Genomic DNA, 141,613 nt, shown 5'->3' with positions numbered 1-141,613 from the left:
GCTACAAAGGGAAGTGTGAGCTGATGGGTGAAGAGGGGAGGCGCCTGACTCCAGGATTTAAAGCTCAGCTCTTTCATCCTCTTTGATAAGAGAACAGAATGTAAGAAGCAAATTCGTTGCACCCAGAAAACTGGGTTAGGCCCTTGGACAAATGAAAGCCTGTACTCAATGACATTCTCTTGAGATCTTAGTAGAGTGTCAGTGGTGATAATAACCCTTACTCACTCTCTCTAGCTGAGTCACAGTTAACCACATGTAAGACAAGTGTTCTTAATTTTTTGTGCCATGGACTTTTTTGACACTGTGGTGAAGACCACAGATCCCTACTCATGATGAAAACTTTTGATGGAATAAAGGTTTTTAAAAAACATGGAATGATAAAGAAAAACAATTATTAAAATATAACTATGTAAATATCTTAGAAATAGTCAAATTTGTAATATGATCATATGTGTGTTTCTTTTTGAAAGCATGAAATAAGATCTGATGGCAGATGCAATAAAACTACTATAATTTCAAAGTAGTAATAAGCATAAATGAAATTTTATAATATCTGCAACAACCATTTTGAGATATGAAACAATTTCTATTGGTGACAAACAGCAGAGATAGCACTAATAGCACTGTGGTTTTGCCTATATTTAAAATGGAAGGAAGTGATAAAATTTCACATAGAGGTTAGTAAATATAAAGATAGAATTGTTTCCTGTATAAGTTGAGGGACCTCCTGATTTCAGAATCTCCTTTAAATGTGAACATTGGGGCATTCTTCGGTGCATGAAAACTTTGTGATCAGATGTGAACAGAAGGCAGTGACAGTCACACTTCACCACTAACTGCTGAAAGTCTGACGCCTAATAAAAACTCATGTTTATCAAAAGAATCCCACTGGAAGATTGCTTGAAAAGCAAAATCATTTCTTGGTGCTTTTATGCTTGCTTAGAATTTTTTTGGTATTTTTAAAAATTTCCTGCTTCATTAAATGTATCAGTATGGTTTTACATTTCATGATACATCTTTCTTGTTTTATATAAACCTGACCATTATATTTTTCTACAAAGACCTCTCAACTTAATTATATTGTTTTCTTACAACTTAGTCAAACCACATTATAACTCATCTCAGTTGGCAGCATGTGTAAGTATGTAATACACTTGAGTGTATGTGTGTATGAGTAGAAACAGCTGTGTATGTGTATGAGTATATGTTGTGTGTATGAGTAGAACTGTATGACCTATATGCCATATTGATGGACAAAAGTTCTGAGGAAGGCAATTTCCCTAACAAGGACCCTTCTGTATTGCTTCTGATTCATGCTGCTTCAAAAAGTTAGTTCTGTAGAGAGCACCGAAAATCAAGAGGTCACACTAACAGCAGCCCACAAAATGAGAGACGGAATGAGGCCCATTCTCCTATACAGAGGTTTACAGGCTGCATACCTTGTCTCTGGAACTCTGATGGCTACAACGTTGGAAATGTAGAGGAAACCTCTGACTACCAAAGAGAACTGATTCACTGTCCTGAGAGCTGGCCCTGGGCACCTATCATACGTTGCCACTAAGAGGTATGTTTTCTACACTTTGCACCTTTTTTATGCTCTTTTCCCACTGTAGTTTCCTTCACTCTCTACTTTCTTAGAAGGAGCCAATGTCTCAGACCCACTGATGTGAGGCTTGGTTATGTGACTTGCCTCGATCAATTAACACAGACTGATGTGGCACATGCTGTGTTCAAACAGAAGCTTTAAATGTAATTGCATGGTTCAGTCCAGCTTTTGCACTTTGTCCACCGCTGAGAACAGATTGTCTCGATCAGAGCTGCTCCTTTAGCCTGGTTCCCACAGCAAGCAGACTAGTAGAGCAGACCCACAATTAACTCACAGCTGGAGCAGAGCTGCAGTCACCCTGCAGCCCTCATGGAATGTGAGCAAAAATAAATGTTCATAGTCATAAACCACTGAAAGTCTGTTGTTGTGCTGGAAAGTCGAGTGATAGAGGCAAAATCCCTGTGTCTGTCCCATGCCTTCTGCCTATTCTGTTTCTGTCCTCCTAACATTGAAAGTACCTGTCAGCATTAAGAGTGACCATTCTCAATTTCCACACCTTGACCTCACCTAAGTGTATTGTGAGGGGCAACACCAGTGATCCTGGAATAGTTTGAAATCACAGGGCACGCTTTCTTAAGGACAAATATTTTCCTGCATGCTTATTCAATTATTTCCTCTTAGGGAGGGCTTGGACATCCACTGTGGACCTGGGTTCTGAACAGCAGGCCCAGGCACTCTGAAAGCCTTGCATATGTGGCTGAAGGCCCAGCGTTCATGGCCCTAAATTACTTTTCCCAGGCTTTAGGTTCAAAGAAGTGAAATATTACTTCAAATACTTCAGATGTGATTTTCGTCAGCCTCTCTATGTTTACTGAGAACATGCTATGTGCAGAGTGTGATGCTAAAATCTGTTGAATCCATAATTCCAGAAATGTTAACACTGCACCCAAAAAGCTTTCAGTCCCATGGAATAGAAATAACTATAAGTAAGAACAAACAAAGCAGTATAAAATCAGTTCTCAACAGAGGTAGAACAAAGAGCTATAATGATCATAGGAGGAAGTTTTGGCTTATTTGTAGGGGCCAGTATTCAAAAGCAAGGGCTAAGGAGCCAGACAGGCTTGGCCAGTTGCAGATTTGACCCTTTCCATCTCCCATGTTTTGGGGGAGTTACGTACCTCTCCTTAGCCTCAGTTTTCTCATCTGCAAAATAAGAAAATAGCACCTACCTCATTGTGCTGTGAAAACGAAGTGAGATGATCATGTGAATAAGCCAGTTGTCATAGTACTTGGCACACAGTAAGTGCTCCATAAATTGTCAAAATCACAAAGACTTCATTTAAAAAGAAGTGGAATTTGAACTGGGTTTTAGATCACTTCCCAATGGGTATAAAAGGTAGAAAAATATACTTTGGAGTTAAACTAAAAGAGCAGTACACAAACTAATAGCTACTTTAAAAAACCTCCTTTATTAAACTTGAATGCTTATTCAAAAAAATCTCTGCAAAGGGTAAGGTTCAGATAGGTTAGTAATGTTCTAAATTCATACTGTCAGCAAATAAAAGAGCTGAGACTTAAACCATCTGTGCTCTCTTAAAGTGTCTATGTGATTTCTAGAACACCACTCTCCCTCTTTTCCAGGAGCAAAATCTAAAGGACTCAGCTGGGTTGAGTCTTGATGGACATGGTTAGAATTACAGAGTTGAATAATTTAATATATTTGGGACAGTACAGATGATGTATTTTTGCTGGTTTACTTTCTTTTTAAAATAAGTTCTTCATTTTATAAACATTATAACTCATTGCATATGTATGTCATTTGGAAAACGGCCAAAAGCACAGACAAGAAAAGAGTTTTTTCCTAACTCCCACTTTCTAGAGAAAACTGCTGTCAACATTTTATATATTCTAGTCCTTCTACTCAAAGCATGCTTTTTGGAAATACAGTACTTTGAGTGTATTTGCCCATATTTATTTTTCTTTGGGTTTGTGATAATTTGTGAAGTTGATACTCATTTTCTGATTTCCAGGAGAGGGTCACTGTGATAGACCAAATTAAGGATTCCAGATATGTCAGCATGGCAGGGATAGAAATGAGACAGATTGGAACACCATCCTCACTAAAAGATGGATGGTAGCAAAGGCGCTGTGCTAGTTTCCTACTGCTGCAGTAACAAATTACTAAAAACATAGTGGTTTAAAACAAAAAATATATATTATTATATAGTTCTGGAGGCCAGAAGCCTGAATTGGCTTTTATACGGCTAAAATCAAGATGTCAGCAGGGCTGTGTGCCTTCTAGAGGCTCTAGAGGGGCTCTGTTCCACATCTTTTCCAGATTCTAGAGGCTGCCTGCGTTGCTTGGCTTGTGGCTGCATCACTCTGACCTCTGTTTCCATTGTTACGTCTCATCTGACCTTGGCCCTCTTGCCTCTCTCTCTGATAAGAGCTCTTGTTATTACACTGATCCATATTGACAATCCAGATTAGTCTTCGCATGTCAAGATCTTCAATTAAATTACACCAGCAAAGGTCATTTGGTCAAGCAAAAAAACATATTAACAGGTTCCAGGGATTAGGATATAGGCATGTTTGGGGGAGGGAAAATGGTGCTGCCTACCACAGACCCTTAGGATGTTATTCCCTTCTATTTAATCCAAGATCTTATGTCTTCACTATCAATTACTTTGAATGCTGTACTATCAAAGCCACATGCTCCTGACTTCAAAATGAATTCGTCTTCCAGTTACAGATCCTAGTTCAATTCTAACTTGAAAAAAAAAACTGGCTTTAGGCTGAAAGCACAGCACAGCCACCAAATGACACCAAAGAAAGCAGAACTTCAAACAAGGAGACATTTCAGTGGTTGGGTGTGTTAAGGGCAGCTTTCTAGATAGCACCAACCATCCTGAGGAACAATCAGCAGCTTAGAGGGGTTCAACTCAAGTCCCCATGTAGTTAAGTGATGGGAAAGGAGAATTTATTTCATTGACCTGTTGTTCCCCCAACTCAATCCAAGTACTATTTCTATGTGTTCCTTCATTTCAGGAAAAAGGCGTTAGGATAGAAAAACAAACACTCTAGGTCTCAGCATTACTCTTTTATGTGAGTCCCAAGTAGTTCATGTTCTGTTGCTACCGTGGCACTGCTTACTCTGGCCACTGACACTGAGTTCCACCACAGTCCTCACTACTCTCCTTCTCTCCCCGGGTTTTCAAACTGCTTCACTTTGTACTGCAGGAGACTCTCCTACAATATGTGGCAGCCCAGTCAGGCAAACTTAGATCATTGGCTTCTTAACTGATTGTCTTTTGATGGTAAATGTAGCATGTTATTTAAAAGTTTGTGTATTAAAATCTCAGAGTAGAACTCTGTACAATGCCCCTCTCTGTTACATTCAGACACAGACATCAGAGGGGTTTGACTCAAGTCCCCATGTAGTTAAGTGATGGGAAAGGAGAATTTATTTCATTGACCTGTTGTTCCCCCAACTCAATCCAAGTACTATTCTGTGTGTTCCTTTATTTCAGGAAAAAGGTATTAGGAGGGGAAAACAAACATTCTCCTGAGCCTAATCATTTGGTGCATTCCAGACCTGTCCGTCATCCATGATTCCAGGTGAGTTCCTTGCCTGCTTAGAGCTCATTTTCCATTACTGCTTTCCCGACAGTGCTTGGGGTAATCTTTTCTTTTTTTGTTCTCAGTGGTTTCCATCTAATCCCGCGATCAAATCTGTGAATTCCGGTCCCAGTGCTGGCTTGACCATCTTTCAAGTAACTTGGGCTTTCATTAAAATTGACTTCTGAGAGCTAGCCTTGGCACATCAAACTCCACTGCAGGTACACAGAGAAAGCCCTGCTAAGTTACTCACATGTGCTTTGTCTTAGAGTTTCTAGGACTGGGAAGGAACTTTAGTGGCCATTGATTGGAGTTACATTATTTCACGTCAGGATCCAATAAGATGATCTGACCTGTCTAAAGTTCCACGGACTATGATTAGCAGAGATGGGGCCTAGAACCCAGAAACCTAATATGAACTAGTACATTTTCCATCACCTCGATCTTGCTTTGAAGGAGGATTACACCGTAGGTGAAAGTAGGACCTTTCTAGTTAACAGAGCTGGCACCAAATCCCAAGCTGCCTCTTACCGACACTGTGGTTTGGGCCATGCTGCTTGAACTGTAGGCATCAGGAAGAGTGCAAACTGGAAAACAGCTTAGAAGTTTCTCTGAAAATGATTAGCCACCAAAGATATGTGTAATAGTAACAAGAAACGCAAGAAACTCATGAATGGTTCAGGCCTCAAGTCTCAAATATTTTCCTGTAAACTTGTTTTTTGTTGAGACAGTCTTGCTTTGTTGCCCAGACTGGAGTGCAGTGGTGTGATCTCAGCTCACTGCAACCTCAGCCTCCAGGGTTCAAATGACTCTTGTGCCTCAGCCTCCTGAGGAGCTGGGATTACAGGTGTGTACCACCATGCCAGGCTAATTTTTAAAAATATTTTTAGTAGAGATGGAGTTTAGCCATTATTGGCTAGGCTAGTCTCAAACTCCTGGCCTCCAATGATCCACCTGCTTTGGCCTCCCAAAGTGCTGGGATTATAGGTGTGAGCCACCATGCCCAGACCCCATAAACTCTTTAGAAAGTTTTTTTTTAATTTTAGAGAGTGAGTCTTTTGAAATAGTTTTCTATGGTTGAGTTTTATTGATTGGGTTCTGAGAATGAAAGGGCTTGTTGAACATTAGATGTTAAGAAATTTAGTGACACATTCAGCAAGTCTTCAGATAAGGCCAACTTATCTATTTTATTCTTTTAAAAATGCACTAAGGCTGGGGACAGTGGTTCATTTCTGTAATCTCAGCACTCCAGGAGTCCAAAATGGGAGCATTGCTCAAAGTCAGGTGTTTGAGACTAACCTGGGCAACAAAGTGAGATCCCTTTTCTCCAAAAATAATTTAAAAAAAAACATTAGCCAGGCATGGTGGCACATGCCTATAGCCCCAGCCACACAGAAGTATACTTGAGCCCAGGAGTCTGAGACTGAAATGAGCTATGATCATGCCACTGTACCCCAGCATGGGTGACAGAGCAAGACCCTGCCCCACCAAAAAAAAAAAAAAAAAAAAAAAACTTAGAAAAAGGATGCATTTTGCCAGGCTTAATACCTAGATGCCGAGTTGGTAGGTGCAACAAACCACCATGGTACACATTTACCTATGTAAGAAACCTGCACATCCTGCACATGTACCCAGGAACTTAAAAAAAAAGAAGAAGACTACATTTAACGTATCGTCCCAATTCTGGGGCATTGATTTCTATTTTATTTATTCACTCACTTATGTACTCAACTGACCAAAGTAAAATAATACCAAAGGAACAAAGAAAAAACAACACCAGTACAAGCTACCTAATTTACTCATAGTGATACTTCAGGAAGTACCTGACCTCCTAGAGCTTACATGTTATTAGGAGACAGACAGCTAAAACACAAGAAAATTAGCAGATGAATAAGATTGTAATGCATTCTGTTACGTACAATGAAGGAAATGATAGAAAAGCAAGGTAAATAAAAGAATAAAAAAGAGATACCAAGATTAGCTGAGATCGTGATTTTTCTGAGGGAGTGATATTAAAGCTGAGACCTGCATAAGGAACCAGCTCTGGTGAAGATCTGAGGACTGAGTGATCCAGCAGATGAAATGGCCTGTGCAAATATCCTGAGTACCTAACACAATAGATGTGATAGTCTGTGCACAGCTCCTGAGGCATCCTGCGGGGGTAGCCAAGGGGCTGGGATTGGACAAATACATCTGGAGCATGACAAGGAAGGGGAGAACAAAATAGGTAGTGGGTAGAGAGTTATGCAGGGGTAAGACTATGCAAAGCCTTATAGATTATAATCAGAGTTAGAATCTGATTCTAAACACAATAGAAATTAGGCTTTGGGCTTTGAATTATGAACTCTTCACAGCCCACAGAGACCAAGCTCTGATACTGGGGATAGCCAAGAGTCTATAGGACCTGGTGGGTTTTTCTTGTTTACTGTGGTGGTTAATATTAACTACAGCATCCTCTGCCCTCCGTCTCCTACCCCTGCATTGTGACTCCATGAGCCATCTGATAAAGGGCAGCTCTACTAGTGAAATTTTAATTGTTCTTACGTTAAAGTCTTTAATCCATCTTTAGTTAATTCTTGTATAAGGTGTAAGGAAGAGGTCCAGTTTCAATTTTCTGCATATGGCTAGCCAGTTCTTGCAGCACCATTTATTAAATGGGGAATCCTTTCCGCATTGCTTGTTTTTTGTCAGTTTTATTGAAGATCAGATGGTTGTAGATGTGTGGTGTTACTTCTGAGTTCTCTGTTCTGTCCCATTGGGCTATGTGCCTGTTTTCATACCAGTACCATGCTGTTTTGGTTCCTGTAGCCTTGTAGTACAGTTTGAAGTCAGATAGCATGACACTCCAGCTTTGTTCTTTTGGCTTAGGATTTCCCTGGCTATACGAGCTCTTTTTTAGTTCCATATAAAATTTTAAAATAGTTTTTTTTTTCTAATTCTGTGAAGAATGTCAATGGTAATTTAATGGGAATAGCATTGAATCTGTAAATTGCTTTGAGCAGTATGGCCATTTTCATGATATTGATTCTTCAATGGGAGATGAACAATGAGAAAACATGGACACAGGGAGGGGAACATCACACATTGGGGCCTGTTGGGAGAGGGTGTGGTGGGGGCAGAGAGCATTAAGGAAAATAGCTAATGCATGCCATGCTTAATACTTAGGTGATGGGTTGATAGGTACAGCATACCACCATGGTACACGTTTACCTATGTAACAGACATGCAAATCCTACACATGTACCCTGAAATGTAAAATAAAAAATATGCTTTTACATGTTTCTACTGATTGCTCCAAGACTGTAACAACCAGGCTATCGCAAATTCTGGGGACTCTGTCCCTGGTGCTGACCCGCCGTGTGATCTCCAGCAAGATGTCTTTGTCCCAAAATAGGACTGACTGTCTATTTTTGGCTTGTAACCACAACCTTTTGGGGAATATTGAAAACTCTACTAAAGTGACTAAGACTTGTTCATTCTCATGACTTCTGCATCATCAACAGGGCATTTACTATGTAACACATATCTAGTACATGTTCATTGGCTGAAAAAATAATACTAAATAATACCAAAGGAGAAGTTTAAGAAAAAGATGGCATATAAGTCTTTGAGAAAACCTGTTATTTTTATCCACTCTCTTTTTCTCAGTTAACTTTCTTGTGGATTTCTACAGCAAACACCTGTGGGAACATTTGGTAAGTAGTTTCATGGTCACTTGTTAGATTTCATTTTCCAGATTACTTCATGTGGTAGAAATACTTACTTCTCACCTAATAACAACTGGGTTCATTTCCTCCATAGCATCATAGAATCTTCTCTCCTTTGAAGAAGCTGAAGTTGTCAAGTAGGGTTCCAGAGAGCCCCCTTTTCTGGGATCTTCCTCCTCTCTATTTCCAGGAATGTGTGTGATTTGTTTAGAATTCCTGTAGTCACTTTGGAACCATTAGACAAACATCAGGAAAATCTGTACAGCATCATTGACTGTAACATACTTGAGTCACCCAGCCAAAGCCAGCAACTATCTTACTTAGACTTAATATTAATTAAAATAAACCATAATGTGTTTAAAACATTTTCTGCCAAATTCAAACCCTGAGAGATACATCATTCACACAATGTGATGTACCATTCAGTAAAGCAGCGTTTCAAAGAGGCCGTGGTGTACATCAAACATTCTCCTTATTGTCCTGAAGTTTTCAAGCCATTAGATGGACTGTCTGCTTGGTTCTGATGAATAGGTTAAAGTGTTCATGTGTTCTTTCAGGCTGAGGTATAGAAGAAGTCTCTTGTTGAAAATATGGAGCCATGAAATCAAAGCAGCCTGCAGTATGTTGAGGACAACTGCCCTTGAAAACTCCTCAGACTCACAGTGGACTTCACATGAGCAAGAAATAAACTTTTGTTGTGTTAAGCCAGAGTGAGTTGATGCCATTTTCACTTCAGTCATGTCTAGTCTATGCCCAACTTGGGAGCAGTACATGATGACGTATAATTAATTGGCCCCGAAGGTTATGGAACCCCCAGAATAGTACACTAAATATTGTGTATATGTGATTGTGTACATTTTTCTAGAGAGAGAATACAGAGATTTCACTGTTTCTTTCTTTTTCTTATTTATTTATTATTTATTTATTTATTTTTGAGATGGAGTCTTGCACTGTCTCCTGGGCTGGAGTGCAATGGCATGATCTTGGTTCACTGCAACCTCTGCCTCCCAGGTTCAAGCAATTCACCTGCCTCAGCTTCCCAAGTAGTTGAATTACAGATGCCTGTCACCATGCCCAGCTAATTTTTGTATTTTTAGTAGAGACTGGGTTTCGCTATGTTGGCCAGGCTGGTCTCGAACTCCTGACCTTGTGATCCGCCACCCTCAGCCTTCCAAAGTGCTGGGATTACAGGAGTGAGCCACTGCACCTGGCCAATTTCAGCATATTTCAATGTGACTATGTTCTAAAAATTATCAAGGACCACTGACTTATGAGCTAAACTCTAAGTGCTAAATATCTCCTTGCGGATAGCATTTATTTAGCTGGACTTCTTTGTAGTATCCCTTCTTGTTTGTCCTAAACTCTCATTTCCATGTCGAGGAAAAAAATTGAGTTTGAATTCAAATAATTTGGGTCAAAGTATGGCAAAGATTTTTTTCTAGCTGTATAACTTCTTTTTTTCTTTTTGAGACAGAATCTCATTTTGTTTCTAGATGTGATCACTGTTCACTGCAGCCTCTGAGTCCTGGGTTCAAGTGATCCTCCCTCCTGAACCTCCTTAGTAGCTAGAACTACAGGCATTCACCACCACACCTGGCAAACTTTCTTATTTTTAGTATAGACAAGATCTCACTATGTTGCCCAGGCTGGTATGAAACTCCTGAACACAAGTGAGCCTCCCACCTCAGCTTCCCAAAGTGCTGGGATTACAGGCATGAACAACCACACCTGGCCTGCTAGCTGTATAATTTCATGCAAGTTAATTTGTTTCTCGCTAAGTCCCAATTTACTCATTTATAAGAAGGACAGGATATAGGATTACTATGAGTTTTGTACCTCTGTTTTTAAACATCAATTGCTAAATAAATATTTAACTTTTACCATAGTTCATACGTATTTACTTAATAATGTTTATGCATTGTCTCCCTATCCTGATTTTTAAGTCCTGAAGGGCTAGAATTGTCTTATGTCTCATTTTTATTTTCTCTAGAGTAGCACTGTTCAGTAGGAATATAATTTAAGTTACATATATAATTTAAAATGTTTCTAGTAGTCACATTTTAAAAAGTAAAAGAGAAAAGATAAATTAATCTAAATTATATATTTTATTTAACCTAATACATCCCAAAATTGATAATTCCAACATGTAATCAATATTTTAAAAAGAGACATCGTGCATGATTTTGTCTTTTAAATCTGATGTGTAAATTCTACTTAAAGTATATATCATTTCAGACTAGCCACATTTCAAGTCCTCAGTAATTACGTATTGCTCATGGCTATCATATTGGACAGTGCAGATACAGGGATTAAAATAGCATCTTGATTGATGGATTGATTGTGACTCTCCTACTCAAATGGTGTGCTTTAGGCAGACTGATGTTATTGGCTCTCCTTTTTTTGTATGCTTAATTGTGTTTGATGTGCCACTACATTTTTACCTTTCATGAAATTTTTATTCTGCCTAGAAATTCCTTTTCTACTTTTTTTTTTCTATTTAAACTGATCTTCAACTGCTTAGCTAGTATTCTGAGTTCTCCATGGAACTTTCTGAGATTTCTCAGCCCACAGCATCCTGTTCCTCCTTCAAAGTCACATCATTTATCCCATTTTACATACTGTATAATTTATCTTATATGTCATAATTGACAAAAAAAACATGTTATGAGTGCTTACTCATTATTATACCATGGGTTGGAAAACCACCTCTACCTTTTAGAAGTATAAATTGAATAAAGTATATTGTATGTAAAAGTCCAAAACACCAATACAAAATTAAGAATATATTTTGTAAGAACCAAATCAATGACAGAGATGGTGTTCCTTATATGTCTTCCTTGGGCAATAGCTATTATTCAGCTCCTCACACAAATGTATTAAACCACTCCCCATGGTTTAATACATTTTTAGAATGTATATTTTAACAAAATTAGACAGGTTTTGCTAAAACAGGACTTCTCAGAGTCTTCAATACGCCAATATATATGCAGCAGTTCCAAAGCATTGTTGAATCAGAAGATTTTTTTCCTTAGAGCATTTTATGTGATGACTGTTTTATAAAATCTCATTTGAGAAATGTTTCCTAGAAAACAATGAAAATTATGGTAGTCAAAACTTGAGCAGAGAGATGAGTATGTCTCCAAACCACAATGGAGGATGCCCAGGAGAGGTAGAGGTACAGAGTGTGGAGGCCAACCTTGGGAGGGTTTAAAAGTGTGACTGCTTCTTGGTGGTTATTTAGTTGTTTTCTTTTCATATTCCCTGAACACTCTGCACCTTCTCAGTTTCCTTGCTCATGCCTGAAAATCCCATCCCATCCTTTCCCTCCTATAAAACTTTAGGCCCTACTTAAATGCCACTTCTTTAATACATCTAACTCCTTCATTTTCCTACCAGGTCTGAATTCTCCTTGCTCCCGTGTTCCTGAAACACATCCTCTTATAGCTTAAACTCCCATTCCGAGTCGTAATTACTGCTATTTGGGGTTTTGCCACAACACATTCTAAGTTCCCGGTTCTCTATTCCCGATCACACCAAACCAAGAATCTAGTACACACTGAGTCTGCAAGGATATTTTTAGAATGACTAAATGAATGACTGTAAGGATAAGTGCATTGCTGTTTTCACACAGACAGGCTAGAAACTTTATCAAGCAGGAATTCTATACTCTATATTTTTTAAATAAACTTTTAATTTTAGAATAGTTGTAGACTTACAGAAAAATTGCAAAGAGAGTGCAGAGAATTCCTGTATACCCTCTAAGTAATTTCTCCCATTATCAACATCTTAAATTATTATGGTCCATTTGTGATAATTAATAATCCAATATTGTTATCAATATAGCAAGAACATTTCCATTCATTGTTTGGATTTCCTCATTTTTCCTGTCATTTTTCTTTCTAGCTTTCCATTTAGGATGCCATACTACATGTGGTTTCCATTTAGGAAATCACACTACTTGGTTGTCACGTCTTCTTATTTTCCTCTCAATCATGACAGCTTCTTGTACTTAATTTTTGATGACTTCAACAGTTTTGAGGAATACTGGTCAAACATTATATAGACTATTCCTCAATAAAGTTTTGTCTGATGTTTTTCTCATACTTATATGGGGGTTATGGATTTGGGGAAGAAATGTTATAGAGATAAAAGCCATTCTCATTACATAATGTCAAGAACACACAATTGCCACTTGACTTACTGCTACTGATATTGAACCATAATTACCTGGTTGAGCTAGTATTTGCCCTTGTAAAAATTTTCAGAGACTAACATTGCTTTTTGCCAGAATCACAGCTTTTAAAGACAAAAATGGGATGTTATGTCTGTGTCTATGGCATCTAGCACTGATTTTAATACAACATAGGTATAGGTCTCGTGTTTGGTAAATGGGAAAAACATGGATAAATCCCTGAATGCTCCTTGTTGATGTGTATTCCACATTGCTTCTAAAAATTGCAAATTCCTTGCTGTAAAAAATTCCTTGCTGTAATTAAGTTTCACTATTAAAAAAAGAAAACTAGAGACTGCACTAGAAAGATATTCTCCCTAAAGGAGCAAGTAGTATTCAATGTGTATGAACTGAATACCATAATACAGGGTTCTATTCATACCAACTCTTTACACAGTTTTGTGCAATAGCAAGAACAGCAGGCAAATAATCATCCTAACGTTATTCTGGGAAGTGCAGTGGCTTCTGCTTCCTACTTTGGGGGAGGAAATAATTACAAGAATGACAATAAGTTGCTTGACAATTACAACAGCCTGGTCAAGATGAGTCTACATTTGCAAATTGCCCCATACACCCTGAGATCTCTCCCAAGATTGAATAGATTAAGCTGATACCTTAAAGGGCTCCTTTGGTAAACCAACCAAAGCAAAAGAAAGCAAGAACTCGATAAAGGCTATTCACAAATGAAATTTTTGGCTGGCTGGGAAAGAGTAGAACACTTTGTAAAGAAAAGAGAAAAGGGATTCAGAAAAGAAACAGAAATATTTTTAGGAAACAGACCAGAGCAGAGGGAAGAGTCAATGGATTAGAAGACGAAGTGAGGAAAGAGAGTGTCTGCCGGGAGTGAGATATGCTGAGCTCTAAAGCAGTTAACAAATAGAAAATTAACATTTATCAGTCAAGTAAATATCTTTGGATAAGAGACAGGAAAGTGCACATCTTGACAAGACTGAAAAACACTGATTTATCTTGCTTCGTTTGAAGAGCAGTTTATTTGCTATTCATTAATAGTCTTACTGATTTTTTTAAAACTCATTTCCCTTGGAAATCTTAAAGGTATCTTGAATTTCTTCAATTCAACTGCTTATATGTGTTCAGAGAACAAATTCATGGTTGCTGAACTGTTCTTTAAAACCTGACCATCAGGCCGGTCGTGGTGGCTCAAGCCTGTAATCCCCACACTTTGGGAGGCTGAGGCGGGTAGATCAGGAGGTCAAGAGATAGAGACCATCCTGGTCAACATGATGAAACCCTGTCTCTACTAAAAATACAAAAAATTAGCTGGGCATGGTGGCACGTGCCTGTAATCCCAGCTACTCAGGAGGCTGAGGCAGGAGAATTGCCTGAACCCAGGAGGCGGAGGTTGTGGTGAGCCAAGATTGCGCCATTGCACTCCAGCCTGGGTAAAAAGAGCGAAACTCTGTCTCAAAAAAAAAAAAAAAAAAAAAAAACCTGACCTGTCACAATAACTTTTATTGCTTTTCTAAACCATGGGTAAAATACAGCATAAATCAAAGGATTTATGGCTGAGTTATAATAAGCACACCAACAGCAAATCTCATAAATAGAGGCAGGGGTTATAAAGCCCGTAAAGGCATCAATTAATAAATCAATGCTATATGGTAACCATGAAATCATAAATGCTACCACTATGACCCCCCAGGGTTTTAGCTGCTTTTCTCTCTCTTCTGGACACTCTGACTTTGTAACTCTCTGAGGATGATTCTGTCTTGCTACCAGTATTTTCTAACTTTTTAGCCTGTCATCTCACCACAAGAAACATGTTACCATACAGAATTATCATAACAAGGGTAGGTAGAAAGAAGGATAGAAAATCTATCAACACCCAGTTTTGATTTACAACAGTCTGACAACCTCCTATATAGGAGGTTGAGGGCACTAGATAATTTCTCCCGCCCATCGTCATAGACACCTGTGTAGAAAACAGCACTGCTGTACATGAGAGGCAGAATCTAGGACATGCAAATTCCCTACACAGACACGGTGAACTTGGTAGGATAGACCAGGGGGTCAGTAACCGCAATGTACCTGTCGATGGAGATGAAGCACAAGAGGAAGAGAGAAGAGTAACAAAATGCCACATCACAGCAGGTGTGGAAAGTACAAAAACTTTTCCCAAAATACCTGCAGCTCTCCACGGACCTGACCATGCTGAAGGGCATCACAGTCACACCCACCAAGAAGTCAGCACAAGCCAGAGAGGCGATGAGGAAATTGAGGGGAGAGTGCAGCTGCTTGAAATGGAGGATTGAAATCATCACCAGGAAGTTTCCAAACACAGCCAGCACAGCCCCAAAGCCAAACACTATGTACAGAATCACCTGGGATCCAGGCAAGTAGGGGGTTTTCACACAGGATCTGTTCACTTTCGCATAGCACAGCTGCACGGCTGCCAGCAGGGATGAGTTGCTGCTCATAACGCTGTTATTTACAAGTGGAGAAGGGTTGTCCTTGTTGTTTATCACAAAAAAATACAGGATTCTTTCTGATTTTCAGTGCTCCTGGGGGAAAACACACATATTTACCAGGATGCCAGAGGAAATTATCAGACATTATCTCTAATATAATTCTTCAAGTTTCCATTTTTATTATAAATCCCAAATGTTTTTATGGCAATAAAAAATTTAACAAAAATTATATTGCACCGGATTACTGGCAATTGTTTCAACTGACAAAGTCTCATGCTCTTAATTTGATAAAATTCCCTTATTTTATTTTTACCTCTCGAGTTTCTCTATGCAACAGTCACTGATATGGGATGTAATTATGAAGGTGAAAGATCACCTCCTGTTAGCTTTTTCTCTATATTATATGTCCTGCATTACTGCCTCAAAGATGAAGTCCTTTTAGCTAAATGAATTCCTTCAGTGGGAAAATCCCGTGATGGAATCCCTATAGTGCAAGGGGTGAACTAGTAGGATTATTTCCAACAATGATTACTAGGAAAGTGATTCTACAAAGCAGGTCTCTGCTCTACATTAAATTCTATTATCATTATGTATTTTGGGCCAAAGATTGATTTTTCCTTAGTGCATATACTTGAACCATTCCCTTGTTCCCAATTATAACTTAGCCACCTGGGTTTTTGTTACAAAGATACAACAGGGTGTAAACAGTAAGCATCAATACTTGGCCCTTTTTCTTCTGTTAAGAATCATTTTTCCATCTGCATTGGCTACCAACAAGCAGAAATTATTATGTATAGTGAGGGGAGCTTGAGATTGATGAGATACATTGCATGAAAGCATTAAAATACTATGTGGTGTTTAGACACACCAGTATTTCTGAGATGCTGATGGAAAAACCAGTCCTCCCCTCAAGACGTTGTTACTGAGAACACATCTGCAACGTGTCTGTATCCACATGTCAAATGGGCAGTGAGCCCTCTCTCTGAATACACATTTGTTTGCAATTCCTGGTGGTTGGCCTTTGTGCTCCCAATGCTAAAAGTAGTCAAAAAATAAGAATAATGCGCAGGAAACTGAAAAATGGGAACGGAATCCTCAGTAACATTCCCAGCCCTGGAATACACTGCCAAGTGAAGAAAAGTATTATTATCTTCCTGAAGAAAGGTTCAACTCTCTTTCCAGTACAGGGCTGTGACTTTAGAGACATTTGTGAACTTGGTTTTCAAGTTATAAAGAGTGATAAGTATTAATAATCCACCTTGCTATCTGATTCCTAGTCAATAAAATTAACACTGTTTACCAAATAATTTTCAGATTCTTCTTAATATTTTCTGAGTGTCTGATTTTGTGAAATGATGTCAATTGCTTAAATAGACAAAACCCTGTGCGGGGCTTTCTCAACTTGAGCACAATGGACGTTTCAATTCAGGTAACTCTTTGATATGAGAAGCTATCCTGTGCATCACATGGCTTTTCGCAGCATTCCTGCTACTAGATGCCAGTAAAATACTTCAAGTTGTGATACCAAAAATGTCTCCAGACATTGCCAAATTCCTCAAGGTACAAAATCAACCCTCTACCTCCTAAGACCATTGTTTTAGGCAGTAAAAAAATATTGAGTGATGCCTGCCGTTTCAAATAAAGAAATAATTTTATGCCCCCTTCATCATTCTGAGATTTATTTATTAATTCATCTATTCAACACATATTTATTGAAGGCCAGTAGCTGTGTATTAAACTAATGAACAAAACTGTTATGACCACGATACTCAGGAAGCTTGTAATCTTGGGAGGGAAACAAAACTTAAGGAAATAGAAAGATAGATTTGTGATTTCAAATAGTGATAAGCACTATGGAGGGGAAAGACAATAGCGTCGACAGTAAGCACAATGACAGGCGATGAGACACAGGGGTTCCTAAAAACATGAGAGAACAAAAATCCTTCAATATTTGTAGGACTTTAGATATTCTATTTTTTATTGTATCATCTAAACTTACTAAAGGATTCTGTTTTAATTTATACGGTTATGTTCAGGATTAATCAATAAAGGGCACCTCATCCAGTGCTGAGATGGGATGTCCATTGGAGGGTGTTTTCAAGGCCTCTAAAATTATTGCACGTATAAAATTCTTTCAGTCTTGCTTATAAGACCATCATCATAAATGGATTTGGATCAGATAGGATCAAGAGTAAGCAAAAGTCCTCTTTCCCAGGGTTTTGTGATGCTAACACCCAGAGCAGAATTTGGAGGCAAACTTTTGAGTGTCTTGCATCAGCTAAAGTTTTCAGTCTCACTTCTACACCTGATCTTTATTTTGTAGGTTGTGAACTCCTTAAAGACATTTCTAAAATGAAAGTCCACTAAGTAAACCATCTCCCCAGTGACCCAGAGTGTGAAACTTCTTCTCCAAGGTGAAAGAAAGATGTGATAATGAGCCCTGTGGTTGCGGTTACCAAACTCAGAAGTTTGTTAATAAGAGGAAGGGGAGATACATGTTTTGTATTCTTGTCTCTTTGGATTAGAGGCTCAAAGCAACCAAACACAAAGCAGGTCAAAGTGTTCAACTGCAAATAAAGAGCAGTCGGCAGTGATCACATGCAATCAATGTATCCAAGTTATGGTCTAAGCAATTCTTCAAGTTAGTGCATAGCTGAGTCTGTGCTCAACTTGACTTATTCCATAATCCATTTGTGTTTGACAAGTATTTCTTAGAAATATAGACTAACAGCTTGTGGAACACATTGAGTAGGATGAGAAACAGTATGAAAGTACTTTTTCTTCAATCACAGCCTCCAAATGACCTCTAGCAAATCTCCCTTTTTTATCCCTTAGTTTTATATCTCAGGCAGAACTCACACTTGCTCAGTCATTTTTCTTCATTTATTTGCTGTATCAATTTTCTTTTGTGAGACAGTCTTGCTCTGTCTTGCTGGAGGGCAATGGCTCAATCTTAGCGCACTACAACCTCTGCCTCCCAGGTTCAAGCAATTTTCCTGCCTCAGCCTCCCAAGTAGTGCTATATTAATTAATACAAGTTTAATTAAAGTAGACAATTCTAGACAAGTGTTTTGTCAAAACAAATTTGTAAAACACACTGACACTTAGATCCACTGAAAAGTAAATCACACAATGGAATTCCTGATTCCAAAGATTCTATTGTTTTGGGTTTTGAATTAATTAATTTATTTTCAAAACCCAGTTTATTATGATACATAGATGTACTATTATACAAAAACAATCATAAATCTTTAGGACATTTTAACTATGTAATTAAATTTGTGAATGTCTTATCCATTATAATTCTAACAAAACTTATCTTTCTTATGAACATGAATTATCACTAACTACAATCCTAAAAACTATATTACTTCATATTTTTATAATATTAAAAGAAATTTTATGCATGTTTGTTTAGTTAAATATTTCCTGGTTTACAAATTATAGATACAGTCTCTGAAACTTAGTATACAAAAGTATGTGTTGACTGCTGTGGACCAAAGTGTAAGAATCAGTTTTATTCATTTATCAAACTCAAATTGATCAATTATAACATGTCAATTATGTTATAATTATGGCAAGCAGACTAATTAGGGTTTTGTAGAAATCACAAGTCAAATTGTATCTGTGTAAGATGATGCGATTAGACACATTAATTGCTCTTTGCAGCAAATCTCACCCCCACTTCCTTTCTCCTACCATGAGCAACCACTGATCTCCTTTCTATCGCTATAGATTATTTTTGCCTGTTCTAAAAATTACATGTAAAGCAAACCACACAGCCACACCTGATTTATCAATATATCCTGTTCATAGGCATTTGGACAGTGTTCATGCTGGGGCTGTTATTAATAGTATTATTGTGAATATTCATATACAATCATTTGCATAAACACATGCTTTTATATTTTGTGGTAAATATCTAGATGAAAAATTGGTGGATTTTATGGGAAACTTACGTTTGACTGTGTAAGAAGCTAAAAACTGTCTTCTAAAATAAAATCAGTTTTATTCATTTATCAAACTCAAATTGATCAATTATAACATGTCAATTATATTATAATTGCACCATATTATAGTGCCACCAGCAATCTGAATGTTCCAGTTGCTCCAAGTCCTCTTCAACACTTGATATTGCCATTTCCTTGTATTTTATCTATTCTATGAAGTGTGTGGCAATATCTCACATTTTTTAGTTGGTGAATAATGATATTGAGCATCTTTTCATATTATTATTAGCTGCTAATGTATTCATTTTAGTGAACTACCTGTAAAAATGTTCATTTTTCATTGAATTTAATTTTTTATTATTGAGTTGACTAGATATATCTTATTTCCAAATATATGCTGTAAATATCTACTTTTTATTCTCTACATAGTGTTTTCAAAAAGTAGAAGGTTTTAATTTCCGTAAAATTCAACTATTTTGTATGGTAATTGCCTTTGTTTTTTTTCTCAGAAATCTTTGCCTAACCTGATTATCACAACCTTTTTCTTCTATGCTACCTCTAGAGCTTTAATAATTTTAATTCTTATATTTCAGTTTAATTTTATATTAATTTTGAATATGTTGTGAGGAAGGGTTTGGGGTTTAGTAGTAGCTGTAGTAGTAGTATATGGATATTCAGCAATTCCAGCAACATTTCTTAAAAAGACTATTCTTTCCAGGGTGAATGGTATTTATCAAAAATCAATCATTCATGAATGGGTCTATTTCTGGACTTTCTATATTATTACATTATTTATCATGCATATATTTAGGCCAGTATCTTACCGTCTTGACTGAAACTTTCTAGTAAGTTTTCATTTTGTTTTGTTTTGTTTCATTTCATTTTTAGATGGAGTTTTGCTCTATCGCCAGGCTAGAGTGCAGTGGCACAATTTCAGTTCACTGCAACCTCCACCTCCCTGGTCAAGCAATTCTCTTGCCTCAGCCTTCTGAGTAACTGGGAATACAGGCACACGTCACCATGCTCAGCTAACTCAGCTAATTTTTGTAGTTTTACTAGAGATGGGGTTTCACCATGTTGGCCAGGATGGTCTCAATCTCCTGACCTCATGATCCACCTGCCTCGGCCTCCCACAGTGCTGGGATTACAGGCATGAGCCACCTCGCCTGCCTCTAGTAAGTCTTAAAGTCAGGTTGTACTAATATAAGCCTTCCACTTTGTTATCCTTTGTCAAAATTGGTTAGTCCAGTCCATGTCTTTTGATGTTTCATATAAATTTTAGAATCACCATGCCAATTTCTGCCCAAAAAAACCTGTGGAATTTTTATTGGCATAAAATTGAGTCTATAAATAAATTAGGGAGCGAGAGATGCTAAAATATCTGACCAGGGTAAATTTATTCATTTATCCTTTTAGTTCTGGTCATTTATGGTTTATAAAGTTAGATGCTCTGCAATTAGGTACATGCATATTCAGGATTGCTCTATTTTCCTGATAACATTGAAGAATTGGACATCTTAAGTGTTGAGTCTACTAATATATGACCATGTTGTATCTCTCCATAGTTAAGGAGCCAATAGAAGGAAAGCAATGGAAACTAATAGTGTTTAGCCCAAATTAGGCAAGAAAGGAGAAACAGAGAATTAAAATACAAAAGGAAAAAATGAAATATAAATAGCAAGAAAACAGAATAAGCCCAAACATATGAGATTACTTACATGAGATGTAGATATATATATATATATCTTCAATTTCTCTCTCTATATATACATATGTATAGCACTGCAATTAATAAGCTGAGATTGTCAGACTGCATTAAAAAAGCAATACCTAACTATATACTGCCTACAAGAGATACCTTTTAAATATAGACAGATAGTTTGAATAAAAAAAGAATTGAGAGGGATATACTATAATAATAAGTATTAAATAAGCAGGCATGGTTATATAAACAGCAGACAATGTAAAATTTACACAAATAGTACTTTAAGAAATAAAGAGAAACATTATACAATGAAAAAAAAAAGAACAATGCTCCACAGGAACTGAATATTAAGAAGAAGTCTCTGAATAAATCTGGTTTCCTGGAATTGATTATCTGATATAATCATATTTAAAGGCACTACTGACTCCATTTCCAGTGATAGCTAGGGAACTGGTATTCTGTGGCATACAGTGGCAAAACATTTACTCAAATTATTGTCTGTAGACACTTATAGTCAAATGTTTACAGAAAACAAGGCTCTGGGTGACCATGTGTTTGCTGCCATACCACATTTTAATAAAAATGAGGAGTATAATGGATTGGCTAGCTACTTTCAACTGCTATGGAGACCTTGGGGAAAGAAAGGGACAAGTTTTATAAGCTAAAGAACATGAAAGCTTCTATGAACGCACTGAAAGACTCTCTTATCTCTTATAACCACAGGGATATGTTTCTGAGTATCAAACCCAAAGTAAAAGTCTGTAGGTGGTTGAATTATAAAGCAAACTCAACTTCCAAATTCCCAGGGTCTCTTTCATTAAAATCCTGGAACTGATTTAGAAGGAAAAGGATTTTGAAAGTTAGAATGGTGACATGTAGACAGATCTTTATAAAACTGGGTACCTCAAACTCCTAAATTGGGTCAAGCCTTTTCTGCCAATGGAGGCAGCCTTTTCAGCCCTGCCTGAGAAGGCCAGTCTCCTTTCAAGTAAAGAATGTATAATGTCCTCTTCTGAGGTAGTTGCCTTACAATGTCCTGCTGATCTTCCTCACGACCTACTCTTAACACCTTTCCTTGTTTTTAGACTGACTTACAATCGGACTCAGGCCCCAGATAGAAGAGGTACATAGTGTGACCCATGAGGAAGGACACACAAACCAAAAAACTTGGATGATTTTGACAATATATACTAGTAGAAACCTGAAAATTATCTATGGGACTGAATCCAAATCATAGAATACCAATAAGGGAAGAATGCAAAGTTGGATTAAGTTGAATGTATTGATATCGGCCCATTAAGCAGGTAGTCTATATTAAATATTTTAGTTCAAGGAGCTAGGAAGAGCGCCCACGGATTGCTTGATCAGATGATTGAAATATGGATCCAAATGCAATACCAAGTGAAGACAAAGGTCAGAACTTCCTTTCTTTGCTGTCAAGAAAGGCATCCAGATACTTAGGGAAACTTGAATGCTTGAGTGAATTTATCATATAAGATATGCTCACCCAATGCAGGAGGAACCAGAAAATATGACCTTCACCATAGCTGTATGAAATAAATGTATGAGAGAAAGCCAGTGCCCTAGAAGAGCTCTGCAGTGTAAGATCAACATAATGGAGAAATACAAACTTTCTCCAAGAGTGTGTGGAAAAAATATACCAATGAGGTGAACTTGAAGTTTGGTCTCGTAGGTTGAGGAGGGAAATTAAAGGAAAAAAACGCAGAAAACATAACCAAGAAAGAGAGAACAGTGTATGTACCAAGGCTTGGAGAAGAGGAGGTGTTATGTATCATCAGGATTGACAAGGAGGTTTTGTTATAGTAACACAGTCATAGTTTAGGTAGCAGCATGGGATAAAGGAGAAATGTACACAGGATTAAGACTGATCACACCCGCATTCATTTTCCAAGCAGTTTGGATTTATGCAAAGGTCAGTGTGTGGGAGGAGAGAGGACAAAAATATACTAGATGATAGGTACAAATCTTTGGCATTACACACTCAGGTATGCTATGAATGTAATGTATTTTTCTGCAATTCACTTTAATTTGCTTATATGCTTGTCTTCCTTTGGGTACAATAAATAAATCTCAGTACAATTAGGGTTTACTCCTTTTCCCAGGGTGGCATCCAGGTTCCAGTGGACTTGACCTTCACACTATAATAGTGGGTACTCTCTGTACTCTGTCTTGAGGAATGCATTTCCCTAACTTTAAACAGCACACTTAGCAGCATGCTGCATCTGCAAAGGCAAGTTTTCCTTCCAGCCTTGTTGTGAAGTCTTCCTCTTCCAATGCCAATGTCCCAGCCACAGGTCTCTGTATCCCATGGCTAGTGCTGATGGGCTGGCTTAGCCTTCTTTCTTTTGCTAGGAAGTCATGAAGGTTCTAAAGAAATGTCAAGTCTAAGATAGACACGGGCCGTTAAAAATATTGCCTTCATGCTCTGGCTATAAGTCCTTTTCTGACGGACAGTGATTTGAAAAGCCCAACTTTGCTTTTGTTTGTTTGGTTTTCATTTTCTATGCTAATCACCCTATGTCTATCCATGTAATTAAAAACCTTGTGTAAAACTCTTCCAAACACACTCTTTCAGAGTCTTCTGAGATTGCTGAAATCAGCTATGATGTCTGAGATGCCATTTTAAAACTTCAACCAGTATTGTTACAGGGTCACAGTCCTAACTCTATGTCCAGGGTTTTCAGTCAGACATTCATAGTATGAGACATCTGAGAAAACTCCAAATAGGATCCCACATCTCTTCAGGGTGCCTCTCAGGATAGAACTCAAGATGCTGTGCTAATGGGAATCGGGACACGCTAAGACATTCTACCTTCTGCAGAAAACCTTCCTATTCACTAACCTCACTGAGGGTTGTGTTCTTACGTCTATTTTACCACGTAAACAAAATCTTGAATTAATTCTTACTTTGTAACTAGCCACATGTTCCTGGAGGAAATGGATTTGAGAATGACTCTTGGTAGCTTCTATAACTCCTGAATACAGCACATAATTAACTTTCAGAAGAAAGAGTTGGAAGATCTGATAGACCTGCTGCAAAATAACACTTATAATACATTAATACAACAAGACATAATTCCTAAGATAGTTTAATGCCTTTAAGATGTCGTTTCTGAAATATACCAACCCAGCTATCATTTTCTTTCATACGTTAAAAAGCAATATGCCGCAGATACATACTCAAAAGACATTCTCCTTGAATGAAAACAAGCGAACATACAATCCTAATATCAGCACTCTGATCAGAACTGAGATATGTGAAATGGCTCTATCAATTTTAACATATTATTTCATCACAAACATGTACATGATAGAGATAATTTACAAAGAAATTATTACCTCCTCCACCTACATACAACTGTCTGTCATATGTAAGATGAGACTTTCTAAGAAGTTATATAAGAATATACATATATAGGGGCTACATTGTATATACTGTTTTGTAAGCTATATTAAAAGTTGTTGTATTGTCTTCAGCAAAAAAAATATATATATATTGTAATTGCCTTCAGTCGTAAGTCTGTACAAGAAATCTGAGCAGTTTTTAAGGACTTCTTAACATTCCATTACATAGGTAGAGTACAATGTATTTAACTTATTCCATGTTGATGTAAGTTTTTTCTAATTAACAGTTGAGAGTTATGAAACAAATATGCTTGTAATGTGTGCTTACTTGCAGGGCTCTTAGGATTGTTAGAAATGGAACTGCAGAATCAAGTAAAATGTATATTTCAAGTTCTGTTTTTTGTTTTGTTTTGTTTTGTTTTGTTTTGTTTTGTTTTGTTTTGAGACAGTCTCACTCTGTTGCCCAAGCTCGAGTGCAGTGGCATGGTCTCACCTCACTGCAACCTCTGCCTCCCGGGTTCAAGCGATTTTCCTGTCTCAGCCTCCCAAGAAGCTGGGATTATAGGTGCCACCATCATGCCTGGTTAATTTTTGTTTTTTAGTAGAAATGGGATTTCACTATGCTGGTCAGGCGGGTCTTGAACTCCTGACCTCTTTAACCTGCTGCCTTGGCATGTTTCAAGTTTTATACAATTTTTTGATTCCCTTCAAAAAAAGGATACTAAATTATATTCTCCTGAGATGAATATGAGTGTAGCCAACTCTTATGAAAGTGCTCAGCTCCCAGCACTGTGATCACCATAGTGTGTTATTGATCCTTCTAACATTTGCCACCTTGATATATGAAACTGTCATGTTGTTATTAGCCTTTGAAGATTAGTAGTAAATTTGGAATTTTAATATACTTATTTGCCCTTTGCATTTTTTAATTGCCTATTTATTTGTGTAGTGGGGTGGCAATCTCTGTTTCTGTTTTATAAAGCTTTTAATTTTTAAACCTTTTTTTTTTGGAAACAGGGTCTTGCTCTATCACCTAGGCTGGAGTGCAGTGGTGAGATCTCAGCTCACTGAAAAATCTGTCTCTTCAGCTCAAGGGATCCTCCTACCACAGCCTCCAAAGTGACAGGGACCACAGGTGTACACCACCATGCACAGCTAATTTTTTATGTTTTTTATAGAGACAGAGTTCCACTACTTTGCCCAGGCTGGTCTCGAACTCCTGGGCTCAAGTGGTTCGTTGGCCTCGGACTCCCAGAGAGCTGCGATTATAGGGGTCAGTCATCACACCCAGCCCTTCCTTCCTTCCTTCCTTCCTTCCTTCCTTCCTTCCTCCCTCCCTCCCTCCCTCCCTCCCTCCCTCCTTCCTTCCTTCCTTCCTTCCTTCCTTCCTTCCTTCCTTCCTTCCTTCCTTCCTTTCCTTCCTTCCTTTCCTTCCTTCCTTCTCTCTTTCTTCTTTCTCTCTTTCTTTCTTTCTTTCTTTCTTTCTTTCTTTCTTTCTTCTTTCTTTCTCTCTCTCTTTTTTAACTTTTATTTTAAGTTCAGGGGCACATATGCAGGTTTGTGATACAGATAAACTTGTATCGTGGGGATTTAATATGCAGACCATTTTATCATCCAGGTACTAAGCATAGTACAGGATAAATATTTTTCAGGATCCTCTCCCTCCTTCCACCCTCCTCCCTCGAATAGACCCCAGTGTGTGTTGTTCACCTCTTTGTGTCCTTGTGTTCTCACCATTTAACTACCATATAAGTGAAAACATGCTGTATTTGGTTTTCTAAGCCTGCATTAGTTCGCTAAGGATAATGGCTTCCAGCTCTATCCATGTTCCTGCAGAGAACATAATCTTGTTCTTTTTTTATGTCTGCATAGTATTCTGTGGTGTATTCTTGTTCCATTAAGTATGCTACCCATAGCTTTTCAAAAGTTTTTATTTTTTCCCTAACTTGCCTGTTTTTTATTGAAGTTTAAAATATTTAAATTGAGTTCATGATGATTTGAGTTTTCTGTTATGATTCTGACAAAAGAAAATTATGAAAGCAATATTTTCTTCTAATTTTATAACCTCTGTAGGAAATCAGCTTTGATTTTGTAAATGGTATGAGGCAAGATGCTTAGCAATATTTTTCCAAAAAACCATATGTCCCATCATCATTTTTTGAATAATCTATTCTTTTCCTATAATTTAAAATACACTATTATTTTCATCATTGGCAATGTGCAAACTTTGGATAGTGTTTATTTAAAAAAAGACAGCAAAGTGCATTATAATATGACTGAAACAGAAAATGACAAACCTTATGGGTTGAGAAAAATAATCCCATAAAAATCACTACCACAGAAATTGAACTAAGGTTATTTCCCCATTTGTGAAGTATCTCCAAAATATAAATATGAGCTCTGTTCTGGGCCCATAATGGCTGATGTGTAAAGCTCAGAGACCTGTTAGGAGCTGCAGAAAAACCGGACCCCAAGAAATAAGCTTCTGAAAATGAAAGCAAAGCAAATCTAATCTAGAGAAAGACATAGAGTGCAAGACCTACGCAGGGACTAGGGAACCAGAAAACCTTTGAATGTGGCAGAAGTTAATATGAAAGGAAGGTCTGGAGGAGGAAAATACAGCTGACAAAGTAGGGAAGTGGCAGATTTGCAGAAACTGGAAATATGAACTTTGTATCAATCATCATTTAGTAAATATGTTTCTATCAAATGCTTAAAGATGTTCACTTAACAAAACAATAAAAGTATAGAGGTTATACAATTAAAATTGAAGTACCATTCCTCTTTCCAAATTTAATGTATTATATTCGTGCACTGTTTTTCATATCCTCATTACTAGAAAATTCTCATTCTATCACAAATTCCTTAGTTTCAAATTTAGACTGATTTAGAGAACAAATTTATAGTTGATAAACTGTGTTTTAATATTGTCCAGTTATAGTAAGTTTTATTGTACCCCTAAACTAACGGTAAAATAACACATAAATCAAAGCACTTGGAACACAGTTAAAGTAACCAAACTAGCAAAATATCATATAAACATAGGGAGATGTTATAAAACCCAAAAGACAATGAATGAATGAATCATATATAGTAATCATGAGGTTTAAAATGCTACCACTGTAGACCAGGCACGGTGGCTCACATCTGTAATCCCAGCACTTTGGGAGGCCTGGAGTGGGGCGCAGATCACGAAGTCAGGAGTTCGAGACCAGCCTGACCAACATGGTGAAACTCCTTGTCTACTAAAAATACAAAAATTAGTCAAGCATAGTTGAGCATACCTGCAATCCCATCTACTTAGGAGGCTAAAGAGAGAGAATTGCTTGAAACCAGGAGGTAAAGTTTTCAGTGAGCCAAGATCATGCCACTGAACTCCAACCTGGGTGACAGAACGAGACTCCGTCTCAAAAAAAAAAAAAATTGCTACCACTTTGATACCTTCCTCCAAGAGCTCTCAGTTGAATTCCTGGGTTGTTTACTTTGGTCTTTTCTCTGAAGCAGCCCCTGAACTCCAATTTTTGCCTCTCCAGCTGCAAGAGACTGCCAAAGTCCTGCTTACCTTCTTAACAATTACATTTTCCTTTGTTTCTCGGGTTCCAGCCACAGAGAAATTCAGAAAAATTCCGAGGGCAAAAGCAACACAGTAGGTTGTCCTCACTTCTCTGCTATTCTCCCTTCTCCTGAGTGTTGGTCTCTCGAACGCTGGCCTCTTTTGTCCCTAAACTACAATTTAATTCCAGACAGCAATTTGAGTCTGTTGACTGGTTTTGGACACCATTTTCTGCTGAGCCTGTTTGTGTCACAGCGAGAATAGATGCTCTTGTGAATATAAACATTTTTGCAGAAGACCCAGCTCACTTCAATGTGCTTCCTTTCTCTCTACAATTTTGTCCAACACTTCTAGGCTGTCATAGTTGCTCTTCAACATTTTAAACAGTTGTTTATGTGTTCAGTTGAGCTTTTATAATTGTACTAAGTGGGGGAGATGGTTTGACCGAGCTATGTCATCATAGCCTGAATCAGATATTTCTCCCCTGCATTCTACAAATTTTTTATTTTGCTTATTTTTATTTGTTATATTTTATCATTCGATTAATAGTAGTTTCTAATTTTCGGTTTGATTTCTTCTTTGTCCCATGGCATTTGTATCAAAGCATCATTTATGCATTTTCATATTCTCTGCCTAACACTTGACTGCTTACTCTGACTAAGGCACCCTAAGGACACCAAACCCTTTAGCACCATGAGGTTCCATGGTTTGTGGCCAATGCGCAGAAACTAGTTTCTCCCACCACTTCCAGACTCAAGTGGTGTGGGAATTCACTTTTGCAAAGATTGTTGAAGTGGCCAAATGAAGACACCCTACTGTTTCAGGGGACAATCTTTCTGTGGCGTGAAATCAGACCTGTGCAAGATAGGAGGCAGGATACAGACAGCACATAGATACTATAATCTATTTGTAGACCTCTATATAACCAATGTCTGAATTCTTTGTGGCTTGAGAAGGAGAGAGCAATAATTTTCAAATCTGGACCTTGGATTTTTTTTAAAACAATTTAGACTTTCCAAACATGATAATTTCCTTGAATGTGGTCAGCTTTGGCATAGTAAAAACTGTTAAAGGTAATCAAGTTAGTTACTTTAAAGCATAATATAAATTTCCCAATGGCTTTAAGTGTCTTCCATCATTTCTGTTGATTTCAAGAATATGACCTTTTTTCCTTTTTTTTTTTAAATTGAGTTGAGGCACTCTATATGAAAAGTTGATGTAATAACTTAAGAACTGAGATATTAAGTTTCTCCAGAGAAAATTTGCCTTTACTCGTGGCATGTTGCTAGAACTAGCAATCTGGGATAATCCTTTTCTCCATTGTAGATGTTGAGAGTATTTGAAGTAAATGTTTACCCTGATATGTAGAGAATAATAGTCTTCCAGATTGTAACAAAAACCATTAGTGGTCAGTGTTGCCTGGGCTTGTTTTTCTTGTTAGACTCTAAAATCTAATCATTTTCCACTAAACCTTGTTGTCAAAAGCTCTGCTTGAAGGGCATGAATAGACATTTATCAAAAGAAGATGTACAAACAGCCAACAAATATGAAAAAATGCTCAACATCGCTAATCATCAAGGAAATTAAAACCGCAATGAGATACAACCTTACTCCTTCAAGAAGAGCCACAGTTAGAAAGTCAACAACGACATGGATGTAGTGAAAAGGGAACACTTTTACACTGCTGGTGGGAATGTCATTTAGTATAATCACTATGAAAAACAGTATGAAGATTTCTTACAGAAATATACATAGAACCATCATTCCATCCAGCAATCCCACTACTGGGTATCTACCCAAAGGAAAACAAGTCATTTTATGAAAAAAACACACGCACACTCATGTTTACAGCAGCACAATTTGCAACTGCAAAGATATGGAACCAATCTAAGTGCCCATTGACTAACAAGTGGTTAAAGAAAATGTGGTACATATACACCATGGAATACTACTCAGCCACAAAAAGGAACAAAATAATGTCTTTTGCAGCAACTTGGATGGAGCTGGAGGTCATTATTCTAATTGAAGTAACTCAGGAATGGAACACTAAATATTGTATGTTCTCACTTAAATGGGAACTAAGCTATGAAAATGCAAAGCCTTAAGAGTGACATAATGGACTTTGGGGACTCAGGGGAGAAGTTTGGGGGGTGACTACATACTGGGTACAGAGTACACTGCTCAGGTGACAAGTGCATTAAACTCTCAGAACTCACCGCTAAAGAGCTTATCCACATAACCAAAAACCACCTGTACTCACAAAACTATTGAAATAATAATAATTTTTAAAAGCTCTGCTTCACTCTTCATCTTCTCAGACGCCTTTTTGGTATTGGCCCTAAAGTTGAGATTTGCCTCTCTGAATAGCCTTTTCCCTGGATCTTAAATAATTATTGAATTCCTTTATATCTTTCTGATATTTTAAAGATTTTTGAAATACAATTTCCAGATTTCCTAGATCTTCTCAGTAGGGGAATGGAATAAATAACCTATTCTACCGTTACTGGAATAAGATGTCACACATAGAATTTTTTTAAATAAATGTAATAAGAAAATTTTATTTTCTTATACATGTATATATAATAACTCAAGATCACTGAGTACACTTGCATCTTAAGTATGCTAAATAATAATTATGGAAAATGTATGTCTTGTCATCTATTTCTACATCAGGGAAAGAGTTCTTGATGTCTGGGACTAGTTCTCAATGGTAATAAGGTGGAGTTAGACAAATTTATTTTCAGTCATATTATCTGCAAATAATAGTTTAACTTCCTATTTTTGAATTTTATATTGATTTTTCTCTCATCTAGGTGTGGTAACTAGCAATGTGGAAAGATTGGACCATCCTGTCTTTAGCGGTAGCCTAAAGGAAATGCATCAAATGTTTTACTTCTAAGTATGTGCTGATATGTTTTGGTGATAAATATGTATTTATCATAGTAATTAAAACTCAGAGAAATAAAACTTAGGCAACATACAGCAACCTTCATTCTAAAGCTCAATATTAACAGATTTGGTATTTTGGTTTTTCTTTCTCTTGAGTGATGATATGATGGACTTAACCAAGCCTATAGAAGAGTTTTCCGAAAATCACCTATCAAACTCTAATTCAGCCATCTCTGGCCGAAGAGGTTATCACTTGGTGCCAACAAAAGCATTATACCAAATACTCTAGATATTCATATCAAAATGACTTCTATTGAATCAAGTCTAAACTTTTCCAGAGAGTGAACTATAAAGTTATAACACACATTGTTTATACTCTTTTAAATACACTTTTAAAAAACTGTATTAGCATAGGATTTTGACTGCAACATTCTGAGTAGTGAAATGCACATTATTTTTAGTGTGATAAAAACTATTGAGAAAAGTTGTGGAAGCAAGTTATATATTATTTTCAGGAGATAAAAAGTTGCATAGAAATGACAACTACTAGAGATCGTTGATAATTCTTGCACAGGTCCCAATTGCTAATAATCTTTGTGCCAGCCTTTTGTGGTATATTGTTTACCATGCAACATTTCTGGGCAATGTCTATAGCTACTTCCTGATCCCAAGGCTGAATTACTGGTTCCACCGTATTACAGGTGAGCATGCTAAGATTCTGCCCAGCCATTAAGCAGGAGAGTCTTATCTGCTGCCTCCCAAATCCTGGAAGGCACAATCATTAAAGAAACACAGAGGAATAGTCACAGAAGAGCAGCAAATAAACAGAACCTTTGATAGTATCATCCCACATGGGCTGTGTCTGTTCTGGGCTGAATTGTCACCCCAAATGGATATGTTGAAGCTCTAACCCCTAGTACTCACGTCTAGATGATTAGATTAAAATGAAGTGATTAGGGTGGGCCCTAATCCAATATGACTGCTTATCTTTGTGAGGAGTTGAGGACACACACACATAGAGAAAGACCAGGTGAGACACTAAAAGAAGACAGTCATCTGCAAGTCAAGGAGAGAGGCCCTCAAAAGAAATCCACCCTACTGACACCTAGACTTGTAATTCTGGGCAGTAGAATCACAGGAAAGTACACTTTTGTTATTTAAGACATCCAGTCTGTGGTACTTTCTTATTGCAGGCCTAGCCAAATAAAGTGTGGCAAAAATACACTTAAAGAATGCAGCCCTCACTAACTAATATAGTGGTGCAAATGACACTTAAAGAATGGCCACATGTAACCCCAGCACTTTGGGAGGCCCAGGTGGGCAGATCACCTGAGGTCATGCATTTGAGACCAGCCTGGCAAACATGGATAAAAAATGTTTATTTTTTTATAAATAAGCATCTCTACTAAAAAACAAAAAAATTAGCCAGGCGTGGTGGCAAGCACCTGTAATACCAGCTACTCGGGAGGCTGAAAAAGGAGAATCACTTGAGTCTGGGAGGTGGAGGTGGCAGTGAGCAGAGGACCCATGATTGCACTCCAGCCTGGGCAACAAGAAAAATCTCCATTTCAAAAAAAAAAAAAGAATGGGCCACTTGAAAATAAATGAGAGTTGAGCATAAAAAAAAGAATGATTCAAAATTTCACATCCAAAAATGTGATTCAGAATTTAGTAAATGGAAAAAACAAATGCATGTGGCAAAGAGGTGTGCAAAATATACACAGGTGACATGTGAACCACTTTATCATTTATTATTTAATGCAGTAAATATTTTTTTGCATTTTATTTATTTATTTATTTTCCTTTTCTTTTTTATTTTTTTTATTGCATTTTAGGTTTTGGGGTACATGTGCAGAACATGCAAGATAGTTGCATAGGTACACACATGGCAGTGTGTTTTGCTGCCTTCCTCCCCTTCACCCACATTTGGCATTTCTCCCCAGGCTATCCCTCCCCAGCTCCCCACCCCCTGCTGTCCCTCCCCTATTCTCCCCAATAGACCCCAGTATGTACTACCCCCTTCCCTGTGTCCATGTGTTCTCATTTTTCCTCACCCACCTATGAGTGAGAATATGCGGTATTTCATTTTCTGTTCTTGTGTCAGTTTGCTGAGAATAATGTTCTCCAGATTCATCCACATCCCTACAAAGGACACAAATTCATCATTTTTGATTGCTGCATAATATTCCATGGTGTATATGTGCCACATTTTCCCAGTCCAGTCTATCATCGATGGGCATTTGGGTTGGTTCCAGGTCTTTGCTATTGTAAACAGTGCTGCAATGAACATTCGTGTCTATGTGTCCTTATAGTGGAATGATTTATAGTCCTTTGGATATATACCCAGAAATGGGATTGCTGGGTCAAATAGAATTTCTATTTCTAAGGCCTTAAGGAATTGCCACACTGTCTTCCACAATGGTTGAACTAATTTACACTCCCACCAACAGTGTAAAAGTGCTCCTATTTCTCCGCATCCTCTCCAGCAGCATCTGTTGTCTCCAGATTTTTTAATGATCGCCATTCTAACTGGCATGAGATGGTATCTCAATGTGGTTTTGATTTGCATCTCTCTAATGACCAGTGATGATGAGCATTTTTTCATATGTTTGTTGGCCTCATGTATGTCTTCTTTTGTAAAGTGTCTGTTCATATCCATTGCCCATTTTTGAATGGGCTTGTTTGTTTTCTTCTTGTAAATCTGTTTGAGTTCTTTGCAAATTCTGGATATCAGCCCTTTGTCAGATGGGTAAACTGCAAAAATTTTTTCCCATTATGTTGGTTGCCAATTCACTCTAGTGACTGTTTCTTTTGCTGTGCAGAAGCTGTGGAGTTTGATTAGGTCCCATTTGTCTATTTTGGCTTTTGTTGCCAATGCTTTTGGTGTTTTGTTCATGAAGTCCTTGCCTACTCCTATGTCCTGGATGGATTTTCTTCTAGGGTTTTTATGGTGCAGTAAATATTTTTACAATGGTTTAATAGTTTAATCTTCTGTGACCTTTCTCCTGGTTAATTTCAAAAATGATGTATTTTTTCAATTGTGAAAAGTTATATTTATTTCTTATATTTAATTTCATTCAAAATTCATAGTTTTGAAAATATTCTTCATTTTCTCAACTTAGTGCTTAAACTTATTCTGAAAATCAAGTAATCGTTGATGAACTATCCTTTAAAACATCCCCACTTAAAATCAGTTTTACAGATTTCTTAAACCAAGGATAAAATAAAGCATAAATCAAATGATTCATGGCTGAGTTATAATAAGCACCCCAACAGCAAATCTCATAGATATAGGCAGGGGTTGAGAAGCCCATGAAGGCATCAATTAATGTATCCATTGTACACGGTAACCATGAAATAATAAATGCTATTACCATGACCCCAGGATTCTAGCTGCTTTCCTCTCTCTCGGCCACTCAGATTTTGTAACTCTCTGAAGATGATTTTACTTTGCTACTAGAAGTTTCTATTTTTGTAGCTTGTTGTTTAGCTATCAGAAAAATCTTACTGTAAAGAATGATCATAACAAGGGTAGGAATGAAAAATAACAGAAAATGTATCAACACCCAGCCTTGATTGACAACAATTTGACAGCCACCTACACAATTGAGAGCACTTACTAATTCCTCCTGCCTATCATGATTGGCACCTGTATAGAACACAGCACCACTGTACGTGAGAGGCAGAATCCAGGACACGCTGATGCAAATTCCCGACACAGACACGGCGAACTCGATAGGATAGACCAAAGGGTCAGTAACCGCAATATACCTGTCGATGCAGATGAAGCACAAGTGGAGGACAGAAGAGTAACAAAATCCCACATCACAGCAACTATGAAAGGTACAAAATTTGGCTCCAAAATACCAGCAGCTCTCCACAGACCTGACCATACTGAAGGGCATCACAGTCACACCCACCAAGAAGTCAGCACAGGCCAGAGAGGTGATGAGGAAATTGGTCGGAGAGTGCAGCTGCTTAAAATGAAGAACAGAAGTCAGTACTAAGAGATTTCCAAATACAACCAGCAAAGACCCAAAGCTAAATGCTGTGTACAGAATCACCCAGGACCCAGGAGAATAGGGAGTTTTAATATAAGATCCATTCACATCCTCATAGCAAAGCTGCACAACGGGTTGGGAAAAATTGCTGGTCATGGTTCTGCTGTTTGCTATTTCCTTCCTTCCTTGTGATAGGGAATTATAATCTTGAATTCTGAAAATTAAAAAACAACAAACTGCACATGTGAGTAACTGCTTACAAATATTTTTCCACATTGTATTCTTTTTCAGTTTTAATCTAAAGGGAAATTAAAGGAATTCAAAAACTTAAAACATAATTCTGTCTTTAATCTCATAATTATTTCTGTAACTATGTCTAAACCTCTTAGTTAACCCCAAGTAAATCTACTAGGAATTTTCATCAGCCCAGCAATCACATTAACTGAGTAATTGAAGAAATCTAATTTAAATACCTGTTTTCTTTTTACACATCTGAATCTCTTCTTTGCAAAGGATGATCATGTATAATATAATTACATATTTGAGAAGTCACCTTTTAAAAAGCTTTCATCTCCTAGGATGTTTTAGGAAGCCCGCCAATCCATCTTACCCATTATAAATTCTTCACTTGGAATCCCCACAGTGTAAGGTGTGAATCATGAAATGAATCCCACTTTTGATAATTATAATTAATAAGTTTTTCTATGATAGGAGAACTGTTTCCCTGCTCTGCTACTCAGTAGAAACACTTAGGATTTTTATAACCATGAGATTTCTTTAAGTTCAATTGTCCTGAAAAAGCCTAACCTAGTATTTGACAATATTATCTATTCCTTATTTACAAGACTGTCTATATGATTTGTAGCATTCAGCACAAAATGAAATGCAGAGACCCTTGTTCAAAACTACAGAGAAAAAATGTCATTAAAGGCACCAAAATAGAAAGCTTTTACCCTTCTTTTATGGACTTTCTTGGCCTGTCGTAGTGTTTGATATTTGCTATGTAATGTCCCATCTCCTTGGATAAAGAGTATTTTGCAGGGCAAGTGAAGACTCTCACAGGTGTCTGCATGTCTTGCCTTGCAGCTCAGCTTGCACATGGCCCACCCTCCTACCAGCTGGTGAATCAACACGCCGTAGTCAGGATGGGGGCAAGAAGCCAAGCCAGGCATCTACCCTTCTCATAGGTCTGCTACCTCAACCAAAGGCAGACAGATGACCCCCAAAAGATGGCAACCTGCACACCGGAAAACACTTGATACCTGGATTGGTGATGATGAGAGGCTTGCACCTTCTGAGGAGCTCATTAAATGTGCTGTGACCCTGCCAGCCAGAGATGGGGACAATAGTCTATGCCTGGCACTGAGATAGTGGGGGATGTGCCTGGCTGCAACTCTCCCTGTGATGCATCCAGTCTTCTGCAGGGGTGAAAAGAGGATGACAGTGGTCACTGGTCTGAGCAGGTAGGAGGAGACTAGATGGAGCCCAAGATGCCAGAGGGCAGGGGAGCAGGAGGCTAAATCCCTTCCCAGGGAGGAAGAAGGTACAAGGTGTAATGAAAGGCTACTAGTGGTCTGAGGTTCCAAGCACCCAGCACATGCTCCACTGTTCCTTCACTTAAAAAGACAGAAATTCAAGACAAGAACTATGGGCATGAAACCCTAATAGTATGTCTCTGTGCTGCTGTCCCAGTCTTACGTCCATGGGATAACTCTTCCTACTTCATTTCAGATATTAAATTATCTCTTTGTAATAGCAGCTCAGTGATGAAGCAAAGAATACCCTATGTGGAGGTAACTGAAATTTTCAGACAGGATGTAGAAGCTGAGGTCCAGCCAGTTCTGATAATAACAGCCTTTCCCGACATACAGCTCTGTCCTCATAATACTAACAGTAATGAGGAAGGGAGATTAATGAATGAAGCTCCATAAAAAGGATTTCAGGCCTGGGGAAAAAATAGCTAATTTTGATTCTCTACAGCATGTATTAAGTAAGATAAAGAGCTTTTTCCTTCACAACAGCATATATAGAATTGAAAATAAAAATATGATATGCCAGTTAAGATAAAGGTACTAAAAATATATAGGAATAAATTAATACACATACCAAAAGTGTGACATAAAAATCATTCAGTTGATCATCTATGAAATTATTTTTATCAATGCTATTTTACCTTCCCTTTAATTCTCAAACCTAACTTGATCTCACCCAACTCTCACTCAGTAACCTTGTTTCTCTATTTTCTGAAATGTGACACATGCAATTTAAAGACAAAAGAATGCAGGGTTCAAAGCCGCAGGATGCAGATAAGTAAGAGTCAAGGATGATTCCCAGGTTTTCGACTTGCCAACTTGCCAGTCGGCAGGATCTAGTAAGCAGGAGAAAGAGTAAGTCTAGAAGAGAAAGATTATGGGTTAGGTTTGGACTGGTCAGAGGAACATAAAACTGAAGTTCTTCAGGAGGGAGTTTGGCCTGTGAGTTTTCAGCTCAGGAAAGAAACTGTGCCAGAAACAGCCATTTAAGATTTCTCACATTCTGATGTTTCGAAACCATAGAAAGAAATGTGATTGTCTGGTGCACATAGCCAAGAGTGTCCAAAGCCATAGATGTGTTAAGTTAAATGAAAAAAAAGAAAAAAAAGAAAGGAAAAAGCTCACGTGTGTAATCCCAGCACTTTGGGGGTCCAAGGTGGGCAGATCACAAGGTCAAGAGATCAAGACTAACCTGGCCAACATGGTGAAATCCCGTCTCTACTAGAAATAAAATTAATTAGCTAGGTATGGTGGTGAGTGCCCGCAGTTCCAGCTACTCAGGAGGCTGAAGCAGGAGGATAGCTCGAAACTGGGAGACAGAGGTTGTGCCACTGCTCTCCAGCCTGGAGACAGTGAGACTTCGTCTCAAGAAAGAAGGAAGGAAGGAAGGAAAAGAAAATAAAGAATAAACAAAAAAAACCTATCAGGCACTAAATGTGTGCTTTGGGAGAGGGGAGAACAGAAGAAAAATAAAAACTGAAACTAAATAAACCCACTCATTTGAACAAAATTAAGAAAGAAATAAAATGAACAACCAAAACATGAAACATTCCAAAAGAAATGCATTTTATAGAGTCATAGGATGCGTCAGTGCATCAGATACTCAGCATTCATTGACAGATTACAGTGTGCACAGTGAGAATAGGAGCAGAGGAGCACCAAGTTCAAAGTTACGCCTGCTGAAGAAAAAGTAGGCAGAAATACAGATAGAAAAACAGGAAAAAGTGGTCCCATAGACACCATGAAATGAAAAAGTTCAGGTAAGGAAGGCATAGCCAGGAGTGTCCAGTGCTGTAGATGTGTCAACGTAAATGAAGACAGAGAACTGTTTTCTGTCATTAACAACCAGATTAGCGATAGCATGATTGGACTTCTTCTGGTGGAATATTGGAGACAGAATCTAGATTGCAGTGGCTTGAGAATGAATGGGAATGGAGAGGGAAGGCAAGTGAGATAATGAACAATGACTAATACTGCTCAGCTGTACAAAGGAAGAGTGGTACATAGCAAGAGACATGAGTTCAGAGAACATCCGTGTGGTTACTTATGTTTCAGTTTGGTTTTAGTATTTGTTATTTTATTCTGGGGTGTTATAAAAAAAACGAGGGGAAAATATGAGACCAGAGCTTGAGCTCCAGCTAGAAAAGTTTTACTGCCAAGTGGGGAACCAAGCACAGATCTAGGCCCTGGGAGATTGGGTTCAGGGGAGTAGAATAGGGCAGTTTCTTAAAGCCAGAGGGCCATAAACTTACTGATTGGCTGGTGATACCTGGGCTCATTGGTTAGGTAAGCACCAGAACCGCTGGAGGTGTCTGCAGCCATACATGGGGCACCTGCCATGGCATTATGGCATTGTACTCCTTTTCTATTGCTGCTATAATAAATTCACCCAAATGTAGTGATTAATCACAGCACACATTTTTTATCACATGGTCTTACATGACTGGAGTTCTGGAGTTTAGAAATTTGAAATGGGTCTCACTGAACTAAAACCAAGTTGCCAGCAGTGCTGCGTTCTTTTAAGAGACGTCGGAGAGAATCTCTTTCCTGCCTTTTTAAGCTTCTTAGTATTCCTTAGATTTTGTCCCTTCCTCCATTCGTTAAACCAGCAGTATGGCATCTTGAAGTCTTTCTCTGACCTTGACACTGACTCTCCTCCCTCCCTGTTACATTTGTAATGACTTGCGATTACATTGGGCTTATCTGGCTAATCCTGAATAATATCCTCATCTCAATACCCTTAATTTAATCACATCTTCAAAGTCCCCTTTGCCATGTAAGGAAACACATTTACAGCTTCTAGGGATTTAGAATATGAACATCATGGTGGGGACAGGACGGGGTTTGCATTTTTCTGTCTACCACAGGCATCCACCTGCTTCTGCTGCTAGCAAGAAGTGTGATCCATGGATGACAGTGTGCTGCTGCTCCTGTCACCTCTGTGAGATGCCTGTCACCAGGTTTTTTTTCATCCCATCAGACATAGAAGCCAGAAGTAAGACAAGTTAGAAGGACGAGCATTCTTTTTCAGGAGAGAAGCTGGAGAACAAAACTCTCAAGTTCTTATCTTCTGAGACCAAAGAGTTAGTTGAAGTAAAAAAGTTAAGATTAGAAAATATACACACTCAGGTAAAACAGGTTTTTCCTTTTCCACATTTACTTCCCAGACAAGACAAAGATTTCATTAGGACTTTCAGTCAAGGTGGTTCAGTTAGTTTATTTATCAACTCCTGTGCTCCAAATGAAAATATGGAAAAGGCAGGCATATAAAAAGGAAGAAAGGTACAGCAAAGTTCATACATAAGATCATCTTCTCAGTGTGCACGAAAAGATACAAACACAACATGTGAGCAGAGCTGAAAATGAGGACCTATGAGTTTTGCAGTTTCAGAAGCAGCAAGGGAACCCAGGATCCAGGCACCTTTAAAGAGGTCTAAAAGTGCTCTGTGCAGACAGGAAATAGTACATGCTCATTGCTTAAAGTCAGGGGCTGGAGTGAGGCTTGTGACCTGGCAGCACATGTGAAAGGATGCTGAAGCCACGTGACTTTGTCCCAATTCCACCCAGGACTTTGGCTTTTAGAAAGATCTTAGTCTAGGGAGATATAAGGACACAGACACAGATTCACAACCAGGATCTTGCCTTAGCTACCCACTGGCTGATTCCCTGGATCAGGGACTTACCCTGTATGATAGCAGAACAGGAACTCAAAGTGCCACTGTAGAGAAGGGTTGTGTTTTGGGGAACTTCAGGGTTAGATTGAGACAACTTCAAAACTACAAGGTACCAGGCACAGTGGCTCATGCCTGTAATCCCAGCACTTTGGGAGGCTGAGGCGGGTGGATCATCTTAGGTCAGGAGTCATCCCATCTCTGCTAAAAAAAATAGCCAGGCGTGGTGGCAGGTGCCTGTAATCCCAGATACTCTGGAGGCTGAGGCAGGAGAATTGTTTGAACCCAGGAGGCAGAGGTTGCAGTGAGCCAAGAATGCACCACTGCACTCCAACCTGGGTGACAGAGCAACGCTCTGTCTCAAACAAAACAAAACAACCAGGCACTAAATGTGTGCTTTGGGTCGGGGAGAATAGAACAAAAATAAAAACTAAAACTAAACAAACCCGCCCATTTGGATGAAAATACGAAAGAAAATTAACAACCAAAACCTGAAGCATTCTGGAAGAAATGTATTTTATAGAGTAGTTTGAGAAAGCCAAGTACAACTTATTTGGTGGTATTTCTATTCAAACGTCGATTCCCCGGTAGATACCGATTAGGAGGTCTTGGATGGAAGCCTGAGAGCTATGTTTGTAAGAAGCACCTGCAGGTGATTCACCAACCGCAGATGAGATCATGGAAAGTACTATTTTATTTCTTTTGTATTTACTATTAGAATATTCAACTCAATGCAAAATGCATAGTAGGCCATAAATAAACATTTATTGAGTGAGAATCTAGTGCACTTTGCCTTTTCGATATGGTATACTGTCTTCCTTCCATGGAAGTATACCTTCTAGTACTTCTTCTCATATTTTCCTCTATTTCCGGATATAAATGATGGTCAGAAAAGAGTCAATACATAAAGGGAGAAGAGGTTTGCTCTAATGGAAGGCTCTGTGAAAAAATGACAGCTGTTAATTAGGGGAGCCACATAAACTCTATTCCCGGCCTTGCCAATAAGGCATAGACAGGGTAAGCCTTCAAGTCACCATGGAATGTGTGGATGTCTCCACACCCAGAGCCTGCCTCCTTCTGGAAAATAATTTATTCACACCTAGGTTTGAGTCTATGCTCCCCAATCTTTTTCACTTTATTATTTGTACCTTGCAATAGGGTAAACCAGAGGGATTTTGGAGTGTCAACATAAGTCATCTTATGAAAGTGATATATTTGCTTTATATAATATAAATATTGTAATTGATTAAGACAGTCAATCTTAATGTTCCCTTCAGCTTGACCACACTTAAGACAGGCTTCTTCCTGACTTGAGGCCCTGACCTCCCTTTGCTTAGAGCATTTACTTAAGTAAATTTGTATTTATGAATTCTTTCTCTGGGCCTTTGAGAGGTAAGTCTTTTTAAAAGGTTTTTGCTAGTTTTATAACCCAGGAATGTCTCTCCCAAGAACCTGGGAGGCATCCCTTTGAAATGTAATTATCAAGAAAGGTGATAACCAATTCCCGTAGGGAGGTAGCAGTCTTAACTTCAAAGGATGCCTTGCTCCAAGTTGGAAAACGACCTCCTGTCATAAAGATAGAAGAAAGTTCACTTTCCCTTTTAGTAAGGCCCGTTAGCAAACACAGGTGGCCTATGAGCTCCTCTTCTTTAACTGTAAGGAACTCTCAGCCCTATGTTTTAGTGAAGTTGAGCTCAGATGGGTTGAGTTCTGGCCTCTCTCCCCTGTTGTCATTGTCTTCAGTAAAGTCTTCCTTGTCCTTAACATTGTCTGGTGCAATTTTTCCCTTTGACATAATAAAAATATAGTATAGTGTTTATCAGTTGACTACTGCATGTAACAAACAACCACAAATTCTCACTCATATGAGGCATTAAGCATTTATTTCTCACAGATCTGAGGTTGAGCTGAGTTGACTCTACTTCAGGCTTATGGCAAGTGGGGACAGAGAGGACGTGGCTCTGGTTAACACGGTAGCAAGGCTTCATGTGTCTCTCAGCCTCCTGGATCTGCCGGCTACCTGAGCACATTCTCATGGCCATGGCAGAGGTCCACGAGAGCAAACAGAAGCAAGATCTCCTAAGGCCTAGCCTCAGAATTTGCACACTGCCACTTCTGCTCTCGCTCTGCCTCACCTGAGCAGAACTGCAAGATTACATAACAAAGGGTGTGATTACAGGGAGAAGTGAATAATTCAAAAATTAAATCAACTACACAAAGTGTTAAGAAATATGCCTTTCTGGGCATGTTGTGGAAAAACAGTAAGTGATGGAGGTTGCTCACTCCACCTGGCACCTACGGAAAAGGCATTGCACTGTCAGCCCTTTTTCAGCGTGGGCAACCATCAGAAGCGACTCTGTGGCCAGAGTTTACTAGCCCAAGAGCACTGACCATCCCAGGCCCAGTCTGATTGTCCTGAGTAGTGAGTAGATTAATATTTCTAGGCCTTCATTTATCCATTTGCAACAAGTTATCATGGCACTGGTTGGGAAACTCTGATTTAGATAATAGCCTCATGTCCCTCAGATTTGGACCAACATTTCAGTAAGTTTTGTGTGTTATCAGCCAAAACCTGTATGACTACCCTCAAACTGATGCTCCCATTACTTACTGTGTCTTTATGGTAGACCCAGAGAGGTACTGTTAAGATCCTTCTTTAAGAGAGGAGCCTGGACCACTTGGGCATCCTATTTCAGATCACATTGATTTATTACATTGATGCCATTATGCTGATCATGCAGGATAAGCAATTTGCACATTGCACACTAGAGGCCTTGGAAAGATACATACTTCTAGAAGTTCAGAGATAGAGCCTTGGAAAGATACATGCTTCTTAGAAGATTACAGATAGCCTCTATGAAAACGGAGGGGCTCTCTACTTCATTAAAGTGGCCAGAGATGTCCCGTCCAAAATGAAAGACAAATGATTACATCTGGCACTCTCTACAGCAGAAAAGGGAGCAAAATGCTTGGTATGCCTCTTTAGGAACCTGAGAAAATATATTCCATGCTTAGGAATAGCACTCTGGTGCATACACTGGATAATACAAAATTCTTCCAGCTCTGGATGAGACCTGGAGCAGAAGATCGCTCTGCAGTGGGTCTAAGCTATAGAATAATTGTTACAATCTGATGACCTTGCAGTGTTGAAGGTATTAGTAGTGAAAAAGGATGCAGTGTTTTTTTTTAAGGGAGGCTCCACTGAGAGAACCACAGTGTCCTCTGGGGTTCTAAAGTAAGGAAGATAAACACCTTTTGAAAGATAGCTCTTGGTGAGCTACTGAGCCCAGGAAGTGATGGAATGCTTGACCATGTGACATCAAGCGATCATGTGTCTGTAACTACCCATTATCAGTTAGGTCCTGTTGGATCCTCCAGTGGAAATGGTACATTTGAGACCAAACACAAGCAAGGCCAGAGGGAACGTTGAGCAATATGAGCCCAGAGCCCATAACCTACCACCTTTGCAGCAGTACCCCTTCCATTTCACACTTCAGGAAATGAAAGAGGAGAAAAACCTAAGCTTGGTTTACAGATGGGCTGTCTCAGTAAGTGAGTGCAAGCCAAAAAAGGACAACAGTTGGGTTATAAACTCCCTTAGCCTTGGCCTTAGATGAGAGAAGAAAAGGAAAAAAAAAATCTTCATAATAGATGAAATTTTAGTTTTGCCTAATTGGTCTTGATTGAGCAACACCAGGAAGTTGTCCCATTTAAACAACTCCACCCTTCCTAAAACTTCGTTCTTGTTACTTTCTTTTTTTCTTTTTCCAAACTATTACTCTTTGAAGATCTCTTAAAATATCTCTTGTACCTTTATTCACTACCAACTCAAAAGGGAACCCCTCTGAGAATGGTATGTTTTATTACTAATGCTCCCATATGAAGAATTCAATTCATTTGGCAAGTATTGTTTCACAGCTCATATTACTGGTAAGGAAGGACACAGCACAAACAGGTTGAACACGGCCTGAAATGTCAGGGTGTTCCTAGGTGAGGGGAGAAAGCAGAGACAGGGCAGATGAGGGACTCCTCAGGGAAATTTGCCTGGTTTATAAATTTAACCAGAATGAATTATGACAGGGACCTTACATAATATTATCTTTGAAGTGATCTATGATGCTTAGCTTAGTATTGCCCTTGGGAAACAATGAAACTTGCCCTTTGGCATTAGACATACGTGTGTGTGTGTGTGTGTGTGTGTGTGTGTATACAGAATAAAATCAGAATAAAATATAAATGTCAGTTCTTATGTTACACCCAGAAAAATAGTCTATAATTTTTCATTTCCAAGAAATGTTGCTTTTTCCCACTGATTCACAATGATAGTATTTGCAAACTATTGTCTTTGATGACAGACATGGACCATGGATCTAACTACCACAGTTCCAGCATTTACAGCATACGATCATACAACCTCTCTGGAGCTTTTTTCTTCATTAGTAATTCCTATAATTAATATTAACAATAAGAAAATAAAAGTGCCAGTTCTGAAAACTCACAAAATAGAAAGGCAAGGCAAGCTGCTTATGAAATACCCTTTTATTTGTGTAGGTGTACGTAATCTTTAAACCGTTTATTTGGATTTTTTCTAGTTCTAACTCTTAGGAAACTTAGAGTAATTTCTTCTCTACGAAAAATTTAATTTTGAGTGTCTGTCATGTCAGATCGGTTAAGTGACTCTTTCAACAGAACTCTGAAACTCTTCATAAGCTCTAATTTCTTTTCTTTTCTTTTCTTTTCTTTTCTTTTCTTTTCTTTTCTTTTCTTTTCTGAGACGGAGTTTTGCTCTTGTTACCCAGGGTGGAGTGCAATGGCGCGATCTCGGCTCACCACAACCTCCGCCTCCTGGGTTCAGGCAATTCTCCTGCCTCGGCCTCCTGAGTAGCTGGAATTACAGGCACGCGCCACCGTGCCCAGCTAATTTTTTGTATTTTTAGTAGAGATGGCGTTTCACCATGTTGACCAGGATGGTCTCAACCTCTTGACCTCGTGATCCACCCGCCTCGGCCTCCCAAAGCGCTGGGATTACAGGCTTGAGCCACCGCGCCCGGCCTATAGGCTCTAATTTCTAATTAAAAAAAATACTTTTCCAACATGTTCTTTTGGTTAACAGTCTTGATTATGTTATTTCAGGAAATCAGTCTTAAGAAGATACGTTTTGAAACTATTTCAAAAAATTCTTATAATTTTCTTTCTACTGAAAACATTTATAAAACATGAAACAATTTTTATGTGATAGTGGTTTCCCTTTTGGCTCTTTGGTCTCTAAAATCTACAGATTTGTTTTACATAATGGTCATTAACACATAAAACCTCAATAAGAAAGTTCCATAATCATCTCCACTTTATAGGTGAACAACCAAGGGTAAGTGACTTATCCAAGTCTGCAGATGGTGGAGATGAGATTCAAACCCAAGCAACGCGGCTTTAGAACCTCACTCTGAGCCTTTACGCTGTGTTGTATTGAGTCTTTTCAGGAAAAAGAAGGTGAATGCTTTCAAAAAACTTAAAATTTACAATCCTCACAGTAAATCTCAGATGTCATATGCTTTATGAATCTCCACTTCAGGTAGGGTAAGGAAACTCAATGTTGCAAGTTTATGTGTTTTAGCACTTTTTCTTATTAAATAAAAAAATTATCTTTAGTAATTGGGGTAGACAAAGGCTATCAATAGACTAAAGTTGGACTTTTCCCAAACATTGATTATTAAGCATTTTCTATTTTAGCAAACCAGAAAAAGGAGAGAGTGGCCAATTTTTTTTAACGTATAAAAGACTAATAGATCATTATTTGATGGATGGAAATAAAAAACAATTGATTGCTCATTTGTTTAAAAATATCTTCAGGACCTTAATAAGTGCAAGGCACTGTTCTGGGTATTGAAATAATATGGGCAAAGACTTATTAGCAATTAAAAAGTACATAGCAAATTAATACAGTCAGGAAACGTCAAATTACTTGATTTGTAAAGTATAGGAATATATCTGTCTAAAGGCAAAAAGAAATCTAAAAATTATTGCTGATGTACTGTAATAGACTTAGTAGATAAGTATAGTCAAGAGAATACGTTTTGTGTGTCAAAGGGCATATCTTTTGCTTTTAATGCTCACTTCAAAATAATTTGATTTTAAAAATAATATCACTAGTGTCTTTCTGCTTTTTTTCAAATGCAATTCTAAATTGTTATTCTTTAAGACTGACCTTTAAATAGGTTGCAAGCTATTAAAAAATGAATAGTAAAAACTTAAATCAAGGGCATCATAGCTGAAGAAAAATAAATATAACATCTTCAAAGGTTGCAGACACATGAGGAGTCAGAAAATCCAGTTAAGCATCAATTATATCAGTAATAAATGAAGAAACTCTGTTGCAGTAATACTCAGTTCTACTGGTAGCTCTCTGAGAAGAGCTAGGTATTCGTGATGGTCTATTATAATGAATTATTAATGGACTATTCACAGCCCTGCCACTAAATAATTGATAAAGTTGCTCTAAAAGGGCAAACTACAGCAATTACTCTATAAATGTCTATGTCTGAACTCTCTATTTTAATATTTTTAAAAATACAAAAAGCTTCACATAGTGTAATAGTTGTCCTTTTAGTATCAGATAATTGAGAAAAATATCTCAATGTGGATAAAAGTTACTATGAATTCAGCAATACAGTTAAATAAGTATGTATTTTATTAATAAAAATAAGCATGCATTATTTATAATAGTACATATATAAAAGAGACATAGTATTTACATAGCTACCACTTGGGGCAGTAGTGGGTTAATTACTTCTTTGCAATAGTTATACAACACCCCCATTGGCTGAAGCAAATAATTTGGAACCATAGCTCTCCAGGATTGAGACCAAGCTCAGCAGCTTGTTCCAAAGTCAGATTTTACTTGCAGACAGTCTTGCCGAGTGAAGGCTCCTTCCATCTTCAGTGTGTCTTGTTCCAAATATATCCATGGCCCTGCAGCAACTTGATATACAGTTGGTAAAGAAGTTTGTAGCTTATTTGTATAAATAAATGATGTGTAGAAGAGAGAAGTGGTGTTGCATTAACAGTCTAGTTTGTTTTGGGGAAAAGAAATTTTTGATCAAAAGACTTCCATTTTAAGTGTTACAAGAAGAGGAAAAGAAAATAAACAAGAAAGAGTAGATTGGAAGCGTATTCTCCACCTTGATGTGGATGAGATCTTGGAAATACTACCATACAATATTTATTTCTGTAATCAGTTCATCTAAAGATTACACGCTACATGGGACAAGTAAATGGAATAGTATCTATTTTGAAAGTCCCCCAAAATTGTTTTGCTTATTTTTTATTTGTCAATGTAAGTTTTAAGGGAAGGAATACACATTTCTATCAAGACGTTACCTGATTCCCAGGTTTTGAGCTTCTTTTTAAAGAAGTAGAATAGGGGGCTTTAAATGTGAGTATCTGAATTGTGGTCAATAAAGCTGTTCCTTGACATTATTATCTGAACCACAAATAGGTATCCTGCTATGAAGATTCTCATTTTCCTTTTGCCCTCTCTTACCTTTAATTTTTTCCTCCTAAATACGGTAGGATCTTTTGGAAAAGTATTAATGCACAAATATGAAACAGCTTAATCTTGTGGAAAGAATTTCCAAACTGGCTCATCTATTAAATGTATGACATGTAACGTTTAGGTAACTCCATTTACTCAGTTACTTTTTCTATTTTATAAAACAAACCTATTACAGAATTGTCTGTGAAAATCAGCTACCTAAACAAAGATTTCAGGCAGTGATTCGGGAATTGGAGAACACAAACCATCTTATTATTTGTTTTTCAAATTTTGACTGTATCTAAAAACACTCAAAGTATACTTTCAATTTAAAAGAATTAAAATTTATATTGATTGAGAAGTGTATAATCAGATGGGAAAACTAAAACTGTTCCTAGAGTGTATAATAACAATTTGGATATTTGTCATTTTGAAACAATCCTTGGTTCTATTTGGATTACTCCGCTTTATACCGTTTCAATGCCAAATACAATATCTGGTACAAAGTAAGAACTCAAAAGTAAAGAACTGTTCATTTTAATTGGCTTTTTAAATTATTATTTTATTTAATATTACTTAAAAAAAAGAACTACAGAAACCATCTTTTTGTTCACATGCTTATTTTACAATAATAAATTATATTCTCCAAAAGAAGATGTCGTCTGTATTCACATAATTGGTAAACACTTTCTTTGCTAACACAGTCTTTGTAAAATGAACAGGAAGAACTGCCAGGGTTCAGAAAATATAAGCGCTCAGGCCGGGCGCAGTGGCTCACGCCTGTAATCCCAGCACTTTGGGAGGCCGAGGCGGGTGGATCACGAGGTCAAGAGATCGAGACCATCCTGGTCAACATGATGAAACCCCGTCTCTACTAAAAATACAAAAAATTAGCTGGGCACGGTGGCATGTGCCTGTAATCCCAGCTACTCAGGAGGCTGAGGCAGGAGAATTGCCTGAACCCAGGAGGCGGAGGTTGCGGTGAGCCGAGATCGCACCATTGCACTCCAGCCTGGTAACAAGAGTGAAACTCCGTCTCAAACAAAAAAAAAAAAAAAGAAGGAAAATATAAGTGCTCAAGAGTTTTTCAGATGATCTCCGATCAGTAGAAAGTTCTACATTCCAGCTTTCTGTAAAGTCTTTTTACTAAAGAGTTTATAATCGTGCGTCTACTTCTTAAGAAAAATATACTTACTTCAAGGAAGATTTTTGTCCTCAGAAAACCTAACTTACAAGTACAGCAGGAGCTTTATTTTCCCATTTGTGTATTTTGGACAGCTGAACACTGATCATGAATGAGTATGGGAGAAACTACAAAACTTCAAAATATTTGAAGAAACAAATAGGAATCTCAGAGAGGAAAGTAAGGAACCAGAAAACCATGAAAGAACACTAAATGGAAAAGAATGAGCAAATCTTATTCACCTATCGCTAAATCTAAAAAAACGTCAAAATACATGAAGACAGCAAATGCTTTAGAACAACTGTTGAATGGATTGTCCTCCTTACTTGGCAAATAATCATGCTTGCCTCTCTCTATCCAAGTGTTTGTTTTTGTACTTGACCTTAATTTCAAGTTAGTTTTGAAGTCTCTACAGTAATCTTCTTAATCTGTCTCTACTTCTTCAGAAAATAAATTAGTTGTTGATGAATCACTCCTTAAGACCTTGCCACTTATGATAAGTTTTATTGCCTTCCGAAACCAGGGGTAAAAGAAAGCATATATCAAAGGATTCATAGCTGAATTATAATACACACACCACGCTAAAATCTCATAAACATAAGGAGGAGTTACAAAATTCATATAAGCATCAATCACTGCATCAATGATGTCTGGTAGCCAAGAGATGAGAAATGCTGCCATAGCAATACCCAAGGTTTCGGCAGCCTTTCTCTCTCTTTTTGCTACTCTTTCCTTGTAACTCTCTGAGGAGGACTGAGCTTGGCTGGCTGTACTTTCTATCTTCCTAGCCTGATGCTTATAATATCTTACTGCATATAAACACCATAGCGACAGTGAGGATAAAGAATAGAAGAAAACAATGTAGGACCCAGTTTTGATTCAGTGGAGCCTGACAGCCTCCTACACAGGTGAGAGCAACTACTAATTCCTCAATCCCTTCTTCGTTGGCCTCGTGTAAAAGATCCAAAAGCTGTATGTGACAGAAAAGAACCAGGAAAGAATAATGCATATTCCTGAAACTGACACAGTAAACTTGGTTGGGTAGGTCAGAGGATCAGTAACAGCAATGTATCTATCCACAGAGATGCAGCATAAATGAAATAAAGAAGCAAAACAGAAGGATGTATCAAAACATGTGTGGAATTTACTGTAACTCTCCCCAAAGTACCAACAGCTACTCCACAGATCTCACTGTGCTGAAAGGCATTACTGTGACTCCCACCAAGAAATCAGCATAGGCCAGCGATGCGATCAGAAAGTTGGTAGGTGTGTGCAGTTGTCTGAAGTGAAGGATAGCAATCATGACCAGCAAGTTTCCAAACACTGCCAGCACAGCCCCAAAACCAAGCACAGCGTAGAGGATAGCTCGAGGACCAGGCGAATAAGGAGTTTTAATGCAGGATCCATCTACATTCTCGTAACACAGTTCCACAGCCTCAGCTTGGGAGAAATTGGTCACCATTGCTTTCTTGCTTGAACTATTTTAAAGTTCTCAAATTCCTGCCTTCGAAATATTTTTAAAAAGGAGGCAATTTCAAAGTCTTCTAGAAGGGGAAAAAAATATCCAGTTAATACAATAAAAGTTTGTGATTCTTCTACCATGGTATTTCCATATTAACTATAACCTCTTGATCTTTCCAAAAAGTGTTTCCACTTTCACATTTTAATATAGAGTGGAAATGTGTTGCAGAAAGCCACATATATTAAAAATATAGTCAAATATATTCCGAAATAAGTGGCTGGCAGTACACTTAGTCCAATGAGATATATAGATATAATTTGCTAATCATTAAAAAAATCCTTTTTGGCTGGGCGCGGTGGCTCACGCCTGTAATCCCAGCACTTTGGGAGGCCGAGGCGGGTGAATCACGAGGTCAAGAGATCGAGACCATCGTGGTCAACATGGTGAGACCATCCTGGTCAACATGGTGAAACCCCGTCTCTACTAAAAATACAAAAAATTAGCTGGGCATGGTGGCGCACTCCTGTAATCCCAGCTACTCAGGAGGCTGCAGCAGGAGAATTGCCTGAACCCAGGAGGTGGAGGTTGCAGTGAGCCGAGATCGCGCCATTGCACTCCGGCCTGGGTAACAAGAGCGAAAGTCCGTCTCAAAAAAAAAAAAAAATCCTTTTTTTTGTGTTACTTTACCTTCTTAAAACCTCATCTGTAACCACACAGTGGAGAAGTAATTAGACTATCAAAGGCTGAGCTTTATTTATCACATCATCTCCCCTGAGCAGCACTTTAGCAGTAATGACAAACTATGCTTCATTTCTTCATGACGGAAGAGGTGAATTACATCTCCTTCAAGCTGTGCCCTCAAAATCCCTGTGGTATAGACTGTGAAAACTGAGGGAAAGCTTCCTCATAATAACTTTAAACTTATTTTAGGAATACATTTCTTCTACTAGTTATGTTTTCCGAATTTGTGAGTTTTTTCCTTTTTATATTCTTTCATGATTCAGACAGCTTGAGGTGATTTAGAGAACAAATCTTATTGAATTGATATTGTCAGTGTGAAAGTATTTTCCAGGCTAATAGGCAGTGTTTGGTGTTTAAATTATTAAGAATTTATCGAAATAAACAATAACTCCCCTAACATCTCACCTTCCCATCCTTAGAAAAACAGTGTAGTTTTAAACCTATCGCAGAAGAATAGACAAAAACTGGGGTGGAGAGGAGGGCTGTTTTTAGATAGGCCATATCCTTGAAGGATAGATTCATGCTAAGTCATCCAAGGTGCAAAAAGAGACCAAGTTGGCTTCTCTAGGTGTATGAGTTTGTTCTTATACTAGGTACATGGTCTTAAGAAAGTTTAGAGTTCACCTAACAACAGTGAATAGTTTTACTTCATTTAACCATGTATATAAACACCATGATTAGCTTTGGGTCTAGTAAGTGCAACCTTGCATCTGAATCTTAATCTATGGGGTAGCTGGGATTACTATCATGGTACCCACACAACTTTGCTTCTAATCAAGAGAAGCCCTTTATGTTGAAAAAATGGACAAGTAGGACGATGCTTTGGGATTTGTACTCATATGCTCAAAAGCCCAGAAGCAGCTCACCTTATAAAATGGTGGAATGGTCTACTGAAGATTTCAATATAGCGTTGGTTGAAAACACCACTTTGGAGGGTAAGGTGTCATCCTAGGGAAGTGGTCTATGCTCTTAACCAGCTGGCAACCCACAATGCTTCATAATCCATTGTCACATCACAAGTCTTAGAGTCAAGGATAGAAATGTAGTTGGTATTTCCAAAGTACCCACTTGAAAAAATTTTCTTCCTGTTATAATAACTGTGATTTCTGCTGGTTTAGAGAGTTATCAACCAATGAAGAAATGCTTCCACAATAATATCAATGGATTTGTGCAATAATTCCATTGAATTGAAAGCTGAGATGCCATGTATTTATTTGAACACTTAATGTTGTGCAAATTAGCACAAAAGTGTATTCGATTATTTGTGTTAGAACATTTGTTGCTGTTGCAATAATCCTGGGTTGCTGCTGTGCAGTGAATACAAAAAGCTATATAACTGGAACTCATGATGTTAAAGGAATTATGTAATAGTGCAATAAAGGTGGGATTTCTAACGGCTCAGTTTTCTTAGAAATAAAGCACTCCCACTGAATAGAGAAACCTGAGGTACCAGCTGCAGGAAGATGGCCTAGGTAGTGAGAAGGAAAAGACAAATTCTAAGCCCATTACCAATCATAGAAAAGGGGTTTATTTAACATAATTTTTAAATGTTCCTAATTTTTGAATTTGTATAGGATAATTACTTTAATAACTTTATCATTTTTAAAATCTCCCTTTATTTCACTACTTTCTATAGAGTGTATTACAGGTTGACTATACCTTATTTGAAATTCCTGGGTCAGAAGTGTTTCAGATTTTGGGTTTGTTTGTTTGTTTATTTGTTGGATTTTGGAGTATTTACATTGTACTTACGTATTAAGCATCCCAAATCCGAAAATCCAAAATCTCAAATACTCCAATGAGCATTTCCTTGAAGTGTCATGGTAATGCTGAAAAAGTTTCAGATTTGAAATTCTGTGTTTCAAATTTTCAGATTTCAGATGCTCAACCTGTAGTGGTATGTAACAGTATAATTTAGTCTATTAGTTATTGATTATTGAGAGAGGATTTTAAAGAACTAGGGTAGGAACATACAGCAACCAGAAGTCATGAACTTGAAGCTGAAGCAATAACTGGAAGGACTGAGTTGCCACTTGGGTAAGAGATGAGTGTGTTTGGGGTTATATATGAAATTATTTCATAAAGAGAAAAAGAAGAACGTTTAGATGTGAGTAGAGGAAGGTAAAGTATGTGGATTGTAGGGGACATGTATTAATTTGATTGCCCAATATTCAAATATTCTTCCTATTGATAAGGAATATCAAGAGAGGGGAAATCAGAGCCCAGGGTATGCTGTTGGCCCTCTCCATGCACCATGCCTCTCCAGTGTCTACGAAATGCATGCATGTACATGGGTCCATGAAAATGCCATATATGCAAAGCAATACCCAGATGCCAAAGGAGCAAAGAAATCAGAGAAATTCAGTTTGTCAATAACGGATATTTTTTGGGGGGAATTTATAGACAGAAGCATTGTCTTGGGCAGTTGCAAGACAGATAGATTTCCACACTGCAACCCCCCTAGATCCAGTGCATCTTTCTTGGGGAAAAAGTATATGTGGTCTGGAAGGAATGTTCAAGTGGCTGTGAGCATCACCTCTATGATTTCTGAAGTAGCACTGCGGATTTCTTTAGAGGAAATTTAACAACGAACAGGCATTTCTAGACATCAACAAGATATTTTGGTGGTATTCCCAGACTTGGGTTTAGTCAGCAGATTAGCATTTAAAGTAGAGTCATTCTTGTCTCCACAGCCACTCGGAAACTGAAGATCTGACACAAGCAGAGTGGGAGTAGGAGATCCTTCCCAGCATCTGCAGTGATGCTGTTCCATGGGGATGAGGACAGGATTCTGCTAAGATTGCAAATTCCTATGGTGGCTTTCTGAGTAGACCATTCAGTGGTGGAATTTTCACCTGATCCCTCTCTGAGCTTGGTTCTTATGTCTTCCTATAAATTATGGGATCTTCCTGAAACCTATATAATAAATTAATTTTCCACCTAAAATAGTCTGAAAATGGATTTGATGTTTTGGACAAGAAAGAATAAAAATTCCAGGATGATTTCTTACATTCTGGAGTACATAAGCTGGTGGAGGAAAAAGCTTGGGTAGAGGGTTGAAGGGGAGATTTCCAGTCAGGATGTCTTGATATTGAGATGCTTTTGAACAATCAGATTGGGAATAGTTTAACAAACAAATGGATAGATCTCTGTAGAGCTGAAAAAACTAGAGAGATTTATTTGGGGACCATCATCCTATATGTCACAATTAATCACCCAGGGAACTAAGAGTTAAGGGAATGGTTGTTCACTATAAATCTACTATGTGTCAGTTATCTACCAAATATTATTGTAAAGTAATGAAATTGCTTTTCTCATGTCACATGGAAGTCAAATAATTACAATCCTGCATTATGGCCTGAACAAAATTGTTTAAAATGCTGGATTTTATTTTATGACTCATGGAACAAGTTAGATACAATGCATTAGTCTATTCTCATGCTGCTAAAAAGACATACCTAAGACTGGTTAATTTATAAAGGAAAGGAGTTTAATGGACTCACACTTCCACATAGCGGGGGAGACCTCACAATCATGGTGGAAGATGAAGGAAAAGCAAAAGCATGTCTTACATGGCAGCAGGCAAGAGAGAGTGTGTGCAGAGGAACTTCTCTTTATAAAACCCAAACTGTCAAGAGAACAGCACAGGAAATCCCACCCTCCAGGATTCAATTAACTCCCACTACGTCCCTCCCATGACACATGGGAATTATGGGAGCTACAATTCAAGATAAGATTTGGGTGGGAACACAACCAAACCGTATCACATAGTAATGGTTCTGAAATTTCTATTACTAGATTATTTCTTGACCAAAATCTAATTAATATTGTTAATCACAGAGTTTAAATGATATAATAGTTTTTTCAACAGTTTAAGCAAATTTCCACTTCTTAATCAGTATCAGAAGAAATCTTTAGTCATGATAGTTTTCTTAACTTTTTTAAAACAATATTTTCAAATACTATTTTTGAGGAAAGTTTATTCATAATTTACTTAACAATATTACAAATTATAATGATTGAAAATAAGATTTTTAAAGTAGCAGGTATAAAAATATAAAGGGGGGAGTGATATATTACTCATTATTTCTTGGCATTTCTTTATTGCCAAACTATTTTTTTCTTTATATATATATATATATATATATATATACATATTATTGCACTTTAGGTTCTGGGGTACATGTGCAGAACATGCAGGATTGTTATATAGGTATATACATGGTAATGTGATTTGCTGCCTCCATCCCCCCGTTACCTATATATGGCATTTCTCCCCATGATATCCCTCCCCAACTCCCTACCCCACACTGTCCCTCCCTTAATCCCCCCCAACAGAACCCAGTGTGTGATGCTCCCCTCCCTGTGTTCATGTGCTCTCATTGTTCAACACCCACCTATGAGTGAGAATATGCGGTGTTTGATTTTCTGTTCTGTGTCAGTTTGCTGAGAATGATGTTTTCCAGATTCACCCATGTCCCTACAAAGGACACAAACTCATCGACTTTTATAGCTGCATAGTATTCCGTGGTGTATATGTGCCACATTTTCCTTGTCCAGTCCATCATTGATGGGCATTTGGGTTGGTTCCAGGTCTTTCCTATTGTAAACAGTGCTGCAATGAACATACGAGTGCATGTGTCTTTATAATCCTTTGGATATATACCTAGTAATGGGATTGCTGAGTCAAATGGAATTTCTATTTCTAGGTCCTTAAGGAATCGCCACACTGTCTTCCACAATGGTTGAACTAATTTACACTCCCACCAACAGTGTAAAAGTGTTCCCATTTCTCCACATCCTCTCCAGCATCTGTTGTCTCCAGATTTTTTAATGATTGCCATTCTAACTGGTGTGAGACGGTATCTCGAGGTAGTTTTGATTTGCATCTCTCTAATTACCAGTGATGATGAGCATTTTTTCATATGTTTGTTGGTCTCATATATGTCTTTTTTTGAAAAGTGTCTGTTCATGTCCTTTGCCCACTTTTGAATGGGTTTGTTTTTTTCTTGTAAATCTGTTTTATTTCTTTGTAGATTCTGGGTATCAGCCCTTTGTCAGATGGGTAGAATGCAAAAATTTTTTCCCATTCTGTTGGTTGCCGGTTCACTCTAATGACTGTTTCTTTTGCTGTGCAGAAGCTCTGGAGTTTAATTAGATCTATTTGTCTATTTTGGCTTCTGTTGCCAATGCTTTTGGTGTTTTAGTCATGAAGTACTTGCCTATGCCTATGTCCTGAATGGTTTTGCCCAGGTTTTCTTCTCAGGGTTTATGGTGTTAGGTCTTATGTTTAAGCCTTTAATCCATCTGGAGTTAATTTTAGTGTAAGGGGTCAGGAAGGGGTCCAGTTTCTGCTTTGTGCACATGGCTAGCCAGTTTTCCCAACACCATTTATTAAACAGGGAATCCTTACCCCATTGCTTGTTTTTCTCAGGTTTGTCAAAGATCAGATGGTTGTAGATGTTTGGCATTGCCTCGGAGGCCTGTGTTCTGGCTGAACTATTTTTAAGATAACAGCTTCATTCTAGTTTATGGCCCTCTTATTTTCCCATACTCTGCTGCCCCTTAGTGGTCAATCTGAACAATACTGGTTTGATCAAAGGAGGGGACACCAAAGTTAAAACAAGTAAATGCCCAAAAGGGAAATGTCTGTTTTAAAATGATCCCCACACTAAATACTTTAACGTGTGGCTACTCTGTACGCTCTCTCCCTTCCCTGCCACCTTTTTGAACTGTTGTCTTCGTTAGAGTCACACAAAGTGCTTGTTTAACATTTCCAGTTCCTACATTCAGAAGTTCTAATCTTTAGGTCTAAAGTGAAATGTAAAATTTACTGTTTAAATCAAACATCACACATTATTCTAGCATCCCCGTTGTTTGAGAAATGCTCCAGGAGCACTGTTAGAAATTCTAGAAAAGAGCTCTAAACTCAGAGTTAGAAAAATCAGGTGCTTTCTTTCCATTTGCACTTGCTAGTTGCCTTCTAATGTCAGGCATCTCTCACCAGGTGCTAAGAGATAGAAAGCCAATGTGGGTGAAGGGCAGGAAGGCAGCGAAACACACTGCCATGTGTGTACCTATGCAACTATTTTGCACGTTCTGCACATGTACCCCAAAACCTAACATGCAATAAAAAAGAAAAAAAAAAAAGCCACAGTCTCTGGCCTGAATAAATCATAGTCTAGTTTGGCAAAGGCCAAAGAAACAATTACAATGCCTTGAAATAAGTACTCTGGAGAGAGGAGAACTCCTAGGAGGCAGAGAGGAGGGGTATGGGGAGAGCCACAACGGTCTCCAGTCAAAGGGACTCTGAATCAAGTTGTTCAAGGATAAGTGGCATTTAAGTTTCTAATTTATGTGACCCTGCACACATCCTCAAACTCTCTGAGCTTCGATTTATCATTTGTATAAGAAAAGAGCAAGTTACATGCATGCGGATTTATAATTGTTCGGCTGTTTCTGGTCCTTTTCACTTTTACTTGGCAGTGTTCTTACAGTTTCTCATTATAACAGTGTCTTTGTAACAGGTAAAAATAACTGATTCTGTAGGCCTTTATGTACCCATAGATTAGGTCCCACTTAGAAATGAGAGCATATGGTATTTGATTAGTATAAGTTACTTCACTTATACTAATACTGAGTTACTTCACTTATACTAATACAGAGTGGTATAATGGACTGTGGAAGCAAAAGATAATAATAATAATAACTGATTCAAGATGCCATTCACTGACTCCAAATAGTGCCAATTCAATGTTCCATGGTCTTATGATCCACATGTGTTGTGAAGAGCAGTTTGCCATTCTTCCAAATGAAACAGCTAAGATCCTAACTACTCATCAGATTTCATTGTTCATGTCACAATCAACTATCAACCTGAAATCGGCAGTACACTTTTGTTTAGTCTTGACATTGATCATGGAATTTCTCTTAAAGCTAAGTAAAGTCCAATAGAAAGCAAGATGAAATAACATGAGGAGAGGGGAGATGGGATCCACAGAGAGAGATAAGGTGGAAAGAAAAGGACAGAGAGACAAAGCAAAGAACAGAGGCAACTGGAGAGAGAAAAGTGATTCCTCACCACACCCACCTCCCCATGACAGGAATTCTTCCTTCTGCAGAGTCTAGCAACATAAATGCCTCCTTCTTCCTGCAGTCATGCCTGAAGTCCTTCCTGAAGCAGTGTCACCATCCATGCATCATAGTATTTCTATCTTGCCCATGACTCTTGTAATACTGAGAGCTAGGGCAGGGCATGGTGGCTCAAGCCTGTAATTCCAGCACTTTGGGAGGCCGAGGTGGGTGGATCACGAAGTCAAGAGATCAAGACCATCCTGGTCAACATGGTGAAACCCCGTCTCTACTAAAAATACAAAAAATTAGCTGGGCATGGTGGCACGTGCCTGTAATCCCAGACTCAGGAGGCTGAGGCAGGAGAATTGCCTGAACCCAGGAGGCGGAGGTTGCAGTGAGCCAAGATCGCGCCATTGCACTCCAGCCTGGGTAACAAGAGCGAAACTCCGTCTCAAAAAATAAAAATAAAAATAAATAATGAGAGCTAACACTTGTTAAGCACTTAACCCAGTGCTAGGTACTCTTCCAAATATTTACATTGTTAACTCATTGAATTGTCACAACTGTGTAAGGTAGCATTATATTATCTACTTGACTGTGAAAACCAAGGTACACAGGCTTAAGGTAATTTACCCAAATTCAGAGAATCAGTGGCAGAATTAGGATTTGAACCTGGTTGCTTGTGTCTTCTGCCCTTACTGCAAAAGCTATTTGAAGGCAAAGACCTCTTTTTTTAATCCTTCTCAATTCCGTGGCTTGTGACAAGTGAAACACCAAAAATAGATTCATGATTTAAAGTAAGGGAAAAGCCAGGCACGGTGGCTCATGCCTGTAATCCTAGCACTTTGGGAGGCCGAGGTGGGTGGACCACCTGACGTCAGGAGCTCAAGACTAGCCTGGCCATCATGGTGAAACCCCAACTTTAAAAAACAAACAAATAAATAAATAATAAAATAAAGTAAAAGAAAAAAGGAGTTGGAGGATGGGACGGTTAATACTGAGTATAAACTTGATTGGATTGAAGGCTACAAAGTACTGATCCTGGGTGTGTCTGTGAGGGTGTTGCCAAAGCAGATTAACATTTGAGTCAGTGGGTGGAGGAAGGCAGACTCATTCTTAACCTGGTCAGTCTAATCAGCTGCCGTGAATATAAAGCAGGCAGATAAACGTGAAAAGGTGAGACTGGCCTAGGCTCCCTGCCTACATCTTTCTCCTGTGCTGGATGGATTCTTCCTGCCCTTGAACATCAGATTCCAAGTTCTTCAACTTTGAGACTCGGACTGACTCTCCTTGCTCCTCAAACTTGCAGAAAGCCTATTGTGGGACCTTGTTATCGTATAAGTTAATACTTAATAAACTCCCGTGTGTGTGTGTGTGTGTGTGTGTGTGTGTGTGTGTGTGTGTGTGTCCTATTAGTTGTGTTCCTTTAGAGAACCCTGACTAATGCAGAAGGCAAGTGGCTTAGCAAGTTTTGAGGAGAATATTAATCGGAGGTCATTGAATAGCTAGAAATAGTCAAGGCCAAATCGCCCCTGGTTATTTCAGACCTTTACATTGAGGATTAGCTGATTAGCTCTTATAGGAAGCACTCTGATAACTTTAAATTTGTGCTGTTGAAGGCTGCTCTCTAGAATAATCTTGCCACACTCTGTGACTATCAACATTTCTTTTACTTATTTTCAAATAAGAGATAATTTTATTTCTCCTATTTTGTTAAAAGAAAAAATTGGTCTGTTCAGTAGTATACAGCGTAAAAATTCACGAAGTTAAATTGTGCAGGTATATTCTCCCAGATAGTGTTTTTTTCAGAAATGCTATCATAATACATATTTCATTTTGTAACTGAATTTTTATATTTAAGTGTACGGTAGATGCTTTGAATGTAAATAACATAAAGCTAACAATACCAGCTATGCCACTATATTTATATTACAATATGTGAGGTGCTATATGTATTTAACTCATTCAATCCTTCCATCAAGGCTATGAGGTATATACATTTCTATTTCCCAAAAGAGAAAACTAAGGCCCAAAGAGGTTAAGTGAATGGCTCATCTGTAAGAACTAGAGCTGGGATTTGAACCCAGGCAGTCTGACTCCAGAAAGCACACTCTTAGTCACCATGTTTGTTCTGTTATCTCTGTTCATGGCCGCGTTGTTTTTTGTGTGCAAATGTCTTTAATGAATTTCGTGGGCATATATTTATGGTGTTCTTGAATACTTAGTATTAAAAATGATACTGTGGTATGTCATTTCAGCATACTTGTCCAAGCATTTCCTTAGTATACATTTCTAAAGGTGAGGTGAGGTCAATGGGCTTGGAGAGTTAGTCCATCACATTTACAGGTTTACTGAAAGCCTATACCAATTTACAGGGCTGCCACACTGTAAGAGGGTCCATTCCCCCACATACCTATCCCTTGTCCACACTGGGTATGGCCATCCTTTCTCGTATTGCCACTCTCTTAGGTCTGACAATGCTGAACTTCACCTGAGCCCCGTGATCCTGGAAAACAAAGACGGTTAAGGAAATCCCTCCATGTTTTGTGTCCTGAGAAATGACAATAGCAAAGAACCCCCTTTGCCTCATGTGACTTAAATAAGATTGATGGATGCCTTCCTTGTTTTCCTATGACAAGGCCAGACGCAACCTTCAAATTCCCATTCTTTGCCTCATAAATGATTAGCTGACTTCTGTTCTCCACTGATACATAAGAACAAAATGCTTGTTAAAGAAACTTCAGTTAGGACTCTCTCCCTCCCCCATCCCTGACCTTTGGTCCTCGCGCACCCTGAGCCAGCAAACAGCTGGCTCCTCCTGAGAATAGGCAGGATTCAGGTAAAACGTTCTGGGATCTATTGTCTGTCGCTCTCTTTCATCTCACTTCCCCTCGTCCGGTTCTTTTTAGCCTTGTTCACTCTCACAGGAGAAAAATCCTAACACACGGACACAGGGAAGGGAGTACTACACACTGGGGTCTATTGGGGGGAATAGGGGAGGGACAGCGGGGAAGGAGGAGCTGGGGAGGGATAGCCTGGGGAGAAATGCCAAATGTGGGTGAAGGGGAGGAAGGCAGCAAAACACACTGCCATGTGTGTACGTATGCAACTATCTTGCACATTCTGCACATGTACCCCAAAACCTAAAATGCACTTAAAAAAAAATCCTTTCACCTAACCCATGAGACACTTGCAGATCTTATGGTCAAAGGGGTCTCCCTATTGTAGTAGCCCCTCCCCCATTGCAGTTAAGACTCTCCTCACCCCATCCAGGTTTGGTTTTTATTTAACAAGTCAAAGTAACAAAACAGCTTATTTTATTTTTATGTGTGCACTTTTGTATGCTCTTCACATGTGACTGTTTGCTACTTTGGTTCCTTCCCATACACTTTATAGATCTCCCCAGATATACTCAGCCCCAGTGCTCCCAGGACTTCAGCCATTGGTTCCAGGAGATTCCTGTCACCAGAGACATTGCCTTTGTCAACCTAAGAAGAAACTAAAAGGAAGATCTAAAAGGAAGAAGGCAAAATTAATGTAGAGAGTTATTTGAGACGGCTGAGGGTTGCAGCCCAGGATACACTTGCAAGTTGCCTTGGGGAGTGGTGCTCTGGAGAAAAAAAGAGAGAAGTTTAAGTTTTAGAGAAAAAAGGACATATCAGGAGAGGGGATGATTACAAAAGTTGTTCATCAGGAATTCCCATTGGTTTGAAGAAATAGCACTGGTTAGTGATTGGTTCTACATTGTTTAACTGTAGGGTATGAATTATGGTGTCCAATGTATGGTATGTTATGGCCACAAAGCAAGTGGCTTCAAGAGGTCATTTGTTAGCTTAAGAGGGAGTGAGATGTGACTACTATTACATTTTAAATGCCTCTCTGGGCCTGATAAAGAGGCTTGCATTCCTCAGATTAAAGGTTTTGTTTTACATGCCTTGTTAACACCGTTGGATCTCTGCCTCCACTGCATTGAGGCCGGGTATCTGCAAAGCCGCCATCATGTGCTTTCAATGCGACCCACAGCAGCACCAGCACACAGTTCCAAACCAATCCCATCCCCGGAGGCTGTGGCTTTGTTACAAGAAAGGGGTTCCAATCCACACCTCAAGAGAGGATTCTTAGATCTCACATCAGAAAGAATTCAGGGCAAGTCTGCAGTACAAAGTAAAAGCAAGTTTATCAAGACGGTAAAGAAGCGAAAGAACGGCTACTCCATAGACAGAGTAGGATGTTCCTGAAAGTAAGAGGAGAAACGCATCCACCCTAGATATAATGCTTGTATATATGTATATATACAGGATAAAAGTATATATATATATATAATGGAGAGACGTGCTGTGCTACAAGGGCTTGTGATAAAGGATTACTTTTCTTAGTTCCTATATTTTGCAATAATCGATACTATTATCTTTAAAGCAAAATAAGGAATGTCTTTGTTCTCCAGATAATAGGATATATGGACACTGCCAAGTTTGGGTCTGTTTAGTAAGCATTAATTTGTTCCCTTAACCGTAAACATCTAGAAGCTAGGAATAGCTTTTTTTCTGGGAATGGAGCTCAGCAAATCTCAGCCTTATTTTCCTAGCCCTCACTCAAGATGGAGATGCTCTGGTTCGAATGCTTCTGACAGCTTCTCCCCTACTTTCCACCTCAAACAATGCACAGTTCTTTGTTTTGGCTCTGACTTTCCAAAAAGCCTGGGTGACAAACCTGGAAGTGGAAGGAACTTAATTCCCCCCAACTACCCCATCTTCCCATCTGCCCCATGAAATTTGATTCATGAAAATAAAGAGAGGAAAAGGAAACAAGAGTAAAACCTCTCTTTTCTCCCCTTTCCCTCATACCCCTCCAAATTTTGTTTCAAGTTTCCAAATGGTTATATAAGGCTTGTTTGTTAGATGTTCCAAGTCACTGGTCCTAAGCCACTAAGCCGTGTTTTCTTACAGATATGCCACTGTGTATTTGCTCTCCCTCCTCAGCCTCATTTTCTTTTTTTTTTTTTTTTGAGATGGAGTTTTGCTATTGTTACCCAGGCTGGAGTGCAATGGCACCATCTCGGTTCACCGCAACCTCCACCTCCTGGGTTCAGGCAATTCTTCTGCCTCAGCCTCCTGAGTAGCTGGGATTACAGGCACGCGCCACCATGCCCAGCTAATTTTTTGTATTTTTAGTAGAGACGGGGTTTCACCATGTTGACCAGGATGGTCTTGATCCCTTGACTTTGTGATCCACCCGCCTCGGCCTCCCAAAGTGCTGGGATTACAGGCTTGAGCCACCGCGCCCTGCTCCTGGCCTCATTTTCTTTTCACCTTTGATAAAAGAAAAACCTCAACTGAATTTAATTTAAAGGAATTGAATTGCTCGATGAATGATTCACAAATTGGGGAGCTTCCTGGATCAAAGTAGGCGCTGAGACTCCAGCACAGCCATGTGGTAGAAGAAGATTTATAGACAGAAAAAGGAAAGTGACATACAGAAAATGCGAATAAGGACAGAAACAGCCAGATTGGTTACAGCTCAGCATTTGCCTTAATTGACCACAGTTCGAACAGTTGGCCACATTTGATTGGTCTAAACTCAGTACAAACGTAGCCTACAATCTGTTTACACCTCCACTTGTTACGGTTCATAATGTACAAAGAAATCTTTACTTCAAATACATAAGGAGGCAGCTTCAGGCCAACTTGATGTAACAATTTCCTCCTTTCAGTCATCTTCTCAATTTTGAGAGATTGACCAAAGCTTTAGTCAATGATGTCATTATCACTATTGTAAATCTACTTATTTGGTCTTGAAACCCACTGGAAACAGTAGAATAGTGGGTTTTGCAAGGTAGGAACAAGGACTTTAGGTTTTTCTTTTTAAGGGTTAAAGTTAAGAGTACCTTCTTATACTGGAAAGTTCTATTTAGAAGAGAAAAAACAAAACCAGGTCGGTTCTAGAATCTATTTGTTTCCTTTAAGTCTTAGTTTGATTACATCACATTTAGCACAAGTGACTCCATTTTGGTTTAGTGTGGGCTGTTGGGGCCTAGTACTTGAGCTCAGTCCAAAAATAATAGCCTCATATAATTTTGTCTAAAAACTCCCCGTTTTTGGTCAGGTTCTCACTTAAGTGAGAGTGTGACCAAAACTTAAGACCTTAGCATGACTCTCAGTCATTTCAGCGTGGGTGACAGAGCAAGACTCCATCTCAAAAAAAAAAAAGAAAAAAGAAAAGAAAAAGACAAAGAAAAAACTTGTATTCAAAAGTGATTTTGAGGTTCCTTTCTATCATTTGGAAAAACTTAGAAGTTTTCCAAGTTTGTGAAGTTTTTAGAAGCTGCATCAGCATTAAGCAATTAACTGTGGAAATGACTTTAAAAAGTCATAGTTAAAGACCCAATTTACAAAGAAATTTGGTTATTTCTGTGGTCTGCAATAACTTAACCATAATTATAATTGATAGCCTATGCTTGGACATATTAGAATTTTAAATAATCCATTCAACTTGGAACATATATTAATAACATTCACTAAAATATAACCTAAGCGGGCTAAAGATTATTTTTGACTTTGACAATGCTTCCCGTGTAATTTTGCATGTCATATAACCCTGTTTACCACTCTTCTGGGATGCTTTAGGTGCCCTCTGTTGCACCCCAAAGTTAGAAATCAGAAAAGACCACTTTGAAGTTGAAGTTTGATTTTGGGAAGCCTGTCGAATATGTTAAAAGTTTAAAACTCGTTATTATAAAATGGAGTTCGGTCACCGTAAGTCATTCATTTAGCCAAAATGACTACCCAAATTTTTTAAAAAGGCGTATACCTTTACTCATTGATTGAGGGAAGATTTAACTTTCTAAACAATCTCTTTTCTTTCCCTTCTTTTTCCTGTAGTTTATTCAGGAGGCAAACCAAAATATTTTATTATTCTTTAATATTATGTGAAAATCTCATTCAAGAGAGAAAACCAAATTTCACCCTTGCATTAGTGTACTGTTAATGTCAACCCCAATTTTTAATAACACTTTATAGACAAATCTATCCAATTTTAATTAGTTTGACCATAAGGTGAGAGTTTCATAAACCTTTTATAACCCTTTACAAATTTTTTGTTAATGAAATCAGTGCTCTAAGAGAACCCTGTCGGGCTTTTATTCCAACATTCAATTTACAGAAAAACTGAATAATACCCCTTTAAGTTTAGCCAATATGTTCACACACAGAATTTCATTTCCAAGATTAATTTTTCTCAAACCTTCCACAACTTGCTCAAATCTTCACCTTTATCCTTTCTAACTTAAAGCAACTCATTAGCCCTTTACTCTAGGCAAGCAAAAAACAAACAGACAAAACCACATTCCCATGCCTTCTTATAATCTTTTACCAAAAGCACATTTCACCTTCCTCACACAGCTTGTATGTAAAACTGTTTTTTCAGTAGTCTTAATTACATGTTACAATGTTAACTCCTAGCAATTTTTGTTTTTGGTGAAAAACCTGGCAAGTAAGTGATTTTAATTATGTACTACATGTGAAGCCGGACCACAGATAGATAAAGTCTGACTTTTTCTAGCATAGCCAGGGGTTTGGCTAACTCCACACACATCTCCAGACCTTACCTAGAATCTAATGGCTCCAAAGCAGGTAAGTTGAAAAATTCTTTAAAGTTAAAGAAGCAGTTTATTACCTTCAAGCATTTAGCAAAACTAATATCTGACCCGCTTAATTTAGACCAACTATCTCTATTTTACCAATAGTCTTCAAAACTCTTTATTTCCCAAAGTTTACTACAGTCACATAAAGTAAATGGCATTAGTTTTCATTTTTCTGAAAAAATATTTAAGTGATTATTATTGTTAAGCCAATTAATCAAAGCTATTTTATTTATAAATGTCACCCACACAACACATATAAATACACGGAAAAACAGCAGAAGATCAGTTGCCAGTTTTCAAGTTTTTTAATTCGATTACTGGCTTCAGAGCGGGGTCCTTGGAGAAACAGGTCTAGGAAGACATCAGTCTCTAGGGCCTAATAAGCAGGCACAGCTTGAAGGCAAAAGAGATCCTCCAAAATTAAAGTTCTTATTTTTATGCCAGATCCTGGATTCTTTTCCCCACCCAAAATAGAGGGAATCAACTCATCTCCCATGGTGAAGTGGGAACATTTCCATACCTTCTAGGTGGCCAAGAGCATGCTTCTCTGATCCAAACATGCAAAGAGCCACGTATTTCCCTGTAACTGCCATTAGCTATCTCCAAAACTATATTTAGCCTTAATTCCTGGCATTTCATGAGGAAAACAGAGGTTTTTCCCAAAACAGGGTCTGGGGCAACTCCTCTATTTTTCCCAGGAAGTCCCAGGCTTTCAGAAGTTAATCTTAGGTTCTCTCATGTGAGCAGCAAGAGAGGCAAGAAGACAAATGGAGAAAATCAATTCAGTTGACTGAATTTAAAAAACAAAAACAAAACAACAACAAAAAAACAAGATCCAAGAATAGAAAAAAAAAACATAAAGGCCTTTAAAATATACCTATAGTTTGAATATCTCTGTTTTTAATTAAGCTGACTTTTAATCAAATATCTTATTGCCAGACTCCAGGCAGAACAAACAGAAAATATTTCTGGCTTTTGAACTTACCAAAGGTAACCTCCCAGGTGCTCAGAGAAAGGAAAACTCAATATAGGAAATCAGAAGTTGTTCATGGAGGGCAAAAGTATCAACAAATGGCAAAAGTCACAGAGATAACAAACTAGAAAGGACTCGTTCCCTAAGCCAGGAATTGAACTCTGGCCACCACTGTGAAGAGACCAAGCTTTCAGCCACTAAATTACAGCATTGGGAAGTTTCCATTGTTTTTTTCAGAAGGAGCTTAAAACTTGTAATGGCTTTAACTGATTAAGATAATTTTAGAGCTAACTATGATATGAACCTCAAAATTCCTGTTTCCTGGAAGGCAGATACCAAGAGGAAATACCACCGTGTGGTTATAGGGTCAAGCTCCTAAGGACATAAAACAAGATGAGAGGGAAATTTCAACTAGTTTTTTTGTTTCAGGGACCTGCAGCAAAGTTTGTACCTGAACAGTTTGCCAGGCTGGCTTGAACAGTGAGCTTATGGGGGTCTTAGGCCCACATTCTATCCTAAGTTACCTTTTTTTTTTTGAGATGGCATCTCACTCTGTTGCCAGGCTGGAGTGCAGTGACATGATCTCAGCTCACTGCAACCTCTGCCTCCCAGGTTCAACTGATTCCCTTGTCTCAGCCTCCTGAGTAGCTGGGACGACAGGCACATGCCACCACACCTGGCTAAGTTTTCTAGTGTGATGCCTAGGTTTGGTTTCTCCAGAAGCAGAGTCTGAAACTCAGAAGGGGAGAATTTGGAAGGAATGCTCACAGGAGAAGGGCAGTAACAAAAGTTGATTGCTCAGCATGTGCTGAGCAAGACTCTGGTCTTGGCTGGAGACTTCTGGTTGCATCCCACAGGAAAGCTCTGGAGCACAAGTTGCACCACAGAATTCCAACATAAGTCCACGGACAGATGTCCATTTGTTATTGGTTGAGGTTGGGGGAAGTAAGTGGATATTGACTCTGGGTAGGGCAGCTCTCCTTGGGCCAAGGGCAATATTCTAGAGAAGAAGGTAACTGTGATTGGTTCTCAGCTGATTACTCACAGCAACTGTGGACTGGTTACTGAGGTAGTCAAAGGGAACCTGGCTGAGATGTCAATAACATCTACTACAAGAGATGTTATTGTCTGTCTCATACTTTAAAACAGGATGTAAAACATTTGTATTAGAACTTGAAAGCATTTTGTCTTCATTTGTCATTCTCTTTCACTTTGTTTATGATTTTAATAAGACATTGTAAATGTTTGTGTCATAAATACAAATCATATTCTTTAAAGTTTCTGCTTCTCTTGCCCTTTCACTCAAAATAGAAAAGCAATTATTTGGATAGAAGGAATATGATATAGGTCATAGACCTGGGTCTGCACAAAGAACTAAAGAGATTTAGAAATGGAATATATAAAGGTAAAATAAATTTTTTTCTCTTAAGTTACTCTAAAAGATGAATGACTATAACACATTTTTTAAAATATTGTGTTATATGTAAAAGTGATATATATGTATAATAATAGCAGAAGGAATGAGAAGAAGGATTTGGGAATATACTATTATAATGTCCTTACAAATATCTCATTTGAAAGTAGATATAGGTTAATTTTTAAAAGAGGTAAAAATAATTTTTAGGAAGAATACACATAATAAGTCAATAGAGGAGATAAAATAGAATCATTTAAAAATTCTTAATTAAACCCAGGAAGGCAAGGAAAAGAGGAAAAACAAAGAAAAAAATGGAACAAACAGACAACAGCTAGAAAATGGTAGATTTTAATTTAAATTGTCAATAACTTTAAACATAAATGGTCTATACATACTAGTTGAAAGAGAGAATTTAGAACAGAAAAAAAGCAAGACACAACTCTGTGCTGTCTACAAAATACTCACTTTGAATGTAAAGGCATGGGTAGGACAAACAGAAAAAGATAGAGAAAGATATATCTTATAAATTTTAATCAAATGCAATCTTAAGTAGCTACAATAACTTCAAACAAAATAGATGTCAAGACAAGGATTATTATTAGAGATAAAGAGGGGTACTATATAATAATAAAGAAAGTCAATTCATCAGGAAGATATAACAATCCTAAACATGTATACAGATAACAACAGAACTTCAAAACACATAAGGAAAATTCTGAAAGATATAAAAAAGAAAAAGTAGACAAATTTATAGTTATAGTTGGAGACTTTAATATTCCCCTCTTAGTAATTGATGAAATAAGTAGGGAGAATATTAGCAAAATCCCCCAAACACTACCAATTCACTTGAACTAATTGACACTTACAAAATATTCCACCCAACAGTAATATTCCTTTCTTTTGTAGTGTACATGAAATATTCATTGATCGTATTCTGGGCCATCAAACAAAACTTAACAAATTTAAAAGAATAGAAATCATACAAAGTATGTTTTCTGACCATGAAAAATACACCAAATATTAATAAAACGAAAATACCTTAAACACCTCAAATATTTGGAGATTAAATAATACATTTCTAAAAATCACCATGAGTCAAAGAGGGTGTCTCAAGTGTTATTTAAAAAATATTTTGAACTAAATGAAAGTAGAAAATACAACAAATCAAAATGTGTACTTAAATGAAAATATATAGCAGTAAATGCTTATATAAGAAAAAAGAAAGATCTCAAGCCAGTAATGTAAGCTTCCAGCTTAAGAAACAAGAGAAAAAAGGAGCAAATTAAATTTAAAGCGAGTAGAAGGAAGGAAATAAATATTAGGACAAAAATAAATAAAATTGAAAACTAAAATACAGTAGAAAAAAATTGATGGAATCAAAAAAAAAAAAAAAAGAAAAAAATTGATGGAATCAAAAGCTTAATAAAATAAATAGTATTACTAAATCTGTTTCCAGGCTAAGCAATAAAAAAGAGAAGAAGATACAAATTACACTATCAGAAATAGAAGAAGGAACATTACTTCTGACCCTGAGACATCAAAGAGAGAATAAGGAATACTACAAACAACCCTATGCATATAAATTCAACAACTTAGATGAAATGGGCAAACTCCTTAAAAGAAACACACAACCAAAGCTCACTCAAGAAGAAATAGATCAACTATGAATAGTCCTACATCTAATAAATGTACAGTTTTAGTTAAAAGTTTTTAAAAACATACAAAGTAAAACTCTAGGCCCATATGGCTTCATTGGTGAATCCTACTGATATTTAAGGACAGAATAATAGCAATCCTACAACATCATTTTCAGAAAACAGAAAAGGAGGGGACACATTCTACTTACATGAGATCAGCATTGTCATGATGCTGAAACAGGCAAAAACATTATAAGAAAAAACAAGCAAAAACTCCAGACAATAGCCCTCAAAAATACAAATACAAGCATTTTCGACAACATATTAGCAAATCAAATCCAGCAACATATAATAAGAATAATATATCACTACCAAGTGAGATTAATCCTAAGAATGCAAGGCTGGCTCAATATTTGAAAATCGATTACTATTATTCACCATATTAACAGACTAAAAAGTATGTCGTCAATAGGTGGAGAAAAAGCATTTGACAAAGCTTAGCATTAATTAAAGATTACAATTCTCAGCAAACTAGAAGTAGGAGAAAACATCCTCAATCTAGGAAAGAAAATCTTTAAAAACCTACAGTAAACATTGTGCTATTCATCCTGCTTAGTGGTGAGAAACTGAATGCTTTCCTTCTAAGATCAGAAACTCAGCACTGATGTCCTTTCTAATTAGTACTATTTAGTGTCATAATGGAAGTTCTGATTAGTTTGACAGAGCAAGGAAAAGAAATAAAATGCATACAGAATTAAGAAAAAGAAAAAACTATATTCACCGATTATATTTTTGTTGTGGGGAGCTAATCTGCCATGTGACTTCTGACTAACCCCAAGCCCAGGTATGTCACCAAAATGTTTGTTGATGTATTAGGTTTTTTTTTTTTTTTTGAGATGTAGAAATGCCTATTTATTGTAAGTTTCCTCCAAAACCTCCCTTGATGCTGCTACAGAAATCTCAGGCCCTGATGCTCATAGCCACCTACACACTCCTTCCAAAGCACATATACTTTTCCCTTAAGATATATGCCCTGGGTCTGGGGGATTGCAGTACAGAGATTTACTTGTTTGTGGCCACCCAAGACCATGTTGCTGTCAGTAAGTTCCCTCTAATAAATCACCCAATACCAATGAAATAGATTCTTTGGCATTTGGGGGTCACTTTGTATATATACCTTTCACGGAACAATTATCTATGTAGAAAATTCCAAAAAAATACACAAAAAGCTCATAAAACTAATACATTAGTTTAGTAAGGTCACAGAATACAAAGACAATATACAAAAGCCAATCATATTCCCGTATTTCAGCAATGAACAAGTAGAAATTAATATTTAATTTTCTACTGTAAATTACAAAACACAGATGAAAAACAATATAAGAAAATCTAAATAGATGTGGAACTATACTGTGATCGTAAATTGAAAATCTCAATATTAAGATGTCAATTCTTCCCAATCTATTCTGAAGAGTCAAAACAATCCCAATCAAATTCCAGCATGATTTTGTAAATATTGACTAGCTGCATCTTAAATCTCTATAGAAAAGCTAAAAAACTGAAATAAACTTTACCAAAAAAGAAAAAAAAAAAAAAAGAATGTGGCATTTCCCAAACTTTTTAGTTAATGAATAATTTAACCAATAAATTTAAGATCTACTTCCCCCTCCCACCATGGCAACAAGAATAACAACCTCCCAGAGCAATGTTCTGTAGAACGCATTCTGGGAAATTTTGCTAAAAAAAAAAAAAAAAAAAAACAAGACTCGCACCCACAAGGGCTGGGGTGTCTATTCACCAGCTCCCATCTGTCCCATTGGTTGAAGGCTGCTCCTAGGGTGTATTAATACCCTGGCACTTCTGCCCTGCCCTGCCCTGCAGGCAGGCATAGCAGCCCCCCACAATTCTAGGGGGAATCCTCGGGCTCAGAGATACAGACATGGCATGAGCCGGTTCCTGGCATTTGGGAGTTTTCAAAAAAAAAAAAAAAAAAAAGAGAGAGAGAAAAAAAACTGAAATATTCAAACAATTCTGGAAAACAAAAACATCAGAGGACTCATACTATCAAATTTCAAAACTTACTCTAGAGCTTCAGTAATCAAGACAGCATGATGTTGGAGAAAATATATATATAGATTAATAGAACAGAATATAAAAAATAGAGAGAGGTTCACAGAAATGTAGTCAACTGATTTTTGACAAAATGCAAAGGCAATTCAATGGTAAAAGGATAGACTTTTCAACAAAGGTACCAAAATAATTGGACATTCATATGCAAAAAACAATCAAAGAAAATGAACCTCGACAGATACCTGATACATTCTACAAAAATTAACTCAAAGTGAGTTAATTGTAAGCCTATATGTAAAATATAAAACCTTAAAACTTTGAAAATAAAATATAGGAAAAATCTGTATAAATTTGGGTTTGGTGATGACTTTTTATATTCATCACTAAAAGCATGATTTATACAAGAAAAATTTGGCAAACTGAAATTTCTCAAAGTTAAAGCTGTTTTTCTCTATGAAAGTCATTGTTAAGAGAATGAGCTGGATGTGTGGTGGCATGTGCCTACAGTCCTAGCTATTTGGGAAGCTGAGAAGAAAGGATTGCTTGAACCCAGAAGTTCAAAAATTTTATGTCCAATGATCATGCCTATGTACAGCCACTGCATTCTAGCCTGGGCAACATAGTCAGATCCCATCTCTAAAAGAAAATTCAAAAATTTCAAAAAGAAGATAATGAAAAGATAAGCTACAGAGCTACAGACTAGGAGAAGATACATGTAAATGATATATTTGATAAAGTACCAGAACACAAAAAAAATTTTTAAAACTCCACAGTGGAAAGACAACCCAATAATAAATAGGCAAAAGATCTGAATTAACACTTCACTAAAAAGATGTATGGATTTCAAATAAGCATATATAAAATCACAATGAGATGCCACTACCCATCCCTGAGAATTAAAAAAAATTTTTTTTTAATTCAACAATATCAAAAGCGGACAAAGAAGTAGAGTAAGAGAGATCCTCTATCATTGCTGATGGGAATGCAAAATGATACAGCCACCTTGCAAAACAATTTGACAGTATTTTGTAAAATTAAATGTAGAGCCTTTGACCCAGAATTGCCATCTCCCAGTAATTTGCCAAAATGATGAACACAAAGGAAAGAGGAGAGACACTCAATACATGGTCTCTAGGCCTTTCAGAAAACCTGGAGTTTTTCCTTTGGCCACGTATATGCAAATCTACAAGAAAGGTGATATTGTAGACATCAAGAGGTTGGGTGCTGTTCAAAAACGAATGCCCCACACTTGTTACCATGGCAAAACTGGAAGAGTCTACAATGTGACCCAGAATGCTATTGGCATTGCTGTAAACAAACAAGTTAAGGGCATGATTCTTGTCAAGGTAATTAATGTGCATATTGAGCATATTAAGTACTCTAAGTGCTGAGACAGCTTCCTGAAACATGTGAAAGAAAATGATCAGAAAAAGAAGGATGTCAAGGAGAAGATACCTGAGTTCAATTAACCAGCAGTCTACTCCCTTCTCACAAGCACACTTTGTGAGAACCAATAGAAAGGAGCCTGCTGGAACTTATTTCTTATGAATTCATGCCATAATAAGTGTAAAAAAAAATACCTCTAGACTGCAAAAACAAAAACATTTTTCTTCATTGAGTAGAAGTGCAGTGGTCCCTCCCACAGAGCAATATTTAAAGCAAAAATAAATAAATGTACACTTATACAGCCCAACAAACCTACTTCTAGATTCACTCAACTGATTGAAAGCTTCTATTTTACCAAAATCTATAGGTAAGTATTTATAGAAGTTTTATTCATAATTGCCAAAAATTGGAAACAACATACAGGTGAACGGATAAATAAGCTGTGTTATATCCAAACAATGAAATATCATTCAACCATTAAAAAGAACAAACTATAGATTAACACGACAATGTAGATGTATCATAAATGCATTCTTTTAAGTGTAAGAAATCAGACCCAAAGGGTTATACATTGCATGATTGAATTTATAAGCCATTCTGGAAAAGGCAAAACTCTGGAGATAGAAAACATCAGTGGTTGCCAACGGTGGGAGGAGGGGGATGGGTTGAATGAAGGTTGTTGCAAAAGATGCAACTGCTGACAGAACTGTTCTCTGTGGTATTGAAGTTATGGATACATTTCTCTATGCATCTGTCAAAAATCCACCGAACAATGTACCACAAACAATGAGCTTCATACACATTTTAAAAAAGTCAATCAATATATTTGTGGATCACAGGATACAATGCAGACCCATGACAGATGAATTTAACTGCAAAGCAAACATAACCTAATTTCACTGAAGGGGATGGGGAGAGAGCTGACCTTGGTGATTTTAAGGAAACATTGTTTTGACTCAGTATTGCAAGGCTAAAGACAAAAAGAATTGTCTATTAACACTGCACTAAAGATGTTTTTGTCACACAGAGTAGGAGTTAGCAATTTTGAAACTATTAGGCAGGTGCAAAGGTAATTGCGGTTTTTGCCATTAAACTGCACTTACCTTTGCACCAACCTAATTTTTTACATTATACAAATAAGAACAGAAAGTGTAGATAATGGGAGCTAGGTTTCTCACTTCTAGAGAAAGAAGTTACAAATTAGGATGAGAGAAGGCTAGAATGACCCCTACAATGTTGGATTAGAGATGGGAATACTTAGGTGAACTGTATATATATAGAGAGATAAAATCCAATATAGTTATAAATATGTAAAACAAATGGGAAACAATTTGGCAGTTTCTTGTAAAATTAAATATATGGACATATTTTATATGAGGCTTATACTGCATATAATATATATTATATACGTTTCTCTTTGGACCAATTCCCTGATTCCTTATCCCAATTCACACAACCTCACCTTAGCCCAGTCCAAGCACTTTTATTTTTACCACATATGTTTTGGGGCATGCAACAAACATGGGGATGGCATGAAGCCTGGAGTAAATATTCTACATACACAAATTAGTATATATACTTTTATTTCCTAGCTCTCTCCATTGAGAGAACATAGAATCATTGACATCCCAGTAACAATCAGAAGGCTAGTGCCTTGATCTTGATTTCTTTTCTTTCCTTTTTTTGGTAGGGTGGGGGACAGGGTCTCACTCTGTCGCCCAGGTTGCAGTGCAGTGGCACAATCTTGGCTCATTGCAGCCTTGACCTCTTGGGCTCAGGCAATCTTCCTACCTAGGCTCCTGAGTAGCTGGTACTACAGGTGCACATCACCACACCTAGCTAATTTTTGTACAGATGGGTGTATTAGCCAAAGATGTCTAGAGGAAAAGAACTAATGGAACATATATATATGGATTAATGGAATATATATATGTTAATGGAACATGTAATTAATGGAACACATATATATACATTATATATATAACATATATAGAGAACATATATATGAGTTAATACTTAATAAACTCCCATATATATTATATATATATACTTTATAAGTATTAACTTACATGATCACAAAGTTATGTGATCATAATTAATGGAACATATAATTAATTACATTATCATAATGGAACATATAATTAATTGTATGATCATAATTAATTACATGATCATAATAAATATATGATCATAATTAGTTACATGATCATAATTAATGGAACATATACATTATATATTATATATTAATTACATGATCTTAATTAATGGAATATATATGTACATTATATATATAAAACATATATAGAGAACATATATGAGTTAATACTTAAACTCCCATATATATATATAAAATATTAACTTACATGATCACAAAGTCCCACAATAGGCTGTCTGCAGGCTAAGGAGCAAGGAGAGCCAGTCCAAGTTCTAAAACTGAAGGAGTCCAAAGTTTAGGGGCAGGAAGCATTCAGCATGGGAAAAAGATGCAGGCTAGGAGGCTATGCCAGTCTCCTCTTTTCATGTTTTTCTGCCTGCTTTATATTTGCTGGCAGCTGATTAGATGGTGCCCACCAGATTAAGGGTAGATCTGTCTTCTCCATTCCACTAACTTGAGTGTTAATATCCTTTGGCGACAACCTCACAGAAACACCCAAGATTAGTAATTTGCAACCTTCAGTCCAATCAAGTTGACACTCAGTATTAACCATCACAACAGGGTTTCACCCTGTTGCCGAGGCTGGTCTCGAACTCCTGGGCTCAAGTGATCTTCCTGTCTTCACCTCCCAAAGTGCTGGGTTTGTAAGTGTGAGCCATGCTACTGTGCCTGGTGGCCCTGGCCATTGATTTCTAAATAACATTTTTCAGTAAAAGGAAGACGGGTTCAGTAGTAAAATGACTGATTCTAGAGCTAGAGCAGAAAAAATACAAGCTAGTTTAGTTGACACTACCATGCCAATGCTAATTTCTTAGTTTTGACAAATGGACCATGGTTATATAAGATGTTAATACTAGGGGATCATTAAGGGAACCTGGGTGAGGTGTATATAGGAATGTTGTGCTATTTTTGCAGCTCTTCTGTAAATCTAAAGTTATTTCAACATAAAGAATGTATGTAAAACATGGGGGAAAAGGAAAATGTATTCTAGTTAATGGGAATTACATGTGTGAAGCACAGAAATAAGAAAATCCCTAGATTATGGTTGGGGAGCTAACTGCTGAAAAGGAGGGGAAAGCAGATAGAGTTAGAGAAGTTGTTTAAGCCCACATATTCCAAGCATAAATTTTGATGCTTGGAAAGGCAGGATTCAGACCATGTGGTCCTCATATATATAGGGACCATATGATGCATCACATCATCTGAACTGAAGCACTTTTGAGAATGAAAGGGCATGCTCAGAAGACAGGCAGCCAGGACAAGCATAAACTAGGACTGTCCTAGCAAACTAAATGTATGGTCACCCTGCTTATATGCAGGGGGCTTGGACTTGATTTTGAGAGCAGTGTTTTCCATAATGCATGTTTACAGACAAGTTCCACTCATAAAATACTGGGTAAAATAAATGTATACTTATTTCTTTTCTGAACCACTTCTCAGCCTTTAATTTACAAATGTGCTCTATGAATCTTCAAGAATGTAATATGTTTCCTGAACATTTCTTTGTAGACCAATTCCCTGATTCCTTACCTCAACCCACTCAATTCCCCACCTCTGCCCAATCTAAATTATTATTATCATTTTTAAGAAATACAGTTCAGGGAATGCTACAATCATAGGAATGACATGAAGCCTAGACCCAAGTTCTAGTTTGGAGCTTCAAATATTCAGTGGTGGCTTTGAAGATAACAAAGCTGAGTAGACCTGGAGATGGAAGATCCAACAAGAAGGCTGTTGCAGTGGATCAGGATGTCAACCTTGAGGGACAGAGAGAAGAGGGCACATATGAACAACACTTAGGAGGTAAAATTAGAAACAAATATACCAGTCTTCATGCTATTATGGTCCATGTAAGATTTCCATGGGAGACCTCTTTATTACTTCTATGTTTAAGAGCTACAACAAAATCAATCCTGTGCTTAGCATATGACTAGGCACTTGTGTGATCTTAAACAGAAAACAAGTAGACTGTAGAGAGACATGGAAGATGCTTAAAAATAAGGCACAACTGAACTAACTTGTATTTATTAAGTATTAATTTAAGTTTCCTTTTAATCTACCACAGATTTATTAAACCAGTGGTGGTTTTCCCATTGCACTATAAACAAAAAAACTTTCATAAATCAACTTGTACTCTAATTTACCAATAAGTTCCTGTCTTTTACCTTTTTGTTGCTCTGTTTACCTTTTTGTGTCTTTTAATGCTTTCCCAGAAGATCATATAGTAGTCATGTGAAAAATATTTTTAGTTCAGTAACTATTAAATGAACTAGCAATTATCTCCTTTTATTCCCTGGAATTGCTATCCCAGACACTGGAGATACAGCAGCAGACAGTTCTTCATCCTACATAAGAGACATTACATAGGAGGTTTTTATATTAATAAGGACACAACAAGTGTGCAGATAACATTTTCCACTCACGAACTTCCGGTTTCTTTCAAAATCTCTTCGAGAAGACCCAAATCTCCCAAATTACTATTTCTGAAAATCTAAATTACAAGCCTTCAGTCATAGGTAACTTCTGCACATGGAAAGGATTTATTTTGGGAGATGTGACATTATCACATCAAATTGGGAGACTTTTTAAGCCCTATGGATTCAAGGCACCTGGCTGAATTTAACTTGGCAGCAGCCAGATTAGATAAAATACTGTATGTCAGGAATCCTTTGTAATTCATTTATCTTAATACTTCTAAATATTGCAAGGTTGTCTAGACTGTAATTCTTTATTTATTTATTTGAATACCAAGAGATGAAATCTTACTCTTAAGTTTTCAAAAGACCTGAATGGAATTCACTCATAGCATATTTTAAAACAAGAAATTGGAATGAGCCCAGGACGAGGGCTCAGACAGCTAAGTTTTGGTACCAGCAGAGTCAGTAACTATCAGGGCAACTTGAAGAGGCCACTTAACCTCAGGTTCTTCTTTAGCGTATTGTCCCTTCCCCTCCCCGAGCCCAGAGTTCTATTAAAGGTAATATGAACGGATATTTGGAAAGTGCACTAAATCTCACACGGATGTAGGATCCTTTCATGAGTTCCTTCAATGATTGAAATGTCTCTTCCTAATTTCACCAGCCACTTCCTAATTCTCAAAAACTGCACCACTTTCAGTTCTTTATTTCTTGAACTTTCTGTGACAGGTGACAATCATAGACCATGCCTTCTTTTCTTCCTTCATTCTCTATTTCCTGGTTTATTTCCTGTCTTGCGGATTACTCCCTTTCTGGTTTATTTCCTGTCTTGTGGATTACTCCCTTTCACGGTTATTCTTTCTCTGTCAATCTCTCTTAAATAGATAACATTACACAATTAGTGTGGTGAGTTTCAGCAAGAATTTTATCCTGGGTTTTGCTTTTTTTCCCACCTAAGTGCATCTGGACTTTTGATGTCACGTATCCTGGTGATTCTTTTAGAAAATAGGCAAAGGTTAAGCCAATCTATCTTCTAATTAATTTGGTGAGGGCTTTCTTTCACTTGTAGCAATTGATGCTTTTCATCTAATAATTACAATATATTTGGATATTTATCACTGGAACCATCTCTGCTTGTTTTAAACCCTGTGAAAACTACGCCCTGCTTTTCAGGAATGCTTAGAATGACTTGTATGTGCTAGGAAAACTTGTTTACTAAATGAGCACCCAGAGAAGACTCTTCACTTATTCCTTCATTGTTCCTGCTAAGACTGTGTATTCGCTTTTGCATTTCTCGATGGAGTTGTGAACGCGATCTACTGCAGAGTTAAAGGTCAGCTAACAAGATAGGCAAGAGCTAATGGGGCGGGGTGAAGACCCGCGTGCCGGGAGGCTATCTTCACCAGATAAAGAAGACAACTATACTCCATTCCGTCCTCTGCTTTTTTGCACGCAAGCTAAGAGGCGTTCACCATTTCTACGTCAGACTTCGTAGGACAGCTCCCCTGCAATTTTGCTGATACCCCCATTCCTTAGCTTGAAACTGGAGGGGGCGGTGAGGGCTGCTGTCACTCAGCCCCCTGGGCCAATAGGAAAGGGATGAGCCCCGCCTTCTTCCTGGTGCTGTGCTGTGAGCATGCGCATTGGGCGTCCCCACGCCACCGCCCATCAGCTGATAATTGCTACTGAAGTCTCCGGGGTAGGTGGGTGACGGTGGCTAGTGGTGTAGGAGGGAGCTGCTGAGTTCCAGGTAAGAGGACCCTGGGGAGGGGAGCTCCCTGGCCAGGCGACAGGGAGGCGCGGTGCGCCTGCGGTTCCTGCGCCTCCTTGTTTGTGCGTGTGGTCTGGTGGCCGCCGCCCTGCGCTCTGCAGCTGGCACTCGGGAGGCGAGAAAGGGCCGGGCTGCCCGGGCTCCCCGAGCGCCCGCGGCTCCACACGCCCCCCGGCCGGGTGCAGGGACGCGGCGAGTTCCGCATTCCTGGCGCCCGCGGCTGTGGTCAGGTGGGCCCGGCCAGCCCGGCACCAGCCGCGATCCTTGGGCAGCACTCCCGAGGCGTCCGGCGACTGAGCTCACCCCGGGGCGGGCGCCAGGGCCGGCTGGGGCCCAGCTCAGGAATCCAGACACGACCAAGTGACCTCTTCCTCTTTTCAGCTCACGGATTGAAAAACACGCTTTAAATTTCCCGAATATAGAGGAACCGAAAAATGTATGGCTGTAGCAAACAAACAGTGTATGTTTATTGAGTGGCTCATGGTATGTGGTGTTTTATTTGGCTTGATGACTTTAACATACTTCCTTTGACATTGTTAGCATACACCTTTAATTAATTTACATATAAACCTTTAAACATACATAAAATGTTTCAAATATTTCTTCCACCTTGTTTTCTAGGTTCCTTTCTTTAAATTGAGACAAAGAAAAAAAGTTGCATTTCTGATCAAATGCTGTGCGTTTTTTCCCCACAAATTTCTTACATTTCCTTGGCTCTTATCTATATCTAGGTTAATTTTTGTTTACATCAGATCATTGTATTCTGACTATAATTATATATAAAACTTGCTCAGAATCTGGAAAGAAAAGGAAGTAATTATGAAATGCTGTGCTTTTAATAATGTTGGAGGTGGACATTTCTTCTGCAGGTGCACACCTGCACACCTGGGCAGAAGCTGATAACGGTGTTAAATTGTGTCTTGTGATGTGGACAGACCTTGTAGGCCACTTGGAGAAGTTGGCCTCAGACCTGTGACTAGTTAAGAATTATGCTCTTAACTTCACAGTTTCTGCAGAGGTTAATATGATACCATATTAACTCATTAACATCATCATTTTTCCTCAGCTGTGTTACTTATGTTGCTCTTTTTTTTTTTTTTTTTTGAGACAGAGTCTCTCTCAGTCACCAGGTGCCGGGCTGGAGTGCAGTGGCAGGATCTCGGCTCACTGCAACCTCTGCCTCCCGGGTTCAAGCAATTCTCCTGCCTCAGCCTCCCGAGTAGCTGGGACTACAGGCGAGTGCCACCATGCCGGGCTAATTTTTGTATTTTTAGTAGAGACGGGGTTGCCCCGTGTTGGCCAGGATGGTCTCAATCTCTTGACTTCATGATCTGCCGGCCTCTACCTCCCAAAGTACTGTGATTACAGATGTGAGCCACCGTGCCCCACCCTTATATTGCTCTTGATAACAAAGTCATCCCCATTTTGATTTTGACCCCAAACTTTTAAGTGCTGATGGTTGAAAAGTAAGTTATAAAGTCTGGGCTCAGCGGCTCATGCCTGTAATCCCAGCACTTTGGGAGGCTGAGGAGGGCAGATCACTAGGTCAGGACTTCGAAGCCAACATGGTGAAACCCCGTCTCTACTAAATTTACAAAAATTAGCCAGACATGGTGGCCCGCTCCTGTAATTTCTGTTACTTGGGAGGCTGAGGCAGGCAGGAGAATTGCTTTAAGCTGGGAGGCAGAGGTTTCAGTGAGCCAAGATCACACCATTGTACTCCAGCCTGGGCCACGAGTAAGACTCTGTCTCAAAAAAAAAAAAAAAAAAAAAAAGGAAAAAAGAAAAGTAAATTATAGAAAATATCCACAGTAAGTCTGAGTTATGTTTCATGTAATTACATTTAATTTGCAAGCTTCATGTGTGAAAGTGTGAACAAAAAAAATCCTTAGGATTCTGAACTAAAACCAAGTAGTGCAAAAGTTCAGTGGATGGAAGAGCTAAGGCCAAAGAATGCAGTTAATGTAGTTTGTGCAGAGAATACTTATATAGACAGAGCACCCTCACATTGCTTGCGCATTTACTATGCACCAAGCACTGTAGATTACACAGGGTAACAAGGTCATCTCTCTCCTGTTTATATACTAGAAGTAGCTCCTATTTGTATTCCAGAGGTGTAGGGATCAATAATAAACAGTCTACTAATTAGGCTATTGAGTATTGTGAAGCAATAAGTTAAATTGACAAAGAGTGGACAGTGGTGAGTTCTCACTTCAGATCAGAGTGGCCGCAAAGGTTTCTCTAGCATGTGATGAGGCCTTGCTGGGGAGAAGGAGCCAGTCACATGGAGATCATGAGAATAGCTTTCTAGAAATAGGAAATGGTACCCCACAAAGGCCCAAGGCAGCAAGAAGCCTGGGACCTTCAGGATCTGAAAGAAGGCACTGGAATTTTATGTTTTAGAAATGGTAACATTTACCCTCAGGCTGGTGTGTTTTCTTAGGAAGTGGGTACATTCATTCATTCTACAAATATTTACTAAGCACTTATGATGTAGCCAGACATTGAGAATAGTACAGTCTACAAAACAGACAAAACAATGCCTACCTCCCCACCCCTCAAAATTTATTTGGTGTAGAGGATACAGAGAGGTCCAGTTGTTTATGCTGATGCTAATGATTAAGAAAGTGAAATTGACCATTTCTTTTCCCAGGTTCGATTTATAGAGCATGAGATATGTGCAAAATGGAAATCTTAAGGATTCTACAGTATATCTGATTTTAACTGGGAGTAGTGTCTGACACTTTAAGATGAAATTTTAACACTCCTTTGTTCATTCTTTTGTGTTCTTTAGAAGCAGTCTTGAGAAGACTCTCATCTGAATGTTGCACTTTGATTCTCCCTTCCTGTTTTTATAGTGTTTGTATATCTTCATAGAAAGATGATTATTGAGATGTGATTAGCACTGTGCAATAGATCTTTCTGTGATAATGGAAGTGGTCTATGAAAGAGCTGTCCAAGCTGCTGGCCACTAACCACACAGAATTTTTGAACATTTGAAAGGTGTCAGGTATGACTGAAGAACTGGATTTTTCATTTAACATAATTTTAATTCTCTAAAAATGAGAGCTACAATGTGATACACAATATAAAAAGGTGTGAATTGTCACATCAAAAAATGAAATGTAGAGTAAAAGTATAGTTTCTTAATGCAATCAGTTACATTGTTAGCAACTTAAAATAACTTGTGATAATTTTTTTGCTTTTATTATTATTTTAATTGACAGATAATGATTATATATATTTGTATGGTACATGTGATTCTTCATAGATGTATACAATGCATAATGATCAAATTAGGGTAATTAGCATATCCATTACCCCAAACATTTAACATTTCTTTGTGTTAAGAGCATTCAAAATTCATTCTTCTAGCTATTAGAAAATATGCAATAAATTGTAATTAATTATAGTCACCTTTTAGGGGTATAGAACACTAGACTTCACTCCTCCTGCCTAGCTGTGTTTTGGTATTAGTTTACCAACCTCTGGCTATCCCCTCCCTATCCTTCTATCCCTCCCTGCTTCTAGTAACCACTGTAATTTTAATTTTAACAGCCCATTTAGTTAGTGGCTACACTATTAGACTGCCTACACTATTAGACAGTGCAGGTCTAGATAATGAATTATATAATTATTATTCTAAGCAATGAAATGGGAATTCTGAACGGGCTTTCAAAAATCTTCAGCAAGAGTACTTTACTGCATAGCAGCTCTGGGCTAGGTAATGGAGACTGATGCGGAAAGCAGACATCTGAGTAACTCAGCATCCATTTAGCCTATATGCAGAGATCATAAGCTTTTAATCAATTTATAGTTACCTATATGTCTATGCGTGTACTTCTGTACATATTTTTTAAAGACAGCCATTTGGTTCCTTTACTTTCGGTATCTAATTATCAAAAGAGCCGACTGTTGTTGCCTTTTAGAAACCACTTATTAGCAGAATAAGAGAGAAAAGAAATGAGCTATTCCTCTGTGTTACCTTGATCAACTCATGTAGTTATCCCAAACATGTTCCTTCATCCTGGGAGCGGGAATAGCAAAACCTCAATAGGGGCTTGCAGAAAAGTGGTAAATTTGGTTTTTCTAATTAAATGGGTTCACCTGCCCTCAATTTGGTTGTACAAGGAAACAGTATGGCTTAGTGTTTAAAAAATGTGGGCTCTGTGATATTTTCAAATTTTAGCTCCTTTGCTTAAGCACATTATTTATTCTCATTATGCCTCAGTTTCTTCATGTAAAAAATATGACATTAGTAATTATACCTACATCATAGGCTTTTAAGTGTTAACTGAGAAAATAAATTTAAAAGTTTTAAGCACATGCTTAGGAAATATAAGTTCTGGATGAATATTGGCCATTGTTAACCTTGTTTTATTTTACGTATCTTTCTTCTCTGTCTTTTGCAAATTGCTTTTCATTCTTCACTTATGATTCCTGGCTAGGTACAATGGCTCAAACCTGTAATCCCAGCACTTTGGGAGACTGAGATGAGAGGATCGTATGAGCCCAGGAGTTCAAGCCAGGAGGCAGAGGTTGCAGTGAGCTAAGATTGCGTCACTGAACTGCAGCCTGGGTGACAGAGGGAGACTCTGTCTTAAAAAAAAAAAAATCAAAAAATTTGTGAGATGTGGTGGCAGGCACCTGTAGTCCCAGCTACTTGGGATACTGAGGTGGGAGGATTGCTTAAGCCCAGAAGTCAGGGCTGCAGTGAGTCGTGATCACACCACAAACAACAACAGTAACGCCAAAGAAAAACTAAAACAAAACTCTTGATTCCAGTCAATCTAAGTCGCAGCTCTTTGGGAAAATGAAGCCAGTTGCCAATTGTCTCCCCAGGAGGAACTTTCTCACATTTAGTAGCTTGGGAGAGGGATGAAGAAAATTGATTGTGTTTGTGACTGAGTGGTTGATTTTCTAGAGAGGAAAAGAAAGGTGGCCTTGAAAGAAAACAGTGAGAAGACTGGGCTACACTGGTTTGAGGGTAAGGAAGATGCTATAGAATACTGTGTTTGACTTGATAGAACTCTTCATGGGAGAGAGATTAGGCCTCAGGTGTGGTTGTGTGGTTTTGAGACAGGTGAGTTTGTCATGGTCTTGTGCTAATGTTGGTCTTGTAGCTGCAAGAACAGATCATAACTTTCCTCTGTGGAGGGTAGAAAAGCATCTGGTATCTGAATGTGCACTGCCTCATTTTGATCCTAGCAGTAGGCCCAAATCCTAAATGTCTTGCCCAAAGTAGAAATTTCCAGTTGCTAGGTCCACTGTGTGCTGCACAGGCAGTGGCTGAATTCTTGTGGCTTTCACAGACATGTAGACACTAGAGAGAGCCAAGGGTATGAGCTGGAGACATGGATGTGAGACTCATTCAGGTATAGGCTAAAATGGAACCATGTGTATGGAAGAGCATCCCTGGAGAGTACATGAATGACAAACTGAACATTTTTCCATTCAATGTGTTTGTTTTGGCTGTAAGCCAGTTTTTCCAGAGATCTACTTGATAGAGGGAAAGGAGAAAGGAAGATATCATTGAACCAAGAGAAAATTGTCTTTATCCATATCTTGGAATATTATTTGGCAATAAGGAATGAAGTACTGATATATGATACAACACAAATGGACCTTGGAAACATACTGAGACGAAGAAGCTAGTCTTGAAGAACACGTTGTATGATTCCATTCCTGTGAAATGTCCTGAATAGGCAAACCTATAAAGATATAAGGTAGATTAGTAGTTGTCTTTGGTCAGTGAGGTTGGGAGAAATGGAGAATGATTGCTAATGATTACAAACTTTCCTTTTAGAGTAATGGAAATGTTCTAAAAGTGATGATTGTACAGTGTTGTGAATATATTCAAAACTGTTAGATTGTGTACTTCAAGTAGGTGTATTGTGTGGCATACAAATTGTATCTCAATAAGGCCATTTTATTTATATAAATTTAAGGGGTGCAAATGCAGTATTGTTACGTGGATATATTGCATAGTTGTGAAGCCTGGGCTTTTAGTGTAACCATCACCTGAATAATGTACATTGTACCCATTAAGTAATTTCGCATCCCTCAGCCTCCTATATCCTTTTGAGTCTCCAGTGTCTTATTATTCCACACTTTGTCATGTTTACACGTTGTAGCTTCCACTTACAAGTGAGAACTTGCAGCATTTGACTTTGTTTCTGAGTCATTTCACTTAAGATAATGGCCTCCAGTTCCAACTGTGTTGCTGCAAAAGACATGACTTCAGTCTTTTTAAAGGCTGAATAGTATTCCATTGCATTTATATACACTACATTTTCTTTATCCATTCAGGAATGTTAATAGACACTTGATGGGCACTTAGGTTGACCCAAATCTTTGCTATTGTGAATAGTGCTACAATAGACATGCGATGGCAGGTATCCTTTTGGTATAATGGTTTCTTTTCTTTTGGGTAGGTACCCAGTAGTGAGGTTACTGGATCAAATATTAGTTCTATTTTTAGTGCTTTGATGGCTTGCCGTACTGTTTTCTATAGAGGTTGTACTACTTTACACTCTCAACAACAGTGTGTGTGTGTTCCTTTTTCTCTGCATCCTTGCCAACATCTGTACTTGTTTGACTTTTTTTTTTCTTTCCTTCTCAAAATCTGTTTCTGGATGACTGTTTAACAGCCATTCTGACTGTTATGAGATATCTCATTGTGGTTTTAATTTGCATTTTTCTGATGCTTATTGATGTTAAGCATTTTTTCATATGCTTCTTGGCCATTTGTATGTCTTCTTTTGAAACATGTCTATTCGTATGCTTTGCCCACTATTTAATGGGGTTATTTGTGAGGTTTTTTGTTGTTGTTGAGTTGTTTGAGTTTCTTGTAAATTCTGGATATTAGTCTTGTTGGATGTATGGTTTGCAGATATTTTTCTCCCATTCTACAGGTTGTCTGTTCATTCTGTTTATTATTTCTTTCGCTGTGTGGAAGCTTTTAGTTTAATTAAGTCTATTTTTGTCTATTTTTTGGTGGTGTTGCTTGTGCTTTTGAAGTCTTAGTCATAAATTCTTTGCCTAGACCAATGTCCAGAAGAGCTTTCCCTAGATTTTCTTTTAGTATTTTAATCCTTTCAGGTATTATGTTTAAGTCTTTAATCCATCGGGATTAATTTTTTTTAAGGGTGAGAAATAAGTGTCCAGGTTTACTCTTCCACCTGTGGCAATCCAATTTTCTCAGCACCATGTATTGAAAAGTGTGTCCTTTCCTCAGTGTATGTTTTTGTCAACTTTGTCAAAAAGATCAATTGGCTGTATATGCGACTTTATTTCTGAGTTCTCTATTCTGTTCCATTGTTGTGTGTGTCTGTTTTTATATGAATATCTTGCTGTTTTAGTTACCATATCCTTGTAGTATAATTTGAGGTCAGGTAATGTGATGCCTCCAGCTTTGTTCTTTTTGCTTAAAATTGCTTTGGCTATTTGAAAACCTGTATTTTTTTTTTAAGCGACTTGGAGATGCATTTAAAATTGCATGGTTTCAAGGACGTTCTGGATGGTGGTGTCATTGAATCCTGAGGTCTGCTCTTGTTGTGTCTGGGCCCAAGTCCAAGGCTACCTGGAAGGAAGGTTAATCCTGTCTCCCCACTGTAGTGGTCCAGCTGACTGACTTTAGGTTTGAATTTACCCTTTTATGCAATTGGTTTTGAATCTGTCTCTAGGATTTGGTGAGACTCAAAGAGCCCAGAATAGATCAACTGTACCTGAGAAGGAAATTGGAGAATATCTAAAAGCAGCCAGGACTTTCAGGGTGGCCAGGCACATTCAAAATGCACCAGAGTTCCAGGCATGGAACCAGTTCAGCTGTTGTACTTCCTGCCAACACTGTCCCTTAGAGCAAAGACACATATTTCACTGTGACTTCTTCTCCTCTACCAGAAATCATCTGTGGCATTAGCTCTATGTGGTAGTAAAGCAAGGATAGCCTTGACATCAGAACCCTGGGACTGAATCCCACCTCCACCTGTGGTGGGTTGTGTTACCATTACTTAATCATAATAAGCCCACTGTTTGCTCATCATTAAAACAAGAATTATGCCACTTCCTTTAAGTAGGAGGTTGTGAAAATTAAATTAGTGTGTGTGAAATACTTTCCATGTCACAGATGTGCGAGAAATGTTAGGCTGTTCTTCTCTTTTCCCTTCTGTGTTGTTTTCCCCTTGTCCCAGCTGTGAATCATCTGATCCAGGGTTGGCCAGGAACCTTCCCTTCCTTTAGTAAATATCATACTGCCTGTGCCCTTTCCACATGCTCTGGGTCTCTCCCCCCAACCTTCATGTCCTTGCCTTTGTGGTTCTGCATACTGGTCACAACCAGGTATCCAGATTTATGTTTCTGTTCCATAAATTCTTTCTCTATAAGGGCGATGGTCATTTTTTCTTTTTGTAGCTCTTCTCGTTTTAGACTAGCACGTGATCTTTTATGGATTTGTAGGGGATTTTTGTTGGTTTGCATTATTAGCTTCATCCTCTCTCCTAAATGACAAACTTGATTTGAGCAGATACTGTGTCAGTGTGTTTCGTTTGTTTTGTTTGCATTGCCCAGGTGCTTAGTTTAATGCTGGGCATGTAGCAGGCTCTTAGTAGAGAGTTTTTAACAAATTGACCACCAACGACTTTGCGGTATTCCAGTGCATAGTCATGGAAAAGATGGGGCGGTAGTAGTTGAAATTCTTCGCTGTGCATAGTCCTGTACTCAGGGACATTCCTTTTCAACTTTCTTTCCAAACCCTGATTGGAGTGGTGGTGTGGATTGAAGAGGTAGACAATGTCATCTGACCTTCCTCCTGTAGCAGTATCTCAGTGTCTCTTGTATTCTGAAATGCTGGAAGGGGAGAGTCTCAGTGTCTCTCGTATTCTGAAATGCTGGAAGGGGAGAGTCATTCATTCTACTTCCTCTGCCAGGAAGGTTTGATTAACATTTGCTTGTCAGTGGTTGGCTCCACTATTTCAGATTTAACCTTTTCCATTAAAATTAGAGCCCTATCAATCACACATTACTGAGCAGGTCCTGTGTGTGTATTAAATTAGATACCAAGGTTGGTGCAAAAGTAATCGCAGTTTTTACAATTATTGGTAATGGCAAAAACTGCCATTACTTTTGCACCAACCTAATATAATGAAATTTCTGGGGATAGCCTGAAAAGTCTGTGCTCCATTTAATAAATATTTAAATGCCTCTTTGTGCTAAGTTGTTTTAAATGTTGGGGAAAGATAAATAGCTTGTGGGCTCTGCCTTATAATTGTTTGCAGTTTAATTAAGGAAAAATATGTAAACTAAAATTATATACAGGAAAGGGATTTAATAATTTTTCTTTAAGAGATCAAAGAAGTTTTCAAAGGGAATATGCAATTTTAATTGTTTGACGTGTTATTATTTAGGTGTCTGCTTTGAAAACTGCACAGCCTAGCAACATCTGATGAAATTAGCGAATAAGCACCTCAGCCATGTCTTACACTCCAGGAGTTGGTGGTGACCCCGCCCAGCTGGCCCAGAGGATCTCTTCCAACATTCAGAAGATCACACAATGTTGTGAGTTAAGGTTTTAAATGGACTTCCCTGTTTGTTTCCACTCTTAACTGAACTTGGGGGAGGTTCATAAAAGGACAACTCTGCTGATCCAGTGAGGGAGGAGCATTCCTCTAACAACAAGTTTTAAAGGACTCCAACTCTTTAGAATGAATGCAAGAGAATTATATTTGAGATAACATTTACTGCATTTTTCTAGAGGAATTCAGGGCCAGGCACATAATACATTATTTCATTAAATACAAAAAAGGTTTAAAAGGATAATGGATTCTTATATTTGCTTTAAAGCTCCCTGGTTCTAGATGAGATGATACCTGTTGACTCAGTCTCATAGGTTTGGAACCAGGTAGCACTACCAAGGGCTGACGGGACATAAAATTTATTAAAAATAAAATCTGACTGGATATGGGTTAGGTTTATCTTGTGAAGGGCAAGTATGTGGTACCTTATTAAGGAGCAAGAGGAACTAAGAAGGGGACGTTTTAATCTATTGAGGAAGATAGCACAGACAGTCAGACATGCATTCCCCACAAATTGTTGTTTGTTACACTTGTCAAAGATAGAATACCAGTAGACTGATGCAGTGTGACATTTCATTCAGAACTATTCCTCGTCAGGATAGGTATGAAGTAAATCATTCCAGCAGATTTGAGCCTATAAGTTTTTTTTCTTTGTTTCTAAATTATAGCTAATCACATATGTTGGGTGATTCTAGTCATTTGCTCTTAGTACTTGAACTTTTTCTTCTTTCAGAGTATGTTAATACAGGTTTATTCTTCAGCCTACTTCCTTACAAGGATATTCTTTTGAACTGCGAAAGTAGTGTTTTCAAATGATCTTACTGTGTTTCTTTATCTAATCATTAACTCCCTTACAGCTGTTACTCTATCTGAGCGATTTAAATGAGATGCTAGTATGTTTTAGGAGCAAAGAGAGTAAAACTAGGTTACAAGTGGCTCTAAAAAGGCGCTGCTGTGAACAGTGGTATAAAATAATGCTTATTCTGATTTGGGGTGATTTCTGGAACTTGCCTGTTCCTAGAAGAACAAGGAAGTGCACAGTGTCAGGCACCATGTTGTCCACAACAGGGAACCTAGGAATGGTACATTGAGAGCTGCTGCAGTTTGTTGCAGGGCAGTAGCATTGGCTCTGCTTTGCTCCTCTGGCTTCACATCTGTTCTGATGGTGGCCACAGAAGAGCCTCTGCTTTTTTTAATGGCTCCCTTGCTGCTGGTTAGAAATAGTAGTACTGGTCTGCCCCAGGTATATCTGGCTACCTGTGCAGAAATTAGGGTGCTTGTAATTCTAATTACAGGTATGGAAAATTAGGACCTTTATACAAGAAAGGAGGTCAAGAGGCCTTCCTCCAAAGAAGAGAATAAATAAGCATCCCGTGTTGGGAAAGCTAAACAGTGTCAGGAATTGAGGATGAGGAATGACTGTCCTATACCGAGATTGTGGAAGTAGCAAACAGTAGGTAGCATGAAAGATACGTGGATTGAAGATTGTGTGTGAGCGTGAACTGGAAGGAGAAAAGGGTTGACTTAAATCAGGCCATGTTCCCTAAGAAAGAGATCAGGTAACAATGGATGAAAAGTGACAAATTGAGCCAGAGTTGAATATTTATGGCATGGTTGGTAGCTAAGTGTGAATACATGCAGGGCAGTCTTGGAGTGTGAAGGGATGGCGATGATACTCCACGCTCCATGTGAAGAGCTGTTGAGAAGACTGGGACTGTTCATGCAGGCGAAGATACAGTCACCATCTCCAAATATTTGAATCACTGTCATGTGTGAAGCAGAAGCCCTATGTTCGGCCTGAACATAGGGGCCTCCACAAATGTACAGACGTTACAGATAGTCAGATTTCAACTTGTGAAGGAGGAAGAGCTTCTGAATAATTCAAGTTGTTAAGGGAGAATCGCCTCCCTTAGGAGGAATGAGATTGCTTATCAGTGACAAGAAAAAGATGGTCAGATATTTCTCAGATTTATTAATAAGAATTTTAAACATAGGAATCATAGCTCAGACTAAGCAGGTTTTAATTTTGATATTCTATTGTGATTCATTCAACAAATAATTGTTGAGGCACATACTGCTTGCTAGATACTGTTCCAAACTGTAGGAATGTAGCAGTAAACAATCTATGAGGTCCTGCTCTCATAGTAGTTTACAATGTAGTAAGGAGAAATAATGAGTAACTTAATTTTCTTTAAAGAAAATACAGTGAAAGTGAGGTGAGAGCTAGTGACTAGGGAAGCTGCCTTTGCTTTCGATGGTCTGAATAAGGACAAGGAGGGATTGGTAGTGAGAAGATTTAGAGAAAGGGCATTTCAGACAGAAGGAATAACTAGTATTAAAAATTCGAAAGCAGCCCTAGGCTTGAAAATATTCAGAAAATAGGGAAAAGGGAAAAAGCCAGCATGGCTGAGGCACAACAGCTGGGGCAAGAGTGCCAGAAGATGAAACCAGAGGGATCTGGTGGGTCAGCTGGGGCCTTGTAGGTCGTTCACGGAGTTTAGAGTTCATTTTCAGAGGCAGTGGAAATACTGGAAGTGTATAACCAGGGGAGAGACATAATCAAATCTACGTTTTGAAAAAAATCGCTTGGCTGCTGCATAGAAAACAGACATTGGGGGAATAGCAGGGAGATATGCTGGTCGTCGCAGAGGTCTGGGAAGAGAGATGTTGGCTTGGACCAGGGTGATAGCAGTGGGGATGGAGAGAAGCAGTGAGTGTATTTTGGAGGTAGAGCCAGCGGGACTCGTGTGTGCGTAGGGGTGATAGAGGAAGGAAGGAGTTAAAGATGACTGCATAGTTTTAGCATTGAGCAACTGACTAGGTGGTGGCAAGCGTGTACTGAGATGGGAGGGACTACAGTTCAGGACAAGTAGGGGAGAGTTTTGTTTTGACCAAGTACATTTTGAGATGTCATTTAGATATCTAAGTGGAGATATCAGACATCTCAAGAATTTGGAAGTCAAAGTGTCCTCAGAGTGTAAGTGTTATTTAAAACCATAGGTGTGAAGTAATCACATAAAAGTTAGTAAAGAGGCCTGGAACATTAAAAAATGTTGAAATCAGGAAAATAGCATGAAGACTCTAAGGAGTGACCTGTGTGATAAGATAAAAATCAAGATGTGGTAGATATCTAGAAGTTAAAGAATGTTTCAAGAATGAGTGAGGCATTATCTCTGTCCAATGCTACTAAGAGACTAAGATAAAAGCAGGTACTTGGAGTTGGTAAACTGGTGACTTTGAAAAGAATGTTCTTATAGCCATATTGCAAGTGTAGATGGAGGAAGGGAAGGAGAAGCACCCACTCTTTCCATTTTAAAAAGACTTTCCAGAGTCTTACTCACCACTGCTTATTGATCATGTGGCTACACCTAGCTGCCAGAGAGGCTGAAAACATCTTAGCAGGATTTCAGTGTGCTCACTATAATTGGGGATTATTCTATTTGAGAAAGAAGGGGGAGAGAATCAATATTTAGTAGGCAACTAGCAGACTCTGCCATGAAAGTAGAAAGAAAGAGAATCAAAGAAAGGGTTGCATTTTCCACTGCAAGAGGGAAATTCTGGTAAGAGTATAATTGCAAAGGAAATGTTTTGAAAGTGAGAGGTTATGGGAATGGACCACTAGTGAGTGGTTCACATTTCACCCGCTGTATAGAGGCGAGGCTAAGTGCGGTACAGATGAAAATGTGGTGGGCAAACATAGATTTCCTGTTTGAGTGGGTATGTGCTTAAATGAAATGTGAGGCAAGGTCATCAGATAGAGAATGGGAGGGGAAGAAGGGAGTTTAGCAAATGTGTTGAGTGTATATTTAAGATTTAGGGTCATGAATTTAGTGAAACCAGTCGTCACTGTATTTTTTCTAATTCTGAGATTCAGTGTCTAAATGAAGGGGAGTTTACATAAAGTATTGTTAAAAATCTAACCTACTGTCAAGTATGTGTACTGATAAGGGCTATGGCAGAAATCACATGGAAGTGAAAGGCAGAAGTGTGAAATTTCAGTTCATTTTTTTCCCCATTTGGTAATGCTGGTAACACTGGGTGCGATTGACTAAAATGATACTTCGCATCACATTTCGGTTCCTTTCACACTATATTTGCATCTTTTGAAATTGTGTCAGTACAAATTAACTGTTTTTACAAAAGAAACCTAAAAAGAAGATGCTGTAAGTAAGGTAATATGTAATTAGAACATGGGCATCTGTTAAACTAAAGCAAAAGTCTTCTTGAGTGTTGTGGTGCAAAAATTTATTTTCACATTAGTTTTGATGAGATAAATGAACGCTCTAAAATATCAAGTTGTGTGGTTTTGTTTATGCCAAAAAAAGAAAATGGCAGTCAAAAATATTTTTAAACCATTTCTCGTTAAAGATAATCTGTAGTCTTTTGAATTTGTTTCACTAGTAAAGCATTTAAACCATATTATAATGATATAATTTATATTAAGCATAAAATACTTAAATATTGTAAATGCTTACATGTACATGCTTACATTCTAAAATACATTAGAAATATAATTATATTAAAATAATATAACTTTTAAAGAGTTGAGTAGTTATAACAAACTATGACTTTATTGCAGGTTTTGTAACAGTTTAAAATGATTAAGAAAATATTTTTATCCTAAGAGAGAAAGTGTTGACTCTGTAACAGAGTCAGCAAGGCACTTGTGCCACCCATGCTTCATCTTTGGCCCATGGCATAGACTGTATTCTCTGTTGATAGCCTAGCATGCCATCCAGTCTTTTTCAACCCAAGGCTCCAGGTAGCCATTCCCAGTAGACTGGAGTTGGCAGGCAAACAAAACTGTTTGTTATCACAAGTCTAGAAGATCATCATGCCTCTAAGAAATGCTTAGATTTAGTTTTCAAACTTTGGGTTGAGATGTTCAAAAGTTTTTATTAGCAACATCTCTGTCCATTTACCTTCTATCATTTCTCTGTATTCTCGGTCAGACATACTCCTAGCTGTGATGTGGAGTATGAGGATAAACAAGCCTGTGTGGGTTTACCTACAAAGCCATCATATAGGGATGATGGGCTGAGCCTATCATATATGTAAACCAGAGTAGGCATTTTCACAGGGGCCATTCATCCTCACCCAAACACAAACAATGTAGAAAAGTATCTTCAGAGCACACAGAGAAAACTCATGTTTTTAAATGCAGCAGAATCAGTATATCAAAATTCATCACGTAAATAAACACAGGCTTGTTTTTTTCAGACTTTTCAAAAATTGAAGTATAATGTATATATTGAACATATATACATTATATCTCGAGTAGTAGAAAAATTATTTGTGTGTATCTCAGTTAATTATCTATCATATTACCACAAATATCAAGAAATAGAATGTTACTTGTCCCCCTAAAATCCTTCTTGTGCTGACACCCCTTCATGCCCTTCAGAGATGACCAGTGTCCTGACTTTGTTAATATCATTGATTAATTTTCCTTTTTAAAAAATCTAATAGAATCAAGAATCAAATAGAATTATTTTATGTTGGGCTTTTTTTTTTATCATGTTTGCAGGATTCACCACAATTTATTTATTTTTCTACTGTTGGTAATATTTCCATTTTTTGATTTTGCTTTTATTTTTTGCTAGGATGACCTGTACTTCCCTGAACATTCTTATATGTTCTTTTGTTGCATGTAAAGGAATTGGGTTACTGGCTCATAGGATATGTGTATGTTCAGCTTTCATGGATAATAGCTAAACAGTGTCCTAAAATGATTATACAGCCAGTGTATCAGAGTTTGTGCTACTCAGAGTCCTTGCCAACATTTGATGTTTACCATTTTTTATCCATTTTAGCGATACGTTTCTCTTGATTTACTTTTGCAATTCCCTGATTAGAATCGGAGTATTGAGAATGTAGCTAAGTTAAATAAATCAATGAGATGATAGGAAATGTTTCTAATCAGGCAAGCTATATGTGATTGCATGTACATTTCCTGAAATCAGATCCAGATAGCAGTGTGACCTTGAGTAAGCTATCTAACCTTCCAGGACATGGTTTTCTCATGTGTATTTTCTGTGAGCTAGATTACGGTCTCTTCAAACTTTAACAGGCAGTAATTCTAACCAAAGTTTTTCAGAGTCCTGAAACTCTCCTAAGATGTACAAGATTATTCTTTGTGTTATTAAGAGGCCAATTGCCATATCTAAATCCATAATGCATGTTCATAAAATCTCAAAATAGAAGAAGCTATCACCAGTAAGACTAGCTAGAGTTCCACGGAGGCTTACATATTATTTCTAAGTGTAGGAGATGGGAAAGTTGGGGCACAGAGGTTTGAATCCTGTCATAATTAACAAAATTTTGTCTTGAAGGAGATTGGTGAATAGAAATGAGAATAGTTGACCTTGAAACACAGTCCTTGAGATAAAAAGTTCCCCAACCCCTAAATAACATAGTAAGCCTTACAACTAGTGCTAATGTGAATTCTCGGATTTGAGTTTGTTTTTTTTTTAATAATAACTGGAAAGAGGAAGATGTAATGTGGCTAAAGTAGAAAATAAATGAAACAGATATATTGGGAACATGAAAATCTACTCATCATCAGAATTTATAAGTATAGAAGTTTCTGCAAAAGTATATGTGTTTTTTTTTCCAGAAAATTTGGAAAGATAGAACCTTTTAGGGACACATAAAGTATGAAGGTAAGCTTATAAGTACAAAGAGAAGGTGACTGAAAAATATTTTTGTTGAATCTCCACTTGTTTCATTTTGTGTCATGTATCTCCTACAGATTAAAGCTGTAGTTCAGCATGGACTTTAGTATAAAATTGAAACAGATGCTGCTGGTTTCTGTGTTGTAATGAGCTTCCCATGCTGCGAGTGCACTTTTCAAAATTGTTGGTTAAGAATTGGTATGGCTCTTGTCGCCATCTTATGACTTTGCAATGAAATTAAAAGTCCGTGTAAAAGTATGAGCCCTTTTGTTACTTTTGAGAATGATCACAATTCTTTTAATTAGTTAGGGTCTGGTACAGGGAACACTTGTTTTTGCATTTTAACACATGACTGCACAAAAGGGAAGCTAATATCATCAGCTGCTTTTTTTTCTTTTTTTGGTGCTAAGCCAAACTTTTTTTAAAAGGAGCTCCAGTCCTGAGAAGTTAATGAATTTATTGGAACCATGTATTTACTCAGGAATTAAGAATATTTTCTTTTTTTCTGAGGTAGACTGTTGGTGGAATGGGAAGGCAGTTTATTAGAAGAAAAAGAGTTGAAAAATTGTCCTTTCCCCCCTCCTAAAATACTGTTTGAGATATTTACATCTAAGATCACACATCTGAAAACATGTGGTTGGGTGGTTTTTTTTCCCCCTCCAGGAGAAAAACTTCAGTTTTTATTTCATTGTGATTTTCTTCATGCCTAAGGTATTGCGATAAAACAGAGATAGATATGAAGGTTAATATCTTATCCAAGGAAATTTTAACAGAATGTGACAACTTTTCTTCAGTGACTTCTCCTATATGACTGAACATTGTGTTTATGGCCGAATAGGAGTGAATTCTTTGTTTTATGAACTAAATCTTCAAGATGTGGCTCCAGGATGCTTCAGGGAGCTTTATCCTTCATTCTCATATCTGTGAACCATACACATACCTCTGCCCTGAACATGAACTTTCTTACCCTTGGTTCCAACCCCAAACCCTAGTGGTGGGTGTCTTCACTCCCTGTATTCAATCTAAGGGTAAATCCTAGTAATTCTACTGGTCAAATCTGCCTATGTCTCTCCAACTCTGTCATTACCACCTATGCCCCTTGTAGTTAGTTGTGTAGCTGCTGCTATTTCTCTGAATGACTGCGGTCTCCAAATTGTTCTCCTCACTTCCATTCCCACATATTTCAGTCTTCTTCAAATAGTAGTCAAGGTAAATTTGTAAAACTGTAGATCAGATCATGTCATCCTATAGCTTGAAATCTAACAGTTACTTCTGTGGCTTTTATAACCAGATGTAAATCTCCAACATGCCCCACAGTATGCCCAAGATCTGATTCTTGCCCCCACTTGTCAACTGCCGCTCTCTCCCATGGCGCTGGTCCACATTCCACCAGGGAGACCTTCTTTCTGCTTAGTGAACAGTCCAGCTCACCCTCACCACAGGGCCTTTGCAGTTGCTATCCTCCTGCTTCAGACATCTTCCCAGATCTGCATGTAACTGGTTCCTTCCTGGCATTCAGGTCTCAGGGCCCAAAGCTCACTTCCTGAGCAATGTCTTCCCTGCCTTGTCATTTTGCTTTCTCCAGTCATTCTTTTTCTTATTAACCTGTTTTGTTTTTATAATGTCTTTTATCAGTAAATTAAAGCACTCTTATTGTTTACTTATTTTTTGACTTTTCCACCAAGACCTTGGTCTCTAGAGCTCGATATGTCTTGGTTACAGGAGTATTTACACATAGTTTTATTCTTTCGTTTTTTTAATGAAATTGAGATCACACTATACAGATTTTTTGGTGCTTGTGTTTTTTTTTTCTCTCTTGTTATTGGTTGCTTATTTTTTTATGTGGTTATGCCATACATAATTTAATTTCCATTAACAGACATTTTATCCTAAGTGTATATGTTTAAAAACCTGAGAACCAATTATGCTGCCTCCACAGATGAATCCTCCGAGTTCTCTACAGGTAAAATACAGGGTCATGGTGACCATGTAATAAAAATCCTCATATGTATGTTTCTATACTACATTAATTTAAGAATTTCTATAATAACTATTAGTTTTCTCTAACAGTCTATGCTCAGTAATTGTATGACAGGGTGGCTTCTCTTTGACTACAGTGTATTTGTGGTTAGTTGTGTAGCACTGCTCAACTGCCCTGTGAGGCTATCCCTCTGTCCATTTTAGTTGATTTAAAGCTGAAGTAGGAATCGCACAATATAAGTTAGGCTTGGCAATTTAGTTTTGGTTTCCTGTAGTGATTTTGGCAATTATTGTCCTCATCTCTTTGATCCCTTTTTGTTGTTTGCACCTATTATTGAGAAATGTTTTGTTAAACAGTGTATTGGTTCATTCTTACTCTGCTAATAAAGACATACCTGAGACTCAGTAGCTTATAAAGAAAAAGAGGTTTGATGAAGTCACAGTTCCACATGGCTGGGGAGGGCTCACAACCATGGCAGAAGATGAAGGAAGAGCATAGGGACTTCTTACATGGTGGTGGGCAAGAGATGCCTTGTGCAGGAGAACTCCCGTTAGTAAATCCATCAGATCTCGTGAGACTTATTCACTGTCGTGATAACAGCACAGGAAAGACCCGCCCCATCCCACCGGGTCCCTCTCACAACATGTGGGAATTGTGGGAGTTACAGTTCGAGATGCGGTTTGGGTGGGGGCACAGCCAAACTGTATCAGTGATTGCCCTTTATACTTAATCCAAACTGGGTTTTTTCTTAAAGCAGTTATCAATTCGTTTGCCTATTAGTTGCTTAAGAAAAAAACAAAATTAATACAAGATATTATTCTGCAATTCTTGGTACATTTATTTTTCCTACTTTTTTCTTATTATAGTGTTATTATCATGAAGTTATCTATTATATTAGTTACCTGGGAAAAAGCCAAAAGTAATACACAATATTATTCTGCAAGACTTGGTACATTTATTTTTCCTACCCTTCTTTCTCATTTTGGTGTCATTATCGTGATCATTACTTGAGGTTATGTATTAGATATTGAATGTGGCCACCTACTTCTCTAAGGTAGTTTGCCTTTTATCCATATAAAGTGCAAGAGAATGCTCACAGACATCACCAAGAACCTGTCCTAGTTTGTGGACTGTTCTCCTGCTTGGGAGTATGGAAGCCTTCAACACATATCCATCTGAGGCCTGCTTATTTGTGAATACCGTGGGCACTGCCTTGCTGCTGGGCATGGGAGAAAGGTGGGGCAGGATGGCCCAAGTATATCCAGGGATATATATTTCCTGTATACCCTTAATATTTCCTATATACCCTGTTTTGTTCAATAATCTCTTTCTGGAAGATATGTAAGCTAGTATTTTTAGACTATTTTTTATTAACTGTTATTAGTTATCTCCTATTCCTTTTTTTTATGCATTGTTTTTGATCTTCCAGTGGCCCTGGTCAGGTGAGGAAATTTAGGTTTGCAGTGGCTGTCACTTGCTCAAGTTTGTATGACTGTTAAGTGGCAAGGCTGGTATTTGAGCCCAGGACAGTCTGGTTCATCTAACATGGTGGATTTGGATCATGCCATATGTTGTACTAGGGCGTTACTCGTGCATTTATGTTTATTCCTTCCGTACCTATATGTGCTAGGGATTGTCTGGATGCTAGATTTATTATGTCAGCAAACAAAATAAAAGTACCTGCCTTTATGGAGTGAACCTGTAGTGAGAGAAGACAGACATAAAATAAACAAATCAATCATATTGTATGTTAGAAGGAGGTGTTTGGTGTTACGAAAAGAAACAATAACAGAAACATACTGGTAAGGATCCAGTGTGCTGGAGAAGGGATTGCATTTGATAAATAGGGTGCAGGGGGAGTTGTGATGGACCGTACTGAGGAGTTCATCGTTGAGCACGTATTTGAAGGAAGGAAGGGAATGTGTCCCGCAGTATCTAGGAAAAAGAGTATTTTAGATGGGGAAATAGCATGTCCATGGGCCCTCAGATGTAAGCACCCTGGCCATTAGAGGAATGGACAGGAGGAAGGAGAGAGAGTTGGGACCAGGTCAGGTAGGACCTTGCAGGGTGGTGAAAGGACTTAGGCTTTGACTCTGAGTGGTAAAAGGGGTTGTGAGGGGAGGATTGCAGTGCTGGTGCAGAGGCAGTGCCATGTTGGACTCAACCAGAATTTTAGATTTTGTGAAGTGATTAAGAAGGGAGAGAGGGGCTTAAGATATATTCAAGAGCGTGGATATGATGACTGACTCCAGAGTGTAAGTTGGGTAGGGAGCCCGTGAAGACATTGGAGGTGAGGAAACGTGCCAAAGTGGCAGGACCAATGGATGGCAGGTTGGAGTTGGGGCCAGGGGAATGAGCTGTACATGCAGGAGGTGATTGGTAAGTGGATTGCCTGAAACCAAGATTACGGAAGAGTGACAGTTCCTGGTAGTGAGAAGGTGTTTGATGGGATCCTGGAGTGTTTGTCTGAGGGAGAGTGGAGGGCAGAATCATTTAGTGTGCGAAGAGTGGAGGCCAGCCAGGATGGTGGAAGGATCGTCAACCCGTGTATTGAAATCATGAAAAATTAAGACAGTAGTAGTGTTGGACAGAATGGCAGCAAGCCAGGAACTACAACCAATGAAGAGTGAGGGGCGGCCCAGGGAACCAGAAGTGGCTCAGCCTGCAGCTGAGTGATCACAGGCCCTGATGTGTTCTGCGTGTCTGTCTGTTCTTGTGCTCCTTGTCATGGGGCCTTTATTTTTGAATTTGTCCTTCTTTTCTGAGTTCCTCCAGTCCCTACTTTGTCAGTGAATGTTCTCTGGCCATCTCTTAAGAGTTTTGTGATCTTCCTTTAAACTGTGATTGCTTCATTGAGTTCTTTTTCTTTTTAATCCTGTGGGTATTTTTGGGGTATAATTTTTACCATATCCACTTTGTGGCAACATGTTTTCCTGCTGTGTGTTCTTTTAGGGAGTTTTACTGTTCTTTTCCACATATTAAAATAGTCTTTTGTGTGGTTACTCTACCCATTTTTTTGTTATTCAGTGGAATGAGTTTGATTTTCCTGGCAGGAGGTTCCTGTGAAGGGAGAGGGAAGTGCCCATTTCTTTGCTCAAGGGCTCCATTCTCTCTGCTTTGCTGTGCTGCCCTGAGGGACTGCTTCTTTCCTCCTCTGCCTCTCAGCACCTAGCCTGGTGTAGGAGGGCATCCCCATCCATCCCTGATGTCATCCCAGTCACTTGATTGGCTCCAAGATGCACAGACACCCCTTTCCAAGGTGTTCCCCTGGTTTTTGAGAAGGGTCGGCAGTCCACAGCCTCCTGAATCTGTTCCAAGTCTCCTTTTCCTGCCTTCTCCAGCGGAGTCCGGGTGCTTCTCTGCCCTGCTTCTGCCCATTTCGGCTCCAGGTGGGATCAGCTCTTCCTGATGATTTTCAGGTGACATTTTGGAGCTTTGCAACCCCTGTTACTCTCTTTAGTAGCCATCCTTCAGAATCTCCATACAGCCTCCTGCTCAGGACCTGCTGTTTTCTGTTGCTTTTGGCCATATTTACGAGGTTTTTGAGAATTTGGCCATATTTACACATTTTGGGTTAATGTCTCTGAAAAATGTAATTTGTGTGGGTTTTTCTCCCTGCTGCCCCATTCTACGATATACCTTATGGCAGGAAGAAGGAGAAATATTAAGAAACATGCTTCTACTGTGTTTCTGTAAGAAGCAGAAATTGATTTTCAGTGTTTTAAAAACATCTGCCAAAAGTGTTGGCAATTAGAACTGATCAGAAATGACTGAAGTAAAGGTTTGGGAATCACTGCCTGTAAACTAGAGGCGAACTGGCAACAGTTCAGCTGCTTTTGGAGCAGTAGGAGAATTATTGGGCCCTCTAGTGGATGACAGGAAGGAAGCTCCTGTGTCAGAAGGGTTGGGGAACTGCAAGGCACAGGGCCTCATGACTGCCCAGTCCTTACCTGTTTGCTTCTTACACAAATCACATTTTCATGGAACTACTGTTGCTTTTGATTCCAGACTACCTCAGATCAGGTAAACTGAGCAGGTCCATGTGAGAAATGTTAGGGTGAATAACTTTGCTAAAGATGCAGCTTGTAATGGTTCAGCCATCTAGAAGGCCACAGTATTGTTTACATACCATATGTAGATGACTTGTTTCTGTACTTTATTTTTAAGAAATGTGTTCTCAGATTTAACCCTTTATTAATCCACAGCAGCTTTAACATGCCCCGAGTTGCCACTTATTTAACCTTTGTGCCTTTCTACCTGTAAGGTATCTGGGAAGAAACCAATGACAAAATTAAAATTAAATATGTGGTAAATTTGAGATTGCTTTGTGGAAGCAGGTTATGCTTTCAGATATTCTGTACTGGGAAGGGGAGCACAGGAAGCCAGTGGAGTTGGGCCCTGTGGGTGGATGCTCTCCACTGAGCTTCCAGCCTCAAGACTCATCCTTTAGGAGGTCCTTCTCCATCTCCCTTCCCTGCTTCTTGTCTCTGCAGTTTGCATCAATGCTATTGCTCACAAAAATGATAAGTGTTCTCTTCAGGTCCTAAGACAGAGCATGAGATATGCTAATGCCAGGGGAGAAAAGCCAAAATTATTTTAGTAGCCATCCTGCAGATTCTCCAGGAAATTTTTCCACTTGCGATATGCTTTTTAGAATTTTAATATACTTTTCTTGGTTTTTCTTGATATAAGAAATAGCTAGACATGTGTATTTCTAATGATATATTTTTCGCTGTACATTGTACCCTATAACAAACTTACATCGTAACTCTAATTGTAGTAGACTTATTGGTAATAACATCTTGTATTCTTACAAAGATCTATGCTATTTTTAAATGTTTTAAATGTATTTCATCTTTTTTTTAAAGACAGAGTCTCGCTCTGTCACCCAGGCTGGAGTGCAGTGGCATAATCGTGGCTCACTGCAACCTCTGCCTCTGAGTTCAAGCTATTCTTGTGCTTCAGCCTCCCGAGTAGCTTGGACTACAGGTGCTTCCTACCATGCTTGGCTAATTTTTGTATTTTTAGTAAAGATGGGTTTTCACCATGTTGGCCAGGCTGGTCTCGAACTCCTGGTCTCAAGTGGCCCACCTTGGCCTCCCAAAGTGCTGGGGTTACAGGCATAAGCCACTGTACCTGGCCTATGTCATCTTGTTTAATACTCTAAACCACCCTCTAACAAAGATAGAGGGTTTTATAAACAAGTAAAGATTGGAGTCTAAAACAGAGTTTGTTTCTTTTAATATTTAGGGTTTTTTTTTCTAGTTCTATTTTAAATATGTCACTTAAATGCAACTGCTAGGTACATGTCACTGTTACATAGTCTGACTCCTCCCTCCCAATTATGGGTTATAACTATCTTGTATCAATTGATATTTCTCATTATCTCTAGAATTCTTATAGATTATTAAGTGTTAGCACTCAAGTCAATTTCACATTAGATAGTTAAGAAATGTAAATAAGAAGCTGAACACTTAAAAAAAAACTGGCAGAACTGCCTAATAAGACAGCTTCAAAATCCAAGGAGCAAAAACTGGTAAAACTGCAATGAAAAATAGACAAAGCCACAATTAGAGCTTTCACTGCCCCTCTCTGAATAATTGATAGAACAAGTAGATACAAAATCAGGATACAGAAGATTCGAAGTACTAACCACCTTGACGTGAGAGCCATTTATAGAACAGTCTTTTCAACAACAGCAGAACACACATTTTTCTCAAGTGCATCCAGAACATTTATTAAGACAGACTATGTTCCTGGCAATAAGGAAGAGTTTCAACACACTTTAAATGATTCAAGTCATACAAGATATATTTTGACTACAGTGAAATTAAATTAAAACTCAGTAATGGAAAGATCCCTGGAGAATCCCCAAATGTTTGAAAACTAAACACATTCCAAATAAGCCATGGATCAAAGAGAAGGTCCAAAAGAGAAATTGGAAAATACTCTGAATTGAATGTAAATGAGATTACCACATATCAGAATTTGTTGGATGATATTAACTCAGAAATTAAGGGAACACTAAACACCAGTATTAGAAAAGAAGACAGGTCTCAAGTGATGACCTTAGTTTCCACCTTAAAATTTTTAAAAAAAGAAAATGAAATTGCAAAGTCAGGAGAAAAAAGGAAATACAAATCATAGCAGAAGTCGAAGGGAAGAAAAAAATCAATGAAACCAAAAGCTAGTCTTTGAGATCAAAGGAACTGATAAAGCTCTAACCAGACTGAACATGAAAAAGTAGAAGAAACAAATTACTAACATCAGGAATGAGAAATGATGTATTACAAATTCTGTGTATTTTATATGTAGAAATCTATACGTATTTACATGTACTCTGTACATTACAGAATCTGTCATGTATTTAAAGGGTTTTTTCCTTTGAAATGGTTTATTTATTTTATTTTACTTTAAGTTCTGGGATACATGTGCAGAACGTGCAGGTTTGTTACATAGGTATGCATGCGCATGGTGGTTTGCTGCACCCATCAACCCTTCATCTAAGTTTTAAGCCCTGCATACATTAGACATTTCTCCTAATGCTCTCCCTCCACTTTGCCCCCAACCCCTGACAGGCCCCAGTGTGTGATGTTCCCCTCCCTGTGTCCATGTGTTCTCATTGTTCAACTCCCACTTATGAGTGAGAACATGCAGTGTTTGTTTTTCTATTTCTGTGTTAGTTTGCTGGGAATGATGGTTTCCAGCTTTATCCATGTCCCCACAAAGGACATATGGCTGCAATTAAGGGAATATTATAAACAACTTTATGACAATAAAGTCTCAGCTTAATCCATGACCCTGCAAAGGACATGAACTCATCCTTTTTTATGGCTATAATTAAGGGAATATTATAAACAGCTTTATGACAATAATGTTGATACCTTTGATGAAATGGATAAATTCCTTGATAGACACATATTATTAAAGTTCACTCAAAAAGAAGTCAGTAACCTGCCTAGCTCTATATCAAGGAAATTGAAATTACAACTTAAAACCTTCCCACACAGAACCAAACTCAAATATCTTCATTAGTGTAATCTACCAAGTATTTAACTAATTGTACACAAACTGTTCCCAAAAAATTGAAGAATTCATTTTATGAAGTTTGCGTGATCCTTATATTGAAACCAGATAAAGACAGTAAAAGAAGAGAACACTAGGCCAGGCATGGCGGCTCGTGCCTGTAATCCCAGTACTTTGGAAGGCTGAGGCTGGCAGATCACCTATGTCGGGAGTTTGAGACCAGCCTGGCCAATATAGTGAAACCTCATCTCTACTAAAAATACAAAATATTAGCTGGGTGTGGTGGCGGTCACCTGAAATCCCAGCTACTTGGGAGACTGAGGTGGGAGAATTGCTTGATAGGAGCAGGATATGGCAGTGAGCTAAGATCACGCCATGCCCTCTAGCCTGGGCGTGGTAGAGCGAGACTCCATCTCAAAAAAAAAAAAAAAGAAAAGAACACTATACATCAGTTTCATCTCATTACATAAATGCAAAAAATTTAAACAAAATTTAACTAATCAAATTCACCAATATTTTAAAAGGATAATATATTACAAGTAGAGTATATCCCAGCAATTCAGGGTTGATTTACTATTGAAAGAGCAATCAATGTTGTTCATTTTATTAAAACTTCAAAAGAAAACCTATATAATCATCTCAACAGATGCAGAAAAAGCATTTGACAACTTTTACTTCCATTCCTAATAAAAATTCTCAGTAAACTAGGAGTAGAAGCGAACTCCTTAACCTGATAAAGAGCACCTATGAAAACTTACAGTGAGTGTCACGCTTAATGGTGAAAGAATGCTTTCCTTTATAAAATCAGGAACAAGATAGGGATGTCTGTTCTCACCACTTCTATAAAGAATTTTACTGGAGGCTCCAGCCAGTGCAGATGGATAATATAAACAAATAAAAGGTTCTTACATTAGGAAAAAAAGAATTAAAACCATTTGTATTCACAGACATAAATGTCTATATAGAAAATCTGATAGAATCTACAATTTTAAAAAGAGCCTACTAGAACAAAGAAAGTCAATTTAGTAATGTTGAAGAATACATGATCAGTGTACAAATAAATTGTATTTCTCTGTGTTGGCAATGAGCAGTCAAAATAAAAATTTGAAATTTAAAAAGCAGGCATTCACAATAACTCAATCATTATAAAATACGTAGGGTGCAAAATAAGTGAAAAACTTGAACACTGAGCAATGCAAAATATTGCCAAAATTAAAGAAACCCTGAACAATTGGGAAGATATACCTTGATCATGAATCAGAAGACTCAGTATTGTTATTTGAACAGCAACTTCAACAACGAAGATATACAGAAGTCAAATAAGCACATAAAAGGTGTTCAACATCATTAGTCATTAGGAAAATACAAATGAAAAGTACAAGATATCACTGTTAACCTATTTGAATGGCAAAATTTAAAAGACTGACCATATCAAGTGCTGGGAGGATATAGAGGAACAGAAGCTTTTATACACTGCTGGTGGAAGTGTGAAATGATACCACTGTGTAAAATCGTTTGGCTGTTTTAAAAAAGCTAAATATAATACCTACCATACTATCCAACCATTCACACAGAAAAATAAAATATATGCCCATTTAAAGACTTGTAGACAGATATTCACAGAAGCTTTATTCATAATGGACACAAATGGGAAACAACACAAATGTCCATCAATAGGTGAATAAACAAATTGTGTTGTATCATACAGTGGAAAACTCAGCAATAAAAGGAATGCACTATTGATACACACAGCATGGATGAGTCATAAAATAATTAGGCTAACTTAAGCCACAGAGCACCCTTTTTCAAAAAAGAGTAAATGCTCTGTGATTACATTTATATAAAACTTTAGAAAATGCAAAATAACATAAAACAACAGAAAGCATATTAGTGATTGCTTGGTGATGGAGGGAGGAGGGAACAGAGATATCCAGGAGGGAGGAAATTGCAAAGCCCAACCAGGAAACTTTTGAGGGTGAAGAATATAATACTGTCTTAAGTGTGATGATGGTTTTACAGGTGTACACATACGTCCAAACTTGTAAAACTGTAGTTATATATTTGCACTTCGTTGGTTGTACCTCAATAAAGTGGTATTTTAATGAAAAAGAAAACTATGTTAATAAGATTATTCTTATTATTCATTTCTGACCTTCAAGAGAACAATGGACATCACTTCATACTGTTAGTTGTCATCTGTTGCACTCTTACTATATCCAGTACATGGTGCCTCCCTATATTGTTCTCAATTAAAGTTTATGACAGCTGAGAAATAGGTACTTTCTCACTGTTGAAGCAATTATAGTTTGGAGACTTTAGGTAAATTGCCCAGGGTCAGCAGCCAGGAAGAAGTGAGATCAGGTTTCCAAATCAAGCTGTCTGACTCCAACTCTACTTGCTGGTCAGCATTCAGTTGGACTTCTTCCTCAGTGTGATGTGGCTGAGTCCGTGTTGGAATCTCAAAATCATCTGTCCAGGGATTTTACTAACCATTATTTTTTCTGTTTGGCCGTTACAACTTGGTTATTTTAAGTTGAAAACAGATGTTTTCTGCGAAAAGATAGCTATTCTTAGTTATTTGGAGACAGTTCTTTGAAGGTACTCTATGTTAGGGTGATCTGCCATGTCACCACAGCCTGGCCACTCTCATTTGTCAGACAGCATTCACAGGAGCTGTCCATTCGCTGGTGAACTCTGACAGGTGGTAACATGTATTGATAGCCCCCATACCAAATTCAGCGTACAATATTGTACAAACTATTATAGCCTACAAACTATTCTTTGCTGTAAAGCTTTTTTTCTCAAATAATCCGCTAGATGGCAGCAGACCCATGTGGAACAGAATGGGTTTTCAGTGCTCTAGATGAAGAGCCAGCAATGGGAAACTGTTTTGTTTTTGATAACCCAATAGTGCATCGTTTTCGGATGTGTAGAAAATGGTATTCTTTTTTTTGTTATGAAAAATGTAACCTACTCTTTGAAGTCACATCTGTGGAGTTGAGTAGTGGTACAAATAGTTCAAAATTGTGGATAATGCAAAACTAATTTTTTCTTTGTATTCCCATAGTGACACATGGGGATTTAATCATACCTGCATGCATTAGATGAACTTTTCTTCAAGAAACTGTTTATGCTTAAATAATTCTTTTTATGGTTGGAAAAATTGCTGCTTGTTTCATGAGTTTTTTTCTTTAATTGGACCTATGCCAATCAAAATAGAAGATGACTGTCCTATAAATTCACAGCACTCAAGTCTAGATAATGAAATGAAATCCTACAGACTGGCCTTGGGAGAAAGTAGGAGGATTATTCATTTTTCTAGATCACCATCCTGCTTGTCATCTGACTAGAAACCTCTTATCTCCCTCTTTCTAAGCTTATTTTTCTCAAGCATTTTTGAACATGGTCAACTGGGGTCTGGCAGAAGATCCTATGAACCTCTTATCCTACTGTCTGTACCTTTTAAAAGAAGAACTTAACGAGATAGCCAAAAACCAGATAATATGTTTGTAGCAAATATGCTATAAAAGTACTCATCCAAAACAATGAAAAAGTAACTGTAATTCGGTTTACAGTTAAATTAGTATAAGAGCAGCAGATGAAAATGAGGTACTCAAGCCAGCACTTACAATGGATGAATAACATCTTCATCCATATGAGATATGAATAACATATCTCATCCATGATGGATGAGAATGAAAGAAATTCAGTGCAATTCATGCAATGCGTCCAATGGAAATTTTGTAACATTGTTAAACATTTTACTAGATAGACTTAATAATGCAGTGACTACACTAGGCCCTCCATTTCCATGGGTTCTGCATTGATTCAACCAACCATGGAAGGAAAATATTAAGAAAAAAATTTTTAAAATAAAAATACAAATTTAAAAAGTGCACTATAACAATTTACATAGCATTTATTTTATATTAGGTATTGTAAGTAATCTAGAGATAATATCCAGGAGGATGTGCATAGGTTATATGCAGATGCTATGCCATTTTATATTAGAAACTTGAGCATCTGCGGATTTTGTTATCTGTGGGAGGTGGATGATGGGAGGCCTGGAGCCAATCCTCTAGGGATAGTGAAGGATGACAGTACATTTGAGTAACATGCCAAGTTGAGTTTTTAAATACAAGGTTTTAGTAATTTTTAATAATTGAGGACAAAGACCGGCCAACTTTCCCTGTAAAGGGCAGACTCTTTTAGGCTTTCTTGCATTTTCTTCTTCCTTTTTTTTTTTTTTCTTTTTCTTATTAACTCTTTAAAACTGTAGCAACAGTTCTTAGCTTGGAAGTCTGTACAAAACCAGGTTTCAGGCCCTACGGGCCATAATTTGCTGACCCTAGTGTAGGAGGGTAATACTAGTCATATATAAAATGAAGCCTCTGGAATCTTGGCAGTTCATAAAACCAGAGAAAGAGCAGGCATTTCTTTCTTGATCACTTTCAGCTGGGAGAAGGGTCCTTGTGCTCCACTGCTGGACACATCTAAACGTCTCAGTTCAACTCCAAGTTACTTCTTCAATCTAGGCACACTTATTCTTTCTTTGTTTGCTTTGTCAACTGTTGCACACCTGAATTACGAAATAATGTTTTTTAAGGTCTTTTATTTTCAGTCCTTTTAGTGCGTTGAAAAAAGTTTTTTGAAAACCAAGAAATCTACATTCTAATCCTAGCTCTTCTACTAAATAGCTGTAGTTTTTGGAACAAGTTAGTTATTCTGTTTGGTTCTCAACTTCTTTGTTTATAAAATAGAATTGAACTAATACCATATAATATTTTTTCCAAATTTGATTTAGTAGTTTCAGATTTGTTTTTATAAGCCCCTCATCAGATGATGCCTTTAATTGATCCTCAAGTGTAGACCTGCTCAATTTAAAAGAACACAACCAAATTAATGTTGATGTTCAAAAGATCTTCTGCTGTGCCTGGTACATAGTAGATGCCCAGCAAATGTTTGTTGAATGAATAAGAAATGAGCATAACTACCTTTCTTAACTCTCTATTTATGGTTTATATTTTAGAAGTACGTATTATTTCATACATAAGTTTTGATCTTTCCAGTGTTCTTTTTATGGTTCATTCATGAAACTATTCATTGGGGGTCAGCAGTATGATAAATTCTGGAAATATCAAAATGAATAAAACTTAGTCCTTGCCTTTAAGAAGTTTGTCTTCTTGTTAGGGTAACTAATAGGTATTCTGACCATTTCATTGCATGTCTAAGTATGGTATTAGAGGTTTGAATCTTCAAACTGAAATGTCCTATTTCTTACCCTTCAAACCATTACAAATGCCACCTTCATTACAGCTTTTTGGATTGCCTTCCAATAGAACACACATATTATAGGTCATTGTTTGAAAGATTTGTATAGCATTTATTGCTCCTGCTGCCTCTTTTTTTATATGGTGTTTGTATTTTTTTTTTCCTTTTCTAGATTGTATGCTGCATAAGTGTAAAGGGCCTTTTCTGCCATTTGTATTCATGAGAAGCAACTTACTCTCATTAGTTAAATGTGTTCTATTAGGCAATAACATAGTGGTTGTTTTCTAAGAGGCTTCATTTTATGAGACATTGTATTTTCTTAAAAAATTGTTCCAGGGTAACAAAGAAGTTGTTAGCCAGAGTGTTTGATTTTTAAGAAATTTCAGTATCTGCAAAATCTAAATCTACAAAACCAAAAGCACAGAGTAAATGTAGCTTTTGATTATAACTAGATTGTTACTGGTAGCTACTAATACTTTCATTACTAATCATCTCTCTTACATTGTAATGAACATAAACAGTGCTCAAAGAATCTTAACACAGTTTTATTACTTTAGCAACCAGTTTTTCCCCCTCCAAAGATTGGCTCTGTGATGCTACCTCTCAGTGGTCATGATGTTATAACCCAAAAGATTCTAGTGTAATAATAGTTTTTGGTATTAGGTGGTCAAAAAAAAATTTTATTATAATTTATAGCATTTGTTTTCTACAGTGAACATACTTCCTTTTTTTTAAATATACCTAAGCTTAGAAACAAAAGCTCCTGCCTGACATACTGCTGCTGTCCCTCATACAACAGAACTCCTTTCCCATTTCCACAGAAGGGATGAAACTGAGGTCTCTTTGGTTCCTGTATCCAATGCCAAATCTAGGGTGATTTCCTGTGCGTTCCTCCTCTCTTTCAGCAAAACTGAACAGCAGTGTTTCTTAGCCTGTGGAACTCTGTCTTAGTGTAACCACAAACTGTACATTCTATATACAACAGTAGAGGAAGTGGATAGGGAAGGAGATAGTTAATACATCTAAATAGATACCTTGAAGAGCAAGAAAAAGAATATTGGCAGTTGCTAAGTTGCCACTCTACGTCTGATCACAGGCTGCAGTTTGTATTACTATTTTCCTGTTATAATAACCATTCCGCGTTCCTCTTGCCTTCTTTCACCACCTCAGCTGTTTGGGATAACCCAGATTTTCAGTCTTGGGTCCTTGTTGCTCCTGCTCACAGGCTGTGTGGTACCTACTTTTACAACTGAAGATGGCAGTATTCTCAGGTCCCCTCCCGTTCATCTCCCTTTTACTTGTGTCTGAGTATACCCCAACTTCCCCTTAATAATTACCTTACTCAACATACTACCTTGGCCCTGAAGGACCAGTTGTAGTCTTGAAAACATGATTGTTTTCCTTACTTGGATCTTGTCTCTAAATCACCTTGAGAGATGGAAAACATTGTACAAATGGATAATTAGATGTAATTGTGGAGTGCTGCACTTTACATCGACCCCTTACTTCCCCTTCCCAAATCCAAGTTTCTTTCTGGCGGTAGGTAAAACAGCACCCTGGCGTGGTTTGAGACCATAAAGATCCTGTCGGATAGCACTTCAGTTTTCCAAGATGCTTGTCTCCCATGTGGGGCCAGGATTGACTTCAGTAGGCCATAAACATTCTAGAAGTCCAGCAGCTTCTAGATAACAGAATGCATGGCAGAGCAGTAAATCCCATTGTCCTTGGAACATTGTTCATTTTTTTTCTCTGTAATTTCTTGATCAGAAGCATCAGTGTTTGGAACACCTTGATTGTGACTAATAGGTGGATTAGGAATCTGGTAGAAGCATGGGGGATGTGGGGATGGGCGGCAGGGGGCGTGGAGGGTGCTTAGAGGATGCATAACAGAACCCACAGTAGTACCATTGAAGTGAAGATAAAAGTCTGCCTCCTCCAAGATGGAAGGAGCATAATTATCTTGTCTCCAGCTGGCTGGATCAACCCTTTACAATGGCACATCACTAGTCTGCTTTTTATTTTTAAATTAGCACATTATTGAAAGTGTTTGTAAAGATAATTAGCCACAGAAAGTAAAATGGGTAAAATTATCTCTATAGAGCGTGTGGATGTGCACCTGAGAATTCCAAAGAATGAATGAAAAAATTAATACAAAAAATAATTTAATAGAGTATAACATGAGATTGCTATTGCTGCCAGTTGGTGTATGGCAATGCCCATGGTCATGTCAATCTGAATAAGGGGAAGCCCATACTGGTGAGCCTACATGTGAATTTTATTCTGACAGCCGTTGCTGTTTTTATCCCACTGAGCAAGTGCTGCAAGAGTTGGGGTGAGGGGCAGGCTGACTGACATACACAGAGCAAAATGTAGAAAGAATATACCAATGAGATTACACCCAATTCATGGGGAACAGCTCGGGTCACTTGGTTACTTCATACCATTGTTTACTTTATCCAGGGCTCAATAGCAAGGCCAGAACTAGTCCTCAAAAGGATGGTTTTGCTCAAACATTCTAAGGAATCCCTATGTTTTTCCTGTTGGGATTTGCTACTAGTTTTCTTCAGTGCCCTGAGATTACACAGGTGTGGTGTACCGTTGGATCAGCTGGATGGTTAAAGCCAAGTTATAAGTAGGTATAAGTAGACGTGCTTATACCACCACTTGAACTAGCTGGATGGCCTTTTCTTTTTGGGAGTTAAAGCTAAAGCTGGTAACCTTTGGGTCATTCAGCAAAGGGTGGAAGGAGCATTAAAAAGTCTGTTTCTCATTTGTACTTGAGGCTACTAAGAAAAGCACAGTGCTGAAGTATGTCAATTATCCATACAGATTAATTCACCAATAGTTTTCTCCAAGGAAACACTGCCCTGTGTTTTCACAGAATATATTTTCTACCCGCTGGCTTAGTTACGCTTTGTAGGCCTCAATGAGTACATGTTGCTTCCCACTTTTCTGGTGCTAACCAGTGTGTTGGACTAATACAGTCTCCTGTAAGAGGAGAGGATCCATATCCTTAACAACAAAATTGTAGTACAGAGATACAGAGCGTACATAACCATGAGATATGCCTGTGAAGGCTCGCTGATGTCCCATCCATTGATAAATACTTTAGGATAGAGGGAAAAGTATTTGCTGTATCAGCAGGCATATACAAGTTGTTAGAGGCTGCAATGCTCTGTTGTAGGAAATCTATCACATTTTGAGCAACATTTCAGTTGGAGTCACCACCTGAATAAACTTTTGCTAGTTGTCATGAGCGTTAGCCTTCTGCATCCTCCAGATAAGCCGGTTAGATGGGAATGAGAGGCATCTCTACTCCCTGCTCTTTCTGTCCTTTGTGGTGGCATTTCTGAGCAATTCCCAGGGAACAATAATACCCTTGGTTTTATTATTCTATTAGAGTGGGTCTCCAGGGACTTCCAGTGATTTCTTCCTTTCATAAGAGTCCTTACTCAGGGAGTATGAGTGAGAACTGGGGATTGCTCAGTGTATCTGTTCAGAAATGGGAAATTACCACCTGGTGGAACTAGGCTCCCACTGGGCCTGTCAGACGCCATTTCTACTCAGTTCTTTTAATTGGCTGAGTATTTTATATAGCATTCGTGTATTGTACTTGTTTATACTTTGCAAGATTGATATGCATTGTAGTCCCTTTTTTGCTATTCAGTTTATTCATGAATATTATTAAAGTTCCTATTCTTGGCCCATTTTTCTTTTTTTTTTTTTTAATTATACTTTAAGTTCTGGGATACATATGCAGAACATGCAGATTTGTTACATATGTGTACACGTATCTGGGCCTGTTTTTCTACTGGATTGTCTGATGTTTTCTGAATTATTTTTAGTTATCATTGACTATTGCTTCCTCTTTCTTATATATTATGTAGTCTATATCTTTTGTTTTTAAAGCTTTTAATTGTAATTATATTCTTAACTACTTTTCATAATTTTTACCAACCAGAAATGTGAAAGGTTAATTACCAGTGAAGTTGAAATTTTGTTATATATTTATTTTCCTGTTGTAAATTGCAAGATTATAATCTTTGTCCCTTTTTTATTGGGCTGTTTTTCTGTTACCAAGAAAACTATCATTGTAGTTTAACCTCTTTCCTTATCATATCCTGTAGTTACTGTCTGCCATGTATATATGTATATACACACTTACATAGATACTGTCATATATGTACACATTTTTCATATAATGTTTAACAGAGTTCTTTTATGTAGTTAAATTTGTCAATATTTTCTAATGGATTTTAGTTTTGTATCATGCTTAGCTAATATTTTGTATCTCTTACTCTAAGATCATATATAAGATCATATAATAAAAATATTTGTATTTCTTATAGCAGTTTAATATTTTCAATTTTAATATTTAAATTAACGATTTATTAAAAATGTATTTTGCTGTATGATTTGAGGTAAGGTTCTTTCTCCCAGGCCCAAATGGTTAGTCAGTTTTCCTGGTGTCATTTGTTAAATAATTTATTTTTTTCCAGTTGCTGTGATTTTTTTTCTTAAAAAACAACTCTTTAGAGTTGAGATAAATACCTGCCACTAGTCTATCGATGCCCATACTACAGTTTGTATTATCAATATGCTTAAAAAGACAACTCTAAGGCAGTTCAAGAAAATCTGTTGAGGTTGAGAGAGAATATATAACTGATCACCAGCAGCCATAAGTTAAACACAGCAAACAAAATTTCTCCATCTTATGAAAGGAAAAATCAACCACCACAAAGCAAAAATAAATTCCTACTAAATTAGCCAAATGGGAAGAGTTGCTGTATGCTTTGATTCCTCTCTAGTCTTTGTTTTTCAGCTTTGACTTAAAAGTAATATTTACTACATCATTCTCAATGACTGAAACTTATCCTGCATTTTGTAATACTCTATCATTGCCTTGAGCAGGTAATAATGAATATTTTTAAAAGTATTTAAGCTATATAAATAAACCACTCATTTAAATAAAAAGAATGGGGGGATTCGAGTGTTAAGAGTTCTTTTGATTTTCAGCTTATTTCTACTTGATGTTTTATTTATGTATCATGACATTTTATTTATTTATGTATCATGACATTTTATTTATGTCCTTATACACATAAAACGATAGGCCCTCGCCTTCTGTGTGGAGCCTTTTTTTAAAAACTGCAGTACTCATAGACTTCTAGATTTGAGTTTAACATGACTCTTAAGCCTTGGACTTTTTGTTTTAAAATCTTTAAGTATTCTAAACCTCACAAAATATATGTAAAAGTATAGTATGATGAACCTTTCACCTGGATTCACCAGCTGTGGGCATTTTTCAACTTTTGTTTAATATATTTTTTATGTTTCATATTCAAGTTTCTCCTATTGTCCCTTTGATTTTTTTTTTTATGGTGCTTGCTTTTTCCTGATTCAGAATCCAGTCAAAAATCATACAATGTCTGTTGGGTATTTTAATTCTTTAATTTAGAAAGCACCACTGTCTTTGTCAAATTTTTTTTCTGTTTTGTGACATTGACTTTTAAAATATGTCTGGGCAAGTTACCTTGTAGATTGTCCCACAGTCTAGATTGGTATAATTTCTTTCTGTGATTAGATTCAGGTTAAACATTTTGGCAAGAAAAAAATCCATAGATCATATTGTGACTTTCTCACTGCAGCATGTCACAAGGTTCATAATGTCAGTTTTTTTCTACTCTCAGTGCTAAATTTGGTCACTTGTGTTCAGACAAGAGATTTATCTATGATACAGGTATATCTTTTATAATTAACATCATCTGTGTGGTGGTAATTTAAGTTGTGCGAATGTCCTGTGATTTTGGCATCCTTTGATGATCTTTGCTTAAATCAGGGATTATATGGATAATTGAAAGTGATTTTTTCTAATTCTGTTATTCCTTTCTCATTTATTAACTGTAATGTATTTATGTTATAGTCTAATGAAATGTAATTGTTACTTATTTGCCTCACAATTCTTATGCCAGTAGTGTTAAATGAAAGTCTATGTGCCGTTGTATTTACTTGCTATTCTGATGGGATAAGGAAGAAGATAGTATTTTTGGGTCATAAGTGCAGTTTCACAAGTTAGTATTCCCACACAATTTCCTCTTGAAAGTTAATTCATTTTTGTTACTAATTAGATTTAAATAAACCATTTATTCTTTTTCCCAGTTAATATTTTTTACTTTTAGCTTTTCTGTCTCTTTTTAATGGCTCAATTGCTTGTACATATTAATATTTAACTTACTGTTTCTGTTGCCCTAACTTCTGTAACAATTAATACATGAATTTTCTATTTTAATAGCTGTGGAAATACAAAGAACTCTGAATCAACTTGGAACACCTCAAGATTCACCTGAATTGAGGCAACAGCTGTAAGTATCTAGTTAAACAAATAAAAGAGAAAGAAAAGCTCTATTGCTATTATTATGTTGCTTTTACAATATGTATTGTTATGCTTATTGGAGGAAGAAATGGAAAAACAATGGAGTTTTTCTGCCACCTTATCCATACATTTGTACCAAGCTATTGTGTGGATTTTTCCCGGTCCGGAGTAGGCAGATGTTTTTATTTTAAAGATCTGGCCTACCGTATCAAAGCAGAATTTCTTTAGTTACATTTCTTATAGTTTTTAGGTAGCTTGTTTTTGATAGCTGTTGAAAAATTATATTCTAGTATATCAATTTAAGTGATTTACTTTCCATAGCTAGCAATTGCTGCAGTCACCAGAGTTTTTTTTGGTTAGATCCAATACATACCCAGCTATATGAGCTGTCTTCCAATAAGTTTATACCTACATCCTTGAATTTCAGAGATCGTTGGCTTCTGTTTAAAAAAATGTTATGATGAATTATGTAGTAGATATTCCAGTAAATTAATTTGCTGTTAGCAGACTGGCAGTCATAGCAATAATATTTTTTTCTGTGGTGTATTATGGATTTTACAGAGTATTTGTTGCGTATTTTCTCATTTAAACCTTACAAAATTGGAGTGAGAGATATAGACCAAAATAATTGTTTTCATTTTGTTTATGTCTCTTAAGGGTTTAATGAGTTGCCCAATGTCATTTAGAACTTAACTCTTAAATTTTATTTCAGTGCTGTTACAGCTATAAATTTCAAGTCACAGATACGTAGTAAGTGACTACATTAGCTATAGAGGGAAAATTGCAAAGAGGATATTAAAAGATAGGTAATAGGAATTCATGTTTTTATGAAGTACAATTTGAAGAACTTACAGTTATCTCTAATTTATATTTTATTTTTCCACAGTGGATAAGTGTCAGAATGGTAAAAATGCTCCAAATCTAAATAATAAACCACACTTCATTAAACTAAAGTAAAATGAAAGTACATAATTCATAATAGTTCTAATATTTTGATAGAGTTAATAGTGAAGATTCTGAATATGTATCTGCGATCATTAAGAGTTTTTATTTTTATTTTATTTGAGACAGGATCTCACGCTATCACTCAGGCTGGAGTACGGTGACACGATCACGGCTCACTGTAGCCTGGACCTCCCAGGCTCAATTGATCATCCTGCCTCAGCCTCCTGAGTAGCTGGGAATACAGGCGCACCCACTATGCATGGCTAATTTTTGTATTTTTTGTAGAGATAGTGTTTTGCCGTGTTGCCCAGACTGGTCTTCAGTTCCTGGGCTCAGACAATACACCCACCTCCACCTCCCAAAATGCTGTGAGCCACTTACATTCAGCCTTAGGTCTTCCTTTTAAAATGTTGACTATATTATGATATGATTTCCAAAGATTTACAAAAATGCATTAAAGATAGGATATTTGGTAAATATAGAAATAGGTTTTAATTACTCTTTGTCAGTCAAATACAGATGTCTATTCTTATACAGTATTTCATTATTTTATTTATTTATTTTTAAATTTTTTATTGCATTTTAAGTTTTGGGGTACATGTGCAGAACATAAAAGACAGTTGCGTAGGTACACACATGGCAGTGTGTTTTGCTTCCTTTCTCCCCTTCACCCACATTTGGCATTTCTCCCCAGGCTATCCCTCCCCAGCTCCCCCCTCCCCCGCTGGCCCTCCCCTTTTCCCCCCAATAGACCCCAGTGTTTAGTACTCCCTTCTCTGTGTCCATGTGTTCTCATTTTTCATCACCCGCCTATGAGTGAGAATATGCGGTATTTCATTTTCTGTTCTTGTGTCAGTTTGCTGAGAATGATGTTCTCCAGATTCATCCATGTCCCTACAAACGACACGAACTCATCATTTCTGATTGCTGCATAATATTCCATGGTGTATATGTGCCACATTTTCCCAATCCAGTCTATCATCAATGGGCATTTGGGTTGGTTCCAGGTCTTTGCTATTGTAAACAGTGCTGCAATGAACATTCGTGTGCATGTGCCCTTATAGTAGAACGATTTATAGTCCTTTGGATATATACCCAGTAATGGGATTGCTGGGTCGAATGGAATTTTTATTTCTAAGGCCTTGAGGAATCGCCACACTGTCTTCCACAATGGTTGAACTAATTTACACTCCCACCAACAGTGTAAAAGTGTTCCTTTTTCTCCACATCTTCTCCAGCATCTGTTGTCTCCAGTTTTTTTAATGATCGCCATTCTAACTGGTGTGAGATGGTATCTCAATGTGGTTTTGATTTGCATCTCTCTGATGACCAGTGATGATGAGCATTTTTTCATATGATTGTTGGCCTCATATATGTCTTCTTTCGTAAAGTGTCTGTTCATATCCTTTGCCCATTTTTGAATGGGCTTATTTGTTTTTTTTCTGTAAATCTGTTTGAGTTCTTTGTAAATTCTGGATATCAGCCCTTTGCCAGATGAGTAAACTGCAAAAATGTTTTCCCATTCTGTTGGTTGCTGATTCACTCTAGTGACTGTTTCTTTTGCCGTGCAGAAGCTGTGGAGTTTGATTAGGTCCCATTTGTCTATTTTGGCTTTTGTTGCCAATGCTTTTGGTGTTTTGTTCATGAAGTCCTTGCCTACTCCTATGTCCTGGATGGTTTTGCCTAGATTTCCTTCTAGGGTTTTTATGGTGCCAGGTCTTATGTTTAAGTCTTTAATCCATCTGGAGTTAATTTTAGTGTAAGGTGTCAGGAAGGGGTCCAGTTTGTGTTTTCTGCACATGGCTAGCCAGTTTTCCCAACACCATTTATTAAACAGGGAATCCTTTCCCCATTGCTTGTTTTTGTCAGGTTTATCAAAGATTGTGTGGTTGTAGATATGTTGTGTTGCCTCTGATGCCTCTGTTTTGTTCCATTGGTCTATATCTCTGTTTTGGTACCAGTACCATGCTGTTTTGATTACTGTAACCTTGTAGTATAGTTTGAAATCCAGTAGTGTGATGCCTCCCACTGTGTTCTTTTTGCTTAGAATTAACTTGGCTATGCGGGCTCTCTTTTGGTTCCATATGAAGTTCATGGTGGTTTTTTCCAGTTCTGTGAAGAAAGTCAATGGTAGCTTGATGGAGATAGCGTTGATTCTGTAAATTACTTTGGGCAGTATAGCCATTTTCATGATATTAATTCTTCCTAACAGATGGAATGTTTCTCCATCTGTTTGTGTCCTCTCTGATTTCGTTGAGCAGTGGTTTGTAGTTTGCCTTGAAGAGGTCCCTTACGTTCCTTGTGAGTTGTATTCCTAGGTATTTTATTCTTTTTGTAGCAATTGTGAATGGCAGTTCATTCTTGATTTGGCTTTCTTTAAGTCTGTTATTGGTGTAGAGGAATGCTTGTGATTTTTGCACATTGATTTTATATCCTGAGACTTTGCTGAAGTTGCTTATCAGTTTCAGGAGTTTTTGGGCTGAGGCAATGGGGTCTTCTAGGTATACTATCATGTCATCTGCAAATAGAGACAATTTGGCTTCCACCTTTCCTATTTGAATGCCCTTTATTTCTTTTTCTTGCCTGATTGCTCTGGCTAGAACTTCCAGTACTATATTGAATAGGAGTGGTGAAAGAGGGCATCCTTGTCTCATGCTGGATTTCAAAGGGAATGCTTCCAGTTTTTGCCCATTCAGTATGATATTGACTGTTGGTTTGTTATAAATAGCTTTTATTACTTTGAGATACGTTCCATCAATACCGAGTTTATTGAGGGTTTTTAGCATAAAGGGCTGTTGAATTTTGTCAAATGCCTTCTCTGCGTCAATTGAGATAATCATATGGTTTTTGTTTTTGGTTCTGTTTATGTGGTGAATTACGTTGATAGACTTGCGTATGTTGAACCAGCCTTGCATCCCTGGGATGAATCCTACTTGATCATGATGGATAAGTTTTTTGATTTGCTGTTGCAATCAGCTTGCCAATATTTTATTGAAGATTTTTGCATCTATGTTCATCATGGATATTGGCCTGAAGTTTTCTTTTCTTGTTGGGTCTCTGCCGGGTTTTGGTATCAGGATGATGTTGGTCTCATAAAATGATTTGGGAAGGATTCCCTCTTTTTGGATTATTTGGAATAGTTTCAGAAGAAATGGTACCAGCTCCTCTTTCTGTGTCTGGTAGAATTCGGCCGTGAACCATCTGGACCTGGGCTTTTTTTGTGTGGTAGGCTCTTAATTGCTGCCTTGACAACTGACCTTGTTATTGGTCTATTCATAGTTTCAGCTTCCTCCTGGTTAGGCTTGGGAGGACACAGGAGTCCAGGAATTTATCCATTTCTTCCAGGTTTACTAGTTTATGTGCATAGAGTTGTTTGTAATATTCTCTGATGATGGTTTGAATTTCTGTGGAATCTGTGGTGATTTCCCCTTTATCATTTTTTATTGCATCTATTTGGTTTTTCTCTCTTTTCTTTTTTGTCAGTCTGGCTAGTGGTCTGTCTATTTTGTTGATCTTCTCAAAAAACCAGCTCTTGGATTTATTGATTTTTTGAAGGGTTTTTCATGTCTCTATCTCCTTCCGTTCAGCTCTGATCTTAGTTATTTCTTGTCTTCTGCTGGGTTTTGAGTTTTTTTGATCTTGCTCCTCTAGCTCTTTCAATTTTGACGATAGGGTGTCAATTTTGGATCTCTCCATTCTCCTTATATGGGCACTTATTGCTATATATTTTCCTCTGGAGACTGCTTTAAATGTGTCCCAGAGGTTCTGGCATGTTGTGTCTTCGTTCTCATTGGTTTCGAAGAACTTCTTTATTTCTGCCTTCGTTTCATTGTTTATCCAGTCAACATTCAAGAGTCAGTTGTTCAGTTTCCATGAAGCTGTGCGGTTCTGGGTTGGTTTCTGAATTCTGAGTTCTAACTTGATTGCAGTATGGTCTGAGAGACTGTGTGTTATGATTTTAGTTGTTTTGCATTTGCTGAGGAGTGCTTTACTTCCAATTATGTGGTCAATTTTAGAGTAGGTGTGATGTGGTGCTGAGAAGAATGTATATTCTGTGGATTTGGGGTGGAGAGTTCTGTAAATGTCTATCAGGTTTGCTTGCTCCAGGTCTGAGTTCAAGCCCTGGATATCCTTGTTGATTTTCTGTCTGGTTGATCTGTCTATTATTGACAGTGGAGTGTTAAAGTCTCCCACTATTATTGTGTGGGCATCTAAGTCTCTTTGTAAGTCATTAAGAACTTGCCTTATGTATCTGGGTGCTCCTGTATTGGGTCCATATATGTTTAGGATTGTTAGCTCTTCTTGTTGTATCGATCCTTTTACCATTATGTAATGGCCTTCTTTGTCTCTTTTGATCTTTGTTGCTTTAAAGTCTATTTTATCAGAGACGAGAATTGCAACTCCTGCTTTTTTTTTTTTTTCTCTCCATTTTCTTGGTAAATCTTCCTCCATCCCTTTATTTTGAGCCTTTGTGTATCCTTGCATGTGAGATGGGTTTCCTGGATACAGCACACTGATGGGTTTTGGTGTTTTTATCCAATTTGCCAGTCTGTGTCTTTTGATTGGTGCATTTAGTCCATTTACATTTAGGGTTAATATTGTTATGTGTGAATTTGATACTGCCATTTTGATGCTAGCTGGATGTTTTGCCCGTTAGTTGATGTAGATTCTTCATTATGTTGATGCTCTTTAGCATTTAGTGTGATTTTGGAATGGCTGGTACTGGTTGTTCCTTTCTATGTGTAGTGCCTCTTTCAGGAGCTCTTGTAGAGCAGGCCTGGTGGTGAGAAAATCTCTGAGTACTTGCTTGTTCGCAAAGGATTTTATTTTTCCTTCACTTCTGAAGCTCAGTTTGGCTGGATATGAAATTCTGGGTTGAAAGTTCTTTTCTTTAAGGATGTTGAATATTGGCCCCCACTCTCTCTTCTGGCTTGTAGAGTTTCTGCCGAGAGATCTGCTGTGAGTCTGATGGGCTTCCCTTTGTGGGCAACCCGACCTTTCTCTCTGGCTGCCCTTAGCATTTTCTCCTTTATTTCAACCTTGGTGAATCTGACGATTATGAGCCTTGGGGTTGCTCTTCTTGCAGAATATCTTTGTGGTGTTCTCTGTATTCCCTGCATTGGAGTGTTGGCCTGCCTTGCTAGGTTGGGGAAATTTTCCTGGATAATATCCTGAAGAGCATTTTCCAGCTTGGATTCATTCTCTTCATCACATTCTGATACACCTATCAGACCTAGGTTAGGTCTCTTAACATAGTCCCACATTTCTTGGAGACTTTGTTCATTCCTTTTTGCGCTTTTTTCTCTAATCTTGGTTTCTCGTTTTATTTCATTGAGTTGATCCTCGACTTCTGATATTCTTTCTTCTGCTTGGTCAATTCGGCTGCTGAAACTTGTGCATGCTTCGTGAAGTTCTTGTATTGTGTTTTTCAGCTCCTTCAATTCATTCATATTCCTCTCTAAGTTATCCATTCTTATCATTTCCTCGAATCTTCTTTCAAATCTTTTTTCAAGGTTCTTAGTTTCCTTGCATTGATTTAAAACATGTTCTTCTAGCTCACAAAAGTTTCTCATTATCCACCTTCTGAAGTCTAATTCCGTCATTTCGTCACAGTCATTCTCCGTCCAGCTTTGTTCCCTTGCTGGTGAGGAGTTTTGGTCCTTGTAGGATTCGAGGTATTCTGGTTTCGGGTGTTTTCCTCCTTTTTGCGCTGGTTTCTTCCCATCTTTGTGGATTTATCCACCTGTTGTCTGAGTAGTTCCTGACTTTTCGATTGAGTCTCTGAGTGGACGCCCAGATTGTTGATGATGAAGTATTTCTGTTACTTGGTTTTCCTCTACCAGTCTAGCCCCTCCACTGTACGACTGCTGAGGTCTACTCCAGGCCCTGCTTGTCTGGGGTGCACCTATAGTGGCTGCAGAACAGTGAGGGATGCTACCAGTTTCTTTTTCTGCTATCTTTGTCCCAGAATGATGCCTGCCAAATGTCAGTCTTCTGGATATAGAAGGGTCAGGGAGCTGCTTGAGGAGACAATCTGTACTTTATAGGATCCCTGGAATCTCCTGGCCTGGCTCACTGTCCAAGTCTTGTTCAATCAGATGGATATGCCAATCTGCCCTCTCAAGTCTCAGATTGCCGGTTCAACAGGGCACCCAGACCAGTGCGCTTTGTGCGGAGCGCTATGGAGCACCGCTGCGCTGCAGCGCCGGCCGCCGGCTGCACCAGCCGCCGGTTGCACCAGCCAAAACCACTGCGCTGGCTTCCTGCGTCTCTTTTATACCTGGAATTTCCCCGTTCTGTGGGCAACAACGATCCGTCTGGAAATGAGGCCCTGACTCACCCGCCACGCGTTCACTGAGAGCTTCAATCCTGGGTTGTTCTCACTGCGCCATCTTGATTCGGTCCCAGTATTTCATTATTTTAAAGGACCCTAAGTGTGACCAGACCATATTTTAAATGAGATCATATATATGAGAAGTACTGATGTTGTAATTCGTAAAACATCACAATTAATACGAGCTTTTTTTTAGCATCATGTTTTTAAACTGGAAATCTTTTAACTTTATAAGCTAGCTAGATAAAATATGGATATGTATTCAGCGTTCTGTATTCATAGATTATATATCCTCAGATTGAACCAACTGCAGGTCAAAAATATTTAAGAAAAAATAACAATACAGTAATAGAAAACAGTAAAAACCAAACTATAAAATTTAGCAACTATTTATATAGCATTTACATTGTATTGGGTATTTATAAATCATCTAAAGATGATGTAAAGTACATAGGAGGATGTACATAGATTATATGCCAATGTTACACCTTTTTTTTATGTCAGGGACTTGAGCATCAACGGATTTTGGTATCCACAGGGGTCCTGGAACCAATCCCCTGCAGATACCAAGGAATGACTGTGATTTACTTCTTTTATTTATTGTGTTCTTTCCCTTTACAAGGAAATGCTATTATTTTTTCCACCACAAACTTAAATAATTGTAAACTTGCTTCAATATTGCCTCTTTTCTTTTTGTTTATTTGTTTGTTTGAGACAGTTTCCCTCTGTTGCTCAGGCTGAAGTACAGTGGTGTGATCTCAGCTCACTGCAACCTCCGCCTCCCATGTTCAAGTGATTCTCCTGCCTCAGCCTCCTAAGTAGCTGGGATTACAGATGTGCACCACTGTACCTGGCTAATTTTTGTTGTTTTTGGTAGAGATAAGGTTTTGCCATGTTGGACAGGCTGGTCTCAAACTCCTGGCCTACGACGATCTGCCCACCTCAGCCTCTCAGAGTGTTGGGGTGACAGACATGAACCGGCAAGCTTGGGCCTTTTTTTTTTTTTTTTTTAAGTATCTATAGCATATACATGGTCATATAGAGAAATAGGAGAGGCCAGATATAACTAAGATCTGGGAATGAGGTACAGTCTAAGGCAACAAATCTTTTCTTGCTCACCTCACCTTCCAGGTGTGAGATGTGGATAAAAGGCTCCCACATCCCCAATATCTCAAACTTAAAGGATCAGACGTCCAACAGTCTCCTTTTCAAGTTTCCTCTGACTTGATTCATCTGTTTCTAAATGGTCATTGATTTTTATTTCTCTAAGCTCAGCTAACCTGTGTGAGTGAAGAACCTGACATACAATATTTGCTCAATATTTATCAAAGAAAAGGACATGAATTTTTTTTTACGAAGTTCAGAGCCAGTTTATGCAAAGGCAATTTTTATACAACTATTTGTCAGTGTTGATTTAAATGGCAGAGTTGCAGCTTAAAGAAGTATATTAATCCTTTGGCCATAATGTGTGTTTTCTCACTTCAGGCAACAGAAGCAGCAGTATACTAACCAGCTTGCCAAAGAAACAGACAAGTACATTAAAGAGTTTGGATCTCTGCCCACCACCCCCAGTGAACAGGTATGAAGCTTTAAGACCCATTGTTGATGTATTGAATGTGAAAAAAATCAAATGCATTGTAGGATCTTTGAACTCTTATGCTAAAAAGGAAATCAAAAATAATTCTGCTTGACATTAGTTCACAGAACACAAAACTATATTTAATTGCTCAGGTAGTATCCTGTGGTTCAATAAAGCAAAAATTATTTCCATGCATTTGCCCTGACCCGTAATTAAGTAAGTTCTCAGAAAATGCTTCCTGAGTAATTATTTCCTGGCCTCCCAGGTCTGACTTCATGCAACGTGCAGACTCATTCAGCATGTGAGGTGTCCTGGGGGAACATATTTATTTCCCTGCTTATGCAATGGAAGTTATTACTTAGCTAAAAGCATAAGGCTTTATTTGTCTAAAAAGGAATTGCTTAAAATAGGCTCAAAATCATGAGCTAGTGTTTAGCAGCGTGAAAACTTGAGGTGACAAATCCAGCACAATGGGTCTTTTGCCTCAAGTTAAATATGTACAGTGTTTGACATACTGTCAGAATGTTATTGAGAGTTAATCCGTAAGGCCTGGTAATTGGGGAGTAAGTGAAAACTTCAGGATTAGATAAAGAGCCAGCTAATGATAAAACAGCTACCAAATTCTGTTGAACTTCACAGCTTGATTCTACTTGGCCTTGTTTTTTCTCTTACCCCTAGCGTCAAAGGAAAATACAGAAAGATCGCTTAGTGGCAGAGTTCACAACATCACTGACAAACTTCCAGAAGGTCCAGAGGCAGGCTGCTGAGCGAGAGAAAGAGTTTGTTGCTCGAGTAAGAGCCAGTTCCAGAGTGTCTGTAAGTATTTAGAGAGACATTCTAGAAATAAACATGATTACTTTTTTTTTTTTTTTTGAGACGGAGTTTCGCTCTTGTTACCCAGGCTGGAGTGCAATGGCGCGGTCTCGGCTCACCACAACCTCCGCCTCCTGGGTTCAGGCAATTCTCCTGCCTCAGCCTCCTGAGTAGCTGGGATTACAGGCACGCACCACCATGCCCAGCTAATTTTTTGTATTTTTAGTAGAGACGGGGTTTCACCATGTTGACCAGGATGGTCTCGATCTATTGACCTCGTGATCCACCTGCCTCAGCCTCCCAAACATGATTACTTTCTAAGGGGCCCATGAAAGTCAGTAGTAGCATACGATCTGTGAATATCTTGGAAATCAGCACTTGAATATTTATTTTTATGCTTTTCTTCTCCATTTTTAGAGAAGGATGATAATTATGTATTACTATGGTTATTTTTTCTGTGTCATTTTATAGAATATTATAGATTATGTAAAAATTTAGAGACATAATTTGTCAGAAAAGATTAGGGATCAAGTCCTCATTAGTATTCTCATATTGTCTTGGCACTGAGGCTTTCTGCTTGTGTACACACTAATATAGAAAGCACTTTCCTCCTGGATTACACCAAGATGACAAAGATGAATGGTGCAAGTATGTTGTATGAATATTGAAAATGAACATGAGCCTGGAGAAAATAAATGAAACTTTTCAGTAGAATTTTGAATTAATCTAATTTTAAATTCCCTTATAAAGTATCATGAGTTGTTTTCTTATTCCTTAACATACGGATTCCAAGACTGCATTAAGCTTTAACCAAGTAATACTTGAGAATATTTAGTATTCTAACACTTTAGAATATTTAGTCAATTCCTTTCTTGTCTACTTAGAATATAAAATTACTTATAATTATATTATTACTTGAAACAGTTGACCTGAAAAATTAAAACAAGAATGTCTTTCTCTCTCTGTACACAAACACACACACACACATACACACACGCGCGTGCACGTATATGTAAATCAGTTTAGATTATCATAAGGGAAAATATGAGTGTTGTTTATTTTTTCTTATTTTTCCTCTCTTTGCCCCTTCTCATTCCATCCTGTTACTAAATTATTCAGGGCGGTTTTCCTGAGGACAGCTCAAAAGAAAGGAATCTTGTATCCTGGGAAAGGTAAGAAATAGAAAATATTTTACAGATCAAAAGGTAATTTTTCAAAGTTTATACATTAAGGTCCCTAGAACAGAATTAAAACTTTCAGTATATTATATCATAAATACCTTAAGTTTTTTATACATTGAAAACAGAGAGTAAGTTTGAAAAACAAATTCACTAATTATAAAGTATTTATTATATATAAAATTTTCCAAATAAATATTTATGGACTTAATAGACACATTCCCTTATATGAGGTTTAAGTCAGGTGAGAAGAAATACCCAGTTGCCCAATATAACTTCCAATGATTAAGTAATAACACTAAACTCATATTAGATAAAATGATATAAGTGAAATGAAAAATGAGTAAAATTTGATTATTATAGTCTTAGAATTTTTTAAGTGAGAAGTTCTGTGACTTGGAAAAATAAAATCTCCTATTTAATGAATATATCTTAAATAGGAAATGAGTCTCATTGTTTTGAATACCAACCAATCTTTGTTTTTTTCCACATTCATTTTTTTCTGTTAGCCAAACTCAACCTCAAGTGCAGGTGCAGGATGAAGAAATTACAGAGGATGACCTCCGCCTTATTCATGAAAGAGAGTCTTCTATCAGGCAACTTGAAGTAAGCCTTACATTATAGCCTTGGGCTGCTGCTCTGTTCTTAGTCAGTTTCTTATCAAGATGCTTGGATAATGCTGGGCGAAGGCATGAGAAAGAATTTTTTTTTTAGGCAGCTCCCTCTGTGGCCCAGTCTGGAGTGCAGTGGCATAATCTCAGCTCACTGCAACCTCTGCCTCCCAGATTCAAGCAATTTTTGTGCCTCAGTTTCCTAAGGAGCTGGGATTACAGGCACATGCCACCCTGCCTGACTAATTTTTTGTACTTTTAATAGAGACAGGGTTTCACCATGTTGGAAAGGCTGGTGTCAAACTTGTAGTCTCAAGTGATCTGCCTGTCTTGAACTCCTAAAGTGCTGGGATTATGGGTGTGAGCCACCAGGCCTGACCTACAGAAAGAAAATTAATGTATCAATTTGGTAGCATTTGTAATGTGTAAGTTAGAATAATTCCTTTAAAGAATATATTTTCTTACTGTTTGTCTAAGATGAGGGAACCTACTATTTCCTGTTGCAGCTTTTTTCTTTTTATGCTATTAAGTCATCTATGGACCACCTTAGTACTGAGAAAATACCAGTGTAGAGATAAATGTCTGTCCAGAGAGTCTGGATGTCTTCCCGCGGCACATGATGCACATTGTACCTGCATGAGTAAGACTTTTAATAAGACCTCCAAAGTATTTTATTTCTCTTTACTATGTTTATGACATCAAAGAGATCTAAAAAATGTATTAAGTCTTAGTTCTTATGGAACCTCCTTAGTGCCTGGAACGAAGAGTAATAATAGCTAACAATTGCTACGGTTTATTGAAGGTCTTCCATATGCTAGGCACTATGGGATGAATTCTTTATGTTAATTATCTCATTTAGTCCTTATAAAAACTCTATGAAGTAGTTAATTGTGTCATTGAAGAAAAGTATATTTATATTTTCTTTACTTCCTAAATTTATAACTTCTTTATCCAGTAGTGAAATATCACTAATCCATTACATGTTCAAATTATTGTGAAACTTAAAATTTACACCTAATGTTTTATTATATTAGATTGTCAAATTGATGTGTAAATTTTTACTAGAAATACATGGTAAGAATATCTTAACTCTTGTAAGTAGATACTGCTGGTGATATCAAAACTATCGGATTGTATGAAATGAACGCAGTAATCCATGGCTCTTCTCTATTATGCAGCCTTCATTTCCATTCTACCTCACTCACTTGCTATTTTTAATGTCACAAACTTATTTTAGAGAACTGGTGGCTATTATTCCGAGTCTTCTTAATTAGGATTCCTTATTGTCAAATATTTTCCTGATCTTTCCAAAATTCATGTATTATATTTTTGTATTATAGATGCATGCTCACCCATGTGTGAGTAGGGGTTTGGGTTTTTTTAATTTTTTTCTTCTTTGGTGGAATGGGGACTGAATTTCTGATTATAATAATATATTCCTTCTTCTCTTAGGCTGATATTATGGATATTAATGAAATTTTTAAAGATTTGGGAATGATGATTCATGAACAAGGCGATGTAATAGGTAAGACCTACTGACTTAGATTTTAGAGGTGAGAGCGACCTACAGGCACTTTACCTACGGTGTCTTTCTCACACAGGAGTAGCTGCTTTCTGTCCCTCTTTTGGTTTCCCTGGAACCAAAAGCATGGTCTATAAAATACACTAAGCATCACTCTTGGCATTATTGAAAACAGGTCTCATTTTTGACTCCTGCTGGTTGAAATAACCAGCTTAATTTAGTTCAAAAGCCCAAATTTAATCAGGGTCTGCTGCTGCCAAAACCATGGAAGGCATCATGAAACATTATTCCAGCTTATTTCCAGGGTCTCTGGTTTTAATCTTAATCTATTTTAACTGTCATCATGCTAATCGCTTTTGGGAAAACTTGTGATATATTTAATTGTGCATGACATCTTGTCTTTTAGGTTATAGGGAATAGGTAGCCATTTGCCTAGTCATTCATTCTAATAGCTTTTTGGTAGCTTGAATTTAGTAGTATTACGTAGAAGTTAGGAGTTCTTTTTAGAAGTGATTTTTTTTTACTTAAGATTCCCTTAAGTATTGAATGTAATAGCTTTCAATTAGGGTGTAGTCAATAGCATTCGTCAGGATTCTGACAATCTTGAAATCTGGAGCTATCTATTGATATGTCTAAAGATGCTTTTAGTATGTTTTCTGAATTTGGTCCAACAGAAATATTTGCACTTTTACTTCAGCATAACTATTTTTTATCCATTCTTACCCCCTCCCTCCCTGTATCCCCAGTACATCACAGGGTAAAATTTCAAAAACCAGTTTATTCATTATCCAAAATATGTTTTGCAGCTACTATGTCCAGATACACTGTAGGCACTGGGGATTCAGCCGAAATTAAATAACAGATAAAATACGCTATCTCAATTGATCTTATAATGGGAGGAAAGATAATTTTTTAAAAAGGAGAGAATAGCAAGTAAATGGTGCTAAGTGTTATGGGGACAATAAGGCCAGGGTAGAGGGATGGGACTGCTAGGGGTGGAAAGCGTTGCCGCTTGACACTGGGTAGTCAGGCATGGCCTTACTGACAGGTGACATTTTAGTGAAGCCTTGGTGGATGTCAGGGAGCAAGCAAGAGAAAGTGTTCCAGGCAGAGAGAACAGCAAATATAAAGGCCTTAAGGCAGAAGCAAACCTGACATTTTAGTGAGCAAGGAGATGGAGATCATATCCAAGGGCAGGGGATGATGTCATGTAGGAGCCTGAGCCAGTGTAAGGACTTCAATTTTTACAAATGAATGAGAAGCCAAGGAGGATTTGAGCAGAGGAGTATTATAACCCTGCTTAGGTTTCAAAAGACTCACTTGGCTGCTGAGAAAAGACCAAAAAGCAAGGAGACCACCTAAAAGGCCACTGCAGTCATCCAGATGAGCAATCTTGTTGGCTTGGATCAAGAGGGAACTAGAGGGATGGTGAAAAGCTAATGGATTTCAGGTATTTTTTAAGTGGAGAGTTGAAAAGATTTACTGACTGGCTGGGTATGGATTTGAAAGAACAAGTTAATTTAAGGGTGATGCTAACATTTTAACTTGGCCCACTATGATGGTGGAGTTACTGTTTTCTGAGATGGGAAATCTATCAGTGGAGCAGGCTTAGAAGGGTATAAATCAATAATTTTTGAGTATGTTAAGTTTGAGGATCCCCTTTACACCAAGTGAAGGTCTTCTGGACATTAGTAAAGTGAACATGGAGTTGAGGGAGAAGGCTAGGCAGGGAATCTAAATGTAGGAGTTATCTGTGTACACATAGCATTTAACACCACAAGATTGGGAGAGAGAATCCAGGAATTAAGTCTGGATAGAGAATAGGAGGGGTCTTAGGACTTAGCCCTGGATCCTCTAAATGTTTAGAACAGTGTCTTCAAACTACATTTATTCATTTATATCTTGTCTATGGTTGCTTTTGCACAGTGAAGGCATAGTTGAATACTTGTAACAGATCATACAACTCACAAAGCTTATCATTCTCTGGCTCTTGCAGAAAAAGTGTCTTAACCTCTGATTAAGAGCCCAGACAGTTGAAGAAAAACAAATACAAAAGACTAAAGAACAGCCAGTGATGTGGAGGAAATCCAAATGAGTCAATTGTCCTAGGAGGGAAGTGAAAAAGTGCTTCAAGAACATTGGATGGTCAGCGGTTTCAAATGCTGTTGTTAGGTCAAGTAAAATGAGGATTAGAATTTGACTACTGGTTTTAACAATGTGTAGGGCATAGGTGACCTCAGTAAGAGCTGTGTTGGTGAAATGGTGTAGGTAAAAGCATGATAAACATAGGCTCAAGAGAGGATGGGTTGGGAACAGTGGTGGATACCAAGTATAAATGACTCTTTTGAAGAGGAAAGATGGAAAGTGAAAGAGAATGCAGTCATAGCTGCAAAAATGGATGTAAAATAAATGAGTTTTTAGATAGCAGCTGTGGGATTGATGGACATGATCTACAAGAGAAAGAAATATTGATGATAAGTAAGAAATAGGAGGTTTGCTGCACTGAGGTTTTTGAGTTAAGTGATAGGGAATGTGATAAAGTGCACAAATGGAATGAAATTCCTGACAACAAGGGAGTTGTCAGGGCACACAGATAATGCATATAGACAGGTTCATGAAAATGTGTGGAAATGTATTCTGATGGTTCCTGTTGTCTCCGAGGGCTGGAAATCAAGGTCACAGGCCAAGAATGATGATGGCCAAGGAGGCCTCAGAAGCTTGAGGAGAGAAGAGAAAGTATGACATAGTCTTTCAGATATTAAGGAAATGAAATAAACCTGCTTGCAGTCATGACATTAAAGTAAAACTCGGTTCATCCTTTTTATACCCATAATCAGCTGCATGGGTACTGGGTGGAGTTTTGTCATAGGACCAAAGTGGAGGGGCAAGGGAGCTGAGGATGAGTGCAAGCTGAGGCTGAGCGATTGTCCAAGGACTCTAAGGCTGGGTAAGGACGGAAGTGAGGACATGCCATATGTGAGAGACAGTGAAAAAGTGGTAGGATGAAATATTTCAATGAAAGTTGAAAATTGTTGGAGCCAGCGCATTAGAAGGAGTGAGCTCTAGAGATAGAAGGTGGTGATCAGAGAGTGAGACCCTCGAAATTGAGACTATGGAACAACTACAGTTATTAGTAAATGTCAAGGGTTTGGGATGAGACCATGGAAATGGGTGGGTGAGGAAAGGTATCAGTCTTTGGAAAAAGTATGGTCAGTGAACTGAGAGGCCAGGATGTTAGAAGGGTCAGCAGTTGGATCTTGAAGTCACCAGTCTGTATAATAAGAGAAGTATTAGAGACAGCATCAGTGAATCAGAGGCTAAAATATTAAAGGAATGAGAAGAAAAGGCCATGCTATTTATACATGTCTGCAACAGGGAGGGTTGGCTGAGTTTGACAGCATGAGCTTTAAAGCTGAGAGTTGGTAAATAGGAAGAGGCAAGGGTCCTGTGCTTCAAAATGACACCCATTCCAACTGCCACCATTTAAGAAGACTGCATGGGCCCTCAGTGAGGGCTAGATTTCAGCACAGAAGTATGTCGATGACCACGTAGTAAATGGTTTTCAGCACTTTGTATTTACCCTAAATAAACATCGTCACATGCTTGCTACTCAGTCGGCCATTATAGAATACAAACGAAGTAGAGCGTAGGTATTATGCTCTAATACCTTAAAGTACATTGCATTTACAAAGACAAAGCGGGAAAAGAAACAGAGAAATGTTAAGGATTAACATGATGATTAAGGGATCAAGTTTTAGCATTTGAGTTTTTCTGTTGTTTGTTTTATTCATCACGATAAAAACTAGTACCTCTGACTTTTCAAAGAATATTATTCTTTTCAATGTATATATTCAAAGAATATATTCAAAGAGTATTATTCTTTGAAAAGTCAGAGGTACCAGTTTTTATCGTGATGAATAAAATCTGCGGCAGTAGAAAGAAGAGGATTGATCTCTTGTGCATTGATCCTGAGATAAAACAAGTTATGGAGTTTGAGACTGAGACATCCCTTGTGCTGCCACTGATTTGATAATGTCAGGGTGACCATACTTTTCAGGGTTTGCCAGGTGGAACCAGAGTTGCTCTGTAATGAAGATGATCAAGATTCTGTTCTACAAATGCTTGTAAATAGTTTGGATTGCCTGAAAGATAGTATAGATGTATACTATAATTCTTACAGCCAGCTTAAAAAAATTCAGCTTTACAATATAATACCATTAACCTTTGAATAAAGACCATATTTAATCATACCTTGAATGAAATCTGGTGATTTATTACTGGAGCATCAATATGTATTTAACGTGTGTGTGTGTGTGTGTGCGTGTTTTATTTACAGATAGCATAGAAGCCAATGTGGAAAATGCAGAGGTGCACGTTCAGCAGGCAAATCAACAACTGTCAAGGGCAGCAGATTATCAGGTAATTTACCTGTGATCAATTTTCTTAAAACTTAGCCTTTCCACGTGTGTGTGTGTGTGTGTGTGTGTGTGTGTGCATGTGTGTGTGTGTGTAGATGGGGGGATGGTGTGGGGGAAGAGAGATTCGGTTTAAAGCGGCTTACGATGTTAAAATTTAAAATCCCATGCAAGAGAAGCCTGTTTAACAGTACCAGTCAGTTTAGAACTGATTTTAGCCGGTGTTCTTAGGGTTGAACCAGAGTTGTTGGCCCACAGGAAGAGAAAGTTTAGTGTTTGGGCTGCAGAGACAATTCCAGAGTTTTCTGATGGCTGGGGATCTCTGATGTCATTGTGACATTTCTACCCAAAAACCTCTTTTTGATAGGTTCCTCCTTACATTTCTCGTTCCTCCCTTTTACTTTTTCTTTCTTTATATCAGTTGCCCTCTGGACAAAAGAGGCAAATTTCCTTGTTCTACAGAGATCGCTGCAGGTCTTGTGGAAATCATATTAGCTTGGAGTGTCATTGTTCATCATATAGTCTGTTTGCATTCAACAGACCCTTCATCAGGAATGAATTTATTTCTTGAGTTGGGTTAATATAGGGAGTCCACATGCATTTGTCAAATATAAATTATGTGTCAGGTACTATACAAGTATTAGAACTATCAACTATTACTTCATCATACAATATGTAGACTTTTGATGTTCAACATGGATAAGGCCAGGCTCTTTGGAAACCCCTGAATACCAGATAGCATTTGATTTCCTTTTCCAAACTCCAATTTGGTGTTGCTGTCGTTCATAATTATCACTTTCTTGATCTTATTAACTATTTTTTTTGACACAGAGTCTGGCTCTGATGCCCAGCCTGGAGTGCAGTAGTGTGTGCTCACCTCACTACAACCTCTGCCTCATGGGCTGAAGACATCCTCCTGTCTCTGCCTCCCGAATGGCATGTACCACCAAGCCTGGCTAATTTTTGTGTTTTTTGTAGAGATGGAGTTTCGCTGTGTTGCCCAGGCTGGTCCGGAACTCCTGGGCTCAACTGATCTACCCACCTGATCTCCCAGAGTGCTGGGATTACAGATGTGAGCCACCATGCCCAGCTGTTGTTAACTTCTTATAAAATATTGAAGATACTGTCATCTTCTCAGACATTTTCAATTGCTTTTTGCTTTTTGCTTTCTTACTAACCTTAGAAGTTACCTTTCATTTCATACAAATTACTGCATATTCAGTGATAAGTAAAAAATAATGAAGCTATATGGAGATAGCTGAGTTATAAACAATTGTATTCACTGACAGTCACTCCTGTTTATCATCTTTGTGTGTGTAATTCAGGTATGCAGCTCAGTGGAATTATTATCGCTATATCACTGTGTCATGGACTTTAGGTATCCCTCATGAATAATTGAAAACACACACACATACACACACACGCACGCACACTCACGCATGCGACAATCTGCAAATGACAGAAGTCTTCTGGAGCTGTTAGCGTATAACTGCTAAACTGAACAAGATCCATTAGTGACTAGGTTCACATCATATTTTATTTTGCTTTTGGATTTGGAGGGAATGTGGATATATTGCCAAGTTTTACTTTACCTCTTCCTTGTAGAAGCACAAGCCTACAAGAGAAATCACATGTCCCAAGCTATACCCCAGCACTGGGAGCTGCCCCCAGGCTTAATTCCCCCAGCCCCCGAAGGGAGACAAGAACCAAGCAACACAAGTGCTGAGAAAAGAGGCAGCTTTCCAGTAGTTCTATTTGGAAGCCTTGATATGTTTGGGTGAATGTAAGCATAAGGAAGGTGACGAATTCGCTTATCACCACATTGCCACAGTGCCTCATTACTCCACACTACGGAGAGTACCCTAGGCAACCAATATACCATTGTGGGACACCCGTGATGACTCACAGGTACATTACATGTGAGTTTGTTGTAACCAAGTGGAGTCTAGGGAAAATTCTTATGCATCATTTCAAAAAGAAATTGTGTTTGATGCATGAGGAGTATTCACTTGAATAATTAGGTGAATATGTGGAATACTCAACGTATTTATGGTTTTCAGGGTAATTTCAGACTCAAATTAAATATCATGACACTTCTACTTGACACAAAGTAAATTTACACATTTTTCTACTTTGTAAGAAAAAGGATTCCTGCGTGTTGATGTGAGATGCAAACGCCATTAGAGAAATACAGAAATCTACCACTGGACCAGGAATGAAGAATGAAACAAAATCATTAACCATTCAGTTTTCAATGACAGCATTATGATTTTGTTTGCTCTGTGGTTTTTGTTTGTTGAGATTTTGAATATATTTTCCATGAATATTAAAGAATGAGAATGATTTTGGAAAGTCATTCCCAAATCATTGTATTTTGGAAACAAGAAATGTACGTGAGGAAAAGTCGCCAGTGTATATTTGCTGATATCTTCAGAGAACTCATTTTTAAGAAAAACTTTAATAAAACGTAAAGAATGTCTAAGCTTTTAAGTGGTTCTTTGTTTTTATGTATAGGTAACCTCAGTCTCTTAAGTCAGTAACTTAATTTCGTGGTGTCTTCTTTCTTAAGCTCAGCCACACCCTCAGAAAAATCACCAACAAAAGTTGAAAAATTGCTCCCTTAGTGTAACATTAATTCAAGACTATTTTTTGAAAGAATAGTGCCGTATGTATTAAAGAGATTTGTGAGAAACAAAAAACACAGTCAAAAATTTGAGGGCAATATACTACTACTGGTTTTACTCTAGAAATGAACCAAATTATTTTTAGTTGCTGTAGTGATACTTCACTAAATCTGTAAACATGTTTTTTTTCATTTTTTGCATCTGCAGCGCAAATCCAGAAAAACCCTGTGCATCATCATTCTTATCCTGGTCATTGGAGTCGCGATTATTGGTTTCATCATATGGGGGTTGAACCACTGAAGTTATAAAGGAGCACACTCTTGCACTACATTGTCTGAATTATGTAGGAAGATTCCTGTAATCATGTTTTTTTTAATTATTATTTTAAAGTTATTGTATAAAGGATGGTTCCCATATTTTGTTATTTTTATTGGGGGGTTGGGGTGGTTCCTTTGGATTAAATCTGATATTTTCCAATACTGAAAGATTTTCTATCACTGCTGACATGCTCTTCAATTTAATAATTGTTTTTAAGTTCTTACCCACATTGTATATGCCTTTCATTTATAATTTATTTACCCTGCTTGACTTAGTTTTGGGAATTTGTTAATTTGAAGGTGTGTGGATTCTGTCTGCATCTCCCTGTCAATGTGATACACCCAGATTTGTGTTACTTCAATTAAAAATATTTAAATTTCATTTGCTTCAGCAGGGAAAGTATTCTCAATAACTTAAGGTCTATACATTGGTTGTTTTTTTTTTCTGGTTCACAACAGCACAAAGTATTTACTTTTTGTTGTTGGTTTTCTTTTAATATCCTTTTTACTCTGAAGTTGGTGAATACTTTTCTAGTTTATTTGATACTCCTGTGTATATATTGTTAAGCTTTTGCTGTAGATTGCGTAGTAAAAATACTAAGGATAGGTTGTTTTTATATATGGTCTATTTAAGTCTGATGTTTACTGGGGAAAATGTAGTTACTGTAAGTGTTTAACATAATTTAGAAGAAGAATATGAAAAACCAATACCTATTGTGTTTGGATTCTAAAGATCCCAGCTTGTTATTCCACCAAACTAGTTATATTAACCACATCATCTAGTTTTGTGAGCCATTATTTACCTTCCCTTATGTCTTATAGAATAATGGTTACTACTTTTGGGTCGGAATTGCTTTTGAAAAGTAACTTTCCCACAATTAACTGTTTTTAAGCACCTGACACTTGAGTGTTTACCTTTTGTGCTGTTTTGTATCATCCTGCATTAGAAAAGCAATTGGATGTTTGCCAATTATCTCACTTGCCTTTTTAAATCAATGTTGTTTCAATGCACTAATATGAATACTGTAAAGAGGATTATCCTAGTTTATACTTTGTATTTTATAATGTTCTTGTACAGCAGTTCAGTACTGGAGGCAGTGTTTAACTTGGCAAGCTCTGAGACTTCAAATGGGAACAAATAGTAAGTAGCTAAGTAAACCATATCTTTGCAACCAAAATAAAGATGAGTTAAAAAGTATCTGGTTAGGCCTGTTTCATGAGGACTGTGCTCTGATGGGACCACGGTGGTCACCTGATACTTGGTGCTGTGCTGCCTGAAATCTCAGCACTGGAGACACCACCACATGCACTCCTGTGCACTGTGGCCATTCAGTGTCTTTCTGGAGCACAATTCACTCCAGGTTTTTATTTTGGGGTATCACCAATTTTACCTACTTTGTCAGACTGGTAGAAGTTGCTTTGCATGTCAGAAAAACTCCATTTTTTTTTCCACAAAAGAGACTACAGAAAACTTTTTTGTGAGTGAGTGATTGGAACTCAGAGACTCCTGTGGCCAGAATCAGACTGCTCTAGAACAGAGTGGCCAAGGCAGGGAGGAGAATTCACACAAAAGGACCAGTACTGAGGTCCATGCCCACCCACCAGGCCTGCTCGAATGTGGCCTTTACCTCAAGTGCACAGAGGCATGTGAGGTTTCTGGTGATAAACTTGCGTCTTACTGCTGTTTTAAAGTCCCATCCCCATGGCTTCCACAATCAGTTCAGTTTTTTTGCTATACTTGATAAATTTTCTATTCATTTCACATTGAGTATTCAGTAACAACAAAAGCGCTTAAAAATTTGGGTGACATGATTTTAGTACCTTTATTTGAAGTGTAATTATAAAGTATTATTTTAAATTATTATTTTAACTGGCGCACTGATCAGTGGTTTAAACAGGAATGTTAGTGTTTTCAAGTTCTTTTAAGAAACATTAATTTTGAGGGAAAAGTTTTCCATAAAATATTTGGAGCATAAGAGCAGTCTTGATTAGAAAAAATTAAATAAAAATCATAGTATGGTAGCCAAATTAAAAATATATGTATTGAAGTTTTTCTGTAGGTCAGTTTTAGAATTGCTGTGAAAAGTGAAGGTTGCCCTGTGGAGAATAAAATTAGAGTTGTTTTCGTAACTGACAGCATGATTGAATCCATTTGAGTCAAAATGAAGAATTTCCTCAACAAGTGACTATACGTTTGTTTTTGTGTGCTCAAAAGAAATACTCAAACACAGATTGACATTAACCAGCCAGGTAAATTGAATGACAATATGGCATTAAGTATTTGGCTGTGGTATTGGTCATTAAATATTATGGTCTTGCAATATGATTGATGGTAAAAGAGTGATGTCATATTGATATAGAGTAGCTTGTTTTTTAGTAGGCATGGGACCATCTCTTTTAAAAGTACAGATATGGGCACAGATGAAGCTGAGTGTAGGACAGCCATGGATGCGGTGTCTGGAGTTGGACCCTCTGAGCACGCTGGCTGCCCCAGTAGCATCTGCATTGGTGACCAAGGACACTGCAGTTTGAGGAGGTTGCCACTAAGTTGTTTGGTGTCTTCACTGCTTTTGTTAAAAATTGTAAAATTTTGTACACAGAAAAGTTGTGGTTTTGAATATCAATTTTGTAGACAAACCTACAATGATAAATAAGTGCCTTTAAAGGCCCCTCTTTTCATGAAATACATCTGTGATTTAGCAAGGAAAGTAGAAAATACTTTATGTGGTTGGTATAATTTTTATTTCTGTCTTCATGTAGAAAAATGAATGTTATAATAAAATAAAAACTTATATAAAGAAAATAAAGTCATTGTCCACCTTAATAGCTAAGGTTCACAAAGGCGATTTGTTCAGCATTTATTTTTTTGAAAGTCAGAATTTATTTCTTTCACATGGCTGGTTTGCTGCAATATAAAGTTTTATTATGGGCTGAAGTAAGTTGACTGAGGGATTTGAGTTGAATGATATTTTCAAGTTCATTTAAATGTGATAAAAATTTATTTGTGGTAAATAACATCATCTGTCTTTCCTGGAAAAAAAAAGCTGTGTAGTTTCATGATTCAGTTAAAATGAAAAATGAATCTGTGAATCCCAGACCTTTTCAGTTCTCCATAACATTTGAACAGTTTGACTGGTCAGCAAAGAAATACACTTAGCAAATCGTAAGCCAATTGGAGCCTGAAAGTGTTACAATGTACTGCTTCTTTTGAGGAAATTCTCTATTTAACCAGTACCCTAACATAATTTCTAAATCAATTAAGATAAAACCATTTTTTCTGAGTATTTAGGAATTTTTGTCCTCAAAATACTGTGACATGAGATATAGGAAAGAAATTACCTGGTTGTCAGACATGCACATTTTCCAAAGCCAGTGGATTGGAAGAAGCAGCATTGCATTCACTGAAGGTCACAAGATAGGTGGGAAACCTTTCTCTTTATTGTTACTTTTGAATATGTTAACAATTCAGTTAGAAAAACAGAAACCACTTGATTGATTACAAGTGTAAAGTGTTTTAACATAGGGAATTAGACATCAAAAGGATGGGTGAGGGAGGTGTCTCAGGGAGCTGTCCCCAGCTCTCTGCTGTTAATAACTCCAAAGCCAGTGCCTGGCAAGAGATCTTGAAACTTCTGTGAAACCCATGTCTGCTGCTGCTAGCTACCAAGGAAAGACGGCGTCTCCTTTTCTGTGCCTTCCAAATTTCATGGAAATGGCTGGTACTGGTCGGCTCTAACTTAGAACCAGAGACAGAAGGAGTTTGTGGGAAGTGTGGTTTCTGGTCTACCTGCACTGCAGAGGACATTTTAGAAAGAGCAATGAGTTGACAGTCTAGCATAATCTTGAAACAAACACTGAGATGTACAATTCAAACCACATGAAGTGGAAGCCTCAGAATTTTCTTCACTTTCATTAAAGATTCTTTGATGGAAAAATTTAGAAGTATCGCCTCTAGATCGTAAGCAACTCATTTTTTTCCAATCAAAATAAAAAATACATGCACTAAGCTTCCAGGGAACCAGGACGTAACACAGTTTCCTTCCTTCCTTCCCTTCTTCCTTCTCTCCCATAGTACTTACTCAATAAATCTTGACTTAATTTGGCACTTATTTGGGGCCAGTTTTTTTGCCAGGCTACTACATGCCTGGGCACCGGATGTTCTAAGAGTGGACCAAAAAAAGAAACTTCCTGCCCTCAGGGAGCTTGCATTTTGGCATTTGGCATATAAAAAGCACTTTGTGTGTTAAAAGAAGGGAAATATCTGTGTGAAAGGAAAGAGGCAGGGAAGAAAGGGAATGTCTAAGTATAAATCTCCCTCACCAGCCACCTGTATATCCAATTTTCCGTACTAAGTAACTGAATTTCCTTTTCTTTTCTCAATTGACAGACAACCAGAATATTGCTAGTTTTCTAAAGAAACTACTGATTTGAGTGATGATCTATGTGTAATGGCTCCGGAAAGGAGCCGTTCTCTTGGTGGCAGCTGCTGGATTCAGAGCTTGGGCATTCTGATCATCAGGACAGATATTTACAGGGTATGTATAGAATTACTGCCCCAAATATCGAGGAGAGCACTAGACAGAAGGGTGAGAGCCAAGGAGAATTTGGAATCTGTATTTCATCAGAATGCACTCAAAGCAAAAACAGTAAGTATGCTCCTTATAAGAAACATATCTTAAAATGTTTTTGATTTAACCCTACCCCATCCTTTGGCAAATTTTTTTCTT

At 37.8% G+C, this 141,613-nt stretch overlaps 4 protein-coding genes across 4 annotated transcripts; 1 reads left to right on the top strand and 3 right to left on the bottom strand.

The window, feature by feature from the left end:
* Nucleotides 1–14,186: 14,186 nt before the first annotated feature.
* TAAR6 (trace amine associated receptor 6) lies at nt 14,187–15,540 on the bottom strand. The gene is given in 4 exon segments (XM_035294673.3): nt 14,187–14,237; nt 14,555–14,761; nt 14,763–14,987; nt 14,989–15,540. Coding segments are annotated over 4 exon segments (1,035 nt in total).
* An 18,597-nt stretch (nt 15,541–34,137) lies between these two features.
* TAAR8 (trace amine associated receptor 8) lies at nt 34,138–35,151 on the bottom strand. Its single transcript, XM_003732728.6, is given in 1 exon segment — nt 34,138–35,151. A coding segment is annotated over 1 exon segment (1,014 nt).
* A 14,181-nt stretch (nt 35,152–49,332) lies between these two features.
* Nucleotides 49,333–50,371, bottom strand: TAAR9 (trace amine associated receptor 9). Its single transcript, XM_002806724.4, is given in 4 exon segments — nt 49,333–49,708; nt 49,710–49,860; nt 49,863–50,085; nt 50,087–50,371. Coding segments are annotated over 4 exon segments (1,035 nt in total).
* A 29,149-nt stretch (nt 50,372–79,520) lies between these two features.
* Nucleotides 79,521–139,693, top strand: STX7 (syntaxin 7). Its single transcript, XM_002746968.7, has 10 exons — nt 79,521–79,630; nt 89,056–89,206; nt 116,468–116,537; nt 125,313–125,406; nt 126,085–126,222; nt 127,339–127,391; nt 127,907–128,003; nt 129,461–129,533; nt 133,867–133,949; nt 136,777–139,693. The coding sequence occupies exons 2-10, from the start codon at nt 89,122–89,124 to the stop codon at nt 136,867–136,869; spliced, it is 786 nt and encodes a 261-aa protein (XP_002747014.1). The 5' UTR covers nt 79,521–79,630; nt 89,056–89,121; the 3' UTR covers nt 136,870–139,693.
* Nucleotides 139,694–141,613: the final 1,920 nt, after the last annotated feature.

This window comes from Callithrix jacchus, chromosome 4 (assembly GCF_049354715.1).
Source record: "Callithrix jacchus isolate 240 chromosome 4, calJac240_pri, whole genome shotgun sequence".
NCBI classification, from domain to species: domain Eukaryota; kingdom Metazoa; phylum Chordata; class Mammalia; order Primates; family Cebidae; genus Callithrix; species Callithrix jacchus.
This window is presented reverse-complemented; position numbering and strand designations above follow the sequence as displayed.

Coding starts and splice junctions, on each gene's coding strand:
- STX7 (XM_002746968.7), top strand. CDS start 89,122: ATGTCTTACACTCCAGGAGTTGGTGGTGACCCCGCCCAGCTGGCCCAG. Junction 127,392..127,906: donor AATCTTGTATCCTGGGAAAG/GTAAGAAATAGA, acceptor TTTTTCTGTTAG/CCAAACTCAACCTCAAGTGC. Junction 133,950..136,776: donor CAAGGGCAGCAGATTATCAG/GTAATTTACCTG, acceptor TTGCATCTGCAG/CGCAAATCCAGAAAAACCCT.